Source organism: Bufo gargarizans, chromosome 3 (genome assembly GCF_014858855.1).
Source record: "Bufo gargarizans isolate SCDJY-AF-19 chromosome 3, ASM1485885v1, whole genome shotgun sequence".
NCBI classification, from domain to species: domain Eukaryota; kingdom Metazoa; phylum Chordata; class Amphibia; order Anura; family Bufonidae; genus Bufo; species Bufo gargarizans.
Window position 1 is genome coordinate 410,687,621 of NC_058082.1, and position 144,179 is coordinate 410,831,799.

Sequence of the window (144,179 nt, forward strand, 5' to 3'; positions counted from 1 at the left end):
GGCACAGGTTTCAAATGGCATCGCTGTTATCATAGGCAGACACACAAAAAAATGCCACACTGCTGAGCTTTGCAATGCTGGCATTCTGGTGGTGGCAACAGCATGCGTTGATTGGCGTGCTGTCTGGCTGACCCCGGGTGCCTGACTGTGCCACTAGCTCCTTGCGACGACCTCCCCCTGCTTCCAACTCGTCTCTTCCTCCTCTCTGTCTCCCCATCTGAACTTTCCCCCTGTTCTTCTTAGAGCGGGCATCTACGTGACATCCACGGGCACATCATCATCATTAACCGCTTCACTTGTATCTGACAACTCAGCAAAGAAAGCAGCAGCGGGTACAACGTCATCATCATCATCACACCGTACGTCCATGTGTGTAATGCTGCCTGACTGAGACATATCCCTGTTATCTACATCCTCTGGCAATAATGGGTAATGGTTGCGCATCACTCATTTCTTCCAACTGATGTGGAAATAACTCCTCTGACAGATCAAGTTAAGCGGCTGTGGTGCTAGTGTTGGTGGTGGCCGCAGGCGGGCGCGTGGTAACTTGAGAGGTGCCCAAAGCTGAGCTGGAGGAGGATGGTGCGTCAAGGTTCCAAGTAGAAGTTGTAGAAGATTGGGTGTCCTATGTAAGCCAGTCAACTATGTCCTCAGAACTTTTCGAGTTCAGGGTACGTGGCCTCTGAACACTGGGCATTATCTAGGGCCAAAGGAAATCACAGCACCACGACCATGACGGCCCCTGCAGGGTGGTCTGCCTCTGCCTGTCATTTTTTTTAGATTAGTGGTACTATGCATGCAAGGTACTGTGCCACCCGATATGAGTGGTGGGCAGTGGGCACAGTAGAGTCTGTGGGCCTGACATACACTGGCAGGCAACTACAATTATATTACAGAGAAAAAATGGTATTCCTTTTTTATCTGCAAGGTACTGTGCCACCAGATATGAGTGGTGAACATTGGCAGTGGACACAGTACAGTCTGTGGGCCTGACACTCACTGGCAGGCAACTACAATTATATTGCAGAGAAAAAATGGTATTCCTTTTTTATCTGCAAGGTACTGTGCCACCAGATATGAGTGGTGGGCAGTGGGTACAGTACAGTCTGTGGGCCTGACACACACTTGCAAGCAACTGCAATTATATTACAGAGAAAACATTTTTTTAGTTTTTTATCTGCAAGGTACTGTGCCACCAGATATGAGTGGTGGGCAGTGGGCACAGTATAGTCTGTGGGCCTGACACACACTGGCAGGCAACTGCAATTATATTACAGAGAAAAAAAATATTACTTTTTTATCTGCAAGGTACTGTGCCACTAGATATGAGTGGTGGGCAGTGGACACAGCACAGTCTGTGGGCCTGACACACACTGGCAGGCAACTGCAATTATATTACAGAGAAAAAATGTAATAACTATTTTATCTGCAAGGTACTGTGCCACCAGATATGAGTGGTGGGCAGTGGACACAGTACAGTCTGTGGGCCTGACACACACTGGCAGGCAACTGCAATTATATTACAGAGAAAAAATTGTATTACTTTTTTATCTGCAAGGTACTGTGCCACCATATATGAGTGGTGGGCAGTGGGCACAGTACCGTCTGTGGGCCAGACACACACTGGCAGGCAACTGCAATTATATTACAGAGAAAAATTAAATTACTTTTTTATCTGCAAGGTACTGTGCCACCCGATATGAGTGATGGGAAGTGGCCACAGTACAGTCTGTGGGCCTGACACTCACTGGCAGGCAACTGCAATTATATTACAGAGAAAAATTTTATTACTTTTTTATCTGCAAGGTACTGTGCCACCCGATAAGAGTGGTTGGCACTGGCAGTGGGCACAGTACAGTCAGTGGGCCTGACACACACGGGCAGGCAACTGCAATATATATACAGTTCAGACCAAAAGTTTGGACACACCTTCTCATTTAAAGAGTTTTCTTTATTTTCATGACTATGAAAATTGTAGATTCACACTGAAGGCATCAAAACTATGAATTAACACATGTGGAATTATATACATAACAAAAAAGTGTGAAACAACTGAAAATATTCTAGGTTCTTCAAAGTAGCCACCTGTTTGCTTTGATTACTGCTTTGCACACTCTTGGCATTCTCTTGATGAGCTTTAAGAGGTAGTCGCCTGAAATGGTCTTCCAACAGTCTTGAAGGAGTCCCCAGAGATGATTAGCACTTGGCCCTTTTGCCTTCACTCTGCGGTCCAGCTTACCCCAAACCATCTCGATTGGGTTCAGGTCCGGTTACTGTGGAGGCCAGGTCATCTGGCGCAGCACCCCATCACTCTCCTTCATGTGTTTGGGGTCATTGACCTGTTGAAAAATAAATGATGGTCCAACTAAATGCAAACCGGAAGGAATAGCATGCAGCAGCAAGATGCTGTGGTAGCCATGCTGGTTCAGTATACCTTCAATTTTGAATAAATCCCCAACAGTGTCACCAGCAAAGCACCATCACACCTCCTCCTCCATGCTTCACAGTGGGAACTGGGCATGTAGAGTCCATCCGTTCACCTTTTCTGTGTCGCACAAAGACACGGTGGTAGGAACCAAAGTTCTCAAATTTGGACTCATCAGACCAAAGCACAGATTTCCACTGGTCTAATGTCCATTCCTTGTGTTCTTTAGCTTAGAAAAGTCTCTTCTGCTTGTTGCCTGTCCTTAGCAGTGGTTTCCTAGCCGATATTCTACCATGAAGGCCTGATTCACACAGTCTCCTCTTAACAGTTGTTCTAGAGATGTGTCTGCTGCTAGAACTCTGTGTGGCATTGACCTGGTCTCTAATCTGAGCTGCTGTTAACCTGCAATTTCTGAGGCTGGTGACTCAGATGAACTATCCTCCGCAGCAGAGGTGACTCTTGGTCTTCCTTTCCTGGGGTGGTCCACATGTGAGCCAGTTTCTTTGTAGCGCTTGATGGTTTTTGTGACTGCACTTGGGGACACTTTCAAAGTTTTCCCAATTTTTCAGACTGACTGACCTTCATTTCTTAAAGTAATGATGGCCACTCGTTTTTCTTTACTTAGCTGCTTTTTTCTTGCCATAATACAAATTCTAACAGTCTATTAAGTAGGACTATCAGCTGTGTATCCACCTGACTTCTCCACAAGGCAACTGATGGTCCCAACCCCATTTATAAGGCAAGAAATCCCTATTAAACCTGACAGGGCACACCTGTGAAGTGAAAACCATTTCAGGTGATTACCTCTTGAAGCTCATCAAGAGAATGCCAAGAGTGTGCAAAGCAGTAATCAAAGCAAAAGGTGGCTACTTTGAAGAACCGAGAATATGACATATTTTCAGTTGTTTCACACTTTTTTGTTATGTATATAATTCCACATGTGTTAATTCATAGTTTTGATGCCTTCAGTGTGAATCTACAATTTTCATAGTCATGAAAATAAAGAAAACGCTTTGAATGAGAAGGTGTGTCCAAACTTTTGGTCTGTACTGTATATATATATATATATATATATATATATTTTTTTTTTTAAGCAGACTGATGTACTAGCCCTAAGGGCTTTTTGGGGTGCTGTCAGGACGCTGTCCTTACAGCAGATGAGTCTTTGAGGACTGGAGTGGACACAGAACACTGGCCTAGCTAACGATTTCCCTATTATTTCAGCAGCAGCAGCACTCTCCCTGCTCTCACTAACACTGCAGCTTCAGAATGAATCTAAGATGGATGCTGTCCTTGCTTTTTGATAGGAGGTGGGAGGGTCTGGGAGGGAGGGTATTCTGATTGGCTGGAATGTGTCTGCTGACTGAGGTACAGGGTCAAAGTTTGCTCAATGATGACGTATAGGGGGTGGACCGAACATCGCATATGTTCGTGCGGCGAACACGAACAAGCAAAGTTCGCCGGGAACTGTTCGCCGGCGAATAGTTCGGGACATCTCTAGTCCTGACCAGTTGCTTGAGCTGGACAAGAGGGACCTGCGGTGGCCGGCTCTTCAGGGACCGCCTCCTGGGGAACTTTGGGCACCCGAGTACTGCTTGCTGTTCTGTAAAGAAAAAAAAACACAATTAGCAATTTTATTTTGGTGGACAACCTCTGGATAGAGGTGAGCAAAGTGACTTCTGATGCTACATAGGAAGTTGCATTGCAAAAAAATGGCATACAAATACTGTACATAGAGCCCATACATTCTATTACTGTACAGAGAAGTATCTTTGTACAGTATGATTTTCTATTTAGACAACAACTTCAGATGTATAATCTGAAGCATGCTTCACTCATCTCTACTCCACAAAATACTATGTGGATGTCCAAGACAGAGCGCCAAATGACAGTGTGCCTGTGCCATACACATAGATTGGAGAACATAATTCATAATCTCTATAAACATAATATCTTACCTTCACAGCTCTAGGGTTCTTCGTAGAAACCCCAAGGTGGCAGAATAGTGATATCGCCGTCTTGAGGCTCCTCCTGAACCACTCGGGCACCGAAGTTCCTCGTTATATTCTTTCTTGTAGCGGTCTCTGATTGTTGACCCTGGAACAAAAAAAAAAAAAAGGTTAGTCTTTAAAATACATTATTTGTTGACATCAAAAATGGTTTACTATTCAATTGAACCAGCCACAACAACAATAAAAAAATAAAAAAAATAGTTGTTAAACTATTGGTGGCAGTGACCCACATCAACTAGACGATAAACCACTTTTGAACAATAAAACATACGTGTTGTCGGAATATTTATGCTGTCTCTGATTGACAGTCTTTATTATTTATGTGAATAAATTAGAATCTATAGGGGAGGAGATTCTAAATTATTACCATAAATACCAAGCCAAAACAAGCTCGTGATCTGCGTTGAATTGAAGACAAAACCCAGTTACAAACAAAATATATATATAATTTATTAATACAATTTTACAATTAATTATTAATACATTTAATATATAATATAATATAAGTGGGTAACGATCAAATACTTATCAATTGAAAATCAATAACAATAGATTCATAATGATTAAAATATGTCATTAGGACAACTCAAGATAATTCCACCGAATATAGTCTAATTACAAATGTCTTAATAACCCAACTCCTTAACAGTACCCTTGATCTCTCCCAGCCAACAGATGGATTAGATATTCAGAAAATGTTCTTATATGTGTGTGTGTGTATATATATATATATATATATATATATATATATATATATTCAACCATATGTAACTAGAAAGAAATCAGTTCTTTACAGGTTTTTTCTTCTCTTTATACTGAACAAAATTTAGATTTTGATACTGCAGTTATTCAGTATAAATCCTACCCACACAATATGGTTAATATATGGTTAATATAATATGTATAATATAAAGCTACCGTATAAAAAATTATACTATACCGGATGATCTGACTGGAAATATCAACGTCACGTTTCAGGGATACAACCAGGATTTTCAAATAAATGGAGAGATGGATGGAATTGCTTGGATAGTAGGATAGCTGGTCAGATGGCTTCCCCAGGTATCAAAAAGTGGATCTCTGGTTTAAAAGATGGATTCCAAAGATGGATCCTTCTGTCCTCAGATGACCATCCCTAGCTGATTCAAGAAGCTCCCGATCCACCTCTCCTCTGTAGTCCCATACCATCTTTTATTCTCTTTTGGAAAGGGATTGGTCAATTTTTTTTCATTAACTAGTGACATCATTTGATTACTAATAGGACCTCCCATAATGAATTTCACACTCTAAACCTTAATGTTCACCTAACACTAGGTGGCACTAGTATTCCATATAAAAGTCGAGGCACTTATCTCTCTCTTCTGTATATTCTCTTATTCATTTAACTGAGATAAACTTTAACTAATGTTTTAGACAAAATGTTGAGGAGATCTGAAATAGACAATGACTTTTGTAACCTCTTAAGCTAGGTCTACACGACGACATTTGTCGCGCAACATTTTGTTGCACTAATGTCGCGCGACAAATTTTTATAATGGCAGTCTATGGTGTCGGACTGCAACATGCTGCGACTGCGACTCAACAGTCGCAGAAAATCCATTTGAGATGGATTTTTCTGCGACTGTTGCGTCGCAGTCGCAGCATGTCGCGTGTTGCAGTGCGACACCATAGACTGCCATTATAAAAATTGTCGCGCGACATTAGTGCAACAAAATGCCCTATCTGTCGCGCAACTTTTTGTCGTGCAACAAATGTCGTCGTGTAGACCTAGCCTTAATCTTCTGACCAGACCTAATTAATTCAAGATACACATTACCACACTCAGGTCATTGTTCTGGGGAAGACACAGTATTTGCTTTTAACACCTGGGTATACATCTCTCCATTCAATAAATCCTTAAGGAAAGAAATCATTAACTTGTGCTAGTTTCAGTCATGTATTTTGGAATTACATAGGAATAACTATTTTAATTCTAACCTTAAAATTGAATATATCTATAAGGACCACACTCATATATATATATAAAGCACACATATTTACATTTAAATCAATTATAGAAAATCTGAATTCAGAATTCACTGATATGGGCTAATCACCAATAACATTAATCTCTACATTACAACATAAAGTGACGCATGTCAGATTTGTAAATTTTGACTTGGACACTGGGGCATTAATGACCCTTGGTCATGAAAGGGTTAACATCAAAAGTACTGACAGTGTATGCTATCTACAAATGTAATACTGTATACTTACGGCACTGATCCCGTTGCCTGTCTCTGAGATCATCCCAATTTGGCACAATGGCCTCACATATCTCATGCCAGAAGAGCCGGGTTGCTTGGTGGTCTGCGTGGCGGCGGTCGGTGTGGTCGCACAACGGTGATCGTTCCCCCACCATTTGGATGAGGAGGTCATTGTCAATAAAAAACAACTGCTGATGTCCTCCTCATCCATTCTGGTGGAGACTCGGGAACCCTAAAAAAAAAAGAATTAACATAATATTTTAAACTTTTAAAATTAAAAAGACTTTGATTGAAAATACTCACACGACCCCGACCACCGCGTGCTCCCCAAATTCCTCTGGCAGAGGCTCGACAACCTCTCTGAGAGGCAACGGGGCGAGATGGCTATAAAATAAAAATAAATAAGTTATAAATTAAGAACATACAATAACATGTATCTTTGATTAAAAAAAAAAATTAAACACCTACTGTTTGCTGTCCTCCACCCCAGACTTCCTCCTCAGTTGGACTTAAATGGCCGGGAGGCATCTCCTCCAGAGATGATGAGTGAAAAAACTAAAAATAAATTAGAATAATTACACAAAATTTCAGTTGGGAATGCTATTCAACTGTCACGGCAGATGGGGATAAGAGGAACACCAAGTAAATAAACAGCAACAGGTAAACAGACTAGGCCCCAAAGCTAGGGAGGAGGGAATGGTAACCTCCTAACAATCCCTGAGCCTCTCCCTGACTGCTGACAGTATGAGCAAGTCCTGATAGTGAACAAACTCATACGCTGGAACCTAAGCCCTGCTGACACTGTCACAAACCCTAACGTAGCGAGCGGGGAATGAGACAGCCGGTACATTCCACCGTGAAGGGACCAGCGTCTCCCTGAGACCTAGAAGCAACACACGCACAGGGGGACTTAACTTGAGACAAGCGAAAAGTAGAGGATCCGCAAACAACCAGTATAGAACTCCAGAAGGAAAATTTTGACTGCAAAGTCAGCAGTAAGAGGCCGACTTAAATAGAGCCTATTAAACAGCCAACGAGCAGAACCTGTGGAGAAGTAGGATCCTGCCACTTCCCCCCCCTTTTAATGGTATATTCTTTTAGATATCAATTTATCAATAAAATATTACGTTTTATATGGGTACTTTGTGAGCTCCATTTTTTATTTAGCTGTTCCTCATTTGCTGGAGCTTCTACCGGGTTACTTATTTAAGTTGGTCCCCCACTTAGCCACAATATACGTTGGTACACTTAGTTCTGGCAATAGGGTAATTTTTGGTCGCTTCTTGGTATTTATTTAGCTCTCCATACAGTGTGTAAAACTCTCCCTATGATCTCCCTGCACTGTCCCTGCAGTCCCTATCCAAGATTCTACAATTAAAGCTTTGTTAAATGCTGTACCTAGCACATCTCTCCCTATGGTCAGTTCACTGTAAAATTGCTGAGACAAGGCAGGATTACGATTTTTATAGGGATGTGACATCACAGGGTCTGGCTAGCTGCTGATTGGCTTACTGCACTGCATTATGGGTGATTTCTTGTTCAGGGGCTCCTTACTTTCACTTTTTAACACACCTGGCTGACATTGTAGGAAAAAAATCGATTCATTACGAAGCGCCAGGAAATTCAGATCACATTTTTCCTAAATTTCGGATCGAATTACACTTGGGATGCTTTGATTCACTCTACACTGACCCTACCTACTTGTGTCAGCCCTGCCTGCTGCCAAATTAAAACTCAGCTACAATATGATATGACTTTTAGATTTTTTTCTAGGGCCACATTGGGGTTCTCTGGGAATTAAGAAAATCAAATTACTGAAAATAATTATTACTTTATTATAAATGTACTGTATTCCCAATTACCTTTCATTAGTTATAAAGGCTCTTTTTGTCTAGGGAGCAATCATCAGGGGGAAATAAAATGTCCGCCATCCTACTAGTACGCACAAAACCTATCCTAATCACACAGCAGGACAAATTACTTCAGAACACTGAGCTAAAAAGCTGCCTCATCTTCCTCTGCTGTGCTTGTCAGGGATTATAATCCTGAATATAGCTGATAAGATCTTCAGCTGAATCTCTTAAGGAATGGAGTTCATGAGGAGACATGAAGTACAGAGAGGAGGGTGGAGATGTGGCTAATGATCATCAGCACTTGTATGCAGTCTCCATTACCATAACCCCACATTACCACAGTCTTGTCTGTCCTCTCTGTATTTCATGTCTCTTCATGAATTCCGTTCCTAAAAAGATTCAGCTTAAAGTTCTTATCAGCTGTATTCAGGACCATATCTGACAAACATTTTCTGCATGCCGGACTTTTTTTTTTGCATAAAAAAAATGGATTGCTAATAGAAAAGGATGCTCAAACGGATGCCAAATGTGCATAACTGATGCACAGGATCCTTTTTTTAACAGGATCCTGTTTTATTTTTACTTTTTTGGTCTTCTGACAGATTAAAAGAACATAAAATGAAACGGAGACATGAACTCTCCCTACCTTGACCTGCTGTGTGATTAGGAGATGTTTTATTTGTACTAATAGGACAGAGGCCATTTTATTTCTCCTATTGATTGCTCCCTAGACAAAAGGAGCCATTATAACTAATGAAAAGTATTTGGGATATATTTATAATAAAGTAATATTTAAGTATTTTCACTTTCATAATTCCCATTTATTAAGTTCCTATGCCCTTGCAAATGATTCATGTTCTTTCTGTGTTGCTATGATTTCCCAATACTTTTGACTGTTACCGGAATGTGTGGTGTCATCATGGGGTTTAGGACATAACAAATATGTTTGGTTTCCTAACAATATGGTAATTATTAAACTGCTGCTCTGATCTGATAAAAGCAACTATCACAGTTCAACTTATTAGATCTCTACTTTATACAGCAGCAAACATAGAAATGTAATCATTGAGACTTTATACATTAAAGAATATTGTGAGGGTCTCTTAATATACATGGTGCTGAACAGGTAAGATTTATACAATAATTGTTAATGCTATTGTTCCCAATCTTAACCCAGGCCTATTTTCATTTTTGCATTTTTGATATTTTTCAGTTCACATAGCATTGTGAGGGCTTATAAAAAAAAACTTAGAAAAAAATTATTTGTGGGGTAAAATTGAAAAAATAAACTATTCTGCCAAGGTTTGGGGGAGTTTGACATCACAGCATTCACTGTGCGCTAAAAATGACATGCTGAATTTATTCTGCAGCTCAATACAGTTTTTATTTTATTACTTTTGAAAAATTTTATTTGCATCAACATATAAAAACTTTTTTATATTTCAGTCTATGGAGCTGTATGAGGGCTTTTGCGGAATGAACTGTAGTTTTTATTGGTAACATTTTAGTGGTATGCATACTTTTTGATCACTGTTATTAAATTTTTTGGGGGGACAAGGTGACTAAAAATGGCAAATCATGTTTTAATTTTTTTTCTCTGTTCACTGCACTGGAAAAATCTTAAATATTTTAAAAATTCAGACATTTTATCATTTCTGTGCTTTTTTTTTTACTTCTTTTCACTTTTTACTTAACCCTTTCAAGACCAAGCTATTTTTCACCTTCGTGACCAGGCTTAATTTTGCAAATCTGACATGTGTCACTTTATGTGCTAATAACTTTAGAATGCTTTTATTTATCCAAGCCATTCTGAGATTGTTTTCTCGTGGCATCTCGTACTTGATGTTAGGGGTAAATTTGGGACGATAACGCTGACCTTTATATTATAAAAAATAAAAAACGTACTGAAAATAAAAAAATAAAGTTAATTTTCTAAATTTAAATTTCTATGCATTAAAGGCAGCTAGTAATACCTCATTACAGAGTTTTTACTTAAGATTCTCTACATGTTTACTTTATGTTGGCATCATTTTAAAAATTACATTTAATTTTTTTGGACGTTCGAAGGCTTAGAATTTAAGAATCCATTTTTAAAACTTTAAAAAAAAATTAAATACCGACTTTTTCAAGAACCGGTTCAGTTCTGAAGTCACTTTGAAGTCCTTACATAATAGTAACCACCTATAAAATACCTTTTTAGAAACTAAGCCCCTCAAATTACTCAAAACTGGTTTCACAAACTATGTTAACCCTTTAGGTGTTCTACAAGAATTAGAGAAATATGGAGGTAAAATTTAAAATTTTCAGTTTTTGTACTGATATTTTATTTTAATCCAATTTTTCCTATAACACAGCAAGGGTTAACAGCAAAACAAACCTCAATATTTATTACCCTGTTTCTGCAGTTTACAAAAACATCCAATTTTACAGGGTTTAGAAGGAAAGGAGCAACATATGGTTTTTAGAGGGCAGATTTTGCAGGAATGGCTATTGGGTGTCGTGTCATATTTGAAGGCACCCCAACAGAAGAAACCTCCCAAAAGTGACTCCCTTTTGGAAACTACACCCCTCAAAGAATTTATTGAGGGGTTTGTTGAACACTTTTACCTCAGAGGTGTTTCATAATATTTAGAAACGCTTGGCTTTTTCATTTTAACAAGGGAAAACTGGAGAAAAAGCACCCTATAATTTTTTACCCATTTTCTCCCGAATACGGCAACACCCTATATGTAGTCGTAAACTGCTGTATGAGCAGATATCATAATTCAAAAGGAAAGGAGTGGCATCTGCATTTTCTAATTTGAAATTTGCCGAAATAGATTTTAAGGGCTTTTTTATTTTTTTGTTGATTGAGCTGTTTAGGGGCTCATTTCTTACGGGATGTGCTGTAGTTTTTAATAGTACAATTTTTGGGTACATATGACTTTTTGATTGCTTTTTATTTAATTTTTTCAGAGGTGAAGTCAGCTAATATTGTAATTCTGCCAGTGTTTTTTTTTGGGGCGGGTTCTCCATGTGGTATATTTGATAAGATAATTTTATTCTGTGGGTTGATATGGTTATGGTGATACCAAATGTATATTGTTTTATTTATGTTCTACCACTTTTATATCGCTTTTATATAAAAAATAATTTTATTAAACATTTTTTGCATCATCAAATCGATGACCCATAACTTTTAGATTTTTCCATCAATGTAGCTGTGTGAGAGCTTGAGTTTTTTTGCAGGACAGTCTGTAATTTTTACTGGTACAATTTTGGGGTCGATATAACTTTTTGAGCCCATTTCATAAAAATTTTTAGGAGGTGAAGCAGGCAAAAATTGCAATTATGTCAGTGTTTTTTAATTTTTTTATGGGGTTCTCCATGTGGTATAGTTGATATGATAATTTTATTCTGTGGGTTGATGCGGTTATGGCAACACCAAATTTGTATTGTTCTTTTCATGTTCTACGACTTTTATATCATATATCACTTTTTTTATTAATTTTTTTTTCGCATTGCATCACCAAAAAAAGACCCATAACTTTTTTATTTTTCCGCCAACATAGTTATATGAGGGCTTATTTTTTTGTGGGATAGGCTGTAGTTTTTATTGATATAATTTTTAGTATGCATATGACTTTTTGTTCACTTTTTATTAATTTTTGGGGGGAGCTGAGGCAGAAAAAGACTGCATTTCCACCATAGTTTTTTATTTTTTATTTTACAGTGTTTACCATGCGGGATTACTACCATAATCATTTTATAGATCAGGTCATTATGGACGCGGCGATACCAATTGTGTGTAGTTTATTTTATTTTTTGTCTTATAAATGAGCGGATATGTGAAAAGGCTGTTTATTTTCTTTTTAATTTAATTATTTATTTTTACTTTTTTTCACACTTTTTTTTTTAAGTCCCACTTGGATCTTGAAGATCCAATGAGGCTGATGGCTGTACTATAAAGCAGGGGGCACAGACGGGCAGCTGGAGCTGATCGGGCAGAGGGCACAGAAGGGGCTGGCAGGACACATTACAGCATTTGGAGCAGGGGGCACAGATGAGGGGCACATATTGGGGGCAAAGATCAGCTAATGCCTGATTCCTGGAACTAGAATTTTTTCACTGCTGCGCTCCAATTGGTTAGTCTGCAAGGGGTTAATAACTTTTAACACAGGGATCTTTTGATCTAGAGATCTATTAGGGTGAATAGGATTTTGACACACTCCCTTCTGAGCTGTGCCTCGTGAACAGCTCAGTAGGGAGATTACTAGGACAGCCCTGGAAAGCATCAGCAGGCCCTGATCTCCCTCTACCTTACCTCATAGATGCCTCGAACACTGTTGAACATGGCATCTGAGGAGTTAAATGACGGGGTTCAGCATGATCGCCAGCACCCGCCATGTACGGAGTGGGCTCACCGTAGCAGCGCACCTCATAAAATTGTGGTTGCATAATGCCGTACATGTAAGCCATTACACGTTAAGGGGTTAACAACCTATGTTACCTATTACACATGTTGTCCTATAGCAATTGTGTTTTCAGGGTAAATGAAAATTCAGTGAAGAGTAATCTATAGGAGCTCTAAAGAGTGAATGGTGGAATCTAATTGATTACTATGAGCAACTAAGCAAGTTTTCCTTTACATTAGTTTTGTGTTTTCCTCTACATAAGAAAAAAAATCAATGGCTGCAAACACATATCAAAATTATAAAACGAGGGCTAATAAGGCTAATAAAAATATAATATATCATGACTTCTTTCAGATTTGGATTGAGCTGTAAAGTCTGAAATTTCTAGATCTGCCATTATGATGGACCATGTGGTATCTACAGTGTCATTGCTGGTGATCGCTTTAACCTTCTGCTTTATTACATCAGTTTACTGTAAGTTTTTATCTAAATCTGTATGATTTGTCCATTTACCTACATGCACTTGTTCTCAGGGCCGATGCAAGGATTTTTGGCAACACAAGCGAAGCTACATTTTGGTGCCCCCCCCCCTCCCTTCCCTTGCAGCTCACCTGGCCCTGGTCCCGTCTGCAGCAGCTGGCTTCTCCTCTGTGTGGTCCTGGTATATTCTCTCTGCTTCAGAAAATCGTTGGTTTGAGGACCGTATTTTTCGCCCTCTAAGACGCACCGTCCCATACAACGCACCTAGGTTTTAGAGGAGGATAATAAGAAAATAATATTTTCCATTACACCTCAGGTCAGACCAGCAATCAGACCGCCAATGTTAATCAGACCTCAGCTCACAGCCCCAATCAGACCCCCAATGTTAATCAGACCTCAGATCATACCCCCATGTCAGCCATCAGCCCCCATCCATCAGCCCCACATGTCAGCCATCATGTCGCTATTAGCCCCCCATGTCCGCCATCAGCCCCCATCCATCATGCCCCCATGTCAGCCATCATGCCCCCATGTCAGCCATCATGCCCCATGTCAGCCATCATGCCCCCATATTAGCCATCATGCCCCCATGTCACATTTCTCCCCCTCCATGTCAAATCACCCCCCTATGTCACATCAGCCCTCCATGTCACATTTTTCCGCCCTTCCCCAGGGTGTGCCCTAAGGCAGCCGCTTGGTCTGCCTTATGGTAGCACCGGCCCTGCTTGTTCTCTGTTTAGGGAAAACATACTTTTTACAGCAACCCCTTTGCTGTATAATCTTTATCCCAATATACTGTAGACTACAAGGAATATGCATATCCTGCAATGTTGGACTTACTTCAGCCTGTGCAACTGCACACTCTGAAACAATGTAATAGTGCTTCCAACCATATTGTGAAAAATGTGACTAAGCTAATGATTTCTAAGGGTACTTTCACACTAGCGGCAGGACGGATCCGACAGGCTGTTCACCCTGTCAGATCCGTCCTGCAGCTATTTTGCCGTGCCGCAGGACCGCCACTCCGTCCACATTGACTATAATGGGGACGGGGGCGGAGCTCCGGCACGGCAGTTCGTGGTGAGAGGCCGCCGGACTAAAAAGTCAGACATGCAGTACTTTTAGTCCGACGGCCTTTCGGCGTGCACTGCCGTGCTGCACCGGAGCTCCGCCCCCGTCCCCATTATAGTCAATGGGGACAGAGCGGCGGTCCGGCGAAATAGCAGCGAAATAGCAGCATGTGGGATCCTACAGGGTTAACAGCCTGTCGGATCCGTCCTGCCGCTATTGTGAAAGACTCACTGATGAGTACACTCCATAAGGGTATGGCCACACAACTTTTTTTGGATGAGATTTTGAAGTAGATCCGTATGCAGGATTTTCAGCCAAAGCCAGAAATTTATCCATCAGGATGGAGAAGTATAAGTACTTCCTTTATATTTCTGGGATCCTTTTGAAATCCACTTCTGGCTTTGGCTAAAAATCCTGCAGACAGGTCTGCTTTAAAAACTTGTCAAAAGCCCTGTGTGGCCGTACCCTAAGACAGAGAGCAGCAAGTCATGTGCTAGAGGGCTACATGGATGGTGCTATACAATCATAACACTGTTTTATTGTACATGGTCCGACTACGGTCTTTTCCTATGACTTTTCCTGTTTTATCCGATAAACAGCTTTCCAGTAAACTCAAGTAAAAAATGAAAATTCAGCTTTTGACTGAGAAAGTTTTTTAAGCCAAGTACAGGAGTGGATATACTTTTCTTTCTTTTTGGATCCATTCCTTGCTTTGACTCAAAAATGCTGCCACAAACAATGCATGTGGGACTCTAGCCTTATAGAGCCCTACTTGCCAACTGTATTCACCAGAGCTGCACTATTGCTCTTTATGGAACAACAACTTAATACACTCTTACCTAAAAACCCATATCACCATTCTATAATGGCAGTCTACAGGCAGCAGACCATTAGTAAGCTCCAGAGGATAGGTCATCAGTATAAAACTCCCGGAAAACCTCTTTAATGCAATAAACTTACATTTGCTTAAGTGTTACTCCACCAACTCTTCAAATGCTTTTGAGTTCTTAAGGAACTAGGAGTAGCCCTTAAAAAGTGGAACATTATAAAAGAAAATCTAAACAATCACCATCACCAAGAATTTTTGAAAAATGTCTTTGAGGCCCTCAATTGACATAAAAACTATTATCAATAAAAAATGGAAATACTCAATATGCTGACCAATATTGTACATTTCTTCACAGTTTGTGATTTTCGTTTTTTATTTGTTTAAGGTGATTGTGGTTCTCCTCCATCAATCTCATATGGGTTATTAAAAGAAGAATTTGAAAATCAAGAGACATTTAAAGCTGGGTATACTGTACAATACAGGTGCCGACCTGGGTTTATTCGCATTCTGGGAGTTAGAAATACTGTCACTTGTATGAGCAATTCCAGGTGGACTAGTCATGAAAAATTCTGCACAGGTAAGCATTAAGAAACCCTTGCTTTGTATCCTTATGAATGCAGAGTTAGAGACACAGCGAGCACTCATGCTCTAGAATATTGGAGAGGGAGAGTACAGGGAGATTACAGGGAGACTTATTCTACATCAGTTTTATTTATTTATTCCTTCATTTACTTATTCCTACATCAGCCATAAACTAAGATATGTAATTCAATACCAATAAGATAGAAGCCTTTATTATTAAGCCAGCATGCCAACCAATACAATCCTTAGTGGGGTCAGGTCTTATTCTTAATGATAATCGTTCTTATGTTATGCTGGCTTTACTTCTTCCAAATCATCCTTCAAAGTCTCCATGTCCTAGAAAAGTCAGTAAGATGCAGAGAGAGGAGCAGCTGGATGTTCCTGATGACATATTAGATGATGTGGAAAAGGAGGGAAAGCAGATGGCAGAAGAAGGGCTCCCACCTGTAGGTGTCATGGAACCATGAACCAGACGTACAACAAGAGATGAGTGGAAATAAGAAGGCTTTATTGAAAATAAAGCTGTAAGGCAAAAGTCCAAACGGATGGCTAAACCGAAGCAGGGTCTTGCGAAACCAGAGATCAGGAACCAGAAGGGTAGTCAGATAAAGCCTGGATCAGGAACCAGCAGGGTAGTCAGACGAAGCCAGGATCAGGAACCAGCAGGGTAGTCAGACGAAGCCAGGATCAGGAATCAGCAGGGTAGTCAGACGAAGCCAGGATCAGGAACCAGAAGCAGCAGCAGTCTTAGAAGCATGTGAGCACAGGAGGACCAAGCAAGGAACTGAAGCCACAGACCTCCTATATATATGAGCTAGGCATCCAGCTCCTCCCAGTGGGAAGGAGGAGCCGCAGGGTGGGAGGCTACAAGAAACCCAGAAACCAAGATGGCCGCCAGCACATGTCAAACGAAGGAGAACAGCAAGGAGGTAAGACCATGACAGTACCTCCCCCTCAAGGGCCCCTCCTCCGCGGAGTAAGGAACGGTTTCTGAGGGAAGCGTGCGTGGAAGGCTCGGAGCAAGGCAGGAGCATGGACATCTACGGAGGGAACCCAGGAACGCTCCTCTGGACCATAACCACGCCAATGGACCAAAAACTGCACCCGGCCGCGGACCAGGCGTGAGTCCAGGATATTGCTCACCTCATACTCCTCACGATTGCCCACTTGGACCGGACGAGGCCGAGGAATCGAGGAAGTGAAACGATTACACACCAGTGGCTTCAACAGGGAGACATGAAACACGTTGGAGATCCGCATGCCAGGAGGAAGCGCAAGGGCATAGGCTACCGGGTTTACCCTGCGAAGCACTCGGAAGGGACCAACAAAGCGAGGCGCCAGCTTGGGAGTGGGCACTCGAAGGTTGAGGTTGCGGGTGGACAACCATACGCGGTCTCCGACCTGGTAGGAAGGAGCGGGCGCTCGTCTGCGATCAGCCTGGAGTCTCTGGCGCTGCGCAGAGACCTCAAGGGACCTCTGGATCTGTACCCAAGAAGCACGTAGGACAGAAAGGTGATCCTCCACAGCCGGAATATCCTGGGGAGAGAATACCTCCGGTAACACGGCAGGTTGGAACCCATAATTGGCCATGAAGGGAGACGTCCCAGAGGAAGAGTTCACCGCCGTGTTCCTGGCAAACTCAGCCCAAGGCAGGAGGTCAACCCAATTGTCTTGGTGATCGGAGACATAGCAACGAAGGAATTGCTCCAAGGCCTGATTGGATCGTTCTGCGGCCCCATTGGACTGAGGATGGTAGGCCGAGGAGAAAGAGAGATGAATCCCCAACTAGGAGCAAAAGGCGCGCCAGAACCTGGACACAAACTGACTCCCCCGATCCGACACAATCTCCTTGGGCAAACCGTGCAACCGGAAGACCTCCCTGGCAAAAACCGAGGCCAACTCTTGTGCAGAGGGTAACTTCTTGAGAGGAACACAGTGGCACATTTTGGAAAACCGATCCACTATCATGAGAATGACCGTATGGCCTCGGGATGCAGGGAGGTCCACAATGAAATCCATCCCCAGGTGTGACCATGGACGCTCCCCGGTGGCTATGGGTTGCAAAAGGCCTAACGGAAGGTGCCGAGGGGACTTACTCTGGGCACAAACGGAGCATGCCGCTACATATGCGGCGATGTCGGAACGTAGAGAAGGCCACCAGAACAGACGTGAAACAGCCCAGGACAGCTGATTCTTTCCAGGATGCCCCGCGGCCTTGGAGTTATGGTAGGTTCGCAACAACCGAGTGCGCAACTCCTCAGGCACAAAACACCTGCCGTTGGGTCTCCCAGAGGGAGCACCAGATTGAGCCGCCAAAATCTGCTCACCCAGGGGAGAGGTTAGGCTGGTGCGAATGGCGGCCAGGATCTGATTCGGAGGTATGACCGAAGTCGGAATCGACTCCTCCCCGGACAGCTCGGAGTACTGCCGTGATAAGGCATCCGCTCTGATGTTCTTGGAACCGGGTAGGTAGGAGACCACGTAATTAAAACGTGACAAGAACAGAGCCCATCTGGCCTGACGTGGTGTCAATCTCTTGGCCTCAGAGAGGTAGGTCAGATTCTTGTGGTCCGTCAGGATGAGAACCGGAACCACTGAGCCCTCGAGCAAGTGCCTCCATTCTTTAAGGGCCTGCACGATGGCCAATAACTCCCTGTCACCAATCTGATAGTTGCACTCCGCGGAAGACAGTTTCCGGGAGTAAAACCCACAAGGAAGTAGAGGACCCTCTGGTGTTCTACGCTGAGACAGGAGGGCGCCTACTCCCGTCTCAGACGCGTCCACCTCGAGGACAAACGGCAACCCAGGGTTGGGATGCGACAGAATCGGAGCCGACACAAAGGCGGACTTTAGAGCCTCAAAAGCTCGGATGGCCTCGGGCGGCCAGACCTGGGGATTACTGCCCTTCCTGGTCAGATCCGTGAGAGGCTTGGCTAGCATGGAAAAGTCCCTGATGAACTTCCGATAATAATTGGCGAAGCCCAAAAAGCGCTGCAGGGCACGAAGACCACTGGGCTGGGGCCACTGTAAGACAGCCGAAACCTTCTCAGGATCCATGGAGAACCCCTCAGCGGAAATGATGTAACCTAAGAAGGTTACCTGGGATCGGTGAAATTCGCATTTCTCAAGCTTACCGAACAGCTTGTTCTCTCGTAACCGTTGCAACACTCGTCTGACATCCAGAATGTGGGCCTCCATGGATTCAGAATATACCAAGATGTCATCCAAATAGACCACCACACACTGCTGCAACAGGTCACGGAAAACATCGTTGATGAATTCCTGGAAGACTGCGGGCGCATTGCACAACCCAAAGGGCATAACCAAGGATTCATAATGACCGGTCCTGGTGTTAAACGCGGTCTTCCACTCATCGCCCGCCTTGATCCTTACCAGGTTATATGCCGCCCTCAGGTCGAGTTTGGTAAAGACCGTGGCCCCTTTGAGGCGATCGAACAGCTCGGAAATCAAGGGTATCGGGTAAGCGTTCTTGATCGTGATGCGATTGAGACCCCTGTAATCGATGCAAGGCCTCAACTCACCGCCCTTCTTTTTCACAAAGAAAAATCCAGCCCCTGCCGGGGACGAGGATTTGCGAATGTGTCCTCGTGAAAGCGCCTCCCTCACGTACTCCTCCATGGCCTCATTCTCCGCTACCGACAGTGGATAGACTTTGCCACGAGGAGGAACGGCACCAGATTGTAACTCTATGGCACAATCGTATGGGCGGTGCGGAGGTAGGGCAACCGCACGCACCTTATCGAATACATCCCGGTACTCCTCGTATTCAGGAGGCAACAGAGAGTCCGAGGAAGTACACAGCAACTTGACAGGCCCATGGATGCAACTAGCCCCACACTGCGGTGACCACGAGAGGATCTCGGCCGATTTCCAATCGAAAGTCGGATTATGCTTCTGGAGCCAGGGGTACCCCAAGACCACCGAGTAGTGTGGAGACGAAATAACCTGGAGACAGACCGACTCTCTGTGAACGGCACCAATGGCCATCCCCACTGGAAGGGTCTCATGAGTCACGTGTGGCGGCAGAAGGGGTCTGCCGTCTATCGCCTCAAGAGCCAGTGGGGAACCTCGAGGCTGCAGAGGAATGGAATTGGCGGCAGCGAACACACTATCAATGAACAAACCACCAGCACCAGAGTCCACCAACGCCTGGGTCGTCACCGAGCCCCCGACCCAGGAGAGGACAACAGTAATCAGTGGTTTGTCAACACGGGAAACCGGGGACGAGGAGACTCCACCCAAGATCTGCCCCCGACAGGATCTCAGGTGCGAGCGTTTCCCGGACGGTTCGGGCATGCCAACCGAAAATGCCCACCGAGACCACAGTACATGCATCGGCCCTCGCGTCTCCGGAGTACCCTCTCCCCCTCGGACAGGCGAGCAAACCCCAGCTGCATGGGTTCACCCCCAGACAAGTCATCCCCAGGAGGCGTGGGAGGAGAGGGAGGCACGGGTGGGACAGCAAACGTAGGCGCCAATCTGTTAGAAGGCCTCCGCAGGCTCTCCTTAAAGGAAGGTCTCTCCCTGAGTCTGGTGTCAATCAAAATCAGGAAAGAAATAAGAGACTCGAGCTCCACTGGTAGGTCCTTAGCTGCAACCTCATCCTTCAAGGCATCCGAGAGACCATGAGAGAAAGCAGCGACCAGAGCCTCATTATTCCAGCCCACCTCTGCTGCCAGGGTACGAAACTCAATGGCGTATTCAGCTACGGATCGTGAACCCTGTCTGATGGACATAAGGAGCTTCGCAGCAGAGGCAGCACGAGCCGGCACATCGAATACCTTCCGAAGAGAAGCAACAAAACCGGAAAACTCGGCAACCACCGGATTGTTGTTCTCCCATAAAGGGCTGGCCCAGGCCAAGGCCTTGTCCGAGAGCAGCGAGATCAAGAAGCCCACCTTTGATCTCTCAGTAGGAAAGGCATGTGGCAGCAACTCGAAGTAAATGCCCACCTGGTTAAGGAAACCTCGGCACTGAGTTGGCTCTCCCCCAAAGCGCTGTGGAAGGGGGGCAGAACCGGTCATACCCCGAAACACCGCAGGCGCAGCAACAGGTGTCGGGGTAGACTCTGGCGCAACAACCGGAGCGGCAGTAGGAGCGGGCCCAGGAGCGACAACCGACCCATCGGCAACGGAAGCTAAATGAGCCGTGCGTTCAAGCAGGGTTTGCAACGCCACAGCGAACCGACCCAATAGGTGATCCTGCTGATCAAGTCTGGCAACCAGCGTAGGTAGCGAGGATGGCACTGTACCGTCAGAATTCATGGCTTGGTCCTAATGTCATGGAACCATGAACCAGACGTACAACAAGAGATGAGTGGAAATAAGAAGGCTTTATTGAAAATAAAGCTGTAAGGCAAAAGTCCAAACGGATGGCTAAACCGAAGCAGGGTCTTGCGAAACCAGAGATCAGGAACCAGAAGGGTAGTCAGATGAAGCCTGGATCAGGAACCAGCAGGGTAGTCAGACGAAGCCAGGATCAGGAACCAGCAGGGTAGTCAGACGAAGCCAGGATCAGGAATCAGCAGGGTAGTCAGACGAAGCCAGGATCAGGAACCAGAAGCAGCAGCAGTCTTAGAAGCATGTGAGCACAGGAGGACCAAGCAAGGAACTGAAGCCACAGACCTCCTATATATATCAGCTAGGCATCCAGCTCCTCCCAGTGGGAAGGAGGAGCCGCAGGGTGGGAGGCTACAAGAAACCCAGAAACCAAGATGGCCGCCAGCACATGTCAAACGAAGGAGAACAGCAAGGAGGTAAGACCATGACAGTAGGGCAGGAGAGCGCTGGGATTGGAGAAGTGGATATGCCAGAGCTGATTAATATTCTGTGTTTACTGTCAAGTAACCTGAAGGAGATTACAAGCAATAATACGCATATTGTCCCCCCAACCTAACCAGCCATAAATGTGCATTAAAGATGTTGCGCAGCCATTAAACATGAAGACTGACTATACAGAGCGGTCTTCATTATAAAATGTAAGGCAGCTGCTCCGTATTTTCTTTCCGTGTCCATTCCGTTTTTTTTTTGTGGACCATATGTGGAACCATTCACTTCAATAGGTCCGCAAATAAAACAAAAGTTACTCCGTATGCATTCCATTTTCGTATGTCCGTTCCGCAAAAGAATAGAACATGTCCTATTATTGTACACATTGTACAAGGATTGTATTGTTCTATGAAGGGCCAGCTATTCCGTTCCGCAAAATAGGGAATGCACACAGATGTCATTCATATTTTTTGCGGACAGCAAAATACATACAGTCGTGTACATGAGCCCTAAGGGTCCATTAACACGGATCCGCAATACACACAGCCAGCACCCCCATAGAACTGCCTATTCTTGTCCGCAACATTCGGGACATTTTTTCGGGAGCTAAGGACCGGAAGATCGGGGCCACGCTCCGGAAATGCGGATGCGGACAGCACACTGCGTTTTTAGGTTAGAAAAGCCACTGGCAGTGACTTGTACTTCTCTCCCGAATAAAAGCAGATGCATGCTCGGCCATAAATGTGCAAGGTGATGGGAGTGTTGTAAATTCAAAATAATGGAAAGCAAATTAATATAGCTCTGTTCCTTTTTTGCCCTTGTGGTACAGCCAGAATTAAGTTTTCTCTGATTCATTTCTTGTCACAGTGGACAGAGCTGGGGACCACAGTGCACACAAACACTTGGGGGAAGGTTGATCATACTGCCTGAAAGCAAAACTGTCTTTGTTGCCCATACCAACCAATCACAGCACAGCTTTTGTTTTTCAAAAGCAAGTTAAAAAAGAAAGCTATGCTGTAATTGGTTGCTATGGGCAATATAGTTTACTTTTTCGGTAGTATCATAAATCTGCTACGTGGCGTTGACAAGAGAAGCAGCGTACTGTTGTTTCCACACACAGGAATTAAAAATATATATTTTCTCCTGGCTCACCATCTTATGTGTGGGGGGCCTCCTGACTTTCCTGATGGGAGATATCTGTGGTTAGAAGGACTGGGCTTTTGGATTTCAACATGCCCAGATCCTTTTGTTCTCAGGGAACATGTGTCTTACAACCCTCTGCCAATTCAGAACACATACACAGTCAGCCAAATCGAGCATACATGGTGGGGAGAGATAGTTGTTGGCGGAATGAGCGAAATTTTGATGGCATTTTCAATAATCCAGCACCTTCTTGCTTATTGCTGCATATTGTACATAAACTAGCATAAAACCATGATATTGTTTATGGCTTCTTGTTCACAGCGAAATCATGTGGAAATCCTGGTGATATAGATAATGGATATTTTGAGGCAACCGATTTCTTATTGGGCGCTAAAGTAACATATCACTGTAATGAAGGGTGAGTATGGATTAATGATGGGGGGCTGTTTTTTCCCTTTAGCAAACTTTTTTCATTTAATTGTGCTGTTAGATAATGATGAAGAGTAGATGTACAGCACTATTAAACTGGGTCAACATGCTCTGGCTGCTGCATGTCGCTCAACCTTGGTCAATGGCCGCTGAACAAAAATTGTGTGGCCACTGGCTGGCACTGGTGGGGAGGGTTTCAGCTGCAGGCAGTGGCATGTGACCCCAGCCTAAAATTACAAAGGACCTTATGAATGGGTCTGCATCCTTTCAGCAATTTTGAGGAACAGGTGCAGACCCATTCATTTCAAAAAGATGCGAACGGCACACTATTTGCTGTCCGTATCCATAGTTTCGTTCCGCGGCCCCACAAAAAAAAGATAGATCATGTCCTATTCTTTTCCACAATTGCGGACAAGAATAGACACTTATCATAGTACCGGCCCCCCTGATGTTAGCATAGGAGCATTTCATGCTCCGATGCTCTCCTTTGTCCTGCTCTGGATCGCGCATAAATGACATCACCGGATTTGATGGGCGAGCTTTAGCGCTGCCCTAGCCATTTAACAGGCTAGGGCAGCGCTAAAGCCCGCCCATCAGTGCCAGTGACGTCACCGGGCTCACTGCTGGGTGGAAGCCTCCGTCTGACAGCCCTAAGGAGAGTGCGGTTTGTCAACGGAACTCCAGAAAATGCCTGTGCCCTGCGCGATTTAGAGCAGGGCAAAGGAGAGCATCGGAGCATAAACTTCTCCAATGCTCAAGTCAGGGGGGCAGCCTAGGTGAAATGGGGAGATCGAAACAACCTAAAATGTGGGTGAGGGTCTCAGCAGGAGCTTCAAATCTCCATATGTGTGCCTACTAAGACAACAGTAAGTTAGGACAAAAGGACAGACACCTAACATTTATAAAAGTGGGGATATAATATTAAAAGGGCTTTCAGAGCTACTAATATTGATACCCGGTACCTCCACCGATCAGCTCTTTCCGGCTGCTGCAATGCCGGCAGCTATACAGTGCATGGAGCTGGAGGCAGATTCCATTCACTGTAGCACAAGACAGCTGATCGGTGGGGTGCTGGGTGTCAACATCTGTAGTCTAGAGAGAGAATCCCATTTAATGTGCTATATTCCCACTTTTCTAAATGTTAGATCTCTATCTCTTTTAACATTTTTGTTATTGAGCTCAAAATGTATATGGACTCCAATATTGCACATCTGATTATTATGGATGTATTGAACCCCCACTGATCTGATATTGATGAACTATCCTGAGGATAGGTCATTAATATCTGTAGCCCAGAGAAGTTTTTTGATACTTTTTCAATTGAGGTACATTAAAATATCACTACATTCTAAAGATGTGTAGTCATAAACACAAAGAAAAACTGGTCCATAACAGCACACCATTACTTTTCATTCTCTGTCTGAGAAGATTAAGGCTGTGGTTGAGAGGTTGCACTTATCTGACTAACACACTCAACAGAGGCCCCGAATATTAACTCTTTCTAGGGCAAAGCATTCTAAACCAAACGATGTGCAATGTGCTCCTCAGTATAATGAGCTTCGGACAAGCTGGGAAGCCCTTGTGTCAGAGAAATGAGTTAGGAGCTGGACAGGTTGGGACATTTACCCTCCTTTTGCCACTTCCTGGTGCATACCCCCATACCTCTTCACTCATCAGGATGGGTGTGTACAGTATTGTGCAGCATATCTTCATAGTGCAAACCTATTGGGTTACCACCAGACTCCTTCCTTTGTGGTATGCTCAAAAGAAAAGACTATTGGAACAATCCTCACACTGTGGAAGATTTGAAGGAAGACATCCAACCGGAAATTGCTGCCATTCCCACCAATATGCTTAACGATACATTCAGTAACATGGAGCGCCTCGTCAAAATGTGTCTGGTAGAAAACTAAGACCACTTCCAGCATCGCATGTAATGCAATCAATTAAACCTACAACAAGGTATAATGTAGCATATTATTTTAGTTCAGATTGCTTTATCCTAACTAGATATTCTTTGGAGGATAAAATTATATCTAGGGTTGAGTGAACCCAAACTGTAAAGTTCGGGTTCGTACCGAACTTTAGGATTTTTGGACCCCGGACCAAAACCCGAACTTTTCAGTAAAAGTTTGGGTTCGGTGTTTGGCGAGTAAATGGCGTTTTCTGAAAGGCTGCAGAGCAGCCAATCAACAAGCGTTTAACTTGTGTGCCCTTAGAAGCCATCACAGCCATGCCTACAAATGGCATGGCTGTGATTGGCCAGTGCAGCATGTGACCCAGCCACTATATAAGCTGGAGGCACGTAGCACTGCATGTCACTCTGCTCTGATTAGTGTAGGGATAGGATTCTGCTGCTGTGAGGGAGAGAATAGGACAGAATCTTTAATCTGAAGTGCTTGTTACCGCAGCGATCTACCTAGATTTAGTTTTGTGGGTGCAGTGCACAATCTTTTTACCCTGCCCTGAACCCAGTGACCCAGAATAATAACTTTTTTCTGTCTGTTAGTTAGGTGGGCGGCAGCGGCCATTTTTTGCAAGTTCTGTGCACGAGCACAGCATATGTGCATTTGTGAATGCATTTTGAAATACTGCAATTATATTCTGGGTTTAAAAAAAATCACCCATTTTTGGCAAGACCCTATATCTGTGGCCTTTGCAGCATTTGTCTGTGTGCAATTTAAGCTTAAAATACTGCAATAATTTTCTGGGTTTTAAAAAACAACAATTCTTAGCAGAATACAAAATTTTACAGCCCTTGCTACATCTGTCAGTGTAAAATACAAGCGTGATATACTGCTGTCATATTCTGTTATTAAAAAAACACCCATTTAGGGCAAAATCATAATTTTGCAGTGTTTGCTGCATCTGTCATTGTTAAATACAAGCTTAAAATAAAGCAATAATTTTCTGGGTTTTAAAAAAACACCCTTTTTAGGCAAAATACTAAATTTTACAGTCCTTGCTGCATCTGTCAGTGTGAAATACAAGCGTTATATACTGCTGTTGTATTTTGTTATTAAAAAAACACCAAATTTGGTCCAAATACTAAATTTGCAGCCTTGGCTGCATCTGTCAGTGTGAGATACAAGCTTGAAATACTGCAATAATATTCTGGGTTTAAAAAAACACCCATTTTGGGAAAAATACTAAATCTGCAGCCTTGGCTGCATCTGTCAGTGTGAAATACACGCGTTAAATACTGGTATTCTATTCTGTTATTTAAAAAAAATAATAATAATTTGGGGCCAAATACTAAATTTGCGGCCTTCGCTGCATCTGTCAGTGTGAAATACACGTGTTAGATACTGGTGTTCTATTCTATTTTGGGCGGGATCCTAAATTTGAGAAATATGAGGAGAGTGTCAAATAAGGGACGTGGCCCCGGTCGTGGTGCTGCTGGTGGAGCTCCTGTTGCAGGGAGAGGACGTGGTCGATCTGTGCCAGCTACACGCACAAGTGAAGCACCTTCCTCAGGTGCAAGTAGGCGACAGAACCTTCAGCGTTATTTGGTCGGGCCTATTGCGGATCTAAGAATGGTGAGGCCAGAAGAAGTACAGGAGATAGTATATTGGTCTACTGACAGTGCCTCCAGTTCCTTCACATTGTCTCCCACCCAGTCTCCTACTGAAAGATCAGAGTTAGCACCTGCAGCCGATGTCCATCAGTCTTTCACCTCACCCCCTTGCAAATCAGCCAAGCAGTCTGAGCCCCAAGTCATGCAGCAGTCTCTTCTGCTTTTTGATGACTCTGCTAGCAGGGTTTCCCAGGGCCATCCACATAGCCCTGCCCCAGAAGTGGAAGAGATTGAGTGCACTGATGCCCAAGCACTTATGTTTCAAGATGAGTACATGGGAGGAACACCGCAGCACATCTCGGATGATGACGAAACACAGGTGCCAACTGCTGTGGCTTTCGAAAATGTGCAGACCGTCAAGGAGGGCAGGGGTGAAGACTGGGTGGAAGATGATGTGGAGGATAAGGTCCTCGACCCCACATGGAATCAAGATCATGCAAGTTACCTGTGTAGTTCAGAGGAAGAGGCGGTGGTCGCACAGAGCCAACAACACAGCAGAAGAGGGAGCAGGGTGAAAAAGCGGAGCGACCGTCCGCTAGACAGTACCACTGCTACTGCCCAACGCAGCAAGGGACCGAGCACACCAAAGCCAGCTCCAAGGAGTTCCCTGGTGTGGCAGTTCTTCAGACAATGTGCTGATGACAAGACACAAGTAGTTTGCACGCTGTGCAATTAGAGCCTGAAGTGAGGCATAAACGTTCTCCACCTGAGCACAACCTGCATGACCAGGCATCTAAGTGCAAAGCACGAGCTGCAGTGGAGTAGACACCTCAAAAACCAAGAAAGGTCTCTGGCTACTCCTGCTTCCTCTTCTGCTGCAGTCTCGGCCTCTTCATCCACCTCTGGAGTGACAGTGGCACATGCCACCCCGCAAACAGAGGATCTGCCAGCAACACCACCACCTGGGTAACCAAGCATCTCCACAATGTCCCATGGAAGCGTTCAGCTCTCCATCTCCCAAACACTTAAGTGGAAGAGAAATTACCCCCCCTAACCACCCGTGATCCCTGGCCCTGAATGCCAGCATTTCAAAATGACTGGCCTTTGAAATGCTGTTATTCTGTCTGGTGGAGACAAAGAGTTTTAAAGGTCTTATGAAGGTGGCTGTCCCACAGTACGTCATGCCCAACCGACACTACTTTTCCAGGCGAACCATCCATTCCCTGCATAACCAAGTGGGGGACAAAATCCGGTGTGCACTGCGCAACGCCATCTGTGGCGAGGTCCACCTAACTACAGATACGTGGACCAGTAAGCACGGTCAGGGACGTTATATCTCCCTAACAGCACACTGGGTAAATGCAGTGGGGGCTGGGCCCTAGCAGTTTGGTGCATGTACTTCCACCACCGAGGATTGCAGGGTGTTTCAGTTTGCCTCCTCCTTCTACTCCGCTTCGTCATCCTCTACCGCCTCCTCATCCAGTCAGCGTAACCTTGACCACCAACTTCAGCACAGCCAGGGGTAAACGACAGCAGGCAGTTGTAAAACTTATCTTTTTGGGGGACAAACGCCACACCGCGCAGGAGCAGTGGACGGGTCTTGAACAACAGACCCATGAGTGGTTGGTGCCAGTGAGCTTCAAACCTGATCTGGTGGTTTGCGATAATGGGCAAAATCTCGTAGCAGCTCTGGGACTAGCCGGTTTGATGCACATCCCTTGCCTGGCGCATGTGCTGAATTTGGTAGTGCAGAGGTTCCTTAAAAATTACCCCGATATGTCAGAGCTGCTGCAGAAAGTGCGGGCCGTCTGTGCGCGCTTTCGCCGTTCTCACTCAGCTGCTGCTCGCCTGTCAGCGCTGCAGCGTAACTTCGGCCTTCCCGCTCACTGTCTCATATGCGACGTGCCCACAAGGTGGAACTCCACCTTGCACATGCTGGCCAGACTGTGCGAGCAGCAGCAGGCGATAGTGGAGTTGCTCTGCGGAACAGCACTACTTCACCACCAATGACTGGGCCTCTATGCGAGACCTGTGTTCCTTGTTGCACTGTTTCGAGTGCTCCACCAACATGGCCAGTGCAAATAATGCCGTTCTCAGCGTTTCTATCCCACTTCTATGCCTCCTTGAAAAAACGCTGCTGGCGATGATGGAAGAGGATGTGGCACAGGAGGAGGAGGAGGAGGAAGAGGGATCATTTCATAGGGTTTCATTCACAAGTGGCTCAGAGGGTGGGTTCCTGCACCTACAAACACCAGGTACACAATTGTCCAGCCAGAGTACAGTTCTGGAGGATGATGAGGTGGAGGATGAGGAGATGGAGGAGGAGGAACCGTGTTCACAGCAGGGTGGCACCCAAACCAGCTCATGGCCATCACTGGTGTGTGGCTGGGGGGATACAGAGGACACAGACGATACACCTCCCACAGAGGACAGCTTTTCATTGCCTCTGGGTAGCCTGGCACACATGAGCGATTACATGCTGCAGTGTCTCCGCAATGACTGCCGAGTTGCCCACATTCTAACTTGTGCTGATTACTGGGTGGCCACGCTGCTGGATCCCCGTTACAAGGACAACGTACCATCCTTAATTCCGTCACAGGAGCGTGATCGTAAGATACGCGAGTACAAGCGCACACTGGTAGATGAGTTGTGGGGCACAGTGGAAGCACAAGGCAAAGGCAGAGGAGGAGGAAGAGGTCGCCAATGCAGCTGGGGCACCACTAGCACCTCAGAAGACAGGGTTAGCATGGCCAAAATGTGGAAAAGCTTTTTCAGCACGCCACAACAACCAGCACCACCAGCTAATATGGAACGTCTTAGCAGGAGGCAGCATTTCAGCAACTTGGTGGAGCAGTATGTGTGCACACGCCTACACGTACTGAATGACGGGTCTGCCCCCTTCAACTTCTGGGTCTCCAAATTGGGCACATGGCCTGAGCTTGCGCTTTATGCCTTGGAAGTGCTGGCCTGCCCTGCAGCCAGTGTATTATCTGAATGTGTGTTTAGCACGGCAGGGGGCGTTATCACAGACAAGCGCCGCTGCCTGTCCACAGCCAATGTGGACAAGCTCACGTTCATTAAAATGAACCAGGCATGGATCCCACAGGACTTGTCCGTACCTCGTGCAGAATAGACATGTATACCGGCCTTACCCAGCCATTGTTATACTACAGCGCAATTGCTCATTGTTGTATTTTTTATATTTCCCACTCTTTTAGGGTGTACCCTAATTTAAAAAAATAAAAATAACAACCAAAAACCAGTGTTGGCTACCTCATCCTCCTCCACCGCTGCTTCCACCTACACTGCTACGTCCACCACCTCCTCAACCTCCAACTCCATATGGACCTCCACCTCATACATCAAGATTATATTTTTTTTATTTGTACGTATAATATTTTATTTTATGAAATTTCACTAATTTGTCTGTTACATTTTTTTTTTATTCACCAATTTTTGGCTGTGGCATACCCCTGCTCTACCTAGTAGACAGGTAAACAAAATTCACTAATTTGTCTGTTACATTTTCGGGTGAAATTCACAAATTTGTGGCTGTAATATACCCCTGCTCTACCTAGTTGACAGGTTAATAAATTTTACTAATTTTTCTGTTACAATCTAGGATGACTTTCACCAATTTTTGGCTGTGATTTACCCCTGCTCTACCTAGTTGACAGTTAATAAATTTCACAAATTTTTGTGTTAAATTGTCAGGTGACATTCACCAATCTTTGGCTGTAATATACCCCTGCTCTACCTAGTTGACAGGTTAATAAATTTTACTAATTTTTCTGTTACATTCTTGGGTGACATTTTAAATTTTTTGCCGTGAATAAGCCCCTGCTCTGCATAGGTGATAGGGACCGAAATTTTAAAAAATCATCTATTCCATTGGTGGGTGACATTAACCCATTTCTGGCGATGAAAAATCCATGCTCTGCATAGGTGACAGGGACTTAAATTTCTAAAATTCATCTTTAATTGGCCCTATCATTCGATCCTTCTGCTTTAATAACTTGTCCCACATTTCCGCTCGATCACATTGCAGCCATTGACCTCCCTTGGATGTGGTCTCCCTTTCTCACTCTCCGTTTCCAGCGTGGAACTCTGATTCGGCGCTGACCGTGATCAACATCGTAGGCGCAGAAAAGAACATCAAAAGTTGATAGATAAGATATCCAATTGGATTGTGGACATTACGGGAATGTGCGACATGGTGGAGCAGTATGTGTGCACACGCCTACACGTACTGACTGATGGGTCTGCCCCCTATAACTTCTGGGTCTACAAATTGGGCATATGGTCTGAGCTTGCCCTTTACCCCTTGAAAGTGCTGGCCTGCCCGGCAGCCAGTGTATTGTCTGAACGTGTGTTTAGCACGGCTGGAGGGAGTTATAACAGGTTATGTTTCCTAATGTTTTGGGATGTAACCTAATAAAAAAATAAAAAAAAGCAGTGTAGGCTACCTCCTCATCCTCCACCGCCGCTTTCACCTACACCGCCACATCCACCGCCTGCTCCGCTTCCTACTCCATATGGACCTCGTCCTCCAAGATCAAGATTATTTATTTTTCTTTTTACATATTTTATGTTATTTGATCTAATTTCCCTATCCACATTTGTTTGCAGAGCACTTGCCATGCTCTTAACCACATTTTTATGCCATTTGCAGCCCTCTAGCCCTTTCCGTGACTTTTTTACAGCCATTTTAGTGCTCAAAAGTTTGGGTCCCCATTGACTTCAACATCCATGTGTCTGCTCAACTCTAATTATAACCTTTTTATTTTGTAATGAACGCCTTATTCACTTTAAACCGGTTAACTCTATGCAATCTGCCTGTTTTTTTAAAGATACAATATGATATCAAGAAAAGATCACAGATATTGTCAAGAGGATGGAACTTGGAGTTACGATGTCCCACAATGTGACGGTAATATTACCATAATAATTGAAAAATGACTTAGCAGGTTATTAGAATAATATACAGAAATGTGCCAGGATTGAGTCAATGGGACCTGTTGGTGAACATTTGAGTTTGTTGGAAGCCATTATGCTAATGTGAACAGGGCATAAATCCATATGCAGTAAGTTTCTCCTATTGGAGGCATGCATTCACAATTTTATCATTTAAAGTAACACCCCAGGATAAAATGGGGGCAAAGCTACAATTCCCAGGCCTACCACGACTAAATGTATGATGTGCAGATGTCCATAGTAGTGCTGAGCGAATCAAAGCATCATTTGATCAGGAGTTTAGAAAAAATCCAATTCTCGGCAAAGTCGAATTTCCTTTCACTTTGTGGTGGCAAATCAATTTGTTTTAAAATAGTGGCTGAAAAAAAAAATTATACTCGCCTCATCCAGATGGGAGAGGATCACCTTCCTGTGGGTCTTAATTTGGGTACAAGTGGCGTGAGCCAGTTTTATTTTCTTGTCCACAGCAAACAGAATGTACAATTCAAATCCAAAATAAATCCTAGATCATCAGGTCACTAAATTCCCTCACTACCAGAATCTGGGTCCACCTGCCAGTTTCTCCAAAACATCGAGTTCTTACTGTACCATACATCCGATCCTCCGCCTCCCACAAGCCTTGGCAATGCCTTACTTCATCTCAAACTGAAAGCCCTGAGCAAAGAGCTTCTAAATTGTGGCTCCTGATCAGTCTCATCACCTACAAAGCAGGAGTGGATATTGTTGAAATTGGGAGCCCGCTCTCCTGCCCCAACTCCAGCAAATCAGGCCCTTTTTCTAGGCTTCATGAAAACCTCATGTAAAATACTCATATTTTAAAGGCTTAATCTTTAATAATTGTGTAGAATGTGTAACTTTTTATTTTTTTTATTAAATTTTATTTATTGTGATACAAAAACTTAAATACATATTACATAATTAACATTATAAGATCCATAAGTCCGCCAATTCTAATCTGTGAACGTGGTTGACAATAATTTCATACGAATATACATAATAGTGTCGACATTTGAACCTTCACATTCTACATCTATTGAATAAATGCTGAAAAGCCGGACAGATAGCATTTTCCCCGTCTCTTCCCACCAACCCGCCACCCCCTCCCCCCCACCCTGTAGGGCGAAAAAAAAAGAAAAAAAAAGAAGGGGATCCTAATTAATTAGCCGTGTCCCAATCTTTCCATAGACTATTCCACTTTGAGTAGGATCCTCTTTGTTTGTACAGGATCCTCTCATAGCTTTTCACTTTCTCCACCAAACCCAGCCAGTTCTTACAATCTGGGGCAGAGGAGCAAAACCAGGATCTAGAAATCAGAAGCCTCGCCAAGAACATCACCTTGATCAATAAGTGACTTTTTATGGGTTGATGATTGACCTCAGATAAATCTCCCAGGACCCATATCCTAGGAGACAGAGGAACAACAATTTTAAGTTTACGCGTCAGATTTTTTTGGACCAGGCTCCAGTACCTCCTCACCATTGGGCAGTCCCAGAACAGATGTAGATGATCTGCCCCGGGATCGCCGCAGCGGGGGCAGTTAGAGGAGGTCCGGAGTCCTCTTCTGTATAGCCATATAGGTGTCGCATAAATTTTGTGCAGAATATTAAATTGAACAACAATGTGATTATAATTGTGTGAAACCAATTTTAAGCTTTCCCCTATATTCTCCCAGTTTGGGGGACCCTCCTCTGAAAGAAGAGAAGACCAGGCTCTCTGTCCTGGAGAAAGAACATCCCGAAAAAAATTATCCATTAAGTGTCTATAACAGTAAGATAGTTTAATTCTCGTGGCAGTTTTCTTACAAATTAAATCCTGTAAAAATAAAGGAGTGTCTATAATAAAAAGGTGACTGTTCAAAGTGCTAAAAAGTGCTGACCTCAATTGAAAATATGCGAACCAGGCCACCTCACCTAATTTTGCCCTTAGTTCCATAAGGGGCAGAATTTGTCCACCGCTGACTACTTGATGTAAGTACTGCACATTTTTAGTCCTCCAGTACTGACTGCAACTTAAATCGTTTAGATTAAGAAGTTTCGGATTGTGCCATAATGGGGTGCAGATAAGCGATGCCTTAACTGCGCACCAAGCCCTTATAACCGACCAGGTCTTTATAGCCATTCTGCAGAAAAGTGTGTACCCGCTCAGTATATTTAATAGGTAATCGGATTCCAGTACAGTGAAGAAATCAGAAAAACCTGCCTCCTTCACCACTTTACTGCAGAAAGGACTATTTTCCCAGTCACTAAAAAGGCAGAGTTGGGAGGCCACAAAATAACCCCTAAAATATGGGAGATTAAGACCTCCCCGCCTATAAGGCATGGAGAAATAAAGTGCCTTCAGTCTCACACGCTTCCTCCCCCATAGTAAGTCATTAAGCATCCGCTCTATCAATCTGAAATGCTTGTCTGTAATCCATATAGGCGAGTTGCGCAGGACATAAAGAACCTGGGGCAGCACTACCATTTTTATTAATGAAATTCTATCTGCTCTTGCTTGCAGAATTTTCTGCCATATCTTAATTTTTGCTCTCAACTTCATCAGCAAGGGGAACAGGTTAAGCTGTAGATATTCCTGAGGTTTGGCGGAAATTATTATCCCCAGGTACTTTATTGAATCAGAGATCGTTATCTGATTATTTAATTCGCCTCGCAGCTCGTCTATCGGGAGAAGTACGGTCTTCTCCCAATTGATCTCAAGTCCGGATATGTCGGAAAAGTGACCGACCAGATCCATTATGCGATGGAGGGTGGTATTTGTTTGATGAATAAAAACCAGAATGTCATCTGCGTAGAGGGACACACGGTCATGCTTCCCCATTATGCCAAAACCGGCCACCTCCGGATCATGTCGTATCATGGCCGCTAAGGGTTCGATATAAATATTAAATAAAAGGGGAGAAAGGGGACAGCCTTGGCGGGTGCCTCTTCCCAGAATAAAGCTCTCTGTCATCAAATCATTGATCTTAATCCTGGCGACTGGGGAGTTATAGAGTAGCTGGACCATTGCCATAAATTTTGGGCCGAAGCCCATTTTTTTCATTACCTCCCAAAGAAAAATCCACTCCACCCTGTCGAAGGCTTTAGTAGCATCCAACGACAGGATGGAGCGGGCGCCGCGCCCCGGGGATTGAATATTCATAAATAGCCTATGCAAATTGTGATGGGTGCCCCTGTTTGGCATAAAGCCGTTTTGATCCGGATGAATAATAGTAGGAATAACCCGCGAGAGCCTCCTAGCAAGGACTTTTGATAGTAACTTAGCGTCTGTGTTTAATAGGGAGATTGGTCTATAGGAGCTCAATTCGGCTGGATCTTTATCCTTTTTTAGAATTAGAACAATAAGGGCCTCCATCATAGAGTGTGGTAATCTCCCTCCCTGTGCTGCTTGGGAAAAAACCTCCAGCAGCTGGGGGAGGATCACCTCACTATGCTTGCGATAGACCTCATATGGAAGGCCGTCTGTTCCTGGCGATGAGTTCCCCGAGACGGACCCAAGGGCCTCCTGCAACTCAGCAAGAGAGAGCTCCTCCTCCAGATATTCTTTTTGAGTTTAATTTAACGTAGAAAGTGGAATTTTCTCCAGGAACCGCATCACCAGTTCAGACGACAGTCCAGGGGAAGATCTATATATCTGAGCAAAATATTGTAGAAAAATATTCCCAATTCCCTCTGGGTCTGTTATGGTTTCGCCCTCTACATTACGAATTGAGATGATAGATTGTTTTTTCTTATCTTGTTGCGAAATTATTCTAGCTAGAAGCTTGCCCGGATGTCCAGAATCGATGAAATAATTGAGCCCCTTGAAGAGTACCCTGTGATTTGCTTTCTCTGTTACATATTTCTCCAAGGAGCAACTAGCCGTCTGCATCTCTTGCCTATTGTGCTCAGTGGGATGGCTAGCGTATCGCTCAGCTGTGAGTGCAGCGATCTTACCCAGTTCCTCCTCTTTCTTCCTAAATGTTCTCTTTACTGCGGCAATCTCACTTATAAAGACCCCCCTCAAATATGCTTTCAAGGCATCCCATACTATGTTGATATTAGCAGAGGGAAGGTTAACCTCCCAAAAGGAGGATATCAGTAGTTTAATCGTCTGCAGATTGTCCAGAATAGTGAGCCAATATGGATTTAGCTTAAATCCTAGCCCCCTAGTATCCTTATTCTTCCCGCTGCGAACCTCAACCAGTAGGGGTGAATGGTCCGAAACTGTTCTTACTCCGTATCGCATCTTACAGATATTACTCAGATTGCTCTCATTAGTAAATGCTAGATCGATCCTAGACATTGCTCTGCCCCCCCTACTGACACAGGAGTATACTCTCTTTCCTCCACCAAGATGTTCCCATATATCCACCACTCCCACCTCAGAGCAGAATTGAGGCAGCGGGGAGTTACAAGGATACCTCCCCTTTTCCACATCAAGTGAAAATCTGTCTTTATTAGGATCAATGACCGCATTAAAATCCCCTATCAGGATTAAGCGGCATTCTGGTCTCTTTTCAGAAAAGAGCATTAACTGAAGCTGTGGGTACATTGAAAATGGCGGAGGTATATAGAAAAAGGCTAGGATATAACTGTGACGGTAGTAGAAAATATCCCCGTCAGGCATTCCCTTCTTCCCATGAAAGAAAATCACCCAATATTCCACGAGTAGGAATATCCCTGGAATCGCCGAGTAATCCACACATGAGTCAAAACTTAATGTTGGAAACACGAGACTGACTTTACTGGCATACAGAACTCACAATTTATGCAGCATAAAACTCCTCCTCTGGGCCAGGCTAGATAATTGAGTTTTAACGATACACACAGCTCAATTGTCTGCTGGCCAGAACATTTACAACTTTTAACACTTTCAGAATACACACAGCTCAATTGTCTGCTGGCCAGAACATTTACAACTTTTAACACTTTCAGAATACACACAGCTCAATTGTCTGCTGGCCAGAACATTTACAACTTTAAACACCTTTCAGAAAAGTACTTTCCATCCCACATACAAACATAATTTCAACCTCCCTGTTCGGTACACGAATACATTCATTCTTGACATTTGGAACCAAATAATATAGACCTTAAAATAGCAGGGAGAGAATTAAACTGAAGCATATAGGCAATTGCATCAAAGTCCTTCACAATGGCCCCCCCTTTTTCTCCCTGCTCCGGCAACTCGGTTGGACCTTTCCTGGTCCAGTAGGGTTGACGGGTTCAGAGCTTTTAGTCCGAGGTTAAATCCGTTTGGCGTGACAATCCATCGGCATTCCCGTTTTGCTTGCCTGGGCGATAATGAATCGTAAAGTCATAGGGCTGTAAGGCCAAGCTCCAACGTAGCAAACGGGTGTTGTCCCCTCAAAACCCGGTTAAGCCACACCAAGGGGTTGTGATCGGTGATGAGAGTGAACGCCCGGCCATAAAGGTAAGGTGTAAGCTTTTTGAGTGCCCACACCAAGGCCAAACACTCTTTTTCAATGGTGGCATAGCTGACCTCCCTTGGCAACAGCTTCCGACTCAGGTATGCCACCGGGTGCTCACCTCCATCCTCCCCGATCTGGCTTAGTACTGCCCCCAGTCCAAACATTGAAGCGTCCGTGTGGACAATAAATCTTTTGTTAGGATCTGGGGTAACCAACACCGGAGCATTAACCAGAGCAGTCTTTAGTGCTTGGAAAGCCACCTCGCATTCCGGGGACCACAGGACTTGTCGGGGTAGCTTCTTTTTGGTCAAGTCGGTCAGGGGTTTGGCCAGGGCGCTATAGTCGGGTACAAAGCGTCTGTAATAGCCGGCTGTGCCTAAGAAAGCCATGACTTGTGTCTTGGTGTGGGGAGTGGGCCAATTGGCAACGGCCTCGATCTTAGCCGGCTCCGGCCGTTGCTTACCACATCCTACTCGGTGGCCCAAATATTGTACCTCCGCCATACCCAAGTGACATTTGTCGGGTTTCAGGGTCAGCCCGGCCCCCCTGATCCTATCTAATACTACCCCTATGTGCTCTAGGTGCGCTTCCCAGGTATCGCTGTGGATGGCGATGTCATCCAGGTAAGCGCATGCAAAGCTCTGGAGACCCCCAAGTAACTGATCCACCATCCGTTGGAAGGTGGCCGGGGCGTTCTTCATCCCGAACGGCATAACCCGGAATTGGTATAGGCCGAATGGGGTGATGAAGGCCGACTTGGGTATGGCATCTTCTGCTAGGGGAATCTGCCAATATCCCTTGCATAGGTCTATTGTGGTCAGATACTTCCCTGCAGAGATACGGTCAAGCAGCTCGTCCATCCGTGGCATCGGATAGGCGTCCGTAACTGTCTTGTCGTTGAGGCGCCGGTAATCTACACAGAAGCGGGTTGTCCCATCCTTCTTTGGCACTAACACTACCGGCGAGGCCCAAGGACTTTCTGAGGGCTCGATTACGCCTAGCCGAAGCATCTCATCTATTTCCTTCCGCATCCCTTCCCGGACTGCTTCGGGGATACGGTAAGGGGGCTGTCTCAGGGGTGCCTGTCCTGGAGTCTCTACCTTGTGTATGGCTAGGAGTGTGTATCCAGGCTCCTGAGAGAATGTGGCCTGTTTTGTTTCTAGTAAGCGGACAGCTTGAGCCCGCTCTTGCGGCTCCAGCTATTCACCTAGCTGGACTTTCTTTATCTGGGTCATCCCTTCGTTACTGCCCAATAGGTCGGGAAGGGGTAGGGTCTCTGTGTCTTCTCCTGCTGGTGCACAGATAGCGGCTACCTCCTCTGCCCGTTCCTGATAGGCCTTGAGCATGTTGATGTGAAAGGTTCGTTTCACATCTTCATCCTCGCAGCTGGCTATCGTGTAGGTCGTGTCGCATATCTGTCCTATAACTTTATAGGGGCCCTGCCAGGCGGCCTGGAGCTTGTCTGTTTGGACCGGTCTTAATACCATGACCTTTTGGCCTATCTGAAATCTCCGGTGCCTAGCCCGTCGGTCATACCATACCTTCTGGCGCTGCTGGGCCGCCGGAGGTTCTCTCGCACTGCCTGGGCTAATTCCTCCATGCGGTCCCTCAGCTCCAGGACATAAGGTACAACCGGGGTCCCCTCAATCTCTGTCTGCCCCTCCCAGTGATCCTTGATGAGATCTAAGGGCCCCCTCACCCGCCTCCCATAGAGAAGTTCGAAGGGTGAGAATCCGGTCGATTCCTGCGGCACCTCTCGGTAGGCAAAGAGAAGGTGTGGCAGGAATCGCTCCCAATCCTTGTATGCCCCCGTGAACGACTTCAACATTTGCTTTAGCGTTCCGTTGAAGCGCTCGCACAGGCCGTTAGTCTGGGGATGGTATGGGGAGCTAGTCAGGGATTTAACTCCACAGGTTTTCCATATCTGCTGGGTTACCTCGGCTGTGAATTGGGTTCCTTGGTCGGACAGAACCTCCTTGGGAAAGCCTACTCGGGAAAATACTTTAACTAGGGCCTCTGCTACGGTCTCAGCCTGTATGTTAGAGAGAGCTACCGCTTCGGGGTAACGGGTGGCGTAGTCTACTATGGTGAGTATATACCGCTTGCCGGAACGGCTAGGTTGGGCCAGGGGCCCTATAATGTCCACGGCTACCCTTGTGAACGGTTCTTCAATAATGGGCATGGAAACTAGTTTAGCCTTTGGGTGGTCTCCCTTTTTACCTATACGTTGGCATACCTCGCACGTTTGACAATACGCCCTGACGTCGTCGGATACCCCAGGCCAGAAGAAGTTCTGGGTTACCCGATACCCTGTCTTGCGTATTCCCAAATGGCCTGCCAAGGGTACGTCGTGCCCAATCCTCAATAACTCCTGCCGGTATTTCCGGGAACTACCAGCTGGCGTTTTTGCTTAGGCCATGGTGCATTACCCCGGGTCTCAGTGAGCCTGTACAAGCGGCCGTTCTCCCAGATAAATTGCTCCTTCTCTAATCCCCCTTGGCCCCTCCTGGCTTTCTCTCGATACTTTCTGAGGGAAGGGTCTCCGGTCACCTCCCGCCCAAAGTCCTCTGGGGTGTCACAGGGTAGGGGTTCTACAGTCAAGGGTAGGTTGGGTTGGCTTACCTGGGTCTCAGTAGGAAGTGGATGGCTCTCGGCAGCGCGACTTTGTGCTCTGGTGGTTACTGCGTGGGCCTCCTGAGCGGGGGTAGAGGCGAACGCCGAAGTCAGGGGGCCAATATCGTTGCCCAAGGTAAGTCTTTCATGACGCCCACATGAACATTGCCAGCTCCCGCCCCCCAGTCTAGGTGTACCTGTGCAGTAGGGATACGGTATACTGCCCCCCCTGCCACTCTCACAGCAATTGAGTTCCCCGGTTTCTCTGATGCCTTAATAAGGTGTCTTTGTACCAACGTGATGGTTGCCCCACTGTCTCTCAATCCCCGGGCGGTTTTTCCATTAACCATGACCAGCTGACAATGGTGTTTCCTGTTGTCCGTAATAACAGATTGTACCATGAGGGCTTCGTAAAGGGTGCCCAATGGTTCTTCCTGACCCAGTTCCTGGGGATCCCAAGCCGAGTCTACACAATGGGCTGCTGCTGGGGGGCGGTACCCAGGTCGAAACCAATTTGACCTGGTGTTGTTGTCCATGGGGCAATTCTGCTTGTAGTGACCCAGCTGTTTGCACCGGAAGCAGCGTTGTTCATTGTCCTCCTGGCGTGGATAGCGAGGGCTAGATGTCACCGGTCTGTTAGGAGGTTGGTATCTAGCGGCGGGTGGGTATGAGGGCACCGTTGGTCGTGGAGGTTGTACCTGTGGTGTGACCGGGTTCGTCTTGCGAGTATCCGCATATTCATCCGCCAACTTAGCGGCCTCTGGTAGAGTCATGGGCCGGCGATCTCTCACCCAGTCTTTGACATCCGTCTGGATGTGATCGTAAAATTGTTCCAGGAGCATTAGTTGCAAAATGTCCTCTGCGGTGGTGGCCTGGCTGCTGTTGACCCAGTTAGAGGCCGACAGGGATAACTGGCATGCCCATTCCACGTAAGAGTCTTTCATGGTTTTGCGTGAGTCCCTGAATTTTTGTCGGTAGGACTTACTGCGTAGCTATGGATCTCCTGCTCTGGCACGGTCCGGAAAGCATCAGAAGCTTTGCCTGACAGTTTGCCTGACAATATTGCGACCCACTCTCCTCTATCTATTCGGTGCAGGTTACATTGTCGCTCAAAATCTGCCAGGTAATTATCAATTTCACAGTCTTTTTCATCAAAAGCTTTAAAAGCGCTAAACTGAATCTTCCTTGTGTCTGCTGTACTGTACTCACTGTTTGGAGAATGTGCGGCTGCTTGTTGGACTGCTGCCAGTTTTAACTGTAGCTCTGCGTCTCTTATTTGTTTAGCCTCCTCCGCTAACAGGTTCATCACTTTCAGCACCACATCCGCCGTTGGGTTCGGACCGAACCATGCTAGCTTCTCTCTCATTGCCTTGTTGGCTTGTGATTCCTCCTCCTGAATCACTGGTGTCCCCATCTCTTGTACTGCTGGCGTTGCTGCAACCAAGTTGTCCTGGTCTAGCTCCATTAATTCTGCTATAATGACCTGCTTGGTTTTGTTGCTAGCAATCCTTCCACGGACTTCCAGTAGTTCTTTCAGTGTGTTTCTTTTAAGCAGGGTGTACCAGCCTTCCATTCACTGTTCCCAGTGTCTGCTTGGAATCCTGGTGTAAAGGAAAGTATAAGGGAAAATCCCGCTGCTGCCAACCAGTTGTGACGGTAGTAGAAAATATCCCCGTCAGGCATTCCCTTCTTCCCATGAAAGAAAATCACCCAATATTCCACGAGTAGGAATATCCCTGGAATCGCCGAGTAATCCACACATGAGTCAAAACTTAATGTTGGAAACACGAGACTGACTTTACTGGCATACAGAACTCACAATTTATGCAGCATAAAACTCCTCCTCTGGGCCAGGCTAGATAATTGAGTTTTAACAATACACACAGCTCAATTGTCTGCTGGCCAGAACATTTACAACTTTTAACACTTTCAGAATACACACAGCTCAATTGTCTGCTGGCCAGAACATTTACAACTTTTAACACTTTTCAGAAAAGTACTTTCCATCCCACATACAAACATAATTTCAACCTCCCTGTTCGGTACACGAATACATTCATTCTTGACATTTGGAACCAAATAATATAGACCTTAAAATAGCAGGGAGAGAATTAAACTGAAGCATATAGGCAATTGCATCAAAGTCCTTCACAATAACTATCACCATTAAGCTTGCCATGCAAGAAAATAAATCTGCCCTGGGCATCTATATGAGATTTTATAAGGGTGAAGTCTATGGAGTTATGAATAAGAACCGAAATACCCCTGGAGGAGCCACTAAAGGTAGAATGATACGATTGGGACTGCCATCCCGTTGTCAGGCGGGACAAGGTTTCCCTAGTTAGGTGAGTTTCTACTATACAGATAATTGCTGGAAGATATCTTTTTAATGCGTCCATAATCGCTTGCCTTTTAACTCTTTCCCCAAGTCCTCTGACGTTCCAAGCTACAATTCTAGTGGACATCTCTCACAAAAGGGAAAAAAAAAAAAAAAAAAGACCATTCCTGCAAGGTGGGTCCCCCCCCCCCCCCACTCTTGATCCGCCCGAGCTAGTCAGCGAACCTCTAACCTCCGGCCGTTCTCCCCCAGCCTGGCCCCCCCTCCTGTCCCTCCAATCATAGTGAAGCACAATTTCAGATGCCCATTTGATCCATCCAGTCTGATGCCTGTTGTGGTGACTCAAAAAAAAGGGAAGACCCGTTATGAATTACTCTTAATTTCGCTGGGTATTGTAAGGAGTATTTAACCTCCTTAGCCGCCAAGCGTTTCTTTATCTCTATAAAATTTCTTCTTCTTTCCTGAGTCTGCCGCGCAAAATCAGGAAAGAAGAGCAGTTTTGTACCCTGATATTCAATAGGTGTACATTCTCTTGCTCTCCTCAAGATACTATCTCTATCCGCGGACAGTAATAATTTAATTAAGACTGCACGCGGGGGTCTCCCTGGGATGGGTTTCCCTCCCGGAATTCGGTGGGCTCTTTCTATTTGAAACATAGAGGAAAAGTTATCGCTGCCAAAGCTATTCATAAGCACATCTTTAAGTTGTTCCTCTAGATGACGGCCTTCAACTCCTTCTGGGAAACCGATTATATGAACGTTGTTGCGCCTTGATCTATTTTCTAAGTCCTCTATCTTGTTTTGAAGTGCTTGATTTTCTGAAGCAAGAAGCAAAGTTTTAGATTTTAATATGCCCATGTCAGTTTGCAGAGAGTCAACGGATTTTTCCATGCTATGGACTCGATCCCGAATCTTTACTAGATCTTCTCTTATTAATGAGATATCGCTCTGCACTGACCCCAATTGAGTGGACATTCCTTGCACTAAAGTGCCATTATTTTCCACAGCACTTAGGATTCTGTCCAAGACAGCTGGGTCGTATTCGGTTTGCATTTGTGCAGAGAGGCTTTCCTCGCCTACCTCCTGATCCGCGTCCTCTAGACCATCCTGGGAGAGTTCATCGTTTTGGGAGGTTTTAGCGGATTTTTTCGTCTTAGCAGGGAGTTTGGTTTTAGCAGGATTTTTATCATTTAGAAAGGGCGACTTCAAAAACTTGTCGATTTTGTTCTCTGGGGTCTTTGCCCCAGGCTTAATTGCAGAGGAATCAACTGAGCGTCGTTTTGGGGCCATTCTCCCAAGATTTCCCCTTTTTTTTTTTTTTTCCCTCTCCTTCCTTCCTCCTTTGATTTGCCACAGCTTTTTCCCCTGGTTGTTTTTTTTTTTTTTCTTTTCTTCCCCCCCCCCTGCCTCCCCTATATCCTCGCCTCTGTCTTTTCTTTTACTTTGTACTCTCCTTTATATTTCTTTTGATTCTTTTCACGCCGGCTGCCTTTTTTTTTTTTTTTTTTGCGTAACGCAAAGTTTCGGCAATAAACTACACCCTCTTTGCTGCCATGTACACTACTAACCTCTCTCTTCACCAATAGCATAGAAATCAGCAGTACTGCAAGTGTAGACTGAATAAAATGGAATACTTATTTCTCACGTGACCAGAGTGTGATGTCCAGAGCCTTAGTCCCAGTGCACGCTGTGGCTAACGGAGGAGAGGGGCGACGGCGATATAAGGTATAACGGCAGCAAGATATCCGGCAGAGTGACAGTCCAGCATCCGCAGAAAGCAGCAGGGTGAAACCAGGCGAGCAAGGCAGTTCGGCCACAGGGAGAGGAAGACGGCAGGCAGGGCAGCACCAGCAGAGCCCATCAATCAGAGCCAGTCAAGGGCCCAAGCAGAGCAGCCACAGCGAGGACGACAGACAAGAAGCGCCGAACGGCAGACAGCAGGCAGAGGAGCGGGGCAGGCGAGGAGGCAAGGAAGCACGGCCGAGGGACAGAACACCCAGAGCAGGACGAGAGAAGCAGCAGCAGCACACGGCAGCAACAGGAGAAGAGATCAGCGGCCAGACCAGGTAAGATTCAGCGTCTCAGAGCACGAGTCTTGGCATCAGCTGTTTGGCTTTAGCTGGTCAGCATTAGCCTGGAGGGGAGAGACCAGCACTGGGGAGGATCGAGACGCGCTCCCTCACGTCATCCCGCCCACACTGTGTAACTTCATCTTCAGACAGCACATTTAAGACATGACTTCCTATATAATTAAATATAAAATCTTTTTTTTTTTTTTACAAACAAGTTCACTTTCAATGGTTTTTTCCGAGATTGCCAAGAGCTAGATTGTGTCATGGATTTAGTTTTATTAATGACATAATTATCTAGACAACAAATATATTTGTTCCTTCTTTAATATTTCAGCTATTAATTACCGTAGATTTTTTTTTTTAACTTTCCTGGGGCAGCCATATTGGATCTGACCACTTACTTGTATTGTCTGCATAGGAATGGGACTCAGTTGACAAAGAAATCTCAGGGATAGGGTGCAGCCGCTCCAGCACAGAGCAGAGAGTGGCTGGGCTACTGCATACAGAGCCTTATCTGTGGGTATACGGAATGTATAGAGTACATTCCGTATGTGTTCCGTTTTTTTTTTTTGCGGACCCATTGTCTTAAATGGAATCACGGAACGTAATTTGTGGGCAATAATAGGACATGTTCTATCTTTGAACGGAATGGAAAAACGTAAATACGGAAACGGAATGCATACGGAGTACATTCCTTTTTTTCCCCGGAACCATTGAAATGAATGGTTCCGTATACGGACCGTATACGGAACGCAAAAAACGGTCCACAAACAGGGGGAAAAAAACGGTCGTGTGAAAGAGGCCTTAGCCTGACCTCCAGCAGTATAACAGAGTGGTCATTAAAATGGCTCATGCATACGACAGTGCCGCTTTTTGCGGTCCGCAAATTGCGGATCCGCAAAAAACGGATGCCGCTCATGTGCCTTCTGCAATTTGGGAATGAAACAGGAGGCCCATTATAGAAATGCCTAGTCTAGGGCGCAAAACGGACAAGAATAGGACAGGACTCATCATTTTTGCAGGCCCACGGAACAGAGCAACGGATGCGGACAGCACACATAGTGCTGTCTGCATCTTTTGCGGACCCATTGAAATGAATGGTACCGTATACGGAATCAAAATACGGTCTGTATACGGAACGTAAAAAAGGTTTGTGTGCATGAGACCAAAGAGTTTAACTCACCCATGGGACCCGCACGTCTTTCCCCCAAAATGAGCGATGAGCAGCAGTGCCGTCCATTTATTTCTATGGGACTGCTGAATATAGACAAGCACTGGCTCGACTATTTCTGGCACTCCCATAGAGGTAAATGGAGCGGTGGCCGTGCTCGCTCAGCTATTTGCGGTACTCCTATAGAAATTAATGGAAAGCACGCCGCACATGCATGGTGTCCTCTCATGAACTTTAAGGGGCCCATTTTAGAGATTGGTGCGGGTCTCAGAGGTGGGACCTGCAGCTATCTGACTTTGATGGTATATCAAGTGATATGCAAAGTCCCAGATGAAACAACCTCTTTAAATCCCCCGTCTAAGGTCGGCAATACACATTAGATACAGCAAGTGTTAAAGGAAATGTGTCATCAGAAAATAAACTATTGTTTAAAGCACATTTTTATGTAAAACAAGTTTTTAAAGAATTTTTGGTGATGTTATTTTTAATTTTGCATGTCAATATCTATATTTAAACAAAAACCATAACACCTACAGTTCCCTCCTGACCTCAGCATGGTCACAGAGCCTGCCTAGAAAACTCTCCCATAGCAGTCAATGGGGGTCCTCTCCTACCAGGGGCGTAACTAGAACTGACTGGGCCCCACAGCAAATTTTTTACAGGGCCCCCCTCCCTTAGGGTCCATTCAGACGTCCGCAAGTGTTTTGCGGTCCACAAAATGCGGATCCGGAAAACACGGATACCAGCCGTGTGCGTTTCGCATTTTGATAGTTCCCTATGATAGAAATGCCTATTCTTGTCCGCAATTGCAGACAAGAATAGGACATGTTCCATCTTATTTGAAATTAATGGGTTTGCACCTGTGTCCCGCAAAATTGTGGAACGGATGCGGACCCAGAACAACGGACGTGTGAATGGACCCTTACTTAAAATAAAACCTTTGAAAAAACCTATTTGTCTTTGTATCACCATTTTTTGACAGCTAAAACTTTTTTTTTTGATTTCTGCCTAAAGAGCTGAAGCTTTTTTTCAAGTGGATGAATTGTAGTTTTTATTGGTACCCTTTTTGAATTAAAATTATTAATATTTTTTAATAGTGAAGACATTTTTGGACATGGCAATGCTTTTTTTAATGTTTATTTACCTATATTTAAAACACTGTGAAAGGGGGTGATTGGAACTTTCTTTCATCCCAACCTCTGCCCACTCCTTCCTCTGCCAGCCTCCTGTACTATAGTATGCGGTACGTGGCAGCCTCCTCTCTCTGCCTCCGCTGCTCTGCCATATACTAGTGCTTATTATGACACACATATGCATGCACCTGATGCCAGCCCAGAACCATCCTGACATCACATTTGTGTATATGTAACTTAAAAGAGTGCCATAATAAGCACTAGTAGATGGCGCAACAGCAAGCAGAGAGGGGAGGCTGCCACGTACCGCATGCTATAGTACAGTTGGCTGGCAGAGGAAGTGTGGGCAGAGGTTGTGATCTGGCTACCTGGCAGCTACATGCTGAAGGCTTCAGCATGCAGCTGCCAGGTGGTGATCCCAGCATCTGCCAGCCTCCTGTATTATAACAGAAGCAGATGAAGGCATTTTATTATATAGGAGGCTGGTGGGACTGGGATGGCAGCCTGTGGCAGCTACATGCTGCAGCCTGCCATGGCTTTACACTTAGAACTTTGCCTGCTGCTGTACCTGGCCTTACCTCTTCTCCTCTCCAAGTCTGTGAACTTGACAGACTGGGAGAGGAGGAAAGGGTTAACTACTTTGACTCTGCCCTGCCCTCCTCTTTCCTCATGCCCAGAGAGGCCCCAGAACCACTGTGCACTCGTGCGCAGCAGCAGGCAAGGGGGGAGAGGGGCCCAGGCACATACCTGAAAAGTGCTGTGCAGCATGCTTGTTGTGCCTCCCTTCGCTCGCCTCTCTGCCATGATGCGCTGCTTCTCCCAGCCTCCCCGCCCCTTGAGGAGGACTTCATTTGGGGGAGGGCTGCCACTGTGCTGCCTGAAGAAATTATTTTGCATAGCGTGCTGCCGACCTGTTCTCTGGCAGGTGTCACGCTATGCAGGCAGAAGAGGCAGCACAGCAGATAATCATGCATGGAGTCGCCCGCCGAAGCGGACCCTGTGTTAATGAATGGGGGTGTAGGATGGATGGGAGGGGTGGGCGGGCCTGGCCCCGGGCCCGGCCCCTATGTGACCTCACCAAATGTAAAGGGGAGGGGATTTGGAGGGGTTGTTTTCGGGGGTGGAGCCGGCCTGAAAATGTAAAGTTATTTACACACAGTAAGTGTGTGTGAGACACTGCTCCTGGGCCCCTTGTCAGCCCGGGCCCCGAAGCAGCCGCTTCCCCTGCTTCCCTGGTAGTTACGCCACTGTCTCCTACCCATTGTGTCTATGGACCATTGGGCTGCCATAAACGTTCTCTCTGCTTTTTCTTGGCCAGTGACGTCATGTTCATCGGAGGCCACGGTGCTCACAGGAGTGCCTTCTCAAACAGCTGAGCATGGAGGTCCCAGGTGTCTCACCCCCCACGATCAAATACTGATGACCTATCCAGAAGATGACCTATCCAATAGGACATCAGTAAAAAAAAATAGCGGAAAACCCTTTTAAGTGTAAAGTTAAGGGTTGACAATTTCATCGGATTTAACCAAACATCTAATGTGTATGTGGCCTCCTGACTCATATAGTGGACTTACAGTGCCCAGTGATTTGTTCTTAGAAGTCTCTGGCAGTGGCTTTTTCCCCTCTCCCATTGACAAAACTGTGTATGAGACTGAAAGAGAACAAGCCTTCAGCTACCAGTCATCCCATGTGTACGGCTGGCATATACGCATTAATGTGGGAGGAATCCATGGATTCCGGCTGGGCCGGCCGACTATATGCAATGTATTAGACACCTTCCTGAGATTTTGGCAGAAGAGGGATCAGCATATAGAATTTGAACATGTCCCATCCTTTTGTTTTCAGGATAGATAATCTGTCACCACAGGTGGTCAACTTTCCGCTCCTCATTGAGGACACATGCACACTTGGTCAAACTGAGAATGCGTATTTAGGCCTCCTGCACACAAACGTTTTTTTTTCCCGTTTATGTGCTGTTTTTTCGTTCCGTATAACTTCCATATACGGAACCATTCATTTCAATGGTTCCGCAAAAAAAAGGAATGTACTCCGTATGCATTCCGTTTCCGTATTTCCCTTTTTCCGTTCTGTTGAAAGATAGAACACGTCCTATTATTGCCCGCAAATCACGTTCCGTGGCTCCATTCAAGTCAATGGGTCTGCAAAAAAAACTGAACACATACAGAATGTACTCTGTATGTCTTCCGTATCTGTTCCGTTTTTGTGGAACCATCCATTGAAAATTTTATGCACAGGCCAATTTCTTCTATGCAATTACTGCATACTGTACATGCCATACGGAAAAATGGAACGGAAAAACGGAGAGGAAACAGAAACACAACGGAAACGAAAAGCGGAACAACGGATCTGTAAAAAACAGACTGCAAAACACTGAAAAAGCCATATGGTCGTGTGCAGGAGGCCTATTAGGGGGAGCTGCTAGCTGAATGAGCTATGTGAACTGTATGGCTAGCGGCATGATTATGTGAAAATTCTCCTCATCCTGTGCCTGTATAAACTGCAAAACTGGCACGTGAACTATGGTCAAATAAAGAAAAAAAACAAAAAAACACCAAAAGTATTTTTTAAAAAAACTATCGTTGTATTAAAACCCAATTTAGATAACTTGTCATTCACCAGCTATATGTTTTTCTCTTTTCAGCTGTGATTTGCCCCCGTCCAGCTCCAATTCTCAATGGGATATTTTTCCCAGAAAAGGATGAATATACTTTCTTGGATACTATTCAATATCGATGCAACAACCCCAAATCTGTCTTATATGGTGAAACCTTTGCGTCCTGCACAGAAAAGGGAACATGGAGTTCTAACCCTCCAAAATGCATAGGTAGAATCTGTAACATTACATGCACCTTATTATTACAGTGTCTTATCATTTTATTAACTATTTGCTGCATTCTATAAATCACTGCTGTGTTCCATAAATCAGAGGATACCTGCCTACACTTTCAAGCTCTTTTTCAGAATAATCTGTATTGTGTACGTGAGTAATAACACTCTTTCTGACCAATTATATTTACAATGCTTAGCAGTTTCTCCTTCTGCAGGCTCGGGGAGGGGGGGTCATTTTTCAAACTGGTGTAAAGTAGAACTGGCTTAGATGCCCATAGAAACCAATCAGATTCCATCTTTCATTTTTGACAGCTCGTTTGGAAAGCAAAAGGTGGAATCTGGTTGGTTGCTATGGACAACTAAGCCAGTTCTACTTTACACCATTTATTTTTAATTTTTTTATAAATATTTATTTATTGTTTTCTTTTCCATGATGCAAATAATTATAACAGTCTTTTGATTTCATAACATTATCATTTCAGTAACATTTATCCTTGTTTTTTTCCCTCGCCATATCAAGTCCATTAGGAGACTGGCTAATATTTTAAATATTTTTTGGGGGATTATTACTGGTGAGTTCCATAGAATATAGTTCAGGGAAGGTAATAGGCACATTTTTACCAAAGATATACGACCTGCCATCGAGACTTTTCCATACCCCTATTTTTTTTTTCTAATCTATTGTATCTTAGGGATCACATTCAGTTTAACATATCCATTGGGTTTTGGAGTTATTTGAATGCCCAGATATTTAACGGGTTCCTCAATTCTCTTAATTTTCAATGGTCCTGGTATAAAATTGTTCAAAGGATCAATCGGGACGCAGGCCGATTTAGACCAATTTATATTTAACCCCGCGTGTTTGCCATATTGGTCAAATACCTGAAAAATCTTCATGAGTGATCTATGTGAACCCACAAACAACATAATGTCATCTGCATATAAAGCAATCTTTTCCTCATGTTCACCAAACCTGAACCCTACTATTTCTTCATCTTGCCTAATCATATTAGCTAACGGCTCCATAGCTATAGCAAAAAGTAGCAGGGAAAGTGGGCATCCAACTGATATGGCTCTTTTATATAAGGTGTGTTTGGGGATAGTATTGACATTTAATTTTCCATGAGGCAGTGTAAAAGTGGCTGGTGTGAGCCTAGCAATTGTACATAAACCTTTGAAATCCGAAGGGAGCCATTTATATGCCCTGTGTCCACATACTAGGTATATATTTTTTGGGACCGAAACCACTGTACTATTGAACAAACGAGTGATTAAGTGGGCTAATATGATACCTTCTGCTAGTTTTTGACCCTTTTCTTGACCCTCTGTGGTTTTACTAGTTATCCCTATTGTCAAGTCCCTTACACTGCGCCGGGCGCAGGCCAGATCACCACTTGCTTCAGCATATATACCAATGCACTGTACTGGACTGTCTGGGTTGGAATCATTACAGCCTGATCTGTTATGGGAACTGAAAACCATACCATGGGTTTGTACCTGTAGGCAGTAACAGTGGGTCCAATTTGGGAAGCAGGATACATTGCTCCACATATAGTCATTCCAGGGCATATTGCTATTCTGAGCTGAGGGTCCTGTTCTGTTTATCATTAGCCATGGGGACCCATCCCATGCTGCTACTATTAGGGAAGCTTTTCTGTTGCCATTTTTGGTATTAACCTCATTTATGCTAGAAAGGAAAACAGCTGATCCTGCCAAATCTTTTATCTCTTGGAAGGTTAGGGGCACAGCTAAATAAGGCATAGCTCTAGCATTTACTGGGCCATGTGTACATATCCAACAATCTTTTAGTGAAGAGGTGGTGGTGTCAGAATCACCTTCCTTCAGGCTTTTATACAACACTTGATGATGTTTGACAAACTTATTGTCCCACCCGTCATCATCCATTTCTGCCGGGGGAGGAATGTATGCACTGGTGAGTGTCACCAGTGCTAGCAGATAAAAGAAAATCATTGTGTTATTTCTGAATCTGGCGGGTTCCTTATCCTTTTGCAGTGAGAGGCGTGGATCCAGGTGGATCTCCCTTCGAGCTTTACAGAAGTTGGAGTGGTCAGTAGTACTTGGTAAGGCCCCTCGAAGCGTGGTTCTAGGGTACTTCTGACGTGTTTCTTGACCACTACCCACTCTCCTGGTTTCAGAGTGTGGCTGCCTTCTAGGGAGTCAGGATCTGGAATGGAAGAAAAGACTTGTACATGGATGTTAGACAACTGTTTGCTCAAAGCTATCACATACTTTGCAACAGATTCATAATGCATTTGCAACTGTTGAGGGAAGTACAGCCCCATCCGTGGTCCCGACCCAAACAATATCTCATGTGGAGTCAGCTTATGGGGAGGTTTGGGAGTGTGTCTGACTGCAAAGAGTGCTATTGGTAAACACTGAACCCAATTGAGCCCTGTCTCCCTAGTCATTTTCAGCATTTTTGACTTTAATACCCCATTCAGTCTCTCGACTTTGCCGCTACTTTGGGGTCTGTAAGGGGTGTGGAATGCCAGGTGTGACCCTACCATCTTCCAGACTTCTTGGGTTAGGTTAGCAGTGAATGCTGGGCCCTGATCACTCTCAATGACCTCAGGTACCCCGTACCTACAGACAGTTTCCTGTATCAATTTTTTAGCAGTAGTTGTTGCTGTCTGATTCCTGACGGGGTAGGCTTCTGGCCACCCAGAGAACATGTCTACCACTACTAACACGTATTGAAACCCTTGGCACATTGGCATCTGGATATGATCAATCTGGATCCTCTGGAAGGGGTATAAGGCTTTTGGGAGACATTTTTTTGGCGTGGGCTCAGTCCTACCTGGATTGCATTGGGCACAGATTAAACATGACTGGACATATTTCACTAGTACAGGAGTGATTCCTGGGGCTACCCATATTTTATCGATGAGTTCTTTCATTATTGTCTTAGATTGATGAGTGGGCCCATGGGCCACAGAGGCTATTACAGGATAGAGTGCTCTAGGCAAGCACACTTTCTTCCCTTGTGTCCAAAGTCCGGATTCTTCTTCCAGGGCTGACTCCTTTAGCCAGGTTTCCTTTTCTGAGCGGGTGGCTTGCTTCTGCATCTGTTTCAGTAGATCCCATGATACTTCTTGTTGCTTGACATCCGGTTGTGCTAACATGATTTTATCTGGCTGTGCTCTTTCCTCTTCCATTGCTGCCTGTTTGGCTGCTTGGTCAGCCAATGCATTTCCTTTGGCTTCTGGTGTGTCAGCACGGGTATGTGCCTTTACTTTGATTACTGCTACTTTGGTGGGCAGGAGTACTGCAGTCATCAAAGCCTCCACTGCTAAAGCATGTTTAATTGGGGTTCCTGCTGCTGTAATGTAATCTCTGGCCTTCCATATTATTCCGAAATCATGAACTACTCCAAAAGCATATCTGGAGTCTGTGTAGATGTTAGCAGTGGAGTCTTTTGCTATGAGGCAGGCCTCAGTAAGGGCTATGAGTTCAGCCTCTTGTGCTGACTGGTCTGGGCGCAATTGCCTTGCACACAGTACTTCATACTCACTAGTAACTGCCATGCCTGTATGGAATTTCCCTTTGTCATCGGCATACCTTGAACCGTCTACAAAGAGTGTCCAGTGTGGGTTTTGCAAAGGAGTATCCTGTATTGATGGTGGAGTTCCTACTTCAGCTTCCATCATTGTAATGCAATCATGTTCTTGTTCTTTGTAAAGAGAGTCGGTTAAGGCCCATAGTTCTTCTTCCTGAAGATCTTCTTCAGCACGTAGATCAATAAAATCTTCAGAATCTCCATCTGCAGTATACTCCCCCCTTGGGAGAGGAAGGAGTGCAGCAGGATTGAGGATGTGGCATCTCTGGATGGTGACATTATCTGGCAGAAGCAGACTACACTGGAGCCTGAGGTGGCGTTGTGCAGTGAGGTGTTTAGGTTGTGTTTGTTGCAGGATAGCTGAGATGTCATGGGGAGCCATGATGGTGAGTGGGTGTCCCAGGACGATGTCAGCGGTAGCGTTCAGGAGAGAACTAGCAGCATGAACGGCCCTGACACAGGAAGGGGTGGCTCTGGCTACAGGGTCTAGACGTTTTGAGAAGTAGCCTAGAGGTCTACTACGACCCCCATGGCTCTGGGTGAGAACTCCAGTGGCATGACCCTGACGTTCCATGACATAAAGGCGAAAGGGAAGCTGATAGTTAGGGATGCCAAGAGCTGGGGCAGTGACAATGATTTGTTTGAGAGATTGGAATGCTTTTATGGCTTCTGCAGTCATTTGGAAAGGGACAGTAGCAATACGGGGTATGCAATCAAACAGTGGCTGCATCAGAACGGATGCATCAGGGATCCATGGTCTACAGTATGAAATTAGTCCCAGAAAGGTTTGCAGTTGGTGAGGGGTATCTGGCAGTGGGATGTCTGAGACTGCTATCTTTCTGGCATCCGTAAGATGCTTACTGCCTTGTGAGATACAGTGACCTAGGAAAACAACTTTTGGAAGACACAACTGTAATTTAGAACGTGAGACTCTGCACCCAGCATCCGCCAGGTAGGCAAGAAGTGAGGCAGATGAGTTCAGGCAGACGGGGTGTGAGTCAGCACAGAGGAGTAAATCATCGACATATTGTAAGAGTTCCACCTCTGGGTGATCTGCTTGCCATGGTTGTAAGATGGATGCCATTGCTTTGCTAAAGCAGGAAGGACTATTATGAGCTCCTTGAGGCAACACCGTCCAGGTGTATTGTTTTCCATCATGTGTAAAAGCAAAGAGAAATTGGGAGTCTTCATGTAATGGGACAGAGAAAACGGCATTTGCTAGATCAATGACAGTAAAGATAGCAGCCACAGGAGGAATGCTAGCAAGCAAAGTGTGGGGATTTGGTACAATGGGGGTTTCAAAGACCGTAGCCTCATTAATTGCTCTGAGGTCTTGTACCATGCGATATACAGTAGGCTGTCCCTTCACACTCTTCTTTTTAATTGGGTATAAGGGAGTGTTACATGGTGAGGTGGTAATTTTAATAGCTCCATTTGCAAGAAGAGCCTGTATCTGGAGGGTGATAGCATCTCTCTGGGAAATGGAGAGAGGGTATTGTGCTTTATATGGCAGTAAGTTAGGATTCTTCAAGGTTACAGTGACTGGCGGGACTTTGAGACGCCCAATGTCTTGGGGACCTTTGGTCCAAAGGGTATCAGGGATGAGGTGCAAAATGCTTTGCAGCGAATCCCCTTGTTCATGTGATTCAAGTGACTGGGATTTTAATGCCATTAGGAGGCAGGTTTCTTCAGGACTCAACGCCGTACCTAAAACAACTGTACCATTTTCCTTGAACTGGATGTTGGCCCGTATTTTCTGAAGAAAATCTGAGCCTAATAGGTTATAAGGACATGTCTGGCTTACAACAAATTGTGACATTACTCCAGTGGGCAGATGTAACTGTGGAGATTGGCTTTGGGACTTAGTGGAGGGAGTAATCAAGAGAGGCTTAGTAACAGGGTTGTGCTGGGTGACCCCTTCTAAACCAGAGCAGGGTAAATGCATATCTGTGAGCCAGGAAGGGAGTATGGCGGTCTCACATAACACACTGCGGGCTGCACCAGTGTCTACAAGGAATGAGAGTTCCTTCCCTGCCACATCGAGGGTGATTCGAGGGGCGGGGCCTGCAGGAGGGGCAGAGACTGCCATACACGGGGTGTCCCCTCCCAGCAACACTGGTTTGCCAACGTCCTAGTGGGATGGAGCTGGCCATGGAGGAGGAGTTCCTCTTTGGCTCTGATCTGCTGGCCACAGATGTTTGGAGCGACAGTTTCTCTTAATGTGCCCTGGTTTGCCGCACCCATAACAGACACGGGGCGGGGGTCTTTCCTCTCTTCCTTCTCCCGTCATGACTGCCATGACTGATATGCGGGATTTCTTTGTACTACTCTCCAGCCCTTTTGCAACTTGTTCTAAGATTTCCAATGTTAATGATTTCCATTCTGGGCGACAGGTTACAAGAGCTTTGTTCAGATCTGGCCTAAGACCATCTACAAATGACCGTGCTAGGAGTCTTAGGTGCACAGGTTCATTTGGACTGAATCCCATATCTTTATAGTTTTGTTTAACTCTTTGTACAAACTTTTCTACTGACTCTGCTTTATCCTGTACCATGTCCTGCAGGGTTGTGGACTGCTCTGCTAGTCTGTCTTTCGCCCACTTATATAATTGCTGAATGAAATCACGGCCAGATTCTGAATCACGAGTGTCATAATTTGCTCCAGGGAGTTCTGGTTGGCGTATGTGATCCATTATAAGTGAAGAAAATTCACCAGTTTTATTTTGTACAATACTTTGCAAGTCTGACCAAGTACACCCGTAGGTTTGATATACTTGTGCCAATTTTCTGTAAAAGGGCATAGGGTGAGTATCTGGGTCAGGCATGAGGTTCACTATGGTGAACAACTGCTGGGGGGTAAAGGACACATACTTAGGTGGCCCGACTGGGCGAGTGTTCAAGTATATTTCCCTTAAGGCTTCAAGATTTCCTTGTCCTATGTTATGGATCTCTCTTTGCAGCTCTGTAATTTGGTTTTGAAAAGACTCATTCACTGCTCTTGCTGCACCCTGCTGGCTACTTAGGGTAATATCAGAAAATCGTCCAAGGTGCGGTGGGGGGCTGCGATATCCCGGGGTTTGTGCTGCAGCACCAGGTGCATAGTCCACTGTCTGCTGTGAGTCTTCCCCTGCATCTTCCTTTTGTTTCTCCCCATCCTCATCTTCCTGATCTACAGCACCACTACCTCCTACCATTATATGAGCTGGAGCTATGGGCTGACTGGGTAGCATGTAGGTGCCGTCAGGATTTACAAGTGGGTATATAGTAGTGACTTGTGGCATGACAGAAAGAGCAGGGTTTGGGGAGATTACAAGTCCAGCCTTGGGCGTTGGCTGAGGACAAGATGGCGTCATTGCTGGGACTGGTGAGACGTGCTGGGGGGCTAAAAGAGCATGGAGCACCACAGGCTAAGCACGTATCACGGGGGGCAGGGTTCTGCTGACCACAATGTGTACAAGTCCAACTTCCCCTTTTTCTTTCAGCTGCGCCATTATAGGGCGGTGGCTGTTCCTGTACTAAGACTGGGCCAGGCCGATAGTAATGGAGTCCTGATTTTTCATCAAACATTGCTTCTCCTTTTGTCTGTTCAAATTCTTTGCTACAGTCCAGCCATACCCTAACTGTATCTATCAACTTATCATCATTCAATTTGCCTCTCTTCTCAGTCAACAATGTCTGCCATATAGCAGAACACAATACACCTCCTTTTGCAATATCATAACTCTTTTCTAACTTGCTTAGTCCTTTAACATAACCTTTTCCTCTCCGGTCCGCCACGTACTGTTCAGGTGAACAATAGCCCTTCGGGACACTATTTCGGTTACCCATTTTTTTTCAAAACACCACGTTCTGGAGCCTTCAACACGTTCTGGAGCCTTCACTTACTGTCTCTGATAGTTGGATTAGCACAGACACTGACAAACAAACACCTTGAGCTTGAGATTAACACACCACTGGGTTATCAGCAAGCTGTCTCCTTCCCTTCTACTATTTCTTGGGGTCACACACCGGGGTTACCCCTCAATGTAGGCACTTTAGGAGACTTCTATTGTTCTGTCAGTCTATACCTCTCCTTTCTCCCAGAGAAACCAACCATACACAAAAAAATATTAAAACACAATACATCAAGCTTATCAATACAATGGGGTTCTTACTTTCATGCCCCTGAGGATGCCTCACTGTCGGTGCACCCCTCCCTAGAACAAATATGGATAGACTAAGCCAAGGGACACAGAATAGGTAAGATGAATATATTTTCTCACCTCTTATTACGGGCCGCGGTCCCGGTGTCCGTTGGCTTGTCTCTCTGGGTCCAGTCTCTGGGGGTACGCCAGCAGGAGGTCCAATCCTCAGGCCCCACGTCGTTTGGGCGCCAACTGATATGGCTCTGATTCTGGATCTGACCCAATAGTCAGGGAAGGTTGATGTACTGCTCCGAATGGTATGAAATGATAGGCATACGTACGCCACGAGAGATCACACACAGACTGTCACAGAGAAGTCAATGCTAGATGTTCCGTTTATTATTCAGATTACATGATTTTTTATAGCAGGAAAAGGGGAACTTTATGACTCGGCTAATTTGATCTAATTGTCACATTACTAAGTCCCATGATAACGTATCACATTATCACTCCATACTTTAGCAAAAGTCAGCATTATGTCAGCAATATGTCAGCAATTTCAATATCATAAAGTGATTAGTAAGGGATTATTAAGGGAGCTGGCTGCTACTTCAGGGGCCATTTTGTTAAGCAAACTGTTAGATATAATACAAGCAAGTATACATTTGATACTAGATATATGATTCCACAACAAGAATATAGTTCAGGGAAGGTAATAGGCACATTTTTACCAAAGATATACGACCTGCCATCGAGACTTTTCCATACCCCTATTTTTTTTTTCTAATCTATTGTATCTTAGGGATCACATTCAGTTTAACATATCCATTGGGTTTTGGAGTTATTTGAATGCCCAGATATTTAACGGGTTCCTCAATTCTCTTAATTTTCAATGGTCCTGGTATAAAATTGTTCAAAGGATCAATCGGGACGCAGGCCGATTTAGACCAATTTATATTTAACCCCGCGTGTTTGCCATATTGGTCAAATACCTGAAAAATCTTCATGAGTGATCTATGTGAACCCACAAACAACATAATGTCATCTGCATATAAAGCAATCTTTTCCTCATGTTCACCAAACCTGAACCCTACTATTTCTTCATCTTGCCTAATCATATTAGCTAACGGCTCCATAGCTATAGCAAAAAGTAGCAGGGAAAGTGGGCATCTCTGTCTAACCCCCCTACCTATATGTATGTTATCGGAATATTCCCCATTTAATATCACTTTTGCTGTAATTTCCGTGTATAGCAGTCTTACCCATGAAATAAAATTGTCACCAAACCCCATCTTCTTCAATGTTATAATCAGAAAGGGCCATTCTATCTTATCAAACGCCTTTGAGGCATCTATAGTGACAATCAATCGTTCACCACAGTTTGTAGGTTCAAGCTGGGTGTTCACAAAATAGCGCATAATATTATCAGTTGTGGTTTTACCTGACCTAAATCCCGTCTGATCCTCATGACTAAGCCCTGAGACCACACTTCTCAGTCTAGCTGCCAGAATCCCAGCCAGTATTTTATCAGTGTTAATTAATGAAATAGGTCGTTAGGAGTCCGGCAGGGTTGGATCTTTACCTGGTTTTAGAATTAGTGCGATTAGGGCTTTTCTCAGTGAGTCTGGCAGTTTTCACGTCTTCATCGAATCATCCCACATTGTCAATAATTTCGGTATTAATATTTCTTTATATTGAGCGTAAACCTCGAACGGAATGCCATCTATTCCTGGGGTCTTATTTTTTGCAATCCTGGATAATATTTTTTCCACTTCCAAAACCTTTAAAGGGGCTATCAAATTTTCTTGTTGGTCTATTGTTAACCTGGTAATATTTATTTCCTTCAAGAACTGTTGTATTTGCCCCGCATTCTTTTTTATCCTTCTACTGTACATATCTTCCAAATACTTTTTAATCAGTTCTATTTTAGCCACTTGTTCAGTAATTTTGTGTCCTGTTTTATCTAATAGGCTATGGATATAGTTGTCCCTCACATAATTTTCTTTTTGTTGTTCTGCCAATAGGAGCTGCTCATCTTCCAATTTGGCAACCTTCTCTATCCAATCTTCATAATTTATATCTATGGGGTTTTCAATATATTTTTATTTCATATTTTACCGCCTCTTGTTCCAAGTCCATTATTTTTTTCCTTATCCCTTTCTTATATATTATTGTATATTTTACAAAAATCCCTCTAATGTAGGCCTTTGCGGCCTCCCATACTATATTAATTGCTGCCAAACCTTCATTCATAACAAAAAACTCCACTATCTCTTTTGAGATCCTATCGTGTATTTCCATTATATTTATCCACCCAAGTTTATGTGCATCCCTTCTATTTTTTTATTTGTTGTTTTTAAACTTATAATAACTTGATTATAATCTGATAATCCATGCTGTCCATATCTAACCTTTTCTATTTCAAACTAACCTTTATTATTAGTGAAAACTAAATCAATCCGTGATAGACTCCTATGGGTCTTTGAAAAACAAGTATATTTTTAGTTTGGGGTGCATTACTCTCCAAATATCAATCCAACCCATTTCCGCCGTGATATTTTTTTATTTAGATCCCGTACAATAATTTTGACCATCCTACATTTATCCATTTTACTATCTATTACATTATTAAGGTCACCCGTGACTAAAAGTGGTTTATCCCCTACCTTAAGCACAAAAAATCATGAATTTTCAATAGGACCTCTGTTTTAAAAGGTGGCGGTATATAGACATTAGCTATTATCCATGGTCTCCCTTCCAATAAACAATCAAGACATACCGCCCCCCCATCTATAGCGGTTTTCCCTATTTTTATCTCAATGTCACGATGAATCAATACACTCACTCCTCTAGCATATGATGAATAAACTGAATGGAAGGAGTGCTGTATCCATAGTCTAGACAGCCCATTTGCCGTCTCACCGGTCAAATGTGTCTCTTGTAAACAGACTATGGGGGGTAGGGTTCTATGTATTGCGTCAAACAACGCCACCTTCTTTGCACCCCTACTCAGACCCCTAATATTCCAAGAGACAATTCTCATAGAGGCCTATTTTATATTTTATTATTTCCCAAGGTTTACTGAAGAGCCCCGGAGGGGAGTGGGAGAGAGAGCTTTACACCAGTTTGATAAATCTTCCCCTCAGTCAGTTCCTCCTGAACCCAGCTGCTAGCTGCTATGATGTCTCCCACGCTCAGAAGCACTGCGTCCTGTTCCACCGATAACACCTAATCTCAAGTTCCCAGTTTAGCAGACACATCAGGATCAGTACTCTTAAAGGCCATCTGTCAGAAGCTGAAGGCATCTGTGCTGTTCCCATGTTCATATGTGCCCGCATTGCAGAGAAAAATTATGTTTTAATAAATGAAAATGAGCCTCTAGGAGCAATGGGGGCGGTGCCTTTACACCTAGAGCAGAGATCAGCAACCTCTGGCACTCCAGCTGTTCAGAAACTACAACTCCCAAAATTCCCCTTTCACTTCTATGGGAGTTACAAGAACTGCATATGTGTGCATGCTGGGAGTTGTAGTTTCACAGGAGCTGGAGTGCCGAAGGTTCCTGATCCCTGACCTAGAGACTCCGCTCCCTCTGCACATTAATTGACAGGGCCAGGGATCATGCCTAGCCCTGTCAAAGTGAAGAGGGCGTGGCAGTTACGGAGAGAGCAGAGCCTCTAGGTACAACAGGGAAAACCTACCAATCATGAGAACGGGGTCCTGAGTCATTCATTTCAACAGACCAGTGGTCACATATGCTCCATTCAATATCTACGGGACTTGGCTATATCTGTCAGTCCCATAGACAGGGAATAGAATGGTAGTGTGCAAACAGCAGACATGGGACCTCCAATATGGCGATTCATTAGGGTCTGCTTGGACCCCCTGCAATGATACCTTTATGACAAATGTTGTTCACGGGCCTAACCTCTTTAATTATTGTGGATTTTTTGTGAGAGTATATTTCCTGAATAATTACGGACAGTTCAAGCAAGGGTAGCTTAGAGGAAAGATAGGTCTGATTAGTGAAGAAAGAGGCATTTTTTTGAGACGATATATTACAAAGTTCTTTATCTTTACATAGAATATTGATTTATAGGTTAAAAATAAAGGCAAATAACACTTCATAATATAAATAATAAACTATTTTAAAGCATAAGTAAAGCATTGGTTCGCCTGTAGTAAAAGCTGAAGGTGTGCATATACAGTGTTACCCTAATACACATTTATTGTAATAATCACTGTTATGAGCAGGGGAGGGCATACCGCCTGTGCAGCTGGTACGGCTGCACAGGGGCCCAGCGTGCGAGGGAGCCCATACAGCTTGGACTGGTCCACTGGTTTGTGGACTTCAGACTGAAAGATAATGAGCTGCTCAGGGGCTAATTCATAGAAGGGCTGACAGGTTTTAGTGTAATCCACACTCCTGGTCAGTAAGGCTGTGTCCACAGGGTCTGAGTTTTACAAAATCGCAGCAAACAACACTTAGTTTTGCCGCGATTTTCTTAAAATTTGGGCCTTGTGGACCCAACCTTACTGACCAGGAGAGCTGATCTAAAAACTGTCGCTCAAAAGCGCTGACAGCCTCTCATCCAATGGGCCAGCACTGCTAATCAGTGAGGAAAGAAGGACCAATTGCTGCTGTGTGGAGACGGAGCCTTGCTACTGAGAGGGGGAGGAGCCAGAGCCTACTACTGAGAGGGGGAGGAGCCTGAGCCTACTACTGAGAGGGGGAGGAGCCTGAGCCTACTACTGAGGGGGGGGGGGGCCTGAGCCTACTACCGAGAGGGGGGGAGCCTGAATGAGGACACAAGAAGCAGCAATACAGAGCCAGGAAGTGAGGAAGGGATCTGTATGTAATGTAGTGTAAAATAGTTCCTGCATGTGTACAAGTGTGTGTATGTGAGAGTGACTGCCTGTGTGACAGTGTGTGTATGTGACAGTGCCTGCATGTGTACAAGTGTATGTGAGTGACTGCATGTGTGACAGTGTATGTATGTGACAGTGCCTGCATGTGTAACAGTGTGTATAAAACTAAGAGGAGATGTCCTGTTCTTTATTCCAATGACACGCAGAATTATAAATCCAACATAGCGAGCAGGTCTACGTGTTTCGGATACTCGAATACAGATCCTTATTCATGACAAGTTTGTTGCTCAATGGCTACATTCTTAAATAGCTGAATTTCCTGGCGCTCACAGGTGATTACAGTCGGCAGGAATGAACACACTAGCTTCAGCCTCCTATCAAGGTGGCAGGTAGAGATGAAAACAAAGATAAAAAGTTGGATGTATCAAAAAAACATGAACTCTAAAAATATATAGTGTGAACAAAGATCAGTAATGTAAGATTAAATCATGTTTGCGATTTAATCCTGTTGGAGCTCGAGAACCCATGCGAAAAATCCAATAGGACTCCATATTTTGGAGTTTTTGCTTGTAGTCCCCATCTCTTACAGGAGGATTAACTCTTTCTAAGGCCTGAACCTGAAAACCTGCGGTATATAAAATGAGAATGCTCGGACTGGGAGAAAACGTCTGTAAGTGGGTAAGTAACTGGCTCAATGATAGAAAACAGAGGGTGGTTATTAATGGTACATACTCAGATTGGGTCACTGTCACTAGTGGGGTACCTCAGGGGTCAGTATTGGGCCCTATCCTCTTCAATATATTTATTAATGATCTTGTAGAAGGCTTGCATAGTAAAATATCAATTTTTGCAGATGACACTAAACTGTGTAAAGTAATTAACACTGAAGAGGACAGTATACTACTACAGAGGGATCTGGATAGATTGGAGGCTTGGGCAGATAAGTGGCAGATGAGGTTTAACACTGACAAATGTGAAGTTATGTACATGGGAAGGAATAATGCAAGTCACCCGTACTTATTAAATGGTAAAACACTCGGTAACACTGACATGGAAAAAGATCTAGGAATTTTAATAAACAGCAAACTAAGCTGCAAAAACCAGTGTCAGGCAGCTGCTGCCAAGGCCAATAAGATAATGGGTTGCATCAAAAGGGGCATAGATGCCCGTGATGAGAACATAGTCCTACCACTTTACAAATCATTAGTCAGACCACACATGGAGTACTGTGTACAGTTCTGGGCTCCTGTAAACAAGGCAGACATAGCAGAGCTGGAGAGGGTCCAGAGGAGGGCAACTAAAGTAATAACTGGAATGGGGCAACTACAGTACCCTGAAAGATTATCAAAATTAGGGTTATTCACTTTAGAAAAAAGACGACTGAGAGGAGATCTAATTAATATGTATAAATATATCAGGGGTCAGTACAGAGATCTATCCCATCATCTGTTTATCCCCAGGACTGTGACTGTGACGAGGGGACATCCTCTGCGTCTAGAGGAAAGAAGGTTTGTACACAAACATAGAAGAGGATTCTTTACGGTAAGAGCAGTGAGACTATGGAACTCTCTGCCTGAGGAGGTGGTGATGGTGAGTACAATAAAGGAATTCAAGAGGGGGCTGGATGTATTTCTGGAGTGTAATAATATTACAGGCTATAGCTACTAGAGAGGGGTCGTTGATCCAGGGATTTATTCTGATTGCCTGATTGGAGTCGGAAAGGAATTTTTATTCCCCTAAAGTGAGGAAAATTGGCTTCTACCTCACAGTTTTTTTTTGCCTTCCTCTGGATCAACTTGCAGGATGACAGGCCGAACTGGATGGACAAATGTCTTTTTTCGGCCTTATGTACTATGTTACTATGTTACCCTGGTGAGAAACCGCGAAGTGTAAGCTGGCTGCTGAAACATTTCTCACTTTGGTATGTGGAATATACGAGAGGTGTTTCCAGATTCTTACTTTGAGGCTGTTTGTGGTGCATCCGACGTATTGCAAACTACATATGGAACAGGTAATGCAGTAAACCACATAGTTAGTGCTGCAATTCACATATTGATTAATATGGAAGGTATTATGTGTGGCTGTGGAAAAAATGCAAGAGCCCATCTTCATGTAAGTGCAACATGTACATATGCGGTGGCCGCATTTAAATGTGCCTTTACGCCTTAACCACGTACTTAACAGTACGTGGCTGAAGGATACTGAACACTATCCATCAGCCTCTGGCTTAATCTATACCTGGCTATCTGCGTGACACTCGAGCGGTGCTGCAGGCGTTTTATGATTTTAAATCGGAACAGCACTGCTGGATTACGGCAGATGTCACATGTTTATACACGGTTCCTCCCAATTTCAGTAATCAGTGATAAAGCTGGGGACATTTTTAGCAGCTGCATTGTCCGGAAAAACAAGTTTGTCTCTGGATTTTTTGATACACTGGCCCTTGCACGATCCAAAGTCCAGGGAGGATATTTACGATCCGCAAGTCTCATGGCTACAAACTCCATCTCCATTTTTTGTTTATCCTCTTTGGAACAATTTCGCTTGGCCCGAATGAATTCTCCTTTAGGAATATTGTGGACCACATGTGGAGGATGGCAGGATGTAGCCATGAGAGTTGTATTGCCGGTTGTATCCTTACGGAAGGTGCTTGAATGAACCTGTTGCGTAACAGTGTCACCCTCCAAGGAGAGATCAAGAAAAGCAATGGTGGTAGTGTCATGTGAAATAGTACATTTTAAATGGCATAGATTGTGATTGAGAAAGGTCCCAAAAGATGGTATGGCCGCAGGATCGCCCGACCATACAAACAGCAGGTCGTCGATATAACGGCCATACCATCTCAGGGAGCCACTGCAAGGATTATGCACTGAAAATAAAGACTGGCACGCCCACCATGCCATATAGATGTTTGCCATGGAGGGCGAGAACTACGCCCCCATGGAAACTCCTGTCAATTGCAGGAAGTAACATTATGTTTGAGCAGAAACAGCACGGCCCGACAAAAAAACTCCTGAAAAACAGGGGGAAAAAAAAAATTTGGAAAATACATTCAGAAACCAGCCCAAAGAGACCATGGCTAAATTGTGAGGAATAACCGTGTATAAAGATGTGACATCTGCCGTAATCCAGGAGAAGTGCTGTTCCTATTTAAAATCATAAAACGCCTGCAGCACCGCTCGAGTGTCACGCAGATAGCCAGGTATAGATTAAGCCAGAGGCTGATGGATAGTGTTCAGTATCCTTCAGCCACGTACTGTTAAGTACGTGGTTAAGGCGTAAAGGCACATTTAAATGCGGCCACCGCATATGTACATGTTGCACTTACATGAAGATGGGCTCCTGCATTATTTCCACAGCCACACATAATACCTTCCATATTAATCAATATGTGAATTGCAGCACTAACTATGTGGTTTACTGCATTACCTGTTTCATATGTCGTTTGCAATACGTCGGATGCACCACAAACAGCCTCAAAGTAAGAATCTGGAAACACCTCTCGGATATTCCACATACCAAAGTGAGAAATGTTTCAGCAGCCAGCTTACACTTCGCGGTTTCTCACCAGGGTGATACCGCAGGTTTTCAGTTTCAGGCCTTAGAAAGAGTTAATCCTCCTGTAAGAGATGGGGACTACAAGCAAAAACTCCTAAATATGGAGTCCTATTGGATTTTTCGCATGGGTTCTCGAGCTCCAACAGGATTAAATCGCAAACATGATTTAATCTTACATTACTGATCGTTGTTCACACTATATATTTTTAGAGTTCATGTTTTTTGGATACATCCAACTTTTAATCTTTGTTTTCATCTCTACCTGCCACCTTGATAGGAGGCTGAAGCTAGTGTGTTCATTCCTGCCGATTTAGGAATGTAGCCATTGAGCAACAAACTTGTCATGAATAAGGATCTGTATTCGAGTATCCGAAACGCGTAGACCTGCTCGCTATGTTGGATTTATAATTCTGTGTGTCATTGGAATAAAGAACTTTATCTTTTTTTGGAAGCTGGACATCTCCTCTTATTTTTATACAGTCTTCAATTTGGTACCTCTTCTAAGCACAGTCCATGCCTCCATCTTAGATATTTCAGGTGAGCGCAGCCTCTGGAATTTTTTAGTGTGTATGTGAGAGTGTCTGCATATGTGACCGTGTCTGTATGGGACAGTGCCTGCATGTGTAACAGCATGTGTATGTGACAGTGTCAGCATGTGTAACAATGTGTGTATGTGACAGTGCCTACATGTGTAACAGTGTGTGTATGTGACAGTGTCAGCATGTGTAACAGTGTGTGTATGTGACAGTGCCTGCATGTGTACAAGTGTGTATGTGAGAGTGTCTGCATATGTGACCGTGTCTGTATGTGACAGTGCCTGCATGTGTAACAGTGTGTGTATGTGACAGTCCCTGCATGTGTACAAGTGTGTATGTGACAGTGCCTGCATGTGTAACAGTATGTGTATGTGAGAGTGTCTGCATGTGACCGTGTCTGTATAAGGCAGTGCCTGAATGTGTAACAGTGTGTGTATGTGACAGTCCCTGCATGTGTACAATTGTGTATGTGACAGTGCCTGCATGTGTAACAGCATGTGTATGTGACAGTGCCTGCATGTGTACAAGTGTGTGTGTATGTGACAGTGTCTGCATGTGTAACAGTGTGTGTATGTGACAGTGCCTGCGTGTGTACAAGTGTGTATGTGAGAGTGTCTGCATATGTGACCGTGTCTGTATGTGACAGTGCCTGCATGTGTAACAGCATGTGTATGTGACAGTGCCTGCATGTGTAACAGTATGTGTATGTGACAGTGCCTGCATGTGTAACAGTGTGTGTATGTGACAGTGCCTACATGTGTACAAGTGTATGAGTGACTGCATGTGTGACAGTGTATGTTATTGAATGCATGTGTGACAGTGTGTGTATGTGACAGTGTCTGCATATGTGACAGTGCCTGCATGTTTAACAGTGTGTGTAGGTGACAGTGCCTGCATGTGTACAAGTGTATGTGAGTGACTTCATGTGTGACAGTGTCTGTATGTGACAGTGCCTGCATGTGTAACAGTATGTGTATGTCACAGTGCCTGCATGTGTACAAATGTATGTATAAGAGTGCCTGCATATGGGACAGTGTGTGTATATGTTACAGTACCTGCATGTGGTGTGTATATGTTACAGTACCTGCATGTGTGACAATGCCTGTATGTGTACAAGTGTGTGTATGTGAGAGTGTGTATGAAAGTCCAGTATGTGTGTTTTGGCTCATTCAAATGGCCGTATGAAGGAGTTCGCATCTGTTTTGCAATTTTGCAGAATGGGTGTGGATCCATTCATTTCAACGGGGACGCAGAAGATGCGGGCATCACATTGTGTGTTGTCCACATCTATATGTCGTTTCGCAGCCCCGCAAAAACGATAGAACATGTCCTATTTTTGTCTGCAATTGCAGACAAGAATAGGCATTTTCTATCATAGGACGCACGCGGCCAGTCTCCGTATTTTGTGGTTCCGCAATTTGCGGACTGTAAAGCACAGCCGTCTAAATGGGCCCTTAGACTGGCACCACAAGGTGGCTGTGGCTGCAACACACATTATGCAGCTAAAGATTGCAGCGACACTCCGATACATCACAACTAGTCAAAGTAAACGGGGCTGTGACCTGACTGTCTCAAAAAATCCAACCTGCTGAATTTCTTGCAACTTTTTGATTGTGATTTTAAGAAACTTCAAGGTCACAATGCGACCCCATTCATTTTAACTCAATGCATTGTAGCATTGTGTCTGCTGTGATCCTTGGTTGCACGACACATTGTTGGCCAAAAGCACTGTGCAGCCTTAAAGGGGTCTCTGTGTCTTTTTTATTTATTTCATTTTCACCCCCTTTTTCATTGGTACCGAACTTATCCGATGTTGCTTCCTGGGCCAGCGCTGCGCTCCTGGTCCTTATATGCTGCTTGGTCTTCCAGGATTATGCACATATTGTATATGTTTACGTCTCTATGTGTAGTTTGGGGAGGGGGGGCCCAGGCACATTCTTTGCACAGGGGCCCTCTGCTGTCTGTGTCCGCCCCTGGTTATGAGTAGGAATTTGCTGATAATAAAGCTAGGGAGAATTACGGTATATTTTTCTACTTGTGGTCGTGGCAACCAGGGGAGCGTCCCTGCCCTACCTAACTACCCTGTCCCTCAGCGGTTAGAGTTGTGCCGCAACCGCGCCGTAGTGGGGACGCCTGAAAGAGGGCATCCCTTCTGGGGATAGTAAACAGGAAGGGAGGGTGGGTGGGGAACGCTGAACGACGTACACGGTGGGAGGGACGCAAGCCGTTGAAGTAGGCCGGCCAGCCCCTCCCACAAATCCAGGCCAATGAATCGGCCTTTCACTTGTGGTCGTGGCAACCAGGGGAGCGTCCCTGCCCTACCTAACTACCCTGTCCCTCAGCGGTTAGAGTTGTGCCGCAACCGCGCCGTAGTGGGGACGCCTGAAAGAGGGCAAAAAGACACACTGGTTAGCAAGAATAATTTATTACAATAAACTCACAAAACCAAACTTTGAAAAGCCATAGACATCTCAGTACTGGGATGAGGTACATATCGGCTAAAACACGCGGAGCGCCAACGCCCTAACTTCTGGATGACATGTGCTGGCACCTGATTCTTAGAGGCCGCGGATGCGGCACCTATACGAAATGAGTGTCCTGAGATTGTGGCTGGATCGCCGCCCAGACTGGCCACTAAGGAGCGGACATGGGACACGAACTGATGCGTAGTGAGTGGCATCACTCCGAACGGCAGTAAAGGACTATCCGGCCCGTGCCCAGATAACGCTGACTGCAACTGACGGAGGACTGCAACGGAGCACCACTGATGAGCCGTGGGGAAGAAAGACACCGGAACTGGGGGACCTGTCTGAGAGGTTTTGGACGTCCTGAGTAGTAGCACGAAACCCTCGGTGCACTGAACCAGCTGACTGACCGTGAGAAACCTGTCACTACCTGGAGAACAGGTGAACTCCCCCGGTCTTAAGAAACCATAGAAGGCTAAATAAATAGCGGACTTGAGCACCAGGCTAGGCAAGGCCCCGAAGGGGCTCCTATCCAGGACGTCGGACAAGTTGCGGAAAAGGAGCCCGGTGACAGCTTGTCTGCGCACTTGGCCTCCAGATCCACATCTGCCCAGACCCCTCAGTGCAGCTTTGACGGCATGTATGGAGAAAACCGAAGCCCGTTCGGGATGACTGACCGAAAGGAAATGCTGCACCCCCGATAAGTATGTCTTGACTGTGGTATGGGATAGCCTAAGCTCTGCGTGGCAGTAGCCAATGAAAGACAGGATGTATTCCACGAAACTGGACTCCCCCTGAGGACACTCCTGCTGAAATCTACAAAACACCCTCCACCCGGTGTTATAAGCCCTGGTCGTGTTAGCTGACAGGGACTTGGCTATTAAGGCGTGGGCCGTCTCTAGGTGTCTGGTCACATTAGTACTAATGACTCGTGGGGAGGGATGGCAGCACCCACGACATCTGCCTCTGGCATGACCTGAAAGAAAAGGGAGAAATTAGCCCTAGATAAGGCGTCAGCAGCCACGTTTTGTGAGCCTGGTACATGTGTGCTACAGACACGGAAATGATAATGAAGGGAGAGTTGCACTAAACGTCTCAAGAGACACATGACATGCAAGGATTTAGACAACCCACTATTCAAAACGTCAACCAGCGCGGCGTTATCAGTAACAAACAAGACAGAGCGGTTGACCCAGCTACTGCCCCACACATTAGCGGCTACCACAATGGGGTACAGTTCGAACAGCGCTGAGGTATGTAGGAACCCTGGAATCTGTCTGACCTCAGCCGGCCATTCGTCTGCGACCCAGTGGGTGCCAAAAATAGCAGAAAACCCTGAACTAGCAGCCGCATCAGAAAACACTACCGGGGATTGGCTGGTCAACTCAGGGATAAACAAAGACACCCCATTCCATTGGCAGAGAAAGTGGTCCCACATGTGAAGGTCTGCCAAGGCCTGACTGTCCAGACGCACTGGGCTGTCCTGTTCCGGAGCCGTGGCGAGAAGCACCAGTAACCGGGAGATGAAAGACCTGCCCTGCGGAATAATACGCATGGCGAAATTCAGCATGCCCAGTAGCGACTGTAAGTCCGCCTTGGTGACCACCGTCGTGACTGAGAACCTGTGGATGACTTCCCTAACCCTAGCCAACTTGTCTGACGGCAACCTGGCTAACATGCCCTGCGAGTCAAGCTCAATGCCCAGGAAGGTGATGACTGTGGACGGGCCTTCGACTTTCTTGGGGGAGACTGGTACACCTAGCTGAGAGAAACACCTAAGTAACTTCCCCAAGCCTAGGGGAGCTGCCCCTGGCCTTTCAATCAGCAGGAAGTCATCGAGATAATGAATGACGAACTCGCAACAGACTTTTTGTTCTAATATCCAATGAAGGGCCTGAGCCAGCTGATCAAAGAGCCAGGGGCTGCTCTTGGAACCGAAGGTGAGCTTGGTGGAGAAATAATATTGGTCTTTCCACTTAATGCCGTGCCACGGCCAGAGCGCTGGCATAATGGGTAGTAACTTAAAGGCGTCCGAAATATCAGCCTTGGACAACATAGCACCGGGCCCTAACTGCAAGATAATGGCGATGGCCTGATCGATGGAAGAATACCTCATGCCCACTTCCTCAGAAGGGATGAGGGAGTTAAGACTAGGGACGTGGGAACCATGTGGGGCTGATAGGTCAATGATGAGTCTCTCCTTCTTACTGAATTTACCCGTGACTACCCCCACAGGACTGACTCTCCATCGCTGAAAGGGGGGCACCTTGAAAGGACCAATCAAGAAGCCCTTAACCAGCTCGGACTCGATTAATTTGTCAACGGACTCGGGGTACCTGTCGGCAGACTGGAGATTCCTGCACTCATACGTGAACTCAGGTGTGGTGATCAATCCCGTATGAAAGCCCTTGCAGAATCCAGCAACTAGAAACTGCACGAACCCTGGATTATGATGTCCCTGTAAAAGCTCTAATAAACATTCGGGAATGGTTAACTTGCGGTTAAGCCTGTGGTCGCGGCCTCGCAGTACCACCGAGACTTCCCCGCAAGCTATAACCTTGTTATCGGAGATATCCCTGGAAGCTATCAGTAAAGATGCAAGGTTAACATCCCTACCCTCCAGGATGTCTTTCCTGACGTTGGTCGGGACAAAATGAGAGGGCGCCACACTGGGAACAGCCAGGGCAGTACGGGTTTCCCCTAGGGCAGAGGTAGTGGCTACCGGAACCTCAGGGGGGGGAGCAGGAACGACCGAGTCGCGAGACTCCACTGACTCCAACCTCGCTTGTAAGGAAGTTACAGCTGCCGTAAGGCCGTTCAGCATGACGTGTAGCTGCTCAAGCGATGTTTGCACCGTGGACATGGGGAGTACGTCTTGACTGGAGGCCACAGAGTCTTTCCATAACCGATATAACTCCGCCTTCCTGGCGGCAGCCGGGAAGGGGACACCCTTCTTAGTTAGTTCCGACATGAGTCTAGGGATAGTCCAAGCTCTCAGAGACGGTAAACTGCCTCCTTCAGACACTCCTGCCACATTCTCATCCACGGACGCCTCGACAATGTCCGATGCGTGCGACATCACAGCTGTGGAAACAGTAACGTAAGTGACCAGCGACACTGGATGACCGCCAGCACCAGAGACCAGCCCGGCCGTGTATCAAGGAGACCCGCCCCCGTCAGCTCCGCACAATAACACCAGAAGGACCGTGAGGAAGTGGACCGTAACCGACACCCGTAAGTACCGTGCAGAGAAAACATGATATACTTACCGGCTTGGAAACTACAGAAAGACCACCGAGGGGAGTTAGAAAATAATGAAACCTGAACGTGAGACAGAGCATGAGACACAACCCTGCTAGAATGGCCTCTACACCCCCTACCCCCGTCTGTACCCCTACTACCTTACCGACAGGCCACAACCTCAGGACGAAAGTTAGACCGACTATGACCTAGAAACAAAACGATAAGCATCAACTCTGGATGCACATGCAAAGCAGAACAACCAAGCGAAAGTAAGACATGAAGACGTGGTAGTGAACCTGGAGAGCAGCCAGTAGGAGGAGGCCAGCGGACGGTTAACGCCCATACCCCCTGGCCGACCTTGATGTAATCACGGATCCCTGCCTGTCTAAGCGGCACGGCGGCCCGTGCCAGACTTTAAGGCGAGTGAGGGGCGGGACCACCGTGCCACCCACGCCCCCCCACAATGACCACGTGGGGAGCGCGAAACTCCCAGGCATCGAGGGACGGCGCGGGGGAACACTCTCTGCTCGGTGGCCTCCACCCCACACGAACGCCATTCGTGAGCCACGTGAGGAGCACGCGCTACTCCCTGATAGAGAGCCCGGTGCGGGGGGGGGGCCCTTCGATCTCCATGGCCGACCCACCCGCCGGCCGGGCGCATCTATCACGTGGGGAGCAGCGCTGCACCCTGGCATGGACCGGTAAGGGGGGTGGCCCGGCAAACGTGGGCCCCGCCCCCACCGGTCGGTGAAATGTTGCCACGTGGGGGGCCGCACCGTTCCCTGGCAGAGCGCCCAGTGCGGGGGAGCCCCCCAAGCCTGAGGGACTGACCTTCCGCCGGCTGGGCACCCTACCACGTGGGGACACGGTGCAAACCCCCTGACATAGCCGGGCAGGGGGAGGCACTAACATCAAGCCCCGCCCCCCGCCGGGAAATAGCGTGCCACGAGGGGGGCAGCACTGCACCCAGGCAGAGCGCCCAGAGCGGGGGACCCCCATAGCCTAAGGGGCTGGCCCTCCGCCGGCTGGGCGCTCTACCACGTGGGGACCCAGCGCAACCCCCAGACACAAGCCGATACTGACTCCGCCCCCCGCCGGATGAACTAGCGTGCCACGTGGGAGGCCGTCCTGCTCCCAGCAGAACACACAGTGCGGGGGAGCCCCCCCCCCTCTGCCTGAGGGGCTGACCCGCCGCCGGCTGTGCGCACTGCAGTGAGGGGAGCCGGCGCGGCCTCCTGACATGTAGCCGGAGCGGAGAGCTCCCCGGCGTGCGCCGCCCCCCGCTGCCAGCAAACTCACTGGCACCACGAGGGGGGGGAGGAGAACCGCTGTACCAACGGCCGTGCACTGTCCGGAGCACGGAGTCCCCACTCACCAAGGGGACGACCGTGCTTACCGGACCTGAACGAAGCTTACCGTCGCCTGCAGGATCGTGCCAGGTACGTGCTCAACGCTGAACGACGTACACGGTGGGAGGGGCGCAAGCCGTTGAAGTAGGCCGGCCAGCCCCTCCCACAAATCCAGGCCAATGAATCGGCCTTTCACATAGTAGACAATAGCATCCTGTATTCTTTACTCATGGGCAATATAAGGAAATTCGATTTCTGGCAGAGGTGTTGCACACAGATATCTAATATACAAGAACCGAGAACACTCAGATATTACCATACCTATAATAGTGCACCTGCCCATCTATGGGGATTTGCCAGCATATACCATCATTCATTGTATGCCAACACCCATTGTGACTGAAGCTAATCATCGACATCTTTTTAACCTATTTTATATGTTTGCAGAGATCGCTAAAAAAACAGAACTTCTGAGCCACGCCATACTCAGGATCTATTAATTTGTATTCTGTTTGTTATAGATGTCGAATGCCCTTCCCCTGACGTCCACAACGCAAGAAAACTGTCAGGATTCGCTGGGCCATATACTCTAAATTCTGTGGTTAGATTTGAATGCTTTGAAGGCTTCGTTATGAATGGTATCGGTGAGGTGAAGTGCAATATTTACAGCCAGTGGGGGCCCTCATTGCCTAAATGTGAGAGTAAGTACTGACCTAACACGATGATACGCCAGGAACATCCTGTCATTACGGAGTAGCATGTGCCACGATCCTGAACCCAGTTAATTGAGGAATACAGTGCATGCCACAGCACAAAAAAGTGGAAATCTATTTAGGCTACTTTCACACTCACGTTTTGGGCGAATCCGTCATGGATCGGCAAAAACTGATCCGTTACAATAATCCAACTGCATGCATCCGTCATGAACGGATCCGTTTGTATTATCTGTAACATAGCCAAGACGGATCCGTCATTGAAAGTCAATGCGAGACGGATCCGTTTTCTATTGTGCCAGATTGTGTCAGAGAAAACGGTTTGGCTCAGTTTCGTCAAGCAGACAGCAAAACGCTGCAGGCAGTGCTTTGGTGTCCGCCTCCAGAGCGGAATGGAGACTGATCAGAGGCAAACTGATGCATTCTGAGCCGATCCTTTTCCATTCAGAATGCATTAGGGCAAAACTGATCCGTTTTGGACCGCTTGTGAGAGCCCATGACGATCTCACTAACGGAAAGCCAAAACGTGAGTGTGAAAGTAGCCTTAAAGGGGTTGTCCAGGATCAGAAAAATATTGTTGCTTTTTCAAAAAACAGCACCACACCTGTCTACAGGTTGTGTGTAGTATTGCAGCTCTGCCCCATTCACTTCAAAGGCGCTGACCTGCAATACCAGGCACAACCCATTGACTGGTGTGGCGCTGTTTCTGGAAGAAAGCAACCATGTTTCTCTAATCATGGACAACTCCTTTAAAGGCTGCGTCCACAGCATCACTTGTGGGTTCTGGCTGCATTATACACCTGGCACTTTGCTCTCATTGACAGGTGTCGAGATAATTCCAATCCTGGCAGTACAGTTCCTTATGTGCTAGGGTCAGTATATTGAGAGTGCACAAGCTCCCTGTCTCACACTATTGCCCCCCACCAAAACAAGATCACAGGGTTCTGAACCATTGGAGATGGCAGCATGATTCCTAACAATGGCCAATGACAGTTTTTCAGGAAAAAAAAAAACAGTTGCAAGAAAAAGTTTGACAACCCTTTGGAATGATATGGATTTCTGCACAAATTGGTCATAAAATGTGATCTGATCTAAGACACAACAATAGACAATCACAGTCTGCTTAAACTAATAACACACAAATAAATAAATGTTACCATGTTTTTGTTGAACACACCATGTAAACATTCACAGTGCAGGTGGAAAAAGTATGTGAACCCTTGGATTTAATAACTGGTTGAACCTCCTTTGGCAGCAATAACTTCAACCAAATATTTCCTGAAGTGGCAGATCAGACGTGCACAATAGTCAGGAGTAATTCTTGACCATTCCTCTTTACAGAACTGTTTCAGTTCAGCAATATTCTTGGGATGTCTGGTGTGAATCGCTTTCTTGAGGTCATGCCACAGCATCTCAATCGGGTTGAGGTCAGGACTCTGACTGGGCCACTCCAGAAGGCGTATTTTCTTCTGTTTAAGCCATTCTGTTGTTGATTTACTTCTATGCTTTGGGTCGTTGTCCTGTTGCAACACCCTTCTTCTGTTGAGCTTCAGCTGGTGGACAGTTAAGTTATCCTGAAAAATGTCTTGATAAACTTGGGAATTCATTTTTCCTTCGATGATAGCAATCCGTCCAGGCCGAGATGCAGCAAAGCAGCCCCAAACCATGATGCCCCCACCACCATACTTCACAGTTGGGATGAGGTTTTGATGTTGGTGTCCTGTGTCTCTTTTTCTCCACACATAGTGTTGTGTGTTTCTTCCAAACAACTCAACTTTGGTTTCAGCTGTCCACAGAATATTTTGCCAGTACTGCTGTGGAACATCCAGGTGCTCTTGTACAAACTGTGCAGCAATGTTTTTTTTTTGGGACAGCAGTGGCTTTCTCTGTGGTATCCTCCCATGAAATCCATTCTTGTTTAGTGTTTTACGTATCATAGATTCTCTAACAGAGATGTTAGCATATGCCAGAGACTTTTGTAAGTATTTAGCTGACACTCTAGAATTCTTCTTCACCTCATTGAGCAGTCTGCGCTGTGCTCTTGCACTCATCTTTACAGTACGGCCACTCCTAGGGAGAGTAGCAGCAGTGCTGAACTTTCTCCATTTATAGACAATTTGTCTTATCATAGACTGATGAACAGCAAGGCTTTTGGAGATACTTTTATAACCCTTTCCAGCTTTATACAAGTCAACAATTCTTAATTGTAGGTCTTCTGAGAGCTCTTTTGTGCGAGGCATCATTCACATCAGGTAATGCTTCTTGTGAAAAGCAAACCCAGAACTGGTGTGTGTTTTTTATAGGGCAGGGCAGCTGTAACCAACACCTCTAATCTCATCTCATTGATTGGACTCCAGTTAGCTAACACCTCACTCCAATTAGCTCTTGGAGATGTCATTAGTCTAGGGGTTCACATACTTTTTCCACCTGCACTGTGAATGTTTACATGGTGTGTTCAATAAAAACATGGTCACATTTAATTCTTAGTGTGTTATTAGTTTAAGCAGACTGTGATTGTCTATTGTTGTGACCTAGATGAAGATCAGATCACATTTTATGACCAATTTGTGCAGAAATCCATATCATTCCAAAGGGTTCACATACTTTTTCTTGCAACTGTATGTAATTGTCAGCACCATTTCCATATTGACCTGTCCGATCACCATATTGATCATGCATTGTGCACACCGTAAAAAAATAAAAATAAAAGCAATGCAAAACTTGCAGTTTTTCATGCAGCCTCATAAAGACACAAACAGAAAGTGGTCAGTCGTACAGTACGTAGCAAAATTACGCCAAAATGTCACCCCACAAAAAATAAGCCAATTTTCAGACAAGAATAGGCATTTCTATTATGCGCCTCCCATTCCGTTCCGCAAATTGCGGAACCCACACGGGCAGCATTCATGTTTTGCGGATCCGCAATTTGCGGACCGCAAAACATGGCACGTTTGTGTGCATGAGCCCTAACACTACAAGGCACAAGCACACTAACTTTCACCCCCCTCACGCCCCTTTCACACAAGCGAGTTTTCCACGCGGGTGTAATGCGTGACGTGAACACATAGCACCCGCACTGACTCCTGACTCATTCATTTCAATGGGTCTGTGTACATGAGCGTTTTTTTCACCCATCAGTTCTGTATTGTGTAAAAATTGCAGCATGTTCCATATTCTGCATTTTTCACGCAGCCCTGGCTCCATAGAAGTGAATGGGGCTTCAGTGAAAAACTCATTGCCTCCACAAGCAAGTACGGGTGCGATGTGTTTTTCACCGATGGTTGCTAAAAGATGTTGTTTGTAAACCTTCAGTTTCTTATCACGCTCTTGAAAAATATATCTAAACGGATTGCACCCGCGCAGAAAAAACTGAACAACTGAACACAATCGCAAAACTGACTGAACTTGCTTGCGCAATGGTGCGAGTTTCACTGAACGCATCCTGACACAATGCGTATCGTTCCTGTGAAAGAGGCCTAAAGGAAATTTAAGACCCCCATGCAGTCTTTAGGTAGACCTTTTGTTTCTGGGATATTAAATGTAAAAGATTTTGTTTTCTTGTTTCTAAGGAAACTTCTGCTACACACCTCAGTTAATAAATGGAAGAATCCAAAAAGGGAAACCCCAAAATTTCCTCATTGAGAAAGGATTTCTGATTCATGAGTCTGTTACAGTGGAATGTAATTCCTACTTTGTTTTAAATGGACAAAGTACCATAACCTGTCAAGAAGATTTAACCTGGCGTCCTGAAGTTCCAATTTGTGAGAAGCGTAAGTATGTCATATATATAAAATATCTATGGGAGAAGGGGCATTTTAACACATTGGTGGGCCCAATGCACAGGTCTCACGAGTAAGCCCTGGCGCACCGGCTGCAAAACTATTTTCACTACACCGCTTAAATAAAACCCTAAAGATTACTTACAGAAAGTGTATGGAAATACCTATCTTTTACCTATCTCTCTCTATTAATAAACATATATATATATATATATATATATATATATACACACACACACACACACACACACAGTATATATATTAGCAGAAGAACCTGCATGAGTATATTTAATTTCTTGTTATCGTATGTCAGAAAAAGATATCAACAGTATCCCCCATAACAGTGACTTCTACAGTACCCGCGCCTTTAACAATGACCTCCACAGTGCCCGTCATTTTAACAGTGACCTCCACAGTGGTTGCCCCTGTATAATTGACCTCCACAGTGCCCGCCCTTTAACAGTGACCTCCACAATGCCAGCACTTTAACAGTGACCGCATCTTTAACAGTAACCTCCACAGTGCCTGCCCCTTTAACAGTGACCGCCCCTTTAACAGTGACCTCCACGGTGCCCGCCCCTTTAACAGTGACCTCCACAGTGCCCGCCCCTTTAACATTGACCACCCCTTTAACAGTGACCTTCATAGTGGCTGACTCCTTAACAGTGATCTCCACAGTACCCGCCCCTTTAACATTAACTTCCACAGTGCCCACCCCTTTAAATGTGACCTCGCAGTGACCACCCCTTTAACAGTGACCTCCATAGTGACCTCCACAATGCTCGCCCTTTTAACAGTGACTGTCCCTTTAACAGTGACCTCCACAGTGCCTGCCCCTTTAACAGTGACCTCCGCATTGCCCGTTCCTTTAATAGTGACCGCCAATTTAAAAGTGACCTCCAAAGTGCCTACCCCTTTAACAATGACCTCCACAGTGCCCATTAATTTGACAGTGACCTCCACAGTAGCCACCCCTTTAACAGTGACCTCCACAGTGCTCACCCCTATAACAGTGACCTCCACAGTGCCTGCCCCTTTAACATTGACCACCTCGTTAACAGTGGTCTTCATAGTGGCCGCCCCTTAGCAGTGATCTCCACAGTGCCCGCCCCTTTAACAGTGACCTCCACAATGCCCACCCCTTTAAGAGTGACGGTCCCTTTAACAGTGATCTTTACAGTGCCCGCCCCTTTAACAGTGACCTTCACAGTGCTCGCCCATTTAACAGTGATCTCCACAGTGCCCGTCCCTTTGACAGTGACTGCCCCTTTAAAAGGGACCTCTACAGTGCACGCCCCTTTAACAGTGACCTCCACAGTGCCTGCCCCTTTAACAGTGAACTCCACAGTGCTGCCCCTTTAACAGTAACCTCTACAGTGCCCTCCCTTTTACCAGTGACCTCCACAGTGACCGCCACTTTAGCAGTGATCTCCATGGTGCCTGCCCCTTTAACAGTGGCCCCCACAGTAACCCGCCCTGTTAACAGTGACCTCTACAGAGCCCGCCCCTTTAACAGTGACTGCCCCTTTGACAGTGACCTCCACAGTGCCAGCTCTTTAACAGTGACCTCCACAGTACCCGCCCCTTTAACAGTGACTTCCATAGTGCCCGCCCCTTTAAAAGTGACCTCCACAGTGCCTGCCCCTTTAACAGTGACCTCCACAGTGCCCGCCCCTTTAACAGTGACCTCCACAGTGCCCGCCCCTTTTAATAGTGGTGCCTGCCCCCATGCATATAGCAGTGTAGTTGTGCCGTCAAACGTCATATGACTGAATATTTCAGGACATGCGAACTGCAAAAACCTGTAATCACTTGTTATAGAAACCTGGAGTAGGACCTGCGAGTTTCTATTGGCTAATAAGGGACATGTGACCATGTGAAAGGCTTGCTGGCTTCTATTGGCTTATGCAGGTCATTTTTGGGAATATCTCAGGAACGGTAAGTCCTAGAGAGCTGATGCCCAGTCCAAAATTTTCCCAGACACCTGATGTACCTGTGTGCCAAATTTGGTGAAGATCGGTCCAGTCATTTGGTCGCGCATAAAGAGCATCCAGACAGACAGACGTCTAGACAGACAGAAATTCATTTTTATATATACAGTTGCAAGAAAAAGTATGTGAATCCTTTGGAATAATTTGGATTTCTGCACAAATTGGTCATAAAATGTGATCTGATCTTGATCTAAGTCACAACAATAGACAATCACAGTCTGCTCAAACTAATAACACACAAATATTAAATATTACAATGTTTTAATTGAACACACCATGTAAACATTCACAGTGCAGGTGGAAAAAGTATGTGAACCCCTAGATTAATGACATCTCCAAGAGCTAATTGGAATGAGGTGTCAGCCAACTGGAGTCCAATCAATGAGACAAGATTGGAGGTGTTGGTTACAGCTGCCCTGCCCTATAAAAAACACACACCAGTTCTGGGTTTGCTTTTCACAAGAAGCATTGCCTGATGTGAATGATGCCTCACACAAAAGAGCTCTCAGAAGACCTACGATTAAGAATTGTTGACTTGCATAAAGTTGGAAAGGGTTATAAAAGTATCTCTAAAAGCCTTGCTGTTCATCAGTCCACGGTAAGACAAATTGTCTATAAATGGAGAAAGTTCAGCACTGCTGCTACTCTCCCTAAGAGTGGCCGTCCTGTAAAGATGACTGCAAGAGCACAGCGCAGACTGCTCAATGAGGTGAAGAAGAATCCTAGAGTGTCAGCTAAAGGCTTACAAAAGTCTCTGGCATATGCTAACATCCCTGTTAGAGAATCTACGATACGTAAAACACTAAACAAGAATGGATTTCATGGGAGGATACCACAGAGGAAGCCACTGCTGTACAAAAAACACATTGCTGTACGTTTACAGTTTGCACAAGAGCACCTGGATGTTCCACAGCAGTACTGGCAAAATATTCTGCGGACAGATGAAACCAAAGTTGAGTTGTTTAGAAGAAACACACAACACTATGTGTGGAGAAAAAGAGGCTCAGCACACCAACATCAAAACCTCATCCCAACTGTGAAGTATGGTGGTGGTCTGTAAAGAGGAATGGTCAAGAATTACTCCTGACCATTGTGCACGTCTGATCTGCAACTACAGGAAACGTTTGGTTGAAGTTATTGCTGCCAAAGGAGGTTCAGTTATTAAATCCAAGGGTTCACATACTTTTTCCACCTGCACTGTGAATGTTTACATGGTGTGTTCAATAAAAACATTGTAACATTGAATTCTTGGTGTGTGATTAGTTTAAGCAGACTGTGATTGTCTATTGTTGTGACTTAGATGAAGATCAGATCACATTTTATGACCAATTTGTGCAGAAATCCATATAATTCCAAAGGGTTCACATACTTTTTCTTGCAACTGTATAAGAGACATCTCTTATATACATATATAAATAAAAATGAGTTTCTGCCTGTCCCGATGTGACCAAACAACCGAACTGATCTTCACCAAATTTGGCACACAGGTACATCAGGTGTCCGAGAAGGTTTTAGATCGGGTCTCAGATCTCTAGGACATGCCATTCCTGAGAGATTCCCAAAAAATGACCTGCATTAGCCAATACAACTCTGCAAGTCTTTTTCTTCAAATCCCAACTGCCATTCACATAGTCACCTGTGCCTTATCAGCCAATAGAAGCTTGCAGGCCCTTAGTCTCCACATGCACACAGTTTTACTCCAGGTTTCCATAACAACCCAGCCATTTTTCTTCAAGGTCAGCTTTTGGCTAGGGATACACAATGACAATAAGTCGCACGACACATAGTGCACAACTGCACTGCTACATGCATCCATGCATTTTTTACAAACTGTCGTGTTGCAGCATGTCGCATGTCGCAGTGCAACACCATAGACTATCATTATAAAAATTGTTGTGCAATATTGGTACAACAAAATGTCACACAACACATGTCGTCGTGTAGCCCTAGCCTCAAAGGAGCAGGGCGCTGTGGAGGTCACTGTTAAGGGGGCAGGGAGCAGTGGAGGTCACAGATAAGGGGATGGTCCCCTACGGAGGTCAGTGTTAAGGGGCGGGGTGCTGTATAGGTCACTGTTAAGGGGTGTGCCCCTGAGGAGGTCAATGTCAAAGGAAGTGGGGTGCTGTAAAACTCACTGTTAAAGGGGCAGGCTGCTGTGAAGGTCAAAGTTAAGGGGATGGGCTGCTGTGGAGGTTGCATTTTAAGGAGGCGGGGCACAGTGGGGGGGCAGTGTTAAGGGGGCGGGGTACTGTAGTCACTGTTATGGGAGACACTGTCTTTTAACAACACACAAACATTAAATGAAATATACCCGTGTGAAGCTGGGTCCTTCTGCTAGTATATATATATATATATATATATATATATATATATATACACATATATATATATATATATATAAATGAGTTTCTGTCTGTCTATCTGTTCTTTATGCGAGACTGGACTGATCTGCACCAAATTTAGCACATAGGTACATCAGATGTCCGGAAGGTTTTAGATCGGGTCTCAGCTCTCTAGGACGTACCATTCCTGAGATATTCCCCCAAAAAATGCAAATATGGAACCACCACATGACCTGCATTAGTCAATAGAAGCTTGCATGTCTTTCACTCATATCCCAACTGCCATACACACGGTCACATGACCCTTATCAGCCAACAGAATCTTACAGGTCCTTCAGTCTCAACATAGACACAGTTTTTCATCAGGATTCCATAACTACCCAGCCATTTTTCTTCATGGTGATCTTTAAAGGGGCAGGGCACTGTGGATGACACTGTTAAGGGAGCGCAGTGCTGTGGAGGTCACAGTTAAAGGGGTTGTCCGGGTTCAGAGCTGAACCCGGACATACCCTTATTTTCACCCCGGCAGCCCTCCTGAGCCTGGCATCGGAGCATCTCATGCTCCGATGCGCTCCAGTGCCCTGCGCTAGATCGCGCAGGGCACGGGCTCTTTTGTTTTCAATAACACACTGCCGGGCGGTAACTTCCGCCCAGCAGTGTGTTCGGTGACGTCACCGGCTCTGAGGGGCGGGCTTTAGCTCTGCCCTAGCCGTTTTACTGGCTAGGGCAGAGCCAAATCCCGCCCATCAGTGCCGGTGACGTCACCGGGCTGCCTGTCAGCCCCATAGAGAGCCCGGTACGTCACCGGAACTCAGAAAAATGCCTTTGCCCTGCGCGATTTAGCGCAGGGCAAAGGAGAGCATCGGAGCATGAACTGCTCCGATGCTCATGTCAGGGGGGCTGGCGGGGGGAAAATGGAGGTATGTCCAGGTTCAGCTCTGAACCTGGACAACCCCTTTAAGGGGGCAGGCTGCTGTGGAGGTCATAGTTAAGGAGACGGTACGCTATGGAGGTCAATGTTAAGGGTCGGGGTGTTGCGGAGGTCACATTTTAAGGGAACTAAGCGCTGTGGAGGTCATGTTAAGGGGCAGGTTATTGTGGAAATCACTGTTAAGGAGACAGGGTACTGTGGAGGTCACTAATAACATTGTTAAAGGGGCGGGCACTGTGGAGATTACTGTTAACGGGGCAGGGGACTGTGGAGGTTACTATTAAAGGGGCAGCTGCTGTGGAGGTCACTGTCTAAAGCCTTTTTTGGGGTGTATTAGTGAAAATAAAGGGGCTTATTAGCCATATAGCAGTACAGTTATATGTTCGTTCGAAAGCCTTTTTTGGGGTGTATTAGTGCAAAAAAAAGGGCTTATTGTTGTGTAGTGAAGTGAGAAAAATACTGCCTTTTTTGGGGTGTATTAATTTCCTTTTCATTTATTTTATCTAACAGTATGTCAGGCAGAGAAGTGACAAGCCCTGCTCCAGGGAGGGGCAGACACCTAAATGTTTATGGCTCAGGCACAGGTCGCAGCAGAGTAAGGGGGCAATGCAGCAGGGTCACTTCGAGAGGCCTGAGCTCCCAGTGTCATCTAGCGGTTGTGTCTTGACCAGCAACCCAGCGGTTGTTGAATGGTTGACTCGGTCATCCACTTCGTCCCAAGTGACATCAGACACCCCCAGCAAAGAGTCAGTGGGTTCATCAGACACAACCCTTAGTTGGCATGGCTCGGAAGCAGGCCCTGTACCCTCAACTGTCTTCAACATGCCTCTGTCCTTTTCTGTTGCCTCAGCCAGAGAAATATTATATGCTGTGGGCTCGGCTCCACTATACAGCGAGGACGAGCTACTAGAGGACAGTCAGTAGCTACTGCCCAGCCAAGATCTGGAAGAGACATCCGCGCTTCTTCCGGCAGTCGGGCATGTAATGATGAGGAGAGTGGCATGGGAGCTGGTGTTGCGAATGGTCAGGCTCCTGATGCAGAGACTGTTGAGGAGGACATCATTGATGTGCAGACAGTACTTGATGATGATGTATCCGATCGCAAATGGGAGCCGGATGATGAAGCCAGAGAAATATTATATGCTGTGGGCTCGGCTCCACTATACAGCGAGGACGAGCTACTAGAGGACAGTCAGTAGCTACTGCACAGCCAAGATCTGGAAGAGACATCCGCGCTTCTTCCGGCAGTCGGGCATGTAATGATGAGGAGAGTGGCATGGGAGCTGGTGTTGCGAATGGTCAGGCTCCTGATGCAGAGACTGTTGAGGAGGACATCATTGACGTGCAGACAGTACTTGATGATGTATCCGATCGCAAATGGGAACCGGATGATGAAGGTGCTTCATCATCATCGAAAGAAGAGGGTGGAAGCTTACGCATGAGGCAGCGGCAGAGCCAGCAAGTCAGCAGGGTGGCAGCAGTGGGAGGTCGGGAGCCAAACGTGCCCGGAATAGACCACCCAATTCGCAGGAGCCTACCTGCCCGGAAAGTAGTGGTGTAGGGGTTCACGGAGCAGCGGCGGTAGCAGTCAGTGCAGAGTGTTGGGGGTTAAATCACCTACTTGGCGGTGTGGCAGTTTTTTGTTAAGTCACTGGAGGAGGTGAACATGGCCATTTGCCAGTGGCCAGGGTGCCAATGTTCGCACCACAGCCCTGCGTCAATATATGCAGCGTCACCAAAAAGTGGCCTGGGAGAACCGTGGCTTCAATGTGGTGGTCCAGCCTGCTGCAGCAACCACTGCATCACCCAGTGGCATGCACACAATTTCAGGCAGTCAAGGCTCCACCACCTTAGCTGAAGGGAGCTGTCTGTCCATCCCATCTTCTACCGGTCCTAATGCTCCTGCTCCTCGCCCTCCTACTACTCATCAGTCATTTCGTCAGCAATTGATCAACAAAGCGATTTCTATGAGACAATAGTATGCGTGCACTCATCCAAGCTGAACGTGCTCCTGGCCAAGTTGCTGGTGCTGCAGTCCCTCTCTTTCCAAGTGGTGGACTCTGCACCTTACAGCGAACTGATGGCTTGTGCCGAGCCTAGGTGGGGAGTCCCAAGCCGTAATATCTTTGCCAAAAAGGCAGTACCAGCCCTGCACAAATATGTAGAACAGAAGGTGGGCCAGTCCTTGAACCTGTCCGTGTCTGCCAAAGTGCACGGCAGCGCCGATGTGTGGAGCTATCGCTACGGTCAAGGACAATATATGTCCTTTACGGCCCACTGGGTAAATGTGGTTCACGCCCAGCCAAACCAGCAACTTGGCCAGTTGACGCTGCTTCCGCCCCCACGTTCTCATGCAGTTGGTCCTGTGACAATGTCCGTCTCTGCCTCCTCATCCTACACCATGTCCTCAGCCTCCACTGCAGTGAAAATTCACAGTGCCCCACCAGCATACCACATGTTCAGGGCACAGCGATGTCACGCTGTTCTGCACCTAGTTTGCCTTGGCGAACTGAGTCACACAAGGGAGGAACTGTTCAGTCTCCTTCATTAAGAAATCAAATCCTGGCTTTCTCTGTGACAATTCAAAATCGGAACCATGGTGATCGACAATGGGAAGTACATGGTGTTGACGCTGCGTCAAGGAGGTATGAGCCATGCGCCCTGCATGGCACACGTGTACAATCTGGTTGTCAAGCGTTTCCTGAAGTCTTCCACCCATCTGCAAGACATCCTAAAAATGGCCAGGAAACTTTGCATGCACTTCAGCCACTCGAACACCGCAAAGCACACCCTCCTTGAGCTGTAGCGGCAGAACAGCATCCTCCAACATAGGCTGATATGTGACATTTCCACCTGTTGGATTTCCACCCTTCATATCTTGGACCGACTATAGGAACAGAGAAAGTCCATAAACGATTTCTTGATGATCCAAGCGGACAGGAGTACTCTCCTGTGTAACTTCGATGTCAGCCAGTGACAGCTCATGTGGGACACCTGCCGTTTGCTCAGGCCATTTGAGGATGCCACCTTATTTATCAGTCGCCAGGACTACGGGATGAACAGCGTCATTCCACTGCTTCATATCCTGGAACAGATGCTGGTAACTGGCTGGTCAGGGGACTTGAGATGTGGCACCTACATCTCATGGCTACATGAGTCCTGTGGGGGCTTAACTGGAGGAGGATGACATTGGCACACAAGCAATGTGTAATGAAATGGGTGTTTTTTTGTACATAGGTGACAGGAGAGGAGAAGCATAAGCAGCCGGAGGAGCAAGAGGGAGATGAGGAAGACGAGGCAGATGACCCAGGCACAACGTGGCAGTATGCAGCGGTGTCAATTGTGCAAATGGCCCGCTGCATGCTCACTTACTTGGGTAGAGAAAGGCGAATAGTTACCATTCGGCAGAGGGATGACTTCTGGCTCTCCACCTTGTTGGAGCCTTGCTACTGGTCCAAAATTGGGGCCTTTTTTACACCTGCTGAGAGGGAGGACAAACTGAACTACTATAGAGATATCCTATGTATCTGCGCCTCGCAGGCCTGACCTGGGGGCCTCTGCTCTCTTCTTCCACACCCTAGCTGCTGTGTCGGGGTGGTAGTACCAGCTCCATCAGCAGCAAATTAAGTCTAGAGTCGTTGATGAGCAGCTTTCTTAACCCGCCTTGTATAGAAACTACTCACCAGCAGCTAGACCTGGAGCAGAACCTGGACCACCAGGTGGAGGCATACTTTGACAACACCCTGCCACCGCACATTGAAGATCCGCTGGACTACTGGGCAGCCAAACTGGATTTGTGGCTCCAACTGGCCCAGGTTGCCCTGGAAAAGCTGTCCTGCCCGGCCAGTAGTGTGGCATCAGAGCGGGTATTTAGTGCGGTGGGGCCATAGTTACCCCAAGGAGAACTCGCCTGTCCACCCAAAATGTGGAGAGACTGACCTTTCGCAAGATGAATCAGGCGTGGATGAGCCAGGATTTCCACCCACCAATGCCTGATGCATCAGATTAGATCATCCATGCTGCCTCACCCAAACCTTGACAAAAGAGACCGGTTTCTTCTGGCTACCTGCCTCCGCTATTATTCTGATGCTGCCACCCGCCTGATGCCACACATCTGGTGCCAAGTGCTCCTTCTTACACCCACTATCGTCAATGGGTACTGTTATTGCCACCCACCTCCCCACTCTGTCAACGGGTCACTCTGTGGTCTCCTGATGCTGCCGTCACCTCACCATTCAGGTCTCCTCATGCTGATGCTGCCACCTCCACACTATGTCATTGTGCCACTCTGTGGTCTCCTCTTGCTGCTGCTGCCACCTCCAAAATCTGTCATTGTGCCACTCTGTGGCCTCCTCATGCTGATGTCACCTCCACACTATGTCACCTTGCCAGTCTGTGACCTCCTCATGCTGCTGCTGCCACCTCCACACTGTCATTGTGCCACTTTGTGGCCTCCTCCTGCCGCTGCCACCTCCACACTATGTCACCATGCCAGTCTAAGGCCTCCTCATGCTGTTGCCACCTCCACACTATTTCAGCTTGCCACTCTGTGGTCTCCTCATACTGCAGCCAACTCACAACTCTGTCTCTGGGCCAATCTATGGTCTCCTCATGCTGCTGCTGCCACCTACACACTCTCTCATTGTGCCACTCTGTGGCCTCTTCCTGCTGCTGCCACCTCCGCACTCTGTCATTGTGCCACTCTCTGGTCTCCTCATGCTGCTGCCACCTCCACACTATGTCACCTCGCTACTCTGTGGTCTCCTCATGCTGCTGACAAATCACCACTCTGTGATCTCCTTATGCTGCTGTTACCTCAATACTATGTCACTGGGCCACTCTGTGGTCTCCTCATGCTGCTGCTGTTTCTGCCACCTCCACACTATGTCACCTTGCCAGTCTGTGGCCTCCTCATGCTGCTGCTGTTACCTCTACACTTTCATTGTGCCACTCGGTGGTCTCTTCATGCTGCTGCCACCTCAACACTATGTCACCTCGCCACACTGTGGTCTCCTCATGCTGCTGCTAACGCGATACTATGTCAGTGGGCCACTCTGTGGCTTCCTAATGATGCTGCTGCCACCTCCTCCACACTATGTCACCTTGCCAGTCTGTGGCCTCCTCATGCTGCTGCTAACTCAACACTATGTCACTGGGCCTTTCTGTGGCTTCCTCATGCTTCTGCTACCTCAACACTATGTAAATGGGCCACTCTGTGGTCTCCTCATGCTGCTGTTGCCGCCACCTCCCCACTATGTCACTGGGCCACTCTGTGGTCTCCTTATTCTTCTGCTACCTCAACACTGTCATTGGGCCACTCTGTGGACTTTTCAAGCTGTTCTCCCACTCTCCCCCACTCCATGACTAGGCCACTATTTAGCTTTTTTGGCCTGGTTGATATCATGACTTATTTGACCTTTCTTTTGATCTGTCATAAGGAAGGAAAAATTAGATGCACAACGGATCCTGTCTGTGTAGCAGCTGTAAGCCCTGTATGGTCTCATCCGAATTAGCTTATGATTTGGTAGCCAAAAGCAGAAGTGGGTAAAAAAACAGAGAAGACATGCAAATATTCAATTCATGTGTCATCTCTGTTTTGGATCCACCCCGTTTTTTTGGGGGGGCTTCAGCAATACTGATGGATTACTGAGCAACTGCTGACTGAGCGAAGGCGGATGCTCAACAGACAGGATCCATTTTTTTAGGGGGTTATTGTTCTGACGGATCAGAGGAAGGGCAAAATAATCTGTGACTTCAACACAAACTTACTGCTGACACCCTCTCCACTCTGTCAGGGGGGCTCTACTTGTATAAGTGTTTCTGTAGACATCTATGTGGAAGGATATTGAGCCTCTGCACAGTTCTTTATACCTGGCGCTAACATCGACCTGTCAGGCTGAGTTGACATTTGAGTTATTTGGTCAGTTTTGGCGCTGTAACTCCCTAAATAAGTGAACTGTGCAGTGTTTCTAAGAGCAACGCCTGTCATGTGCGTGTCATACTGACTCACATATTGCTTCACTATCACAGCAGACTCCCCATACGTCTTACTGCAAGGAACAGTGTTCTACACCACTATACAGGCTCTCTGCAGCCAGGAAATAGCTGTTTTTAAATGCGATTCGCCGCAAATTAATTTGGATCGAATTGAATTTTTACTGAAAATTTGTCGAACCAGCTGAATCAATTTTTTTAGAAATTCGCTCATCTCTAGTTATAAGCAATATAAACTAATGGAACAGTTACTAATATAGAGAAACTGTAATACATAATTTATCCCTCTCATTATATATGGTTTACTAGGGTTTGGGTGCAGTTCACCAAAAATTGCAAATGGACATGTTGTACTTAAGAATGGAGAGTATTACTACCCAGAAGAACATGGACATGCCTTCTCAACATCAGACAAGATACAAGTTGAGTGTGATGATGGCTTTGAATTGGTTGGAAAAATCAGCAGTGAATGCAAACTTGGTTTCTTTGAATACTATTGGTCACCTAAACTTCCGAAATGCGAAAGGTGAGATTTTTTGCTAATCTGAATTTCTATATTAACCTTTAGTAGTAACAAGTTGGTAAGAGAAATATTCTGGGAATTTTAAGAAACAAATTAGAGAGATAGATATGAGATACAGTAGATATTAGATAGATAGATAGATAGATAGATAGATAGATATAAGATAGATAGATAGCACTGAGGACAGCACTGAACATGAGCTCCTGAGTTTCACATCACTTTATACCTTGTAATGAGCAAATTTTAAGACAAAATCTGGGAAATATCGACTCTATGGGATACAGAATCAAGCAGGTCTAAAGCTCTTAATGAAAAAGGAAAAACTTATGGATTTTAAAGGACAAAACAAGAATTTTGCTTACAGGACAGACAGCAATTAACAGGACAGACTACAAACAACAAGCACCATCATCATCATCATCCAGAGAACTGAGCAACCATAGGTAAGATCTCCTGCTCCAACACAAAAACCCCCACAACCTCACTAGAAACTGCTAGAGACCAAACTCCATAGAAATAAGGATATTATTTAAGAAATTAAAACCACAATTTGAAACAAGGAATGTCCAGCAATGTAGATGAGGAAAAGACACAAGGCTCAGCCAGCAGGGGATCAGACATCCCTGAGATAACATACTCAGAAGGGCTGAGGAGCACTCAAGCAAGAAAAGCTGTAAAAGATTCCACTATTAGACAGAGTCCAGAGACCCTCTATGCTGATTTCACTTATAAGGAGCCACAGAGGAGGAAAACAGATGCAGTCTTCTTCACTGGGAAGCCGTCAGCCTGGCACACGGCATTCTGCAGACATTATATTAACATATCAAAGTGCGGCATCAACAGGGGCCGACAGATCAGCATAAAGGAAACAGGGGATGAGGAGGACACTGTACTCACTATAAATGTATACAACACCGGCACCATCATGATACAAGGCAATGAGGACAACTTAACACAGTTTGAAAGAACCTTTCCTCATATCAAAAACCTGGCCCAAAAATACAAGTCAAAATAAAAACCAGAGACAACCCCCAAAGAGCCCCCTGAGGCTTTAGGTGAGGATGCTTCCCACCCAACATCCGGAATTCTCAGAGACTGTTTCTCAATCAGAAAGAGACTTTGTTCAATTCAAGGAAGAACTTCAAAGAAACCGAAGTGACAAAAATGCAAATGACAAAGCACTTAATGAAATAAACTCAAATGTGAATTTACAGCAGCTCTGGGAGAAATGCAATGTAAACTGCATGCCCTACAACAAGAAAATAGAAAGCTTTAACAAGAGATAACAGATCTAAAGACGCAGATACATAATCAGGAATGGGGGGTCAGGGAAGAGCACAGACACAATGACAACCAGCATCCAGAACTTTATACCAAAGATCCGTAACACATTAACAACACCAGAAATGAATGTAACCACACCATCCAATAGCGGATTGCTACTCGCGGAGACAGAGCCAACAATTATTAGAACCCCAAGCACAAACCAACATGAAGACCCAGTAACAGGACCAAACAGCACCCAGAAAACCTTCACCAAACAGCAAGTGGCCCGTAATCCCCAATGTCCGGATGCAGTACTAATCATAGACTCCAATGGGAAATACCTGAACATGAGGCGGCTTTTCCCAAAAGAAAGGGTTCAAAAAATTTTTTGTGTAACAATCGAACAAGTCACAGCAGTTATCAATGATCCACACTTCACCAGTCCAACCAATAATCATACATATAGGTACAAACTACCTTCAAGACCATTAGCAGCAGATCGCGGAACAGCTAACCCAGCTGGCAAAAATTGCACAACAGAAGTTCGCGGCCAGTAAAATGATAGTGTCATCCCTGCTGCCCAGAAAGGATGTGCCCAACAATACCATCCAAACCATTAACACTGAACTAGCAGCTAAGATCAGCTCTGTGCCAAACGTCACCCTGGCACAACTCCCCGCCATCAACCACCTTCATCTATATGACAGCAAACACCTCAATAAGCAAGGAGTCAGCCTCCTGGCCAAAGAAATGAAGGACATTGTACTAAACAGAACCCCCTGGCCTAGACCCTACACAGGCCAATTTGGAGACAACAGGGAAAGTCCACCAACAACACAAAGACCTCAAGTATCAAAACGCCACACCACAAAAAGGAAACAAGGCCCTGTACCCCAACATGGTCCACCAGAGCCAAAAGCCATGGAGGAAACCACCCGCCTCACACAGGGAAATACAGAGCTGAGACCTAGATGAGATTAAAAAAAACTTGCTCAGAACTTTATGTAGAACATTCAAGTGACTGGACAACACAAGCATTATCTATCCTACCAGAACCAGTTAGACCCCCAGCTCGTCCTATGAAATCCACTCATTACAAGGTAAAAGGACCAGCTATGACATCCTTTATAATCAGCAGCTTGAACATCCACGTTCTGAACCCGTCAGCCTTTAGATGTAAAGTAAATGATCCAGACTTCACCCAGAGTTTGAGAAACATCAACATTTAAATCCTTCTAGAAACATGGACTAAGGTAGAGAGCGAGTCCCTGGCGCCCACTGGATACAGGGAAATCTCTGTCCCAGCCCTAAAAATAAAACCACCAAACTTGGCCACTGTTTGGGATGAATACTAGTGTGCTATAAAGTGGAGCTACATGAGCAGATCAAACCAGTGAAACGGGGAAACAGTCATATCTGGATCAGAATAGACCGCTCCATCCTCACCTCCCAGTCTGACATCTATCTCTGTGCGGCCTCCATACCACCACCTGAATCCCACTACTACAACCCAGAATGCTTTGAGATCCTGCAAAGGGAAGCCACCCACTATCAAACCCTGGGCAAAGTCCTTATCATGGGAGACCTCAATGCCAGAACAGGCAAGGAAAGAGACTACCTGACCACAGATGGAAACATCTATATATATGGAGCACAGACCGACAGCGACAGCTCAGTACATACAGAGAGGAACAGTTACGACAGCACAGTAAATAAAAGTGGCAAAAAACTGTTGAATCTTTGCCGAAGCCTAGGACTCCACAATCTCAACAGTCGCACACAGGTAGACTCTCTAGGAAGGACTATATTAAACTCCCATGTGGGTAGCAGCATAGTGGACTACGCCATCACAGACATGGACCCTGCAAACATTGGGACCTTCATAGTCAGCCCACAATCGCACTTGTCTGATCACAACCAAACATCCCTATATATTAAGTCCACAAACAAACTACCAGGACAAATACCTCAGCAGGCGGGGCTCTTCACACTACCTCCATCTTATCAGTGGTCCAAGACATCGGCTCAGAGATATAAAGAGGTGCACAATAAACCATAAATTCAAGGGATGCTCTACTACTTCAACAACAAGGTTTGAGATAAACCCAAAAGGAGTCAAACAAGCTGTAAGAGATCTTAATAATATATTTTACACCATGGCAGAAATGGCTGACCTGAAAAAGCATAGCTACCTAAAGCAAAAAGAAGATAACCCCAACACTTGGTTTATTGAGGAGTGCAGAACTGTACGGAAAACCTTAAGATCGGCCTCAAATAAAAAGCATAGAGATCCCAACAACACCAACCTACGGGAAGTCTATGGCACAACGCAGAGGAAAAAGCAAGAATATACCTCAACCAAACTTACACAGCTTCAAGATGCCCTCCAAGATAACTCCTTCTGGGAACTATGGAACCACCTGGGCACAAATGAGAAGAAAAACAACCTCCATATTCAGAATGGCAACATCTGGCTCCGGTATTTCAGAGACCTCTACAGAGACATCCCAAAAGAAGAACATAACCCAGACCAAGAAAAAATGAGGTCAAAACTGATGAGCATGAAAGAGATACTTAGATTTCCAAAACCCGCTAGACTCACCCATAACACTGCAGGAGATATCAGAGAGAATATCAACCATAAGGGGTAATAAAGACAGCCGTACAGATGGCATCCCAGCCAAAATGATTAAGTACAGCCCACCAGCAATACAGGCAGCCATAGCAAAACGGTACAACATTTTGCTAAGCGCTGGCTACATCCCTCAAGCCTGGAACCAAGATGTCATAACCCCAATATACAAGAGCGGGGACAGGTATGACCCGATCAACTACCGAGGAATATGTGTTAGCAGCAATCTGGGGAAACTATTTAACATTATCCTGAACCAGAGAATCTGGCTTTCTCACCCAGCACAATGTACTCAGTAAAAGCTAAGCAGGGTTCATGCCAAACCACCGCACCACAGACCACGTCTACACCCTGCACTGCCTCATCCAGAGCCATGTCCACAACACAAAGCAGGGAAAGATATATGGTTGTTTTGTGGACTTCAAAAATGCCTTTGACTCAGTGTGGCACCCAGGATTGCTCCTGAAGCTATTGGAGACAAGAATAGGAGGAAAGACATACAACGTCATCAAAGGTTCCTACACCAAGAACCGATGCAGCGTTAAGGTAAATGGGAAAAGAACGGCTTACTTCCAGCAGAGCCAAGGAGTCAGACAGGGCTTCAACCTTAGTCCAACTCTCTTTAACATTTACATCAACGAGCTGGCAGTGGCTCTGGAGTCTTTTTCAACACCAGGTCTCATCCTCCCTGACACTGAGGTGAAATTTCTCCTGTATTTGGATGACCTTCTCCTACTATCACCAACTGAGAAAGGTCTCCAAGACCAGCTAGTCATTCTGGAGAAATTCAGCACCACATGGGCCCTTCCCATCAATTAAAAAAAGACCAACACTATGGTGTTCCAGAGAAGTAAAACAAAGTCAGCAAGGCCCCCTACCTTCACGCTACACAACCACCCTCTTACAGCCACCAACAGGTACACCTACCTGGGCCTGATAATTGACCAATCTGGGAGCTTAAAATCAGCCATTGAGGAGCGGAAAGACAAAGCATGCAGGACCTTCTACAACATCAGAAGACGACTGTACCACCTGAAAGCACCAGTGAGGGTCTGGCTTAAAATCTTTGACTCCATTATTGCACCAATCCTCTTGTATGGCAGTGAAGTCTGGGGCCCTCACACGTACCCCGACTGGTCAAGATGGGATTTCAGCCCAACAGGAATATTCCACCTGTAATTTTGTAAGCATCTCCTCCAGGTCCATCGGAGCACCTCTAACAGTGCCTGTCGAGGGGAGTTAGGCAGATTCCCTCTACACTTTACAATCCAGGAGAGAGCGCTATCATTCTGGGGCCATCCACATGGTAGTAGTGAAGGCGCCCATCACCATAAAGCCTTGCTACACCAAGGGATCCCAGGCAAGGCAAAGCCCCAAAATCAACTTACTGAAACCCAGCCGACCAGATAATCCCCGCACACCACCTCACAAAAGCCTGGATCAGGAACACAGTAAACAAGAGACAAGAGGAATATGTCAGTGAATGGAGAAAGGAGATGAGAGAGCTTCCCAGAAGCTGACGGTGTACCAGAGCCTGCAGAGAGACTACAAACTGGCCCCATATCTGGAGAAACTAGGGAACCCCGGAGATCGGAAAATCCTGAGCCACTACAGACTGAGCGCCCACAGCCTGGCCATCGAATCCAGCAGTGCCACCTGGAGGCGGTGAAAGATGAGGCCCACTTCCTGATATACTGTCCCAAAATACTCAGCAGTGAGGGACATCCACTTTAGGAGACTCTCTGATCTACTCCCAGACTTTAGCTCCATGGAGGAGGAAGAGAAACTGCCCATCCTGCTGGGAGAGGAAGAGGACACACTGTGGACATAGCAGCACAATATATCAGTGCCTGCCACAGACTGAGAGGAGCCTGATATGCCATGGACTCCAATACCCTGACCCAGGGTGTGTCCGCACCCCTTCCCCCCCTGTCATGATATGCCATGGACTCCTATACATTGACCCGGGGTGTGTCCCCATTTCTCAACCCCCTATTTCCCACATGCTTTGGCAATACTAAAGTATAATTTTAGACCTGCCAATAAAGCTTTATTGATTGATTATTGATAGATAGATAGATAGATAGATAGATAGATAGATATGAGATACATATGATATAGATATGAGATAGAGATATGAGATAGATAGACAGATATGAGATAGATAGATAGATAGATAGATAGATCAGTGTTTCCCAACCAGTGTGCCTCCAGCTGTTACAAAACTACAACTCCCAGCAAGCCCGCACAGCCAAAGGCTGTCTGGGCATGCTGGAAGTTGTAGTTTTGCAACAGCTGGAGGCACGCTGGTTGGGAAACACTGAGATAGATAGATAGATAGATAGATAGATATGAGATAGACAGATAGATATTAGATAGATAGATAGATAGATAGATAGATAGATAGATAGATAGATAGATATGAGATAGAGATATATGAGATAGATATGGAGGAGGAAGTGCTGGGGGAAGTGGAGAACACAGCGGCCATAGAGCACAATATATTAATGCCTGCCATAGACTGAGAGGAGCCTGATATACCACGGACTCCTTTATCCCCACCCTGGATGTGTCCCCACCCCAGAACCCTACCCAATTATTTCCCACTTGATTTGGCAAGGCTAAAATGTATTTAGTCCTGCCAATAAAGCTTATTTGATTTGATAGATATGAGATAGATAGATATGAGATAATATATTACCGAAAATAGCCAAGCGCTGGCTCGGCTTCACAGAAATGAATGGGAGTGGAGGCCACGCAAGTGCGGTGCGCTCCCATTGTCTACTATGGGGAGAGCACTAGGTGGTGGCCGGACCCGGGGTCCTCCAGCGACCACCTTCCCCGCTCTGTTCTTAACCACTTCAGCCCCCCTAGCTGAAACACCCTTAATGACCAGACCACTTTTTACACTTCTGCACTACACTACTTTCACCGTTTATTGCTCGGTCATGCAACTTACCACCCAAATGAATTTTACCTCCTTTTCTTCTCACTAATAGAGCTTTCATTTGGTGGTGATTCATTGCAGCTGACATTTTTACTTTTTTTGTTATTAATCTAAATTTAACAAAATTTTTGCAAAAAAATGAAAAATTTTCACTTTCAGTTGTAAAATTTTTCCCAAAAGAAGACATTCATATATAAATTTTTCGCTAAATTTATTGTTCTACATGTCTTTGATAAAAAAAAAAGTTTAGGTAGAAAAAAAATGGTTTGGGTAAAAGTTATAGCATTTACAAACTATGGCACAAAAAATAGAATTTCCGCTTTTTGAAGCAGCTCTGACTTTCTTAGCAACTGTCATGTTTCCTGAGGTTCTACAATGCCCAGACAGTAGAAAAACCCCACAAATGACCCCACTTTGTATAAAAAAAATTGGAAAAGTTGTCTTTTGCCAAGATATTTCTCTCACCCAGCATGGGTATATGTAAAATGACACCCCAAAACATATTCCCCAGTACGGCGATACCACATGTGTGACACTTTTTTGCAGCCTAGGTGGGCAAAGGGGCCCACATTCCAGAGAGCACCTTTCGTATTTCACCGGTCATTTTTTACAGATTTTGATTTCCAACTTCTTTGCACGCATTTGGGCCCCTAAAATGCCAGGGCAGTATAACTACCCCACAAGTGACCCCATTTTGGAAAGAAGACATCCCAAGGTATTTTGTGATGGGCATAGTGAGTTCATGGAAGTTTTTATTTGTTGTCACAAGTTAGTGGTATATGAGACTTTGTAAGAAAAATAAAAATAAAAAAAATTATCATTTTCCGCTAACTTGTGACAAAAAATAAAAAATTCAAGGAACTCGCCATGCCCCTCACGGAATACCTTGGGGTGTCTTCTTTCCAAAATGGGGTCACTTGTAGGGTAGTTATACTGCCCTGGCATTTTAGGGGCCCAAATGCGAGCAAAGTAGTTTGCAATCTTAGGGCTCTTTCACACCTGCGTTCTTGTCTTCCGGCATAGAGTTCTGTCGTCGGGGCTCTATGCTGGAAGAATCCTGATCAGTTTTATCCTAACGCATTCTGAATGGAGTGAAATCCGTTCAGGATGCATCAGGATGTCTTCAGTTCCGGAACGGAACGTTTTTTGGCCGGAGAAAATACCGCAGCATGCTGCGCTTTTTGCTCCGGCCAAAAATCCTGAAGACTTGCCGCAAGGCCGGATCCGGAATAAATGCCCATTGAAAGGCATTGATCCGGATCCGGCCTTAAGCTAAACGTCATTTCGGCGCATTGCCGGATCCGACGTTTAGCTTTTTTAGAGTGGTTACCATGGCTGCCGGGACGCTAAAGTCCTGGCAGCCATGGTAAAGTGTAGCGGGGAGCGGGGGAGCAGCATACTTACCGTCCGTGCGGCTCCCGGGGCGCTCCAGAGTGACGTCAGGGCGCCCAAAGCGCATGGATCACGTGATCGCATGGCACGTGATCCATGCGCATGGGGCGCTCTGACGTCACTCTGGAGCGCCCCGGGAGCCGCGCAGACTGTAAGTATACCGCTCCCCGCTCCTACTATGGCAACCAGGACTTTAATAGCGTCCTGGCTGCCATAGTAACACTGAAAGCATTTTGAAGACGGATCCGTCTTCAAATGCTTTCAGTACACTTGCGTTTTTCCGGATCCGGCGTGTAATTCCGGCAAGTGGAGTACACGCCGGATCCGGACAACGCAAGTGTGAAAGAGGCCAAAATCTGTAAAAAATGGCCTGTGAAATCCGAAAGGTGCTCTTTGGAATGTGGGCTCCTTTGCCCACCTAGACAGCAACAAAGTGTCACACATGTGGTATTGCCGTACTCAGGAGAATTTGGGGAATGTGTTCTGGGGTGTCATTTTACATATACCCATGCTGGGTGAGATAAATATCTTGGTCAAGTGCCAATTTTGTATGAAAAAAAAAAGGAAAAAGTTGTCTTTTGCCATGATATTTCTCTCACCCAGCATGGGTATATGTAAAATGACACCCCAAAACTTATTCCACAACGTCTCCTGAGTACGGCGATACCACATTTTTTGCCGTCTAGGTGGGCAAAGGGGCCCACATTCCAAAGAAAACCTTTCGGATTTCACAGGCCATTTTTTACACATTTTGATTGCAAAGTACTTCTCACGCATTTGGGCCCCTAAAATGCCAGGGCAGTATAACTACCCCACAAGTGACCCCATTTTGGAAAGAAGACACCAAGTTATTCCGTGAGGGGCATGGCGAGTTCCTAGAATTTTATTATTTTTTGTCACAAGTTAGTGGAGAAGTTGGGGAATGTGTTTTGGGGTGTCATTTTACATATACCCATGCTGGGTGAGCGAAATATCTCGGCAAAAGACAACTTTTCCCATTTTTTTATACAAAGGTGGCATTTGACCAAGATATTTCTCTCACCCAGCATGGGTATATGTAAAATGACACCGCAAAACACATTCCCCAACTTCTCCTGAGTACGGCGATACCACATGTGTGACACTTTTTTTCAGCCTAGATGCGCAAAGGTGCCCAAATTCCTTTTAGGAGGGCATTTGGATCCCAGACTTCTTCTGGGTCTTTAGGGCCACTAAAAAGCCAGGGCAGTATAAATACCCCACATGTGACCCCATTTTGGAAAGAAGATACCCCAAGGTATTCAATGAGGGGCATGGCGAGTTCATAGAATAATTTTTTTGGGGGGGGGGCATAAGTTAGCGGGAAATGATTTTTTTTTTTTTCTCACAAAGTCTCACTTTCCGCTGACTTGGGATAAAAATTTAAATCTTTCATGGACTCAATATGCCCCTCAGTGAATACCTTGGGGTGTCTTCTTTCCAAAATGGGCTCATTTGTGGGGTGTTTGTACTGCCCTGGCATTTGAGGGTCTCCACAATCATTACATGTATGGCCAGCATTAGGAGTTTCTGCTATTCTCCTTATATTGAGCATACAGGTAATGAGATTTTTTTTTTCCGATTAGCCTCTGGGCTGAAAAAAAAAAAAACGGCACAGATATCTTCATTTACATCGATCAATGTAGATGAAAAAATCTCTGCTCCCCAAAAAAAGGAGGGGAAAGGCATCTGCCAGGACATAGGAGCTCCGCCCAACATCCATACCCACTTAGCTCGTATGCCCTGGCAAACCCGATTTCTCCATTCACATCAATCGATGTGGATGAATAAATCATTGCCAGGATTTTTTATTTTTTTTTATATACAAAGTGTTTGCCAAAGCATATGAACACCGCTGCCTCCTCAGCTCATATGCCTCGGCAAACGTATCTTTCACTGCAGAGGAGAAATCTCGTCTTGCAGCGCCGCATACACTGACTTTTGCGTAATCTGACAGCAGCGCAATGCTTCTGTCAGAATGCACATCAGTGCTGCAGCTAGTCGATCGGTTGGTCCACCTGGAAGGTAAAAAAAACAAAACAAACAAAAAAGAAAAAACCAGGCCGCAACGCAATAAATTTTTATTAACTTTATAATAACCTTTGAGCAGAACATATAAACTTTATTTAACTTTTGGAGCTGAACGTTAACTTTTTTGCTTACTGTTTTTTTTTTGTTTTTTTTTACCTTTATAGGACAAACCTCTCCTTCCCCATGGGACAATGTGCAAATCGCAAATCGCCCAAAGATGTGGCGAAGTGCATTATGCACTTTGTCCCAGGTGAGAGGAGAGGTTTGCAGCAGCTGTGTGTGAATGGGCCCAAATAGCCCTGTGTACCTGACCTGTGAGATGTGATCCCTATGCTAAGTGTACCTGTGTGTGGTAATTCCAGAAATACTCCCCTAAGCATAGAGCAGGGTGGTCAGGGCAGTCAGGACAGAAATAGCGGGTGTCACGCCTTATTCCACTCCTGCTACAGACATAACATCTTTTTCGGGGTGACGGTTGGGTTGAGGTACCGGCAACGACATTGGGGAAATGTCGCTCGTGTAGACGGCTAACTACACTGGTGGATGGGGCCACGGAACCTCGATGATCTCTTCCTGAAATTTGAGGAAGGATCCTGTTCTCCCAGCCTTACTGTAGAGAACAAAACTATTATACAGAGCCAATTGAATCAAATATACAGACACCTTCTTATACCAGCGTCTGGTGCGTCGGTAAACTAAATACGGAGCCAACATCTGGTCATTGAAGTCCACCTCTCCCATGTGAAGGTTATAGTCGTGGACTGAGAGGGGCTTTTCAATTACACTGTTTTGCTCGCTCAATTTGGATTGTCGTGTCTGCGTGAATGGAGGAGAGCATGTAAACGTCACGCTTGTCTCTCCATTTCACCGCGAGCAGTTCTTGGTTACACAAGGCAGCCCACTCCCCCCCTTGCAAGATGGGTGGTAACGAGCCGTTGGGGGAAGCCCGAGCGACTAGTTTGCGTGGTGCCACAGCAGCCAATCTGTTCTAGAAACAAATGCCTGAAGAGGGTCACACTTGTGTAGAAATTGTCCACATAAAGATGGTACCCCTTGCCAAATAAGGGTGACACCAAGTCCCAGACTGTCTTCCCACTGCTCCCCAGGTAGTCAGGGCAACCGACCGGATCCAGGGTCTGATCTTTTCCCTCATAGATCCGAAATTTGTGGGTATAGCCTGTGGCCCCTTCACAGAGCTTATACAATTTGACCCCATACCAGGCGCGCTTGCTTAGGATGTATTGTTTGAAGCCAAGGCGCCCGGTAAAATGTATTAGGGACTCGTCTACGCACATGTTTTGCTCAGGGGTATACAAATCTGCAAATTTCTGGTTGAAGTGGTCTATGACGGGCCGAATTTTGTGGAGCCGGTCAAAAGCTGGATGGCCTCTGGGACGGGAGGTGGTGTTGTCGCTAAAGTGCAGGAAACGCAGGATGGTCTCAAATCGTGTCCTGGACATAGCAGCAGAGAACATGGGCATGTGATGAATTGGGTTCGTGGACCAATATGACCGCAATTCATGCTTTTTGGTTAGACCCATGTTGAGGAGAAGGCCCAGAAAATTTTTAATTTCGGAAACTTGGACTGGTTTCCACCGGAAAGGCTGGGCATAAAAGCTTCCCGGGTTGGCGGTTATAAATTGAGTGGCATACCGATTTGTTTCTGCCACAACTAAGTCCAAGAGCTCCGCAGTCAAGAACAGCTCAAAAAATCCCAGGGCCGAACCGATCTGAGCTGTCTCAACCCGAACTCCAGACTGGGCGGTGAAAGGGGGAACTACAGGTGCGGCTGAAGTTGGGGACTGCCAATCAGGGTTTGCCAGCACCTCAGGGATTCTAGGGGCTCTACAGGCCTGTCTGTGCGGTGGCTGCGACAGGGTAAATACTGCACGTGCCACCGTACCAGCTTCAACTGCCCTTCTGGTGCTCGCCACTTCACCATGTTGTTCGGCAGTGCTGGTACTAGATCCAGGATGGGCTGCGCTGCTGGTGTATGCCTCACCGCGTAATCCGACAGCACCAGCCCCACTCTGCTGCCCTTGAAGCGGATCCTGCGCAACCTGTGGTCTAGCAACACGGGGCCGGGTACGCCTGGTGCTATCAGGGTCCTCAACCTCCTCGTCCGAACTTTGAGTCAGACTGCCACTGCTTTCTACAGGTTCATATTCTGACCCGCTAGATTCATCAGATGAGGGTTCCCATTCCTCATCCGACTGGGTCAGAAGCCTGTAGGCTTCTTCAGAAGAATACCCCCTGTTTGAGATTTGGGCTACTAAATTTAGGGGTATTCCCTGAGACTACCCAAGAAAAAAAGCAAGCCTGTCTTACAAATGGGAGGCTAGCGAAGTACCGGAGGCCGCTGAGGTTGATAAAAAATATCAAAACAGATTTTTTTATCGCCGCAGCGCTTGTAAAGTGATTGTGCAGTGATCAAAAAAATATATATTTTTGTCTCTGCGGCGGGGCGGGCGTGGGTGAACGCACGTGTGGGCGACCGATCAGACCTGATCGGGCAAACACTGCGTTTTGGGTGGAGAGCGAACTAAGGTGACACTAATACTATTATAGATCTGACTGTGATCAGTTTTGATCATTTACAGATACTATAAAAGTACAAATGCTGATTAGCAATACGATAATCAGCGAATAAGTGACTGCGGTGCAGTAGGATGGGCGCTAACTGATCCCTAAACTACCTAACCAAGGGACCTAAACTATACCTAAAACCTAACGGTCAATACCAGTGAAAAACAAAAAGGTGACAGTTTGCACTGATCACTTATTTCCCTTTCACTAGTGATTGACAGGGGCAAGAAGGGGTGATCAAGGGGTTAATTGGGGTGCAGGGGGGTGATCTGGGGCTATGTGTGGTGTTTGGTGCTACTCACTGTGATGCCTGCTCCTCTGCTGAGACCAACCGACCAAAAGGACCAGCAGAGGAGCAGGGAAGCCATTTAACACATTATATTTACAAATATAATGTGTTAAATGGCTTCTGATTTGAGATTCTAAAAATCGCCAGCCTGCCAGCCACGATCATTGGCTGGCAGGCTGGTGACAAAATTGTGCTTGAACTTTTGCCGGCCCGCGATGCACATGCGCGGGGGCCGGCTCAGATCGAAATCTCGCGTCTCGTGAAATGACGCACGGATGCGTCCAGGAGGAATGAATCGACTGCCTCCCGGACGCATCCGTGCGTTAGGCGGTCGGGAGGTAGTTAAAATAGGTGCAGGTTCCAGAGGTGGGACCCGCACCTATGAGACAATGGGGACATATCCTAGCGATATGCCCATTGTCTCAGATGGGAATACCCCTTTAAATACATGCAGCTAGGGCTAAATGCACATCTGTATGCACAACTTTTTGTCTGTCTGAAAGCTGGCATTTATGCCGGAAAGCCACCAGATCCCAATGGGGATGCGGCAGTGCATGGCCCTATATGGCTATGGTGGATCTGGTGAACTCCGGCAGGCTGTGATTCTGCTGGAACAGCCTGCCAGATTTAAAAACATTGTATTACACAGTGATACATATACAGTGGGATGCGAATGTTTGGACAACCTTGTTAATCGTCATGATTTACCTGTATAAATTGTTGGTTGTTACGATATAAAATGTCAGTTAAATATATCATATAGGAGACCCACACAGTGATATTTGAGAAGTGAAATTAAGTTTATTGGATTTACAGAAAGTGTGCTATAATTGTTTAAACAAAATTAGGCAGGTGCATAAATTTGGGCGCTGTTGTCATTTTATTGATTCCAAAACATTTAAAACGAATTATTGGAACTCAAATTGGCTTGGTAAGCTTAGTGACCCCTGACCTACAAACACAGGTGAATCCAATTATGAGAAAGAGTATTTAAGGGGGTCAATTGTAAGTTTCCCTCCTCATAATTTTCTCTGAAGAGTAGCAACATGGGGGTCTCAAAACAACTCTCAAATGATTGTTCACCATCATGGTTTAGGGGAAGGATACAGAAAGCTGTCTCAAATATGTCCGCTGTCTGTTTCCACAGTTAGGAACATATTGAGGAAATGGAAGACCACAGGCTCAGTTCAAGTTAAGGCTCGAAGTGGCAGACAAGTGAGAACAGTCAGAGTCAACCCACAGACCAGCACCAAAGACATACAACATGATCTTGCTGCAGATGGAGTCACTGTGCATCGTTCAACCATTTGGCGCACTTTACACAAGGAGATGCTGTATACGAGAGTGATGCAGAGGAAGCCTTTTCTCCGCCCACAGCACAAAAAGTGCCGCTTGAGGTCGGCTAAAGCACATTTGGACAAGCCAGCTTCATTTTGGAATAAGGTGCTGTTATGGACTATTGATACAAAATGGATACTTGCTTGTTGAGCTAAGATGGCGGCCAGGCATTCTGCCAACACCTATAAACTAGAATCTTACTTTGTGTTTTTATCATGTGTTTCTTTGTGGTTTCCGTTCAGCTCAAGCAAGCAGTTACAAAGAAAGAAGTAACAGTTTCACCCAGGAACAAGGTGGGGGAGTGAGGAGGAATTTCCTCTGGCCGTCAAGGTTACAGAAAAGTAGAGAGTTCATAGCCAATAGAAAATATATACTTTATCTTTCACCCCCCCCCTCACTCCCTCCTTTCGTGAAAACTATGTATTGTCTGTTTTCTTAGAAATAAACCAGAGATCCTTTTTAACTCCATGTAGTGAGTTGTCTGTCTGATCTCTCCGTGCACGTATCTTAATTAATTTGGAGCAGTACATCAAATCAAACTGACAGCTTTGTCAGAACCAGAACAATTTTGGCGCCCAATCGTGGGGCTCGAGGATTGGACCCTCTGTTCCCGTACCCCCAGAGACCAGACGAGAAGAGGCGCACTAACGGACACCGGGATCGTAACCCGTGATATGAGGTAAGAAAATTGAGTCATCTTGCCCATAAAGTGTCCCCTGGTGTAGCCTCTTGGTGTTCGTCTGAGGGAGGGGTGCGGAAGCAGTCTGGGACGTCCTCGAGGGCATGAAAGTAAGAACCCCATATGTTTTCTTAAAGTCTTGATGTACTGTGTTGTGCCTATAAGTTGTGAAGACCCTGTTGACAAGTATCATTGACTGAGACACGGAGTTCTCCTGTTTTCCTGTATCGGAGTTCAGCCCGGTGTCTGACTCAAATCTCCATAAAGGGGACGATCACAGATGGGTGGAGAGCGGTTCGCGGTAGCCCAGAGTGTGCTGACCGGAACTCAAAGGTCTTCACGTCCAGTGATTACTCTATGCAGAGGTCTTTAGGCGGCTTCAGTAGGTACGAGAGATAATGGGAAATGAGGAAAGTGTCCCGAAGGGTTACTGTTCGCCTGAACAGTACGTGGCGGACAGGAGAGGCAAACGCTTCATAAAAGGATTAAGTAAGTTGGAGAAGAGTTATAGTGTCTGTAAAGGAGGCATCCTATGTAGTGCCACCTGGCAAGTGTTGTTAAACGAGAAGAGAGGGAAGTTAGAAGATGATAAATTGACAGACATGGTCCGTGTGTGGTTGGACTGTAGTAAAGAATTTGAACAGACCGGGGGGGAACTAAATTTTGATGAGAAAAGACAGAGATATTTCTGTAAGCCTGGTGTTGCATTGATACATGACTTGCCACCACCCTATAATGGCGCCGGGAAGAAAGCAGGTGGGTGGACCTGCAAAACATGCGGTCAACAGAATCCCTCCTCCCGTGATACGTGCCTTCCCTGTGGGGTTCCCCACCCACAAAACCACACCTTGGTAACTACTCCCCGGCACGTCCCATTACTTCCCGTGTTAGCTACAGCGCCATCTTGTCCCCAGCCAACGCCCATGAACGGACCTTTAATATCATTCGGTCCGGACCCCCCCGTCACTCCTATGTCACCCTTGCCCCTTCCTACTACCTTGTACCCCATGGTTAACCCGGACGGTACATTCATGCTACCCCACTCACCTGCCACCCTTACTCCTATAATGGTAGGGGGGCAACCTGATGAAGCAGAACAGGGGGATGCAGACGGTGCTGCAGAATCCACAATGGGCATACAAAATGCACCGGGTAATATGCAGACTCCTTCGCGGGGTACCCCGACAGACTACGGGGATCCGCCAACTTTATCCCTGGCACCACAGTGGACTGTACCCATGACCGTGCGCCCATCACGACGTTCACAAGATCAAATACTGCAGGGTCAGATTACAGAGTTACAAAAGAACTTACAGAAAATTGAGCAGGGAAACCTTGAGACACTGAAAGAAGCCCTAGCACTTAACCGGCCACAGGGACCACCAAAATATGTGTCTTTCACCCCACAACAGTTATTCACCATAGTGAATTTACTGCCTGACCCTGAGACCCATCCCATGCCCTTTTTCAGGAAACTGTCCCAAGTGCATCAAACCTATGGGTGCACATGGTCGGACCTGCAAAGTATAGTGGAAAACAAGACAGGTGAATACTCCTCACTGATAATGGATCAAATCCACATCCCTGAGCTTAAAGGTGCTAACTTTGACCCCCGGGATCATGAGTCTGGAGAATTCTTTATAGAACAACTACAGAAATGGGCGAAAGCAAGATTAGCAGACCAATCCACGACATTACAAGATATGACACAGGAAAAAGTTGAAACTGTCGAGAAATTTGCTCAGAGGATTAAACAGAATTACAAAGACATGGGTTTTAGTCAGAATGAGCCTGTTCATCTCAGACTCTTGGCCCGCTCATTTGTCGATGGTCTACGACCAGAGATAAACAAAGCCCTTGTGACCTGTCGCCCTGAGTGGAAATCCTTGACACTAGATATGCTGGAGCAGATTGCAAAGGGTCTAGAGAGTAACACAAAGAAAACCCGTGCTGCTGTGATAGCCGTGATGTCAGGAGAAGATGGTGGAGAGCACCCACCCCCTTATGTCTGTTATGGGTGCGGCAAGCCCGGACACGTGAAACGGCACTGCCGTAGCAAACATCTGTGGCCAACCAATCAACGGCGACAGGGGGGCACTCAGCCCCCTTCATCGCAATAGGATGCTGGCAAACCAGTGCAGGGAGGGGACATTCCATATATGACAGTCTCTACCCCTCCTACCGGTCCCGCCCCTCGAGTGACTCTCGAGGTTGCAGGGAAGGAACTTTCATTTCTTGTGGACACTGGTGCAGCCCGCAGTGTATTATGTGAGACTGCCGTACCTCATTCTTGGCTCACTGACATTCAATTACCTTGTTCTGGACTGGAGGGGGTTGTGCAACATAACTCCGTGACCAAGCCACTCACAGTCACTCCCCCTAGATTCTCCCGGACTAAAACCCCCCAACTCCACCTCCCTGCAGGAGTCATGTCGCAGTTTGTTGTCAGCCAAACGTGCCCCTTCAATCTGTTAGGCTCTGATTTTCTTCAGAAAATCCAGGCTAACATACAGTTCAAAGAGGATGGAACAGTCACCCTCGGTACAGCCCTACACCCGGAGGATACTTGCCTCCTTATGGCATTAACCACACTTCAGGACGCTGACTCATATGAACTAGGGGATTCGCTGCAAACCATTTTGCACCTCATCCCCGATACTCTCTGGACCAAAGGACCCCAGGATATCGGACGCCTCAATGTCCCACCGGTCACTGTGACCCTGAAGGATCCCAAGGTTCTGCCATACAAAGCGCAATATCCGCTTTCTATCTCACAACAGGATGCTATTACTCTCCAGGTGCAGGCCCTCCTGCAGAATGGGGCAATCAAGATCACTACTTCTCCCTGTAACTCACCCCTTTACCCAGTACGGAAGAAAAGGGAGAAAGGGCAGCCTCCAACGTACCGCATGGTGCAGGACCTCCGAGTTGTCAATGAGGCTACTGTTCTTGAGACACCTATTGTCCCCAATCCGCACACACTCCTTGCTGGCATTCCACCCACGGCCACTACTTTCACTGTCATTGATCTGGCCAATGCATTCTTTTCTGTTCCCTTACATGAGAAATGTCAGTTTCTTTTTGCTTTCACACATGCAGGCAAACAGTACACCTGGACTGTTATGCCTCAAGGGGCTCAAAACAGCCCTTCCTGCTTCAGCAAGGCTATGTCCTCTGTTCTGCAACCCTGGCAAGCAGATCACCCGGATGTGGAACTCCTCCAGTATGTGGATGACCTTCTCCTCTGTGCGGTCTCTCCCCAAATCTGCATGACAAAATCTGTCTCACTTCTCCAGTTTTTAGCCTCTGCTGGATGTCGGGTCTCACAAGCCAAACTACAACTGTGTCTCCCCAAAGTTGTCTTCCTAGGTCATTGCATCTCTCAAGGTCACAAGCACCTCACTGAGGCGAGGAAGAAGGCTATCTCTGACATCCAACTCCCGGACACTCCTCATCAGCTGCAAACCTTCCTGGGACTCATCTCCTACTGCAGGCCTTGGATATCTGATGCTTCTGTCCTCATGCAGCCCTTATATGACTGTATACCACGTAATGCTGCTACTCCTTTCCAGATGACAATGGAGGCCGGAGAGGCTTTTCAGTCATTAAATGGTTCAAAGGTATTGGGGGTTGGCTCATGGGAATTGTCCAAGTAATATTGCAGGTAGCCCTAATAATATTGGTGATATATGTAGTGATTAAGCTCGTTCTTATTTGTGTGACCCGCTTTTCAAAAAGAATGAAGAAAACTGATGAACGACCTATTATGCTCCTCTACGATGAGGAAGGACAGAAGGAAACATCGTTCAACACAGCTCCCCCTCCTCACAATGATGCCTGGCTGAGATAGGGTGAGATGAATCCCAGGGTATTACCACAAGTCCGAGCAACCGGGAGCCTACCTATAAGGGGTAGGTTGTCGCCACTGCGGGTGAAGAGGATACGAATGGTATGCCCAGGGGATTCGCTAGGAGAAGGGAAAGTCTACAATCAAGTCTCCAAGGGGGGACTGTTATGGACTATTGATACAAAATGGATACTTGCTTGTTGAGCTAAGATGGCGGCCAGGCATTCTGCCAACACCTATAAACTAGAATCTTACTTTGTGTTTTTATCATGTGTTTCTTTGTGGTTTCCGTTCAGCTCAAGCAAGCAGTTACAAAGAAAGAAGTAACAGTTTCACCCAGGAACAAGGTGGGGGAGTGAGGAGGAATTTCCTCTGGCCGTCAAGGTTACAGAAAAGTAGAGAGTTCATAGCCAATAGAAAATATATACTTTATCTTTCACCCCCCCCCTCACTCCCTCCTTTCGTGAAAACTATGTATTGTCTGTTTTCTTAGAAATAAACCAGAGATCCTTTTTAACTCCATGTAGTGAGTTGTCTGTCTGATCTCTCCGTGCACGTATCTTAATTAATTTGGAGCAGTACATCAAATCAAACTGACAGCTTTGTCAGAACCAGAACAGTGCTGTGGACTGATGAAACTAAAATTTAGTTATTTGGAAGTAACAAGGGGCGTTATGCATGGAGGAAAAAGAACACAGCATTCCAAGAAAAACACCTGCTACCTACAGTGAAATATGGCGGTGGTTCCATCATGCTGTGGGGCTGTGTGGTCAGTGCAGGGACTGGGAATCTTGTCAAAGTTGAGGGACGCATGGATTCCACTCAGTATCAGCAGATTCTGGAGACCAATGTCCAGGAATCAGTGACAAAGCTGAAGCTGCGCTGGGTCTGGATCTTTCAACAAGACAACGACCCTAAACAGTGCTCAAAATCTTCTAAGGCGTTTATGCAGAAGAACAAGTACAACGTTCTGGAATGGCCATCTCAGTCCCCAGACCTGAATATAATTGAAAATCTGTGGTGTGACTTAAAGAGAGCTGTCCATGCTCGGAAGCCATCAAACCTGAATGAATTAAAGATGTTTTGTAAAGAGGAATGGTCCAAAATACCTTCAACCAGAATCCAGACTCTCATTGGAACCTACAGGAAGCGTTTAGAGGCTGTAATTTCTGCAAAAGGAGGATCTACTAAATATTGATTTCATTTCTTTTTTGTGGTGCCCAAATTTATGCACCTGCCTAATTTTGTTTAACCACCTCCGGACCGCCTAACGCACGGATGCGTCCGGAAGGTGGTTGATTCATTCCTCCTGGACTCATCCGTGCGTCATCTCGCGAGATGTGAGATTTCGGTCACAGCAAAAGTTAAAGGAGCATTTCGTCAGCAACCTGCCAGCCAATGATCGCGGCTGGCAGGTTGCTGATTTTTTAAAAGTCCAATCATAAGCCAGATAACAGATCATATTAGTAAATATGATCTGTTATATGGCTGCCCTGCTCCTCTGCTGGTCCTTTTCGTTGGTTGGATCCAGCAGAGGAGCAGGCTTCACAGTGAGTACACCAAACACTACACTTTAGCCCCAGATCACCCCCCTGCACCCCAATTAACCCTTTGATCACCCCTTTGTTCGCCCCTGTCAATCACTAGTGAAAGTAAAAAAAAGTGATCAGTGCAAACTGTCACTTTTTTTTCCCACTGGTATTGACTGATAGGTTTTAGTATAGTTTAGGTCCCTTGGTTAGGTAGTTTAGGGATCAGTTAGCGCCCAGCCCACCGCACCGCAGTCCCTTATTCGCCGATTAGCGTATCGCTAATCAGCATTTGTACTTTTATAGTATCTGGAAGTGATCAAAACTGATCACGGTCAGATCTATAATAGTATTAGTGTCACTTTAGTTCGCCCTCCACCCAAAACGCAGTGTTTGCCCGATCAGGCCTGATCGGTCGCCCACACGTGCGTTCGCCCACGCCCGCCCCACCGCAGTGACAAAAAATGTTTGTTTTTTGATCACTGCACATTCACTTTACACGCGCTGCGGCGATAAAAAAATCAGTTTTGATATTTTTTATCAACTCCGGTACTTCGCTAGCCTCCCATTTGTAAGACAGGCTTGCTTTTTTTTCTTGGGTAGTCTCAGGGAATACCCCTAAATTTAGTTGCCCAAATGTCAAACAGGGGGTATTCTTCTGAAGAGGCCTACAGGCTTCTGACCCAGTCGGATGAGGAATGGGAACCCTCATCTGATGAATCTAGCGGGTCAGAATACGAACCTGTAGAAAGCAGTGGCTCTCTGACCCAAAGTTCGGACGAGGAGGCTGAGGTCCCTGATACCACCAGGCGTACCCGGCCCCGTGTCGCTAGACCACAGGTTGCGCAGGATCCGCTTCAAGAGCAGCAGAGTGGGGCTGGTGCTGTCGGATTACGTGGTGAGGCATACACCAGCAGCGCAGCCCATCCTGGACCTAGTACCAGCACTGCCGTAGAACATGGTGAAGTAGCGAGCACCAGAAGGGCAGTTGAAGCTGGTACGGTGGCACGTGCAGTAGTTACCCCGTCACAGAGCCCCTAGAATCCCTGAGGTGCTGGCAAACCCCGATTGGCAGTCCCCAACTTCAGCCGCACCTGTAGTTCCCCCTTTCACCGCCCAGTCTGGAGTTCGGGTTGAGACAGCTTAAATCGGTTCGGCCCTGGGATTTTTGGAGCTGTTCTTGACTGCGGAGCTCTTAGACTTAGTTGTGGCAGAAACAAATCGGTATGCCATACAATTTATAACCGCAAACCCGGGAAGCTTTTATGCCCAGCCTTTCCGGTGGAAACCAGTCCAAGTTTCCGAAATTAAATTTTTTTTGGGCCTTCTCCTCAACATGGGTCTAACTAAAAAGCATGAATTGAGGTCATATTGGTCCACGAACCCAATTCATCACATGCCCATGTTCTCTGCTGCTATGTCCAGGACAAGATTTGAGACCATCCTGCGTTTCCTGCACTTTAGCGACAACACCGCCTCCCGTCCCAGAGGCCACCCTGCTTTTGACCGGCTCCACAAAATTCGGCCCCTCATAGACCATTTCAACCAGAAATGTGCAGATTTGTATACCCCAGAGCAAAACATCTGCGTAGACGAGTCCCTGATACATTTTACCGGGCGCCTTGGCTTCAAACAATACATCCCAAGCAAGCGCGCCCGGTATGGGGTCAAATTGTATAAGCTCTGTGAAAGGGCCACAGGCTATACCCACAAATTTAGTGTCTATGAGGGAAAAGATCAGACCCTGGAGCCGGTCGGTTGCCCTGACTACCTGGGGAGCAGTGGGAAGACAGTCTGGGACTTGGTGTCACCCTTATTTGGCAAGGGGTACCATCTTTATGTGAACAATTTCTACACAAGTGTGGCCCTCTTTAGGCATTTGTTTCTAGAACGGATTGGCGCCTGTGGTACCGCGCGGGCTTCCCCCAACGGCTCGTTAGCACCCGTCTTGCAAGGGGGCAGATGGCCGCATTGTGTAACGAAGAACTGCTCACTGTGAAATGGAGAGACAAGCGTGACGTTTACATGCTCTCCTTCATTCACGCAGACACGACAATACAAATTGAGCGAGCAACCCGTGTCATTGAAAAGCCCCTCTCAGTCCACGACTATAACCTTCACATGGGAGGGGTGGACTTTAATGACCAGATGTTGTCTCCGTATTTAGTTTCCCGCAGAACCAGACGCTGGTATAAGAAGGTGTCTGTATTTTTGATTCAATTGGCGATGTACAGTATTTTTGTTCTCTACAGTAAGGCTGGGAGAACACGATCCTTCCTCAAATTTCAGGAAGAGATCATCGAGAACCTCCTGTATCCAGGAGGTTCCGTGGCCCCATCCACCAGTGTAGTTAGCCGTCTACACGAGCGAAATTTCCCCAATGTCGTTGCCGGTACCTCAACCCACCCGTCACCCCGAAAAAGATGTCGTGTCTGTAGCAGGAGTGTAATAAGGCGTGACACCAGCTATTTCTGTCCTGACTGTCCTGACCACCCTGCCCTATGCTTAGGGGAGTGTTTCCGGAAGTACCACACACAGGTACACCTAGCATAGGGATCACATCTCACCAGGACAGGCACACAGGGCTATTAGGGCCCATTCACTCACACAGCTGCTGCAAACGTCTCCTTTCACCTGGGACAAAGTGCATAACGCACTTCGCCACATCTTTGGGCGATTTGCGCTTTGCACATTGACCCATGGGGAAGGAGATGTTTGTTCTATAAAGGTAAAAAAAAAAAAAAAAAATTTCAAAAAAACACCAGTAAGCAAAAAGGTTAATGTTTAGTTCAAAATGTTAAAGTTTATATGTTCGGTTCCAAAGTAAAAAAAATTATTGCGTTGCAGCCTTGTTTTTTCTTTTTTTTTTTTACCTTCCAGGTGGACCAACCAATCGACTAGCTGCAGCACTAATGTGCATTCTGACAGAAGCATTGCGCTGCTGTCAGATTACACGCAAGTCGGTGTATGCGGCGCTGCAAGACGAGATTTCTACTCTGCAGTAAAAGATACGTTTGCCAAGGCATACAAGCTGAGGAGGAGGCGGCGTTCCTATGCTTTGGCAAACACTTTGTATATAAAAAAATATATATATCCCGGCAATGATTTTTTCATCCACATTGATCGATGCGAATGAAGAAATCTGTGCCGTTCATTTTTTTCTTTCGGCCCAGAGGCTGAACGGAAAAAAAAAATCTCATTACCTGTATGCTCAATATAAGGAGAATAGCAGAAACTCCTAATGCTGGCCATACATGTAATGATTGCGGAGACCCTTAAATGCCAGGGCTGTACAAACACCCCACAACTGACCCCATTTTGGAAAGAAGACACCCCAAAGTATTTGCTGAGGAGCATATTGAGTCCATGAAAGATTTAAATTTTTGTCCCAAGTTAGCGGAAAGTGAGACTTTGCGAGAAAAAAACAAAACAAAAAAATCAATTTCCGCTAACTTATGCCAAAAAAAAAAATTCTTTGAACTCGCCAGGCCCCTCATTGAATACCTTGGGGTGTCTTCTTTCCAAAGTGGGGTCACATGTGGGGTATTTATACTGCCCTGGCTTTTTAGGGGCCCTAAAGTGCCAGAAGAAGTCTGGGATCCAAATGTCTAAAAATGCCCTCCTAAAAGGAATTTGGGCACCTTTGCAAATCTAGGCTGCAAAAACTGTCACACATGTGGTATCACCGTACTCAGGAGAAGTTGGGGAATGTGTTTTGGGGTGTCATTTTACATATAACCATGCTGGGTGAGAGAAATATCTTGGCAAAAGACAACTTTTCCCATTTTTTTTATACAAAGTTGGCATTTGACCAAGATATTTATCTCACCCAGCATGGGTATATGTAAAATGACACCCCAAAACACATTCCCCAACTTCTCCTGAGTACGGCGATATCAGATGTGTGACACTTTTTTGCAGCCAAGGTGGGCAAAGGGGCACATATTCCAAAGTGCACCTTTCGGATTTCGCAGGCCATTTTTTAGACATTTTGAATGCAAAGTACTTCTCACACATTTGGGCCCCTAAATTGCCAGGGCAGTATAACTACCCCACAAGTGAGTTCCTAGAATTTTTTATTTTTTGTCGCAAGTTAGTGGAATATGAGACTTTGTAAGAAATACAAAAAAAAATCATAATTTTCCGCTAACTTGTGACAAAAAATAAAAAAAGTTCTATGAACTCACTATGCCCATCAGCGAATACCTTAGGGTGTCTACTTTCCGAAATGGGGTCATTTGTGGGGTTTTTCTACTGTTTGGGCATTGTAGAACCTCAGGAAACATGACAGGTGCTCAGAAAGTCAGAGCTGCTTCAAAAAGCGGAAACTCACATTTTTGTACCATAGTTTGTAAACGCTATAACTTTTACCCAAACCATTTTTTTTTTTGCCCAAACATTTTTTTTGATCAAAGACATGTAGAACAATAAATTTAGCGAAAAATTTATATATAAATGTCGTTTTTTTTGCAAAATTTTACAGCTGAAAGTAAGAAATGTCATTTTTTGGCAAAAAAATCGTTACATTTCGATTAATAACAAAAAAAGTAAAAATGTCAGCAGCAATGAAATACCACCAAATGAAATCTCTATTAGTGAGAAGAAAAGGAGGTAAAATTCATTTGGGTGGTAAGTTGCATGACCGAGCAATAAACGGTGAAAGTAGTGTAGTGCAGAAGTGTAAAAAGTGGCCTGGTCATTAAGGGGGTTTTAGCTAGCGGGGTTAAAGTGGTTAAACAATTATAGCACGCTTTCTGTAATTCCAATAAACTTAATTTCACTTCTCAAATATCACTGTGTGTGTCTCCTATATGATATATTTAACTGACATTTTTTATCGTAACAACCAACGATTTATACAGGAAAATCATGACGATTAACAAGGTTGCCCAAACTTTCGCATCCCACTGTATTTATTCAAATAGACCTGCAGACAAATCAAGTGGGGGTCATTGTAATTTTTTGTTTTAATCAGTCTACCTTATTTGCTGTGGTTTTGATAAAATTATTTCTCATTTAAGTAAAAAAAAAAATGCTGCACAAAAAAACCCATGCAAAAAAAAAACAATTGCAAGATTTTCAGAGTCAGTTCCAGCAACATTTGCTAAACTGCTCCCTCAAACCAAAAAAACACACTAAAAACCAGAATTACACTGCAAAACAAGCAAAAAATAAAACACTACTGAAATTTTGCTGTTGTTCACATAGTTAAGGTGTTGCTTAGATCTCATGCACACAAACATATATTTTCTTTCCGTGTCGGAAATGACTCTGTGTGCATTCCGTTTCAGTATTTCTGCATGGTCGTTCCACAAAAAAGATAGAACATGTCCTATTCTAGTCCGTTTTGCGGACAAGGATAGGCATTGTTACAATGGGTCCGCAAAAAAAAAAAACAGATGCAATACAGATGTCACACGGACGACATCTGTATTTTTTGTGGACCGCAAAATACATACGGTCATGTGCATAAGCCTTTAAAGAGAATCTGTCACCTCCTTTATGCTTCCCTTAGGGCAGTCCAGCCTTGTCTGTGTTGTATATGTCTATAATGTAGTTTCTGAGAAATGCTGTCCGATAGGAATCTTAATATTCTTGATCTCTGGTAGTAGCCCCATCAACCCTCTGATGATCGGTAGCTTTCTCCCTATGCACAGTAAAATGGAGAAAGTCATCAATCATTTGTGGGGCTGTCCCCACAGCTTATGACCACAAAGTCTCCTTCCTCACAGTGGATGCCAGCACAGCTAAAAAGCCATACATTTTTCAGGAACTACATCATAGACATCGCTGGAGAGGGCAACATAAAAAGGGGTGATGGATTTTTTTTTGTATAGTACTAGATGCCTTTTCAGATTGCTTAGTTTAGAGGAAATGTTGGCAGACAGCAGAGATCTCATGCAAGCCTACCCTCCATCTGGTACCCCATTATATCCAACTGGTGGTCATGTTTAGGGAAAGGGGATAACATGATGATATTGTAATATATAAAAAAATACCTATACCCCGTTCTATTCAAAGTTACTCCCTGATTTTCTAATCTGTAGCTCCTTCGGAGATAATAATATGATATATATTGTTTCAGGGCCATACCATAAATTTGATCAATTCCTTATTCTGAAAAATAAAAAGGTAGTCAGTAATAGGCAGCAGTTTACGTCAAGGGCTTCTTTGCAGGTGGTGTGACTCTTTTCTACAAGTCTACTATCATACATGAATGGAGCATTAATTCTGTCTTTTCCTAATGTCTGTCGTTTTCTTTTAGGTGGTGACACTTGGGAACATCATCCAGATAACCTGTGATGTGAAATAAAATAAACTGCAGTATGAAACAGAAAAGTAGACTGTGTCTTTATTATTAGCCTGGAACCTGAATTACTGAAAGGGGTTCTGCTCTCTGGAAAAGCTCCCTTAATAATAGGCTAATCAGTGTCCCCTATTGTTTAACTCCACAGCCTTATTTCACCTTAAGGACCAGGCCATTTTTTGCAAATCTCACCAGTGTCACTTTAAGTGGTGATGATAACTTTAAAACGCTTTGACTTATCCAGGCCATTCTGAGATAGTTTTTTCGTCACATATTGTACTTTATGACATTGGTAAAATGAGGTCAAAGAAATTCATTTTTATTTATAAAAAAATTGCAAATTTCCAAGTTTCAATTTCTCTACTTCTATAATACATAGTAATACCTCAAAAAATTGTTATTACTTTACATTCCCCATATGTCTACTTCATGTTTGGATCATTTTGGGAATGATATTTTATATTTTGGGGGATGTTACAAGGCTTAGAAGTTTAGAAGTAATCTAATCTTGAAATTTTTCAGAAATTTTCAAAAACCCAATTTATAGGGACCAATTCAGGTCTGAAGTCACTTTGTGAGGCTTACATAATAGAAACCACCCAAGAATGACCCCATTCTAGAAACTACACCCTCAAGGAATTCTAAACTGATTTTACAAACGTCGTTAACCCTTTAGGTGTTGCACAAGAGTTATTGGCAAATGGAGATGAAATTTGAGACTTTCTACTTTTTGGCAAATTCTCCATTTTAATCCATTTTTTCCAGTAACAAAACAAGGGTTAACAGCAAAACAAAATGCTATATTTATTGCCCCTATTCTGTAGTTTGCAGAAACACCCCATACGTACGGGCACACAGTAGGGTGTAGAGGGAAAGGTGCACCGTATGGTTTTTGGAAGGCCGATTTTTCTGGACTGGTTTATTTACTCCATGTCCTATTTGAAGCCCCCCTGATGCACCCCTAGAGTAGAAACTCCATAAAAGTGACACCATCTAAGAAACTACACCTCTCAAGGTATTCAAAACTGATTTTATAAACTTTGTTAACCCTTTAGGTGTTGCACAAGAGTTATTGGCAAATGGAGATGGAAAATTTGCCCAAACATTTTTATTCTCAAATTTCATTTTAATCCATTTTTTCCAGTAACAAAGCAAGAGTTAACAGCCAAACAAAATGCTATATTTATTGCCCCAATTCTGTAGTTTGCAGGAACACCCCATATGTGGCTGTAAACTACTGTACTGCACACAGTAGGGCGTAGAGGGAAAGGTGCGCCGTATGGTTTTTGGAAGGCAGATTTTGCTGGACTGGTTTATTTACACCATGTCCCATTTGAAGCCTCCTTGATGCACCCCTAGAGTAGAAACTCCATGAAAGTGACCCCATTTTGAAAACTACGGGATAAGGTGGCAGTTTTGTTGGGACTATTTTTAGGGTACATACTATTTTTGGATTATCTATATTACATTTTTGTGAGGCAAGGTTACCAGAAATAGAAATTCTGAAATGTAATCTCCATTTGCCAATAACTCTTGTGGAACACCTAAAGGGTTAACAACGCTTGTAAAGTCAGTTTTGGATACCTTGAGGGGTGTAGTTTCTTAGACTGGGTCGCTTTTATGGAGTTTTTACTCTAGGGGTGCATCAGGGGGGCTTCAAATGAGACATGGTGCCCCCCAAAAAAACGCCCTCAAAATCTGCCTTCCAGAAACCATACAGCATTCCTTTCCTTCTGCGCCCTGCCGTTTGGTCATACAGCAGTTTACGGCCACATATGGGGTGTTTCTGTAAACTGCGGTATGAAGGTAATAAATATTAAGTTTTGTTTGGCTGTTAACCCTTGCTTTGTTAATGGAAAAAAACTGATTAACATGAAAAACTAGCCCAAAAATTGCTTTTTTGGCACCGTTTTTTTTCTTTACCGTGTTCATCTGAGGGATTAGGGGGGTATTTTTAGAGAGCAGATTCTTACGGACGTGGAGATAACGAATATGTCTACTTTTTATTTATTTATGTTTTACGCTTTATTATCTTTTTATAAAGAAAAAAAATGCATTTTAGTATCTCACTAGTCTAACAGTCATTTTATTTATATTTTTTTGCCGATCATCTTATGTAGGGGCTCATTTTTTGCGGGATGAGAGGACGGTTTTGTTGGCCCTATTTTGGGGGGCATATGACTTTTTGATCGCTTGCTATTACAATTTTTGTGATGTAAGGTGACAAAAAATGAGGGGTTGGGGGTATTTTTATAGAGCAGATTCTAACGGACGCGGTGATACCTAATATGTCTACTTTTTAATTTAGTTTAGTTTTACTAAATAATAGTTTTAGTGTCTCAAGTCTGAGAAACTGTTTTTTATCTGATTGTCAGTGGCTAAATTGGGATATAAATTTAGTACTCCATGGAAGCATGGTACTCCCTGAAGCAACTAATAATGCAGAAGCCCGGATGATCGGGGCACGTGTCACATTGAGTAGTGGTGTCCTTCCGTATCCCCTCCTGTGACACACTCTGCACCTTTTTGGGGTCCGTTCCTTCTTTCCAGTATGGGGGACCACACATGGAAAGTGTTGGCCAGGGCCGATCCAGGCGCCTCCAGTTCCTGAAGTACTCCGGCCTGCTCTTTCCCGGTCTGAAAAGATCAGGGCCTTGAGGACTGCCTCATAGAACTGAAGGAATGTCCCTGTGTTGCCAGCGCTCCGGGACAGCACAAAAGAGTTGTACAAGGCAACCTGCATCAAGTAGACCGCAACTTTTTTGTACCATGCCCGGGTTTTCGCATGGCATTATATGGCTTGAGGACTTGATCAGAGAGATCAACTCCTCCCATATACCGATTGTAGTCGACGATACAATCGGGCTTGAGGACAGTTGCCGTGGTACCTCACACAGGGACAGGGGTTACCATGAATTGTGGACAGTACAAGGACATCCCTCTTGTCCTTATATCTGACCAGCAACAGGTTTCCACTGGTAAGGGCACGGGTCTCACCACTGGGGATAGATACCTGGAGGGGGTGGGCAGGGAGGCCGCGTTGATTTTTCCGCATGGTCCCACAAGCGGACGTGGATCTGGTGGCGTTGGACTGGGACTTAAGTGAATATAAAAAATGAATATAAAAAGGTGAGATAAAGGAAAGATAATATTCTATACTATGATTTATTGGCCAATAAATACTATAAATAATAACTCAGAAAGCTATATCATCAGTTTACAAATGATGAATTATATATTTAAATTCTTATACCACCATAAATTACCTTAAAAAATACCCAAAAATTCATACATAAAAATGCTACGCGGAAAGGAGCCTGGGACGCCAGGAGCCAACACTAGAAAGAAGAAAAATAAATAGAATAAAAGGAAAAGAGAGAGAGAACAAAAAAGAAAATAGAAAATATATAAATAATATAACATAATATTAGAATACTGTAATTTGTATATAATATATAGAGGACAGCCGAATCTCTGTATGTCTATGTAGTCTAATAAAATTGCTTTATTGATTTTACACTTTAAGAAAACAACAATCATCTTTTATATTCTGTAGGAATTTTTGGGAATGATTTGATAAAGGGACTGTTTACAGCACAGACTCCTGAGAACTGGTATCGGGATTATTCACAAAAATGCAGTCAGTGCAGATTTTGCACTGACTCAAATCATAAAAGGTACCTTAATTTAGGAGCCTGTAAGACTGAAGTAAAGTTTTTTTATGACCTGTCAGCTGTTAAACTACAACTCCCAGCATACTCTTTTCAGTTCTATGAGAGTTTTGAGAACAGTGAAGCAAGTATACGTGCTGAGATTTGTAGTTTCACAACAGCTGGAGTGCAGGCCCCTGGTGGAAGTTATAACTCCTATGGCTGTGGCCTCTTGTTCATTGGAACAACCCTCTAACCCAAGTGTTCACAGCTAAACTGTTCAGTACTGCTGAATGATGACCTGCACACGGCTGCTGCTTATAAAGGTGTCACAGAGAGATAGGGGAGCAGAAGCTCCTGTTCTCTGCGTGTTGTGTAGAGGAGACATCATAGCAGCTAGTTTCCACCCAATGGCTCAGGGAAAATTGACAACTAGGCCGCATGCACACAACTCCATTTTGTATCTGTGGCTGATCCCATTCATTTCTCCCAGTCCATATCAATGTGTCCACTCCACAATTTATAGAACATGTCCTATTCTTGTCCATGTTGCAGACAACAACAGTCATTTTTAGTAATGGGAGTGAGAAAGATGTGGATTACACATGGAATTACTAGACAACACCTTAGGCTGCAGAACAGAACTTAGACCAGACCAAGTGTGTGCCTTACTGGACCTTTGTCTTAGTATCACCTACTTCAAGTATAAGGACAAGTTCTACAAGCAAAAACATGGCTGTGCTATAGGATTGCCAGTCTCGCCTATTGCAGCGAACTTGTATATGGAGGAAGTAGAAAGGAAAGCCCTGACCACTTTCAAGGAAATTTCACAGAGTCATTGGTTCAGATATGTGGATGACACTTGGGTTAAAATTCATAAACAAGAGTTACAGGCTTTCACCGACCACATCAACTCAGTGGATCATAACATCAATTTCACACGGGAAGATATGCAGAACAACAATCTGGCGTTTATGGACTGTCTTATAACAGTGGAAGAGGGAAGGAAGCTGGGAATAGAGGTCTATCGAAAACCAACACACACAGACCAGTACCTGCTATTTGATTCCCACCATCCTCTAGACCACAAACAGGGAGTCATCCAGACTCTACACCACCAGGCAGAGAAAATCTCCACCAGCACAGAGGCGAAGGAACTCAAACACCTCAGAGGGCCACTTAAAACCTGCGGGTACCCAGTTTGGGCCTTTGTCAAAACAGTAGGAAGGAGAAGAAAGAGCACCAAGACTACCAGTGAGGGCGAGAAGCATGACAGACGAAAGAATATGGTTATCCCATATGTAGCTGGGGTGTCTGAGAAACTCAAAAGGATTTTTAATAAACATCACATTCCTGTTTGCTTTAAACCCAGCAACACACTGAGGCAACAACTGGTTCACACCAAAGACCCAACGCCTAAACACAAGATGGACAACATTGTGTACGCAGTCCAGTGCAATGAGGAATGCTCAGAACTGTATATCGGCGAAACAAAACAACAACTACATCAGCGTATGGCTCAGCATAGAAGAGCCAAAACCTCTGTTCAAGATTCAGCCGTGTACTTACATCTAAAAGGAACAGGTCACACCTTTGAAGACAGACAAGTACGTGTTTTGGATAAGGAGGACGTCGATTGGTACAAACGAGGCGTGAAGGAGGCCATCTACGTAAAAATGGAGAAGCCAAGCTTGAATAGAGGTGGGGGTAGACATCTATTGTCTGCCACATACAATGCTGTCTTGACACCTTTTTCTGGGAAGTCTTTATCACCTACTGACTCCAATTAGGATAATGGAATCAACACCTTTGACCCAATGCTGGGTATAATTACCAGATGTTGATTCAGTTACATATTTATTCCCAGAATTTTTGTACAGTCATTCAGAATTGAGAAGGCTCGTTGGAAGAACGAGTGAAACATTTTCAAGAAATCTACAGTACGTCCAGTTGCCTTGATTTATTCTTTACAGATATTACACATGGAAGACATCTGTATTTTGTAGATCTGTGGTTTGTAGACCACGATACAGACACAGTTGTGTGCATGAGGCCTTAGAGATGGGGCATGCAGAGGAGAAAAAAAACAACCATATAATGGCCAGAGATAGTGCTAGTCCTCATGTATACACGTGACAGCTTATTCTGAAAACCAATCAAATGACAGGTACACTTTCATCTAAAACTGAATCACGGGGTAGAAATACAGTCAGGTTTCTGCATGCAGTTTTAGAAGCCAAACTCAGGAGTGGACCATAGAAGGAAAGAAAAAAAGGACAGATACGACTTTGCCTCTTTTTTAAAAATTCACTCCTGGTTTTGAATTTCAAAACTGCATGCAGAAACCTGACCGTGTGCCCATACCCTAAAAATGCTCGTTTTGAATGATGGTAACAACCTTTAGTAATTTTTTTTTGGGTACGATAGTGTTTTTCCTGTGCCTATAGTCTACTTTGGCATTGCCAGCAATGTATCTGCTGTAAATTGATTGCCTCATAAAAGTGAAGTTGCTTTGTATACAAGCAGACAGGGTTTAGGGAGCTGAAGCTTTGATAAATATTCGAAGCAAGCAAAATGTCTGTGGGCTATGTTCCTCCTTGTTCTGTGGCTTTAGTAAAATAGGTAGTTTTGCATAATTGGTGAATACTACTGAATTTCTTCTTTATTGGATGGTATCATTGGTTCTTTGCCTCTATCAATACAAAGGAGGGTACTGGCTGGCCGAGTCTCTTGAATAAGAGCCAGTACTGCCCCTGAGGTATATTATCCAGTCTATCAGTACCCTGCTTCGCATTGATGAGGTACTAGAACCCCTAAAACACAGCCGTTGTACAGATGGATTTATGGTTTGGCCTGATAGGAGCTAATTTGCATACGGTTTCCCATGAAGCACTGTCTCCATACACCCCTGAGCATCTTTTAGGACTGCCAGTACACCCCCAAGGGAAAGCAGAAACCATGGTAGCTACACATTGTTTATTAAGGTAGGTTACATTACAATGATCACTAGATAGATACAATAAAAAGGACCTTCAGATATCTGTTAACCCCTTCAGGAATGAAAATATTTTATGAAGCAATCAAATCATCAGGAAATCAACTTTAAAGAGGTTGTGCAGTGTCAGGTTATTGATGAAACTATCCTCAGGACAGGTCAGCAATATCAGATCGACGGGGGTCCCCTGTGATCAGCTCTTTGAAAGGGGTTGCGGTGTTTGTGCTTCCTCTTGAATGTTTACCTGCACACTGTCTCCCTTGCAGCGGTGGGGCAGTGTAATTACAACGCCTCGTCCCATTCACTAGTGCCATGAACCCTCCAAACAGCTGATCGCCAGAGGTGCCGGACAGCTGCCGATCTGATATTGCTGATACAGAATAACCGGACCAAAAAGCCTTAATTTAATTTTCGTGATTTTGAACTCATATTCTCATTAATGAAAGGGTTAGCCACACAGATTCACCAGAAATTGTGCGTAGCCAGCTGCAAAATAAATACACGTTTCCTCTCCTTTAGCGCTTGCTAACACAGTGCGATAGTGCAGCTTTTTATGGGATATCAAAACCAGGACTGGAACCTAAACAGTCTAATTTAGCATTTTGCACTTTTTTGCATTATATATATATATATATATATATATATTTTTTTTTTTTTTTTTTTTTTTTTTTTTTTTGTAATTACACATTTTTACAATTACTCAAAAAAAATAATATATAAATTTAATTTAGCCACTATTTCTGAAAAGTTTCTGACAGGATACGAACTCCTACTACTAGTAAGTATTCCTATACAGCAGAAGTAAGTATTCCTATACAGCAGAAGTCTCTTTTTTGGGAACTGGCCATGCAGCTCTATAGTGTAGTGGTTAACATTCTTGGCTGTAATGAAGAAGGTTGTGAGTTCGATTCCCACCAGAAAGTTTTCGGAAATAGAGGATAAATTAGATTTAAATACACTGGCTCGAGCACACGCTATATTCGGCTAAGCATGCTCGCCCAACACTAGTCAGAGCAGGTCTTGCTGAAAGAAGATAGAAGACACTGCAGCAGCGCGATGAGGCGATTATTATTTTTTTTTTTTAAACCCTAAATTACCAGATTATTTAGCATTCTATCTTAAGAATGCTATTATTTTCTGCTGCAACCATGTTTTAATGGAAAATAAGAAAGTGAAGTTCGGTCCCCATTGACTTCAATGGGGTCCAGGTTTGGGGTCAATTTTGGGTCCCAATCCCGAACTTTGACCTGAAGTTTGGCCGAACCCAGCGAACCTGAACTTCCACAGGTTCGCTCATCCCTAGTCTGGACAGGTTGCTTGTGGCCATTTCAAATAGTTCCTGGAGAACCCTTTTAAAGTAGCTATCACAGCTATTATAAAAGGAATACTCCATAGTTACTTAATGTATGCTCAGAAACAGTGGTCCACCGTCTAAAAAGTTGCTCTTCCATTCAGCGTAGTTCCTAAACTGAGAGGAAACAAGTGTAACCCAGCAGTAAACAAAACAAAAACACCAATATATTACAACAATCACAGAAATAACTGCAGATTTTACAGAAAAAAGAAGTCTTCGGACCAGCGGCATGACATATAGTATAAATACCCACTATACACTCATCTTCCTTACACAACTACTTCAGTTTCACCAGCAACCTTAAGCTCATACACACCTACACACACATGTAATCTTCTTAAATATACAAACCACACTGGATCAAGTGCCACTGGTCCAGGTCAGGTACTCCTGAAACTAATATGACATCGCTGTTACCATATGAACCTATATGAAAGCAAGAACATTGAAACGTGCCGTGTTTGAATTAACCATTTACAGTGATTAAAAGTTACAAACGTTTGACTTTTGTGTAAAATGTGTGTGGCGTTTGTGTATTCCAACCTTTTTCCACATTCTAAAATAAAAAAAATATGGATAAAAAAAAAAAAAAAAGATTTAGAATGGCACATCATTAAAATATTAAAGGGGTGAAATGGTAAGGAAGGCGGGACTCTATATCAGAGTAACATAAGTAGTTTCTGCAGTATTTTTCCAAGGTAAAGAGCGTAGAACAGAAAAAGTGCGGTTGTCTAAGGTTTTTTTTTTTTTTTAACCAAGTGATGGGGGTGGGCTGGTAAAATAATAAAAACTACCTGTGCTGCCTCTGTCATGTTTCCAGGATGCAGCCAATGATGTATTGTTTGCAGCGGTGATATTCTGCAGCCAGACACTGGCCTCAGCAGTATCCAGTGTAAGACCACTCAGGTCAGTGATTGGCTGCACTCAAACAGTATGTCACTGGCTGCTGCCTGGAAATATGACACAGCGGCAGTGCTGGGATCGGAGCGAGAGCAGGATGGGAAGGTACTTTTTTTTAAATTATTTTAACAGACCCCCAATCACTTTGGTAAACTAAAAACTGTACTCCGACAACCCCTTTAACAAATGTATGAATCAGGTTTAATAAGCAATTTGTGGGAGGACAAGCCAAGCAAACTAGATATTGCAAATACACATTGACCACTTACCTAGCAGCAGTGACAGTGTGCTGTACTTACTGGCATCACCGTAGCTGCCATGTAACAAAGGCTGGCAGGGAGCGACGTTGGCATCAGTGCTGGAGCACTCCTTTTGGCGGACAGTCTGTAAATTTACAGACTGCTGGCAATCCTCAATAGGAGACAAAGATGGGAGACTGAACCAAGTGAGTGTCAATGTTAAAGTAAAACATACTGCTGGTGCCTCAGAAGTGTGCTGAATTGATCAATGAGCCCACCCTGCTACCCACTGGTTATACAGCACCTGTCACCATATGAGACCCGTCACCTCCCCTTCAGTCACCTCCTCTCTTCCGTCTCACAGACCTCCTCACATGTCCCTTCCTAGTGCTCTTCCTGGACTACACCTCGGGGTGGAGCTGTAGAGTGTAAGAGCAGTGGTTTAATTGTAAGAGCAGTGGTTTAGTGTATATAGCTTCCTGCACATGTCCAAAGCTGTATGTTGGCAAGACGGTTCAGGAACTGAGGAGACGGATCTCGGGACACATCAGTGCAATCAACACAAAAAAAGATACTTCCCTATATAGACATGTGTCATATATTCACAATGGCCGTATAGATGTACTGAAATTCTGGGGGCTCTCCCAAGTCAAACTGGGCCCCAGATCTGGAAATTTGGACATTAGATTGTTAAGAGAAGAGGCCAAATGGATATATAGACTGTCAAGTCAAACCCCAGCCGGCCTAAATGAAGGTTTCTCCTTTTCTGCCTTTTTGTAAATAATAAATATTGTAACATTTTGCAAAAAAAGAAATTTTTGCCATCGATGAGAGGATAAAACTATAATAACAATATCTATAAAATTCTACAAAGGGATAAGATTATTCCTATAAAACCTCTTCTCAGAGCCAACAAGGATATATATGCTGTGGTAAAATAGAGCAGGGTGATAGATACTATATGACAGATGCAGTTATATAATTCTGACCAGCAAGTTATATATAGTGTATAAATCGCTGGTGGTAACCTAATCTAATGAAATGGTTCATATAATATGTAGTTTTTCGCTTTGCTCCTTTCTCTCTCCCCACTATACAGCCTATTGGCCTGTATCCAGTCATTTATCTAACATGTATCTAGTGCATGATTTGACATTGTATCTTTTGAGATAACCACTCCCACTTCCCTCATGGGGAGGTGAGGAGGTGATGACGTTGGTTACGCTGTCATTAGACGGCGTCAATGTTTTGGCTCCGGTCGAGTGGACGCCTGGTGATGAGGTCATCGCTGGGCGCCAGTGCACGTCGGACACGAGCGACGGCCGTAACCAATAGCACACTAGCTGTGGAAACAGTGCCATGGCCGGACGCATGCAGCCTGTGATGACCTCATCACTAGGCGCCGACACACGTGACATGTGACTTCGGAGACACGCCTCTCTCTGCGGATATGACCAATGGGCTTTCTGCAACAGACAAACTGGGGCGTTACCTAAGGCATAAAACCCTTGTTTGTTCAGCGCGCCGACGCTAATACCCCTAACCCCTGACGAAGCCGCATCGCGGCGAAACATGTCGGGTGGGGACTAGTGTTAGGCGCTTGTTTTAGTTCAGTTGGCAGCAAATGTGTAAACCTCAGTAGGGCTACAGTTCTGTGTGTTATGAACTAGTGTGGTGTTTATCTGGTGCCAGTGTAGAGACAACCAACGCAGCGGTGTCCGGAACCTGGGCCCAGGTTCCAGGACACAAAGCAATAGGGTATATCAAATTTGTGGTATACTGTCACCAACCACCCACCTGCACATATATCTGTTCTCAAATTAAATGAGAGAGAAGCAAATCCTTACATAAATTTGCATTGCCACCTGTTAGTTTTAAAATGTGTGGTTTTTGTGGGGTAATAACTCCCCTTTTTTAAATGAACAAAATAAAGTATTTGGCTTTTATTTTCCAAATTAGTAGACCCCTACAGGGACTTTCTTTGGTCTTTTGACCAGTGGTGTATTTCAGGGTTAAATCCCGAGGGTCTTACTAGGGCCCACCTTCGTGTATCCGAGCTGTAGAGTGCACGCCGCCCAGATGGGACACCTTGCATCGTGCAGTACAAAAAATATATAAAAAAAAAAAAATCACAGATGGGTTTTTGTTCTGCAGGACACTATGAACAGCAGGAAAAGAACTAAACTTTTTTTTGGGTGTGGACAGTCTGCAAATTTACACATGGCTGGCAACCCTGTAGCATCTGACTGTATAGTACTGATAATAATCTAAGAACAGGATCCAGCAATGCAAAGTCAAGCAGTAGTTCTGCTTACTACAGAATGTCCCTGCCAAGCAGCGATTGCCCACAGCCACCAGAGAGCCCGTCATCAGGGAAATGCATTGCAATCTGCAGGCAGCGTGTTATAGAGCAGATGGAGGTTTTGTTTTATGGAAAGAGATACAGTGTAACTTGTCCATTGAAATCTCTGCTCTTTCTGTACTTAGGAGTCCAGTGGGCGGTCCCATCCAGTGACTGACAGCTGTTTCTGTATGCAGTCACACAGGAAAGACTGTCTACCACTGACAAGATGGCAATGGACTCCTAAGTATAGCAAGGGCAAAGATATGAATGTATAATTTACAAGCTTAGCTGAATAACTTCTCATAAAACTATACATCAATCTGCTCAGCTCCTCCTGCTCTATAACATGCTGCTTGCACATTACACTGCATTTTTATGGTGGCAGGATCCCTTTAAATGGTGAATTCTGAAATTCAACTTTCCCAATAGCCCCTAAAATGCCAGATATGCATCAATAACACCAGTTGGCACAAGAATTGTGTTTTCCAGTAAAAGCAATCCTGCTGTTCAAGGTAAAAAACTATTATAAAAAAAAAAAATCACATTTCCTTGGTAACGAACAGAAATCCATTACATAGTGACCTCCTCTCATCTTTACAGCTGCAGATTCCCAGATGTCTTCTCCACTATCCAAGATCGGATCAGTAGTCCAAGATGCTTCCTGCTTGTCCAGACCTGCTCTTGGATTGGCCAGCAGCACTCATGTGAGCAATAGAGATGTCCCGAACTATTCGCCGGTGAACAGTTCCCGGCGAACATAGCTTGTTCGCGTTCGCCGCGGCGGGCGAACATATGCGATGTTCAGTCCGCCCCCTATTTTTTTTTTCTGTGTAATCTAATTGCAGTTGCTTGCCAGCGTGTGTGTCAGGCTCACAGCGTATACTGTGCCCACTTGCCCAGTGCCACCACTCATATCTGGTGTCACAGAAGCTTGCATTAAAAAAACAACAACTTTTTTGACTGTAAGCGTGTGTGTTTCAACGCAGCCTTTAATTCATAATACACATAAAATAACTAACTTCCATAACAAAACACACAAAAAAAGAAAAAGAAAAAACAAAGATCGACACTTTATGTCTGGACGTGAGTCTGGTGCTCCAGGAGACTGTTGGTAGTTTACAGACCGTATGGTTACTGGAGAGCACTAGATTTGTAGGCAGGATAGCTGCTATAGAGTACGGCCTGTCCCTAGGTATGACCCTAGGATATTTAAGCCCTGCCTACAAAACGGAATAGCCGCCCTGATAAGGGTGATCCCGTGTTCAGGAACCTGCTGTCTTCCCCTGATTTATCCCTGTTTGATGACAGATAGACTGGGTCTAACCACAGTCCCCTAGATGATGACCTAATCTGAGCACAAAAAACTATAAAGATGTATTAACAGATTTATGCACCATATGTGTATATACTAATATACATATGTGTAATATGTAAAAGTAAGAGAAAAAAGAGAGGTATTCTTATGATAACTTCACGGTTGCTGCTTGATGCTCGCAATAGTACACTCCTGCAGCGCAGCCGTGTATTACGATGCCAATATGCAATCTTGGTGTAAATATATAATCCCAAGATGCACTCTAAATATAGATATTTACCCCTACGCGTTTCGCCCGTATCAATGACCTGGGCTCATCAGGGGATATATCAGTTTAATAACCTGACAGGCATCAGTGTTAATATGAATAGGATACAATCTTCCTCATCATAGATGACATTGCAGTAAAATTGTCACCAGTGTCAGGCTGTCAATGATCACAGCCATGCACTACCAATCAATACTCAGGATGATACAGTCCACAATACAACAATAGATAGGGTCTGAGTGGATGCGGATCCGCTCAGAATGCATCAGTCTGGCAGCGTTTGGCCTCCGCTCCGCTTAGCAGGCGGACACCTGAATGCTGCTTGCAGCGTTCGGGTGTCCGCCTGGCCGTGCGGAGGCAAACGGATCCGTCCAGACTTACAATGTAAGTCAATGGGGACGGATCCGTTTAAATTTGACACAATATGGCTCAATTTTCAAGCGGATGCATCCCCCATTCACTTTCAATGTAAAGTCTGGACGGATCCGTCTGCGGCTACTTTCACACTTAAATTTTTTCTAAAATATAATGCAGACGGATCCGTTCTGAATGCATCGTCTACATTATAGGAGCGGATCCGTCTGGGCAGACCCCAGACGGATCCGCTCTGACCGCAAGTGTGAAAGTAGTCATTTCACAGGCCTGTAGTACTAACCTTTTATATGCTGAGATGGTTGGTGTATTAGAGAGCTTACCAGCACAGGTGCCCCAGTGGATCCAATGTGAGGACAGCGGCTGCTAGCCCGCTCAGCTAAAGCTAGGGGCGGAGCTGCAGCGCCGCTCCTATCCTATTGGGCACAGGTGTAAGGAGGAGTGTTTTCTCCAAAGCCACTCCTACTGCCTCATCACGCTATGGAGGCGGCGCCGCCGGGTACCGCCGTCATCAGTCACCAGGATAATTAGTACGCTAGGAGGAATGTCCCACTGCTGACATGCCGTGGTTCAGATGGCCCGCTCCTCCAAAGGTGGAGGCGGGGACTTAGCCCCGCTCGTACCCTATTGGGCTTCAGCATAAGGGGGAGTGTTCTCACAGAGGCCTCCCTCTGTTACGTCAAAGCTCTTTATGGAGGCAGCGCTGCCATGTATCCCCATCGTCGGTCACATGTGTACCTGGCTAATGAATCCAAGCTAAGAGGAGTGTTCCGGTATTTCCTCCCGTATCTCTAATCACGCCCCCTCATAGCTCATCCGTACCACCTCAATTATCACCTACCTAGCCTGTCATGGCCGGTCCCCCGTCTTGGAGGTTCCATCTCCACAAATATGTCAATTACACTAAACTCCATGTTCTGGGCCGCCTGATGACTCCAGGCTATGCATCTACCTGCCTATCGATTTTAGAGTGCGAACTGGAGAAAATTATTAATCTCACAGTATAGGCAGATACACATAAAGCACTGATCCAAGTCCCTAGGGGTCACATAATTACTCCAGTTTTAATATGTATGAGCCGGGTAATCGTAAGATGATTAGATGAATCACCTCTGTATGTATGCGTACACGCCTCCTTGTTGAGGCCAGCAGCCCCCTTTCAAATAAGATATATTCCTTGTTGGTGCAGCGCAGATCTAATTAAAAGTGTCTGTTTTGAATAGAGGCACCGTATTCCCCATGTCTCTATCTGACCGTACCGTTTTATATTAAACATCCCACACATTTCTGTCAATTATGTGTATAGGTTTCTTTTTGGTTCCTTATGTTGTATTTACTCATTTTGTTATTTTTATTTATTTTATTTTATTTTAATATTCAGCTTCATCCTTATAGGAGAAGGTGAAAGGTATTAGGCATGGCTACATACCTCCCCTTATTGCAATCAATCCTCTGCTAAAATGTACACCTTCTCTCATTACGATTCTGTATCTTATGGCAGACTATAGGAAGCAAGAGAAATCAATGTTTTCATTGAGTCCCTTTGGTGACATAGTATTTAACCAATGAATCCATCTGGACTCCTTTTGTTTCAGGATGGTATCTATGTCACCTCCTCTGATAGAGTGTTTGATTGTTTCTATCATGGAAAATCGTAGTACATTAGGATCTGCACCATGTTGAAATACAACATGTCTGGACAGTGGTTTGTCCAGATTGTGGCTGACATCACCAATATGTTCCAGTATTCTCTTTTTGAAGGCCCTGCATGTTTTACCAACATAGCTCTGCCCACAACCACATTTGGCTTTATACACCAAATTCGCAAATGAGCGAGCCGTGTATGTACAATCCTGGTTGCTGTTGGAAAAGGTACTGCCTACCTCAATAAAGGAGCAGGCCTTACACCTTCCACATCTATGAGTTCCAACCCTTCTGTCCATAAGCCAAGTGTTTTGTACAGGGGGTGCTTCAAATTGGCTGTGCACCAGCTGATCCCCTATACTCTGTCCCCGTCTGAAAGTAATTTATGGACTTTCAGGGAGGTCAGTAAGATCCGGACCTCCTTCCACTAGCCAGGTGATTTTAATTAGCCCAGTATTCTGTAGTAGGGGTTAAATTAGCCTATCATGCTCTCAGTTGGAGTTCCTGTGAGCTTCAGAGCAGGTGAGCTTTGACAACTGTTCACATGGTGCGGTGCTGCACGGGGGCCACTGTGCTGTTTTTCTGGCTGGTTGGTGGGGCCCAGAGCTAGGTATGGCATGGTCAGGCAGCAGGGGTGCTGTTTGGCCACTGTGTCCCGCCGCCGCCCGGGACGGCGCCACAGCGTTGGTGGTCACCGTGCAGCGCCACGCCAATTTTTGGTTAGGACCCTCTCATAGAGGCAACCTTGGCGTGGTGAGTGGGCTTATTGCCTTTTGATCAAAATGTACACAAATGCCTCATTTAGCATGTAGCATGGAGGTGGTACACATGCGCTATTTAGTGCTGTCTCCTGCAGGAATGCAGGGATGAGATCATAGCATTAGCAGTGGATGTGCGATTCATTTCTTCTTTTCTCTTATTATTTAATGAAAGTAATTTATGGACTTTCAGGGAGGAGGTCAGTAAGATCCGGATCTGTTTTTCTTAGTGACCAACATCGTCCAAAGATTTCCCGAATCTGTTGGGATGCAGTGTCATATGTTCCTATGATCCTAATGACCTTCTTAGAACCACTGTTTTTCCCGTCGGAGTGGATGAGTGTAGATCTATCCACAGACTCTGCATGACTCCATGCATCATATAGACATGCATCTGAGTAGCCCCTCTGTTTAAAGCGATGGAATAGTATGGAGGCCTGATTTCTGAACTCCATCTGATCTGAACAGTTTCAGCGTATTCGCAGAAACTGCCCCTTCGGGATACCCAGTTTCAGTGGTTTGGGGTGAAAACTCTCCCATCTGAGTAGGCTGTTGGTTGATGTCTGCTTGCGATAAAGGGTCGTCGTCAGAGTACTATTAGCATTTCTACTGATCTGTACATCCAGAAAGGTTATACTCTGATGCTGTAATTCATATGTAAAATACAGGCCAATATGATTTTTATTCAGGTCCTGCATAAAACATTTAAAATCATCTGACGACCCTGACCAGAGAGAGCAACAGAATGTTGTTGATGAATCTCGACCAAAACATTATGTATCTGGTCCACTTCTGCATGTCCTCGGTAAAGACAACTGTGTCCTCCCACCAGCCCAGGAGCAAATTGGCGTAAGTAGGGGCACAGGGGCTCCCCATCGCCGTGCCCCTGAGCTGGTGGTAGAAGCGGTTGTTAAATACAAAGTAATTATGATTTAATGCGAATACTAGCAGCCGAATATACAAATTGGTTATGATGTTTGAGTTTAATGGAACGGGAGTCAAAAAAATATTTGATAGCAGCAAGGCCTTTATTGTGGGGAATGGATGTGTAGACGGCCTCTGTTATGCCCTCAATGCGTCTCAGGAGATCGGTTGTGTCACACAGATAAGATGGTAAAGACGTAACAAAGGGATGTAGTATTCTATCTATGTAGGTACCTATGTGTTCAATCAGACACCCTATCCCAGATACAATAGGTCGTCCCTTGAGGGGGACGGTCCCTTTATGTATCTTCGGGAGACGATAGAACGTCGCCACCCTGGGATTTGATGGTCCAAGGTAATAGTATAGCAGTCAGTTGCCCACTTGCCTGTGTGTTTCAGGCCCTGCAAGTGCAGAGTGTCACCAGTGCAACTCCTATCTGGTGTCAGAGTATATCCCATTTTTAACCTCTTCCCGACCGCAATCTGTATATATACGTGATAGCTGCACATACCCCGTGCAGCTACCACGTATATAAACGTTCTGGCAGCTCTTTGATCCAAGCGCTGCAAAGCGCTTGGATTAAAGCTTCTGCCCCTGCCTTGTATGCTGTCACGGACAGCATACAGCGCAGTAATGCCAGCAAGGGACCAATCAGAGTGGCCCCTTGCTGGCAATCGATCCGATTGGTTAGTCTGTGCAGACTAACCAATCGGATCGCGGCAGTGAAAAAATGCTGGTTTCAGGCTCTGATCTGCGCTCTGCAGATCAGAGCCTGAAGAAATCACAGTGTCCTCGTCCCCCCCCCCCCCCGATCTGTGCAGCCCTCCCCACAATCTGTGCAGCCCCCCCCCCCGATCTGTGCAGGCCCCCCCTCGATCTGTGCAGCCCCCATCTGTGCCCCATCTTGCGTCCACAGACAGTGCCCCTCCTTGAGTCCGCCCCCTCCATTCCTCCTGCTGGCCGCGGAATGGAAGCATCACACCCTCCCTCCCCCTTTGTGTTTGATGGCAGCGGCTCTGAGCCGCCGCCATCATCAGAGTGTCAGCTCTATGCTGACACTCTGCTGTAAGTTCTGTAACCCCATAGATGCCGCGGCAGCGGCATCCATGGGGTTAATAGAGGGAGGGGGCTCCCTCTCTCCACCATCGGGGCTGCTGCGCTGCGATGGCAGCCCCGATGGTTGCCATGACAACCGGACGCTTTGCAAAAGCGTCCGCTGTTGCCATCTACAGGGCATCTGAATGTAGTACACTTTGCAATGCAAGAGCATTGCAAAATATAGTACAGCCCCACCGGATCTTCAAGATCCAAGAGGGACTTGATAAAAAATAAAGTGAAAAAAAAATAAAAGTAAAAATAAATAAATAAAAATGTAAAATTAAAAAAATAAATTGCCTTTTCCTAAAAAAATAAAATAACTACACATATTAGGTATCACCGCGTCCGTAATGACCGTCTCTATAAAGATATCACATGATAGACCCCGTCCGATATCACATCAACAGACCCCGTCTGTTTTAAAAAAAAAGGCATTTTTGTCACCTTACATCACAAAAAGTGCAACAGCAAGCGATCAAAAAGGCGTATGACCCCCAAAATAGTACCAATCAAACCGTAGCCTCGTCCCGCAAAAAATTATACCATATTTAAGACAATCGCCCAAAAAATAAAAAAGCTATGGCTCTCAGACTATAGAGACACTAAAACATCATTTTTTTTGTTTCAGAAATGCTATTATTGTGTAAAACTTAAATAAATAAGAAAATGTATACATATTAGGTATTGCCAGGTCCGTAACGATCTTCTCTATAAAACTATCACATGACTTAACTCCTCAGATAAACGCTGTAAAAATAAATAAATAAATGAATGAAAACTGTTCCAAAACAGCCAATTTTTGGGTCACCTTGCCCCATAAAGTGTAATAATGAATGATCAAAAAATCCTATGTACCCGTAAATGGTACCAATAAAAACCTCAACACTTTCTGCAAAAAACGAGCCCCTGTACAAGACGATCAGCAGAAAAATTAAAAACATATGGCGTTCAGAAAACCAATCCAGCACAATCTGCCTTCCAAAAACCGTATGGCATTCCTTTCCTTTTGCGCCCTGCCGTGTGCCCGTACAGCAGTTTACGACCACATGTGGGGTGTTTATGTAAACCGCGGAATCAGGGTAATAAATATTGAGTTTTTTTTGGCCGTTAACCCTCAATGTGTTAAAGATTTTTTTTTTTATAAAATGCATTTTATAAAATGCAAAATCTGCCCAAAAAGTGAAATTTTGAAATGTCATCTCCTTTTTCCTTTAATTTTTGTGGAACGCCTAAAGGGTTAACAAAGTTTGTAAAATCAGTTTTGAGTAACTTGAGGGGTGTAGTTTCTACAATGGGGTCACTTCATGTCATAGCAGAGAATCAGGCTTCATGTCAGCCACCACTGCAACAGTCCATTGGCATATATTTAGGCCCAGGCACCCAGGCAGAGGAGAGAGGTCCCGTAACAGAGAATCTATCTTCATGTCAGCAGAGAATCAGGCTTCACGTCACCCAACATTGGAACAGTCCATTGGCATATATTTAGGCCCAGGCACCCAGGCAGAGGAGAGAGGTCCAGTAACAGAGAATCTGTCTTCATGTCAGCAGAGAATTAGTCTGCATGTCATAGCAGAGAATCAGGCTTCACGTCAGCCACCACTGCAACAGTCCATTGTCATATATTTAGGCCCAGCACCCAGGCAGAGGAGAGAGGTCCCGTAACAGAGAATCTGTCTTCATGTCAGCAGAGAATCAGTCTGCATGTCATAGCAGAGAATCAGGCTTCACGTCAGCCAACATTGGAACAGTCCATTGTCATATATTTAGGCCCAGCACCCAGGCAGAGGAGAGAGGTCCCGTAACAGAGAATCTGGCTTCATGTCAGCAGAGAATCAGTCTGCATGTCATAGCAGAGAATCAGGCTTCACGTCAGCCAACACTGCAACAGTCCATTGTCATATATTTAGGCCCAGGCACCCAGGCAGAGGAGAGAGGTCCCGTAACAGAGAATCTGGCTTCATGTCAGCAGAGAATCAGTCTGCATGTCATACCAGAGAATCAGGCTTCACGTCAGCCACCACTGCAACAGTCCATTGTCATATATTTAGGCCCAGCACCCAGGCAGAGGAGAGAGGTCCCGTAACAGAGAATCTGTCTTCATGTCAGAAGAGAATCAGTCTGCATGTCATAGCAGAGAATCAGGCTTCACGTCAGCCAACATTGGAACAGTCCATTGTCATATATTTAGGCCCAGCACCCAGGCAGAGGAGAGAGGTCCCGTAACAGAGAATCTGGCTTCATGTCAGCAAAGAATCAGTCGGCATGTCATAGCAGAGAATCAGGCTTCACGTCAGCCACCACTGCAACAGTCCATTGTCATATATTTAGGCCCAGGCACCCAGGCAGAGGAGAGAGGTCCCGTAACAGAGAATCTGGCTTCATGTCAGCAGAGAATCAGTCTGCATGTCACAGCAGAGAATCAGGCTTCACGTCAGCCACCACTGCAACAGTCCATTGGCATATATTTAGGCCCAGGTACCCAGCCAGAGGAGAGAGGTCCCGTAACAGAGAATCTGGCTTCATGTCAGCAGAGAATCAGTTTGCATGTCATAGCAGAGAATCAGGCTTCACGTCAGCCACCACTGCAACAGTCCATTGGCATATATTTAGGCCCAGTCACCCAGGCAGAGGAGAGAGGTCCCGTAACAGAGAATCTGGCTTCATGTCAGCAGAGAATCAGTCTGCAAGTCATACCAGAGAATCAAGCTTCGCGTCAGCCACCACTGCAACAGTCCATTGGCATATATTTATGCCCAGGTACCCAGCCAGAGGAGAGAGGTCCCGTAACAGAAAATCTGGCTTCATGTCAGCAGAGAATCAGTCTGCATGTCATAGCAGAGAATCAGGCTTCACGTCAGCCAACACTGCAACAGTCCATTGTCATATATTTAGGCCCAGGCACCCAGGCAGAGGAGAGAGGTCCCGTAACAGAGAATCTGGCTTCATGTCAGCAGAGAATCAGTCTGCATGTCATAGCAGAGAATCAGGCTTCACGTCAGCCACCACTGCAACAGTCCATTGTCATATATTTAGGCCCAGGCACCCAGGCAGAGGAGAGAGGTCCCGTAACAGAGAATCTGGCTTCATGTCAGCAGAGAATCAGTCTGCATGTCATAGCAGAGAATCAGGCTTCACGTCAGCCACCACTGCAACAGTCCATTGGCATATATTTAGGCCCAGGTACCCAGCCAGAGGAGAGAGGTCCCGTAACAGAGAATCTGGCTTCATGTCAGCAGAGAATCAGTCTGCATGTCATAGAAGAGAATCAGGCTTCACGTCAGCCACCACTACCACAGTCCATTGGCATATATTTAGGCCCAGGCACCCAGGCAGAGGAGAGAGGTCCCGTAACAGAGAATCTGGCTTCATGTCAGCAGAGAATCAGTCTGCATGTCATAGCAGAGAATCAGGATTCACGTCACCCAACATTGGAACAGTCCATTGGCATATATTTAGGCCCCGGCACCCAGACAGAGGAGATGTTCATTCAACTTTGCGTTGCCACGCAATATAATGGTAAAATGAAAATAAAAAGAGGATTGAATGAGGAAGTGCCCTGGAGTACAATAATATATGGTTAAGGGGAGGTAGTTAATGTTTAATCTGCACAAGGGATGGACAGGTCCTGTGGGATCCATGCCTGGTTCATTTTTATGAACGTCAGCTTGTCCACATTGGCTGTAGACAGGCGGCTGCGTTTGTCTGTAATGACGCCCCCTGCCGTGCTGAATACACGTTCAGACAAAACGCTGGCCGCCGGGTAGGCCAGCACCTCCAAGGCATAAAAGGACAATTTAGAGACCCAGAAGTTGAATGGGGCCGAACCATCAGTCAGTACGTGGAGGGGTGTGCACACGTACTGTTCCACCATGTTAGTGAAATGTTGCCTCCTGCTAACACGTTGCGTATCAGGTGGTGGTGCAGTTAGCTGTGGCGTGTTGACAAAACTTTTCCACATCTCTGCCATGCTAACCCTGCCCTCAGAGGAGCTGGCCGTGACACAGCTGCCTTGGCGACCTCTTGCTCCTCCTCTGCCTTGGCCTTGGGCTTCCACTTGTTCCCCTGTGACATTTGGGAATGCTCTCAGTAGCGCGTCTACCAACGTGCGCTTGTACTCGCGCATCTTCCTATCACGCTCCAGTGCAGGAAGTAAGGTGGGCACATTGTCTTTGTACCGTGGGTCCAGCAGGGTGGCAACCCAGTAGTCCGCACACGTTAAAATGTGGGCAACTCTGCTGTCGTTGCGCAGGCACTGCAGCATGTAGTCGCTCATGTGTGCCAGGCTGCCCAGGGGTAAGGACAAGCTGTCCTCTGTGGGAGGCGTATCGTCATCGTCCTGCCTTTCCCCCAGCCACGCACCAGTGATGGGCCCGAGCTGCGTTGGGTGCCACCCCGCTGTGACCATGCTTCATCCTCATCCTCCTCCACCTCCTCCTCATTCTCGTCCTCCAGTAGTGGGCTCTGGCTGGCCACATTTGTACCTGGCCTCTGCTGTTGCAAAAAACCTCCCTCTGAGTCACTTCGAAGAGACTGGCCTGAAATGACCCCTCTTCCTCCTCCTCCTCCTCCTGGGCCACCTCCTCTTCCATCATCGCCCTAAGTGTTTTCTCAAGGAGACATAGAAGTGGCATTGTAACGCTGATAACGGCGTCATCGCCACTGGCCATGTTGGTGGAGTACTCGAAACAGCGCAACAGGGCACACAGGTCTCGCATGGAGGCCCAGTCATTGGTGGTGAAGTGGTGCTGTTCCGTAGTGCGACTGACCCGTGCGTGCTGCAGCTGAAACTCCACTATGGCCTGCTGCTGCTCGCACAGTCTGTCCAGCATGTGCAAGGTGGAGTTCCACCTGGTGGGCACGTCGCATATGAGGCGGTGAGCGGGAAGGCCGAAGTTACGCTGTAGCGCAGACAGGCGAGCAGCGGCAGGATGTGAACGCCAGAAGTGCGAACAGACGGCCCACACTTTATGCAGCAGCTCTGACATGTCGGGGTAGTTGTGAATGAACTTCTGCACCACCAAATTCAGCACATGCGCCAAGCAAGGGATGTACGTCAAACCGGCTAGTCCCAGAGCTGCAACGAGATTTTGCCTATTATCACACACCACCAGGCCGGGCTTGAGGCTCACTGGCAGCAACCACTCGTCGGTCTGTTGTTCTATACCACGCCACAACTCCTGTGCGGTATGGGGCCTGTCCCCCAAACATATGAGTTTCAGAATGGCCTGCTGACGTTTACCCCGGGCTGTGCTGAAGTTGGTGGTGAAGGTGTGTGGCTGACTGGATGAGCAGGTGGAAGAAGAGGAGGAGGAAGCCGAGAAGGAGGAGGTGGCAACAGGAGGCAAAGAATGTTTCCCTGCGATCCTTGGCGGCGGAAGGACGTGCGCCAAACAGCTCTCCGCCTGGGGCCCAGCTGCCACTACATTTACCCAGTGTGCAGTTAGGGAGCTATAGCGTCCCTGGCCGTGCTTACTGGTCCACGTATCTGTGGTTAGGTGGACCTTGCAAAAGATGGCGTTGCGCAGTGCACACTTGATTTTATCGGATACTTGGTTGTGCAGGGAAGGCACGGCTCTCTTGGAGAAGTAGTGCCGGCTAGGAACAACATACTGTGGGACAGCAAGCGACATGAGCTGTTTGAAGCTGTCTGTGTCCACCAGCCTAAATGACAGCATTTCATAGACCAGTAGTTTAGAAATGCTGGCATTCAGGGCCAGGGATCGAGGGTGGCTAGGTGGGAACTTGCGCTTTCTCTCAAATGTTTGTGAGATGGAGAGCTGAACGCTACCGTGTGACATGGTTGAGATGCTTGGTGACGGAGGTTATGGTGTTGGTGGTACATCCCCTGTTTGCTGGGCGGCAGGTGCCAACGTTCCTCCAGAGGCAGAGGAAGAGGCCGAGGCGGCAGCAGCAGAAGAGGCCGAGGCGGCAGCAGCAGAAGAGGCCGAGGCGGCAGCAGCAGAAGAGGTAGCAGGGGGAGCCTGAGTGACTTCCTTGTTTTTAAGCTGTTTACTCCACTGCAGATCATGCTTTGCATGCAGGTGCCTGGTCATGCAGGTTGTGCTAAGGTTCAGAACGTTAATGCCTCGCTTCAGGCTCTGATGGCACAGCGTGCAAACCACTCGGGTCTTGTCGTCAGCACATTGTTTGAAGAAGTGCCATGCCAGGGAACTCCTTGAAGCTGCCTTTGGGGTGCTCGGTCCCAGATGGCGGCGGTCAGTAGCAGGCAGAGTCTCTTGGCGGCGGGTGTTCTGCTTTTGCCCACTGCTCCCTCTTTTGCTACGCTGTTGGCTCGGTCTCACCACTGCCTCTTCCTCCGAACTGTGAAAGTCAGTGGCACGACCTTCATTCCATGTGGGGTCTAGGACCTCATCGTCCCCTGCATCGTCTTCCACCCAGTCTTGATCCCTGACCTCCTGTTCAGTCTGTACACTGCAGAAAGATGCAGCAGTTGGCACCTGTGTTTCGTCATCATCAGAGACTTGCTGAGGTGGTATTCCCATGTCCTCATCATCAGGAAACATAAGTGGTTGTGCGTCAGTGCATTCTATGTCTTCCACCGCTGGGGAAGGGCTAGGTGGATGCCCTTGGGAAACCCTGCCAGCAGAGTCTTTAAACAGCATAAGAGACTGCTGCATAACTTGAGGCTCAGACAGTTTCCCTGATATGCATGGGGGTGATGTGACAGACTGATGGGGTTGGTTTTCAGGCGCCATCTGTGCGCTTTCTGCAGAAGACTGGGTGGGAGATAATGTGAACGTGCTGGATCCACTGTCGGCCACCCAATTGACTAATGCCTGTACCTGCTAAGGCCTTACCATCATTAGAACGGCATTGGGCCCCACCATATATCGCTGTAAATTCTGGCGGCTACTGGGACCTGAGGTAGTTGGTACACTAGGACGTGTAGATGTGGCAGAACGGCCACGTCCTCTCCCAGCACCAGAGGGTCCACTAACACCACCACGACCATGTCCACGTCCGCGTCCCTTACTAGATGTTTTCCTCATTGTTATCGTTCACCACAACAACAAAAATATTATTTGGCCCAATGTATAGAATTCTAATTCAGGCCTTTTTTTTACAGACACCTAACACTATCTGGCTATCTATTTAGGTACCATATTACACTAATACAGGCACAGCAGTAACCACAGATTTAGCTGACTATGAATTTGAGGCCTAGTATTTAGGCGCTGGGTGACAGGTATACGTTTTACGGACAGAATTAGACTGGGATATGCACAGTAGCGTGTGTGTGAAGTTATTGAGAATGACCCTATCAGCACCTTGATTCTGATATACCCTTTTAGGGATGTATTTAAAGTAGGCCTGATACAGCAGAAACCACTAAATTAGGAAATTGCTAAATTGGAATTGTATTTCAACCCAGAACAAAAAATGTGCTTTGACAGACACTAAATAACTTGACCAGCCACAACAGTACAGCAGTAACGAAAGATTTAGCTGGATATAAATTTGAGGCCTAGTATTTAGGCGCTGGGTGACAGGTATAGGTTTACTGACAGAATTAGACTTGGAAATGCACAGTAGCGTGTGTGTGAAGTTTTTCAGAATGACCCTATGTGCACCTGTCATGGTCTTACCTCCTTGCTGTTCTCCTTCGTTTGACATGTGCTGGCGGCCATCTTGGTTTCTGGGTTTCTTGTAGCCTCCCACCCTGCGGCTCCTCCTTCCCACTGGGAGGAGCTGGATGCCTAGCTCATATATATAGGAGGTCTGTGGCTTCAGTTCCTTGCTTGGTCCTCCTGTGCTCACATGCTTCTAAGACTGCTGCTGCTTCTGGTTCCTGATCCTGGCTTCGTCTGACTACCCTGCTGATTCCTGATCCTGGCTTCGTCTGACTACCCTGCTGATTCCTGATCCTGGCTTCATCTGACTACCCTTCTGGTTCCTGATCTCTGGTTTCGCAAGACCCTGCTTTGGTTTAGCCATCCGTTTGGACTTTTGCCTTACAGCTTTATTTTCAATAAAACCTTCTTATTTCCACTCATCACTTGTTGTACGTCTGGTTCATGGTTCCATGACATTAGGACCAAGCCATGAATTCTGACGGTACAGGGCCATCCTCGCTACCTACGCTGGTTGCCAGACTTGATCAGCAGGATCACCTGTTGGGTCGGTTCGCTGTGGCGTTGCAAACCCTGCTTGAACGCACGGCTCATTTAGCTTCCGTTGCCGATGGGTCGGTTGTCGCTCCTGGGCCCGCTCCTACTGCCGCTCCGGTTGTTGCACCAGAGTCTACCCCGACACCTGTTGCTGCGCCTGCGGTGTTTCGGGGTATGACCGGTTCTGCCCCCTTCCACAGCGCTTTGGGGGAGAGCCAACTCAGTGCCGAGGTTTCCTTAACCAGGTGGGCATTTACTTCGAGTTGCTGCCACATGCCTTTCCTACTGAGAGATCAAAGGTGGGCTTCTTGATCTCGCTGCTCTCGGACAAGGCCTTGGCCTGGGCCAGCCCTTTATGGGAGAACAACAATCCGGTGGTTGCCGAGTTTTCCGGTTTTGTTGCTTCTCTTCGGAAGGTATTCGATGTGCCGGCTCGTGCTGCCTCTGCTGCGAAGCTCCTTATGTCCATCAGACAGGGTTCACGATCCGTAGCTGAATACGCCATTGAGTTTCGTACCCTGGCAGCAGAGGTGGGCTGGAATAATGAGGCTCTGGTCGCTGCTTTCTCTCATGGTCTCTCGGATGCCTTGAAGGATGAGGTTGCAGCTAAGGACCTACCAGTGGAGCTCGAGTCTCTTATTTCTTTCCTGATTTTGATTGCCACCAGACTCAGGGAGAGAGAGACCTTCCTTTAAGGAGAGCCTGCGGAGGCCTTCTAACAGATTGGCGCCTACGTTTGCTGTCCCACCCGTGCCTCCCTCTCCTCCCACGCCTCCTGGGGATGACTTGTCTGGGGGTGAACCCATGCAGCTGGGGTTTGCTCGCCTGTCCGAGGGGGAGAGGGTACTCCGGAGATGCGAGGGTCGATGCATGTACTGTGGTCTCGGTGGGCATTTTCGGTTGGCATGCCCAAACCGTCCGGGAAACGCTCGCACCTGAGATCCTGTCGGGGGCAGATCTTGGGTGGAGTCTCCTCGTCCCCGGTTTCCCGTGTTGACAAACCACTGATTACTGTTGTCCTCTCCTGGGTCGGGGGCTCGGTGACGACCCAGGCGTTGGTGGACTCTGGTGCTGGTGGTTTGTTCATTAATAGTGTGTTCGCTGCCGCCAATTCCATTCCTCTGCAGCCTCGAGGTTCCCCACTGGCTCTTGAGGCGATAGACGGCAGACCCCTTCTGCCGCCACACGTGACTCATGAGACCCTTCCAGTGGGGATGGCCATTGGTGCCGTTCACAGAGAGTCGGTCTGTCTCCAGGTTATTTCGTCTCCACACTACTCGGTGGTCTTGGGGTACCCCTGGCTCCAGAAGCATAATCCAACTTTTGATTGGAAATCGGCCGAGATCCTCTCGTGGTCACCGCAGTGTGGGGCTAGTTGCATCCATGGGCCTGTCAAGTTGCTGAGTACTTCCTCGGACTCTCTGTTGCCTCCTGAATACGAGGAGTACCGGGATGTATTCGATAAGGTGCGTGCGGTTGCCCTACCTCCGCACCGCCCATACGATTGTGCCATAGAGTTACAATCTGGTGCCGTTCCTCCTCGTGGCAAAGTCTATCCACTGTCGGTAGCGGAGAATGAGGCCATGGAGGAGTACGCGAGGGAGGCGCTTTCACGCGGACACATCCGCAAATCCTCGTCCCCGGCAGGGGCTGGATTTTTCTTTGTGAAAAAGAAGGGCGGTGAATTGAGGCCTTGCATCGATTACAGGGGTCTCAATCGCATCACGATCAAGAACGCTTACCCGATACCCTTGATTTCCGAGCTGTTCGATCGCCTCAAAGGGGCCACGGTCTTTACCAAACTCGACCTGAGGGCGGCATATAACCTGGTAAGGATCAAGGCGGGCGATGAGTGGAAGACCGCGTTTAACACCAGGACCGGTCATTATGAATCCTTGGTTATGCCCTTTGGGTTGTGCAATGCGTCCGCAGTCTTCCAGGAATTCATCAACGATGTTTTCCGTGACCTGTTGCAGCAGTGTGTGGTGGTCTATTTGGATGACATCT

At 45.6% G+C, this 144,179-nt stretch overlaps 1 protein-coding gene across 2 annotated transcripts; it reads left to right on the forward strand.

Annotated features, from left to right (window-relative positions):
• The first annotated feature begins 9,529 nt into the window (after nucleotides 1-9,529).
• On the forward strand, nucleotides 9,530-116,213 carry LOC122933390 (C4b-binding protein alpha chain-like). 2 transcript variants are annotated; one of them, XM_044288357.1, is made up of 10 exons: nucleotides 9,530-9,662; nucleotides 13,285-13,404; nucleotides 15,696-15,887; nucleotides 23,146-23,242; nucleotides 31,621-31,700; nucleotides 49,143-49,325; nucleotides 73,569-73,748; nucleotides 77,330-77,530; nucleotides 89,107-89,323; nucleotides 116,140-116,213. In XM_044288357.1, the coding sequence occupies exons 2-10, from the start codon at nucleotides 13,329-13,331 to the stop codon at nucleotides 116,144-116,146; spliced, it is 1,233 nt and encodes a 410-aa protein (XP_044144292.1). In that variant the 5' UTR covers nucleotides 9,530-9,662; nucleotides 13,285-13,328; the 3' UTR covers nucleotides 116,147-116,213. The 2 variants fall into 2 exon arrangements, with proteins under 2 accessions (XP_044144292.1, XP_044144294.1); XM_044288359.1 differs by lacking the exon at nucleotides 49,143-49,325.
• The last annotated feature ends 27,966 nt before the right edge of the window (nucleotides 116,214-144,179 follow it).

Excerpts from the sequence above, each read along its gene's own strand:
- LOC122933390 (XM_044288357.1), top strand. The coding sequence starts at position 13,329 with ATGATGGACCATGTGGTATCTACAGTGTCATTGCTGGTGATCGCTTTA. Across the intron at positions 49,326-73,568 it reads TAACCCTCCAAAATGCATAG|ATGTCGAATGCCCTTCCCCT; the intron begins GTAGAATCTGTA and ends TGTTTGTTATAG. Across the intron at positions 73,749-77,329 it reads CTCATTGCCTAAATGTGAGA|GAAACTTCTGCTACACACCT; the intron begins GTAAGTACTGAC and ends CTTGTTTCTAAG.